This window comes from Styela clava, chromosome 10 (genome assembly GCF_964204865.1).
Source record: "Styela clava chromosome 10, kaStyClav1.hap1.2, whole genome shotgun sequence".
NCBI classification, from domain to species: Eukaryota; Metazoa; Chordata; class Ascidiacea; order Stolidobranchia; family Styelidae; genus Styela; species Styela clava.
This window is the reverse complement of record NC_135259.1, coordinates 19,265,344-19,386,422: the sequence shown is the minus strand read 5'-3', so window position 1 is coordinate 19,386,422 and position 121,079 is coordinate 19,265,344. Positions and strand designations below refer to the sequence as shown.

General features: G+C 36.8%; 3 protein-coding genes across 5 annotated transcripts; 2 read left to right on the top strand and 1 right to left on the bottom strand.

Moving 5' to 3' along the window:
* The first annotated feature begins 4,643 nt into the window (after positions 1-4,643).
* LOC120338480 (uncharacterized) lies at positions 4,644-49,780 on the top strand. 2 transcript variants are annotated; one of them, XM_078117437.1, is made up of 19 exons: positions 4,644-4,912; positions 6,354-6,514; positions 6,975-7,014; positions 14,070-14,164; positions 14,988-15,170; positions 16,132-16,218; positions 28,402-28,492; positions 30,279-30,426; positions 31,055-31,136; positions 32,430-32,457; positions 33,405-33,454; positions 34,505-34,574; positions 34,949-35,058; positions 36,887-37,462; positions 38,239-38,271; positions 41,136-41,234; positions 42,190-42,428; positions 43,100-43,163; positions 43,896-49,780. In XM_078117437.1, coding segments are annotated over exons 1-19 (2,193 nt in total). In that variant the 5' UTR covers positions 4,644-4,911; the 3' UTR covers positions 43,932-49,780. The 2 variants fall into 2 exon arrangements, with proteins under 2 accessions (XP_077973563.1, XP_077973564.1); XM_078117438.1 differs by lacking the exon at positions 38,239-38,271.
* Positions 49,781-53,363: 3,583 nt separating this feature from the next.
* On the top strand, positions 53,364-58,106 carry LOC120337872 (uncharacterized). Its single transcript, XM_039405773.2, has 2 exons — positions 53,364-54,048; positions 56,391-58,106. The coding sequence occupies exons 1-2, from the start codon at positions 53,375-53,377 to the stop codon at positions 57,511-57,513; spliced, it is 1,797 nt and encodes a 598-aa protein (XP_039261707.2). The 5' UTR covers positions 53,364-53,374; the 3' UTR covers positions 57,514-58,106.
* Positions 58,107-59,848: 1,742 nt separating this feature from the next.
* On the bottom strand, positions 59,849-107,892 carry LOC120338263 (uncharacterized). Of its 2 annotated transcripts, none has more exons than XM_039406228.2 (14): positions 107,761-107,892; positions 107,005-107,164; positions 90,733-90,894; positions 89,084-89,202; positions 84,229-84,329; positions 76,056-76,145; positions 74,588-74,964; positions 73,552-73,711; positions 72,758-72,862; positions 71,300-71,511; positions 69,898-70,074; positions 69,170-69,372; positions 62,356-62,433; positions 59,849-60,532 (listed from the first exon to the last, which is right to left on the bottom strand). In XM_039406228.2, exons 1-14 carry the CDS (start codon positions 107,784-107,786, stop codon positions 60,037-60,039), a joined length of 2,466 nt encoding a protein of 821 aa, XP_039262162.2. In that variant the 5' UTR covers positions 107,787-107,892; the 3' UTR covers positions 59,849-60,036. The 2 variants fall into 2 exon arrangements, with proteins under 2 accessions (XP_039262162.2, XP_039262163.2); XM_039406229.2 differs by having other exon boundaries at positions 60,394-60,532; positions 62,352-62,433.
* Between the last annotated feature and the right edge of the window lie 13,187 nt (positions 107,893-121,079).

The window sequence follows — 121,079 nt, the reverse complement described above, 5'->3', positions numbered from 1 at the left end:
CTCATTTATTAAAGTTGCACACACCTGGTTTAAGATATTCGATTAACCGATTTATTCAAACTCTAATACCTGTTATTAACTAGCTCGACTGGATTTTGGCACATAGAGCTGAGCGTTCACGTCGGCTACCGCTTCTTCCGCCACAAAGTACATCTGAAATAAATTTCTAAGTTAACTATTCCCATACACGACATGGACTGGCAACCGAACGAGAGGTCGCGGTTCGCCGTATGATTAAGCTGTATTATCGGCTTCACTCTCTCCTGGAATAAATATAGAAATCCTGCTTTTCAATGCCCAAATTTATGAACACGAAAATAACGCCGATACAGTCCATGGATTCCGCGAGTTTCCATTCAAATCTAACACTATATCAGTATATGTGTATTGTTCGACTAAAATTATATATACCTGTTGATCTGCCGCTAGTGCTAAACTTTCGTTACTTTCGTAGTGTGTGTACCAGGTTAGGGTTTGGGCAGGCCTGGGCAAGTTGCGGCCCGCGGGCCACATCCGGCCCGCGGCAACGTTTCATCCGGCCCGAGAGCAGGTTTCTAGATGTGGACCCTTTTTTTTTATTTGCATCCAAACTATACTTCAACTGTGAACAAAAGAAATTTTAGGAAAATGAAAAAGTCGGCAATACCATTCGACTAATTTTTTTTTAAATGACCGATTGTTTTCGTCAGCTCGAGATGTTATTTGGACCGTAAACACCTTTACGTCGGTGATTATCTACTAAAATCACAAATAATGCTAAAGAAAAGATAAAGGAGTGCATCTGCAAGCAACCTAAATCGAGATTTCAGAGCGGCAATATAAAATACTAAAAACTGGACAGAAACAAGATTGATTTGGAAGGTTTGCGACAGATTAAAATCGCTGTTGTAGAAATTGGAAACTGAAAAATTTCTGGTGCCCATGGCACGAAGTAAAGTATATTCAACCGTTTTCCTTCAACCGATGTTCCTGGTACTAAATTTAATTTTACTCGGTGTGGTTTTATCGCAGACGTAGGGATTCTTCCATTGGTGAAATCTGTAAAATAGAGCCAAGTCATTGTTGCAAGAACAAATCACATTTGTTGATTTCACGAAATCGCAAAACACGAATAAAAGTAATCTGGCACTTTATTTCACATTTTTATATCCGCGGCATGCGGTGGTATTTAAGAGTGGTAATGATTATATTTTGTCGAAGCAATCGCGGGTGAACAACAAAGCAAGAAATTTTAATGTGCCAATATCAATGCATTTTAAATATACCCGTATCGCAAAAATAGGTATCAAAATTAAGTATATTCCGGCAGTTTATTTCACATTTTTATATACGCAGATAGACGTTGTATTTTAGAGCAGTGCATTCCAAACTTTTGAGCTCGCAACGCCTTCAAATGCATTAAAATTTTCCGCGACCCTTGTTTACGCTAAAAATGCTATGGTAAAAACAAAGTTATATGAATCACGAATGTTCGGTCATCGAATGCATGGTCCGGCTTGTTTTGAAAATAGACAATGATTCCCGCTTGGAATTGTATAAAATAAAAATGCGCCAGTAGAAATGATAAGTACGGTAACTATGAAGTCGACAACCAAAATTGGCGCTCCTGTAGTATGTGAACCAAGATGGCAGACACCGGAACGTAGTATGTGTACCATACTACTTCAGGAGTACCATCCAACAGGTTGAACACGCTATACGTCAATACGCTACACGAGCTTGAACCTTTTTAGGACACTAGACAAATGCGCGGGCGATATTTTGAGCACCTATGAGTGTAATATAATATATACCATTAAACAACTTTGTAAAAGTTATTCTTCGTTAAAATAAATAGTTGTTTGACAAATTTTCTATTTTTCTAGCGCCCACCCTGGTATAATTTAATCCGATATGGCACAAAGAAAAACTTACAAAGCGGAAATTCGGAAAGTCGTCGAAACTTTAAATAAGACTTGAATAAACGATATAAAAGTACCACAAGGGCAATTTTGTTTTGTGGCGTATAATATATTTAATACAAGAGAGCTATGCTCAAATATATGGACACGTAGACCACATAAATTGATGACGTCATAGCAAAAAAAAGTAATAGCCTTCTGAATAAAAACTTTATCTTTAACCACTGAAAATTTCAAAGTAATTGGTCCAGAAATCAAAGAGAAAAGCGATTTCTTCAAAACGTGTCAAAGAACAACAACAAGAACAAGAACAACATACCAACAAAACGATCGCTATGTCCACTACGTGTCCAATAATTGAAAAAAAAAGTATTCTCTATTAGGACTTCTCGCTTGGGAGCTTCTAAGTATTGTGATAATACACAAATGAACCTTGGGAATGCAAACAAAGTCAGGAGATCGGACTTGGCTAAAAGATAAAATTTAATTATCAACCTATCGAATTACACAATACACAGAGATTAAAATATCGTGTAAGGATAAGATTGAGATCATCAGAAACGACGTACGTTGTTAAACATAGAATACGGTTCACGCACCGAGTCGTGGCAAATGGGTCAAAGAGATAAAAAAAAAATCGTGGCTTGTCTGTAAATGAGTGCATCCCCAGCGAACTCATGCTTCGCAAAGGATTATTCAGGAAATGTTGGTGTGAACGCTATTTTCAAGCAACAGTCGTTATTAAACTCGACATTTATCTCCATTCGAAAGAGGAGCATGTTACTCTGTATGATTTCTTGAAGGCTAAATCACATGTCAACCGCATTCAGGCAAATGAAAAAAAAACTCATATAACAGGTTAAGTTGAAATTAACTATCAATGACATTTATTATTTTGTGGATTTTGCCATGTCGGGTAAAGTTAACCAGGTATTTGTTTCAAATCTATGGACTAGATCAGGGCTACTCAACTATTTTTATCGAAGATCCGCATACAAAACTTGAAAATTATTTGGATCCGGTCTTTCCAGGAAATTTAATTCGGCTTCCTTCAACGCGCACTTCCTCGGCCGGCTAATGATTATTAGATAATTAGTATTGTTTAAGATTGTAAATGCTGACTCATTTGCCCACAAGGTTATCAGCGTTGCGGTGCCCACAAGGTATCAGCGGTGTGCCTAATGCGCCACACCGCTGATAACCGGCTCACTTATCCCATACGCGCATTTACTGGTAACTAGGCGAGAGGCCGTGGTTCGTCTCATGATTGAGCCGCCTTATCGGCTTTCCTCTCCTCCAGAATGAATATATATATATGTCTTATCATATCCTCTTTAAAATGTTGTTAATTATTCAAAAATTTTCCCTTGAAGTTTCCCCCAAAACAAGAAGACTCCAATCACAACATTCCATGAAACGCCCACAGTTCTGATATTATTAATCAAAAACTCCCTCCAGCGCTGTTAGGCTGCGTTTTAGATTTTCGGTATTCCGTTGCTTTTTGTCAGGAAATTAGTGCACCAGCTGTCGATATTCTTAGTTAGTTTTTAGTATGCTATTAATAGTTAGCATATACCGACTAATACTAAAACGAATTTTTGATAAATTTGTGTGTTCATAAATTTATAAATTGCAACATTCCTGCATGTCCATATCCCTGACATATACTGACTGACTGATATATATAGATATATGTTTGTTGTTGTTGAAACGCAAGATTCCTCGGCATACCAGGTTGGCATGCCTTGACGTATTTATTGTTTTTTTTTCACATATATGATACTGTATATATATATGAAAAGCTATATACAGTTCGACTTCTTGTTATTATTTTCTTGTTAGACTTGCTGGGTCTCATGTAGTTTCGTACCTAACATACTTCTAGTAGGCGTAGCATGACAATTTATTCATGTATCAATCCTAACCCCCACCTGACTACACCATCCAAAAATTACGTCAACACGACGTCACAGTGGCGTAATAGAGCCCTTCAAACTATACGAACTGCCATCCAAGACGCGCAAACGAGCACCCGAAATCGAACAGTTATTTCTCTTGTTTTCTCCTTGCAACGATTCCAATAGGAGAGAGATCGATAACGTCAGTCAGTTCTTTATCGTCGGCGCCAATGCCATTTCGGGCGATTGTACGTATATTTGGCAAGCTCTATGACGTGATTGTGATGTCGTAGTGAGGTAATTTATGGATGGCGTAGTCATATGGGGGTTAGGATTGACATATCAAAAAATTGTCATGCTACGCCCACTAGAAGTACGTTAGGTACGAAACTACATGAGACCCGACTTGCTTATGGGTACCGCTGCTCGATAACCGAATTTGGTTTCTCGCGGCTCTCCTCACCTCGAAATGCTTTTTAATTGGTTGTTGCAATTTGTATATCAAGAGTGCTTTTAGTATGGTGAGAAAATAAACTACCGATTGCATAGCCCAGAATTAGAATAGTTGCCTTCAGACCGTTGCACCTGCACACAGGCAGACAGGGCTGTTCCAGTTTTTAGATATTGAATTATTCATATTTGATATATCAACCCTTGGTTTATGATTAATTGAATTAATATAGTTTCATTTGAAAATGGTTATTTTCAAAAATTGAATTTTCTGCCTGTCTGTCTGTAACGTAGACTAAGTCAGTAAATTGTAGAATATACAATAGACAGTTCCAGTCTTTCAGTATACTGTAATATTGAATCTTTTTTTTTTATTGTGAACAATTTGATAGGTAACTGTATTGGCCTAGGAGTTGAAACAAAAGACCAGGCTCAATACTGGCAAGTGCCTGCTGATTGCTTTCGGTCTTTCATCTGGATATATTACACATTGTGATACCATATTGGAATAGCTTCAATTAGGACCGCGGACTGTTACGGGTTCAGCAGAATTTGGGAATTTACACTTTCCTGTTAATCGATGCCTCAAGTGTTCTGTCATTTTTCTAGCTAATAAAGGCATTGGATTGGGATTAATATGCACTATTGACTAAAAGCCAGAGAGTAAGTCATATTTTTATATGTTCTGTTGTGTCTTTAATGATTGTTTGTTTTTGACTTATTTCTGTATTTTTTCAAATTTATAATAGCAATGCTCAAATATATGGATATGGACTAGGGGCCAATAATTTTGCCCACTTGGACTGGCGGACTATGTAAATGTGACATTTTGTGAACAATATTATTTACAGTGTTGACATTTTTTATTTACAAATCAAAAGTGGATAACAATAAGCCTTGTGCTAAAACTCAATTTAATCACAATTGCAATGAATTTTATAAAGCTATTTTTTAGCTAAAACATCAAAATTTGGTTTTAGTTTGGTTGTGGCAGCATCAGGAGGGCCAGATTGAATTAGATTGGCCCGTGGGGCGTAGTTTGCCCATATCAGTTATATATGTAGGTCAAATCAAAGGATAAACACGGCCGCCGATATGTTAGCAAAATTACAGCTAAATGGCAAAAAAATGATATGCAAAGTCATATATAAATTTGGGCGCTCCAGATGTGTGTATGAATATGGAGGTAACTAATTTTGTTCGCCTACTTTACATCAAGTTGTGTAAAGGGACTGAAACCTATGGGCAGGAGGTGTGTTCACTTGGGTAACACAGACAGTCCCTGAACTTGTAATAGAACTAAAATAAGGAAAATCGGAATAAAATTTTGGCCTCATAACCTAGTACACACACTACAGGAGTACCAACATTACTGCTATACTAAAACAAGAAAAAGAACGATGCCCAGGTGTCATATGAAGGTGGAAAAACGTTTAAATTTGAAATGAAAATTTGTGTTATAGAAGACTAGGAAAAAGTGGCAAAATAATTTTTTAGTGCCTTTTTTTGTTTTCAAGTACTGAAGATTTGATATCCATTGTTCCACAAGTTTTGGAGAAAAAAATTTTCTTTCCATACCAACAACAATATAACAAAATAGTTGAACTTCTACATCGCCTAAATAGTGTTATCTCGTACTGTTGAAAATTGTTGTAGTTCAAATTTTTAAATTGATCATTTAAAAAATCCAATGGTTTTATGAACTGCTTTAAAAAGTGAGATTAAAATATGAATACATATGGCTTAACATGTTAAATTGACTAATATTCCTCGGTAAGCATAATTATTACTGCAATTTTTCAGAAACATATACAAAATCAGTGATGCGTGTAACAATAGGATTGGAATAAAGTGAACAGTCAGTGCTGCCAGGAATTGATTATGCATTGTTCGCTTCCCACAAGCTCATGTAGCACAAATGCATGGGAATTATTCGCACATACTAGATTAAACCAAATTGAAAACTTGACACACCATTTAAAATTGGCACTTCTACGCGGGCCGCACAATTTTCCCTTGTGGGCCGCACTTGCCCGCAGACCACATGTTGCACACTCCTGACATAGACATTCAATTCTCAAATCTCTTTTCGATTTTGTTCCAGTGAAAAAGGCCAAAGTAACGTTTGATTATCAACCCCAAGAAGAAGATGAGCTGGCTCTCAGCATCGGAGAGATAATCTCAGAAGTTGAACCTGCAGACACTGGGTGGTGCAAGGGATTATTGAACGGCAAAAGGGGGATGTTCCCTGATAATTTCGTGACGGTTAGTATCAAATATTCGAATAGGAATTCATCATATACTGCTACTATTCATTCCCTACTTCCCCATCCGCGGCACCATACAAGTAACCTCTCAGATGCCAATAGCTATTGAAGATATCACATAAAGACTGGTGCACTGTGTGCACTGTATTTCATCTTTACCCTGTTTTCTCGAAAAAAAGACAAGGTCCTATTTTAATTTTCTTTCGAAAAATAACACTAAGTCTTTTATTTTCATTCATCAAAAACAAAATTACAAGATTACAAGATTTTCAAATATGCAAAATATGAAAACCGATCTCCATGAACTTATTGATATCACGCTTTTCTTTAAAAAAAAAGGTCTTATTTTAAGAGGAGACAGGGACTTGTATTAGAAACATTTTTGAAATTCAGGCCAGGTCTTATTTTCGGGGAAACACGGTATGCTTTCATTGCTGTAATTTCTTTTTTGCATTTAGATATTTGAAGAAGAAGAAAAGAAACCGGCAAGTATAAAAAGTAAGTTGTTTCAATTTCTTGATTCTGTGATATTTGATTTGGATACCAAGGCGAATGTTTCAATATGACTTACTAGTCTTCTGTACATTACCAACATTTCATTGATTTAATGCAGAAATGTAATATTTCCGTCACATATATTGTTTGGTCTGACTAAAAATTGTCGTTATGCTTGATTCATGATGCTACGAATTCAACTTGATATTTATAGCTGTTTCTGAACAAAAATCAACGTGTAGAACAGTGAAAAATCACCAAAAACGTGCAAAAATAGTGAATTGCAATCTGCCATGTTAGCTATATAGCTATACCAATGTTCCTGCTATAGTATGATTGTTCAAACATACCATTATAAATTTGATGAGCTGTCATGAAAATTTGATTGTATTGTTTAACATAGGTTGGTGTCGCATAGAATACCGGTTGCTAATCTGTCTCGTTGCATTTCAGTGTTTATTGTGGTTTTTGTATCCAAATAAGTTGTATTATTTTACTTTGAAGTGGCAATTGAAGCAGGTTATATAGAAACATAACATATACATGATATACATACAAAGCCTACAGTTTTTTTATGTTTATAAGGTCCTATATTGTATTAGTTAAATACTTTGATGTTGTCGGTTTCTAACTTGAAATTGATTTTGGACTTCTATGGATATAAATCAGAATCTGAATCTTTCTGGTTTGGCGTTGCACGCCCAATTCGTTACACCCCAAGTCAGTGATTCTCAACTTGGCGTTTTGCGGAACATTAATGTTCTGTGAGAGACCTTCTGGTGTTGCGTGTTTTCAGTTGTTTTAAAATTTATATTTGTATTTTGGCATATTTTATGATAACAAAGGGAAGTCCTAATCCACCAATCGTGTATTCAATTTTTTTGAAGATTCTGTTGCGTGTGATAAATGTTTAAACTATCTTAATAAGATAGTTTCCACAAAATCGACAAATTTTTATTTGGTGTTTTGTGAAAACTTCATGATCTAAAAAGTGTACAAAGTCACTGCACCAAGGCTTAAATCAGCAAATATAAATTTAATTAACATTAAGAAAAATCAATTTCCTGGCCACCATACACTCGCAAACATTGATTGTTCATTCATTGTTATCGTATATTGACCCTCACTTTTGATTTATTTGCCTACTTAATTTACTAAAGTGCTCTGCGTGAGGTGATCTGCTTGGGGTTTAGCTGTGATCTTTACAATTGTCAAGGCTTGTGGTGGTTTATGATATATAATAATACAATGCCAATGTCCATACAACAAATTTACCCTTGAATCACCGTAGATTCTTTTTATTAACATGGTTTTTCTTCGATATCTGTGGTCATGACAAACTTTTTATTCATTCCTTTAAATACAAGATACCAGAAATTAACCTTTTTTAGTTCTGACATATCAGTTCATTTTATTATTGGAAAATTAGTGAAAAAAAACAAAGTTATTTTGGGAGATTGAAAGATCTGAATATGGATAATCTACTCTGCTTCATTTATGGAAGGTTCTCAGCAATCTCAAGCCTCAGTTTTACCGGTTTTAGGAATATCTTGGATTACATTGTGTCATATTTTGCCTGAGGTCATTTGTTAGATAACAATGTATGAAATTATGTCATCATAATTGAAAGTTTGTAAACCGATTGTTTGCTATGGGAAAATGTGATTAGGGTTGAACACCGTGAAAATTGGAAACTATGGTCCTGGTCTATTTATGATGTCTGTTATAAGTAATTAAAACATTACGACATAGAAATTAAATCAATTTTCTCGAATACTGAAATTGGCAGGTTTGCTGGGAGGCCCAAAATAGTTGGTAACACTAGGGCTGGGAATTTCGAACCGAATTGTAAATTATACGAATCGGTTCAGAGAAAAATTTTGAATTGCCACCATCTTGTTTTTTCTATTCTGGCAATGGTCGAAGTGAATTTCCCAATTTTATTGAAGCCATATTTTTTCAACACAATTCTGACATAATTTATGACTATTTTCTGTAGTGAGTTATGGATAAAAACATGTTGTGTGTGAACACTCATCTGTCTTAGTGATGTATTCTACGTTTTCAGTAATTCATGCGTTGACAGGACCAATTACAATAAAAAAGTCGCATACAATTACATATCTCTCATTGGCTCCCAAGTATTTGAGATTCGATTGGATTCAAAAAAAATATTTGATTAGATTCTGAAGTTATCAGGTATTCGATAATGCCCAGCCCTAGTTATTACCTGACATGGATCAATGTCTGCATTACTGTAATATTTACCACACTGTAGTGACAACTAATATCTCACCAGAAGGACAGGGTGGACTTTGACTGCATATTATAGTGGTAGACTGCACGCTAAATCAGCATCCAAATTCAGAATATTTGGAAAAATATAATTATGTGGAATAGAACTAGGAATCTATTTTAAACAAGGTTTATCTTGATATTTCTACTTTAAATTAATGTTCTTGACTTGATTTATTATCTGTTCAAACAGCGATCTGTTCAAACATAGAGGGGGTTATAAAATAGGGATTCATAACTGAATCAAATATTCAAATTCATTCGGGATATATTCGGCCCTTAATTTTTTAAACAATATGGAATATTTGCCATTGAAAAATAATTCTATCGTTTTTTGTTGAACATTTGCACAATCATATTTGGAGCTTTTGTGAACCAAGATGGCACACATCCTGAACATAGTATGTGTACCAGATTAGGGTTGTTCAGGTTGACCATCATTATGGTTCACATACTTAGGGAGCGCCTCATATTTTTATATTCCCAATTGAAAATTATCAAAGGCATGAATAAGTGCCATATAAAAGGAGATATTGAATTGGTTTCTGCGGGACTAACTACTTATCCGTCTTCTATTTTTTTGTGCCGCTGGATCCGTATGCATATAGTTGAACTATGTATGTCTAAAGAAGTCTGACCTTGGTCAGACGAAACGTTACAGAAATATATATTGTGTTAGTGTGCAGCAAGATTCTTGAATCATAAAAGAAGGTAGCTTATGTATAAGAGCATTTGAAATTGTATTTTATATTTTGGCCATCCTTATGTTCGAATATTTGATTCGTTCTTGACATCCTTGTTGAGAATAGTTTTTGTGTCAAACTGCAGGGCGGTAGCCAGGAGGGTGGTTTCATGGGTCGAAACCCCCCCCTTTTGGAACATAGAAAAAATAAAAGCATCTTTCTGTATCATACATAGAAATTTTTCGTAGTTTGAAACGCTTTTTACTCCCTTAAGACTCATGAAAACACACGTTTTCCGACGTTCGGCCGGACCTGCTAGCTGTTTCGATCTAACTTGGCCAATAGAAATTTTAGAATCCCCCCCCCTACTTGTAAATTTCTGGCTGCGCCCCGTCAAGTTTCATTAATTTAGAACACTTTGCAGATAAGTTACGTTCTCTTTAGAATATTTTTAACTGATCTGGGTTTTGTTTTTAAGTCATTCTATATTTTTGAACCATATACTGTGAATAAAAGTTTTTTTTATGATGTTTTTTTTATGATGTTATGTGTTCTCCTGTGATGTTTGTATTGGCTTTATATAATTAATACAGTAGGCTAGTAAGGTAGTATCTTATTTTATTTGCTTGTGTAATAAAATATTAACTGAAATGCTAGCAAGCTATGTTTGCCCTGTTGCATTGATAAGGTTTTTCTTGTCTTTATTAAAAGATTTTCATATGTATTTAGTTTGTTGGGTACTCTTCTGATGTCTGCCTATCGCTAACATTTCGACATATTATTGAGATACTGTACAGTAGTCAGCAGGGCTCTCAAATTGCGGCCCAGGGGTCATTTACAGCCCGCTAGACGATAGTTTGTGGCCCCCATTTCAGTATGAAGTTTAGTGTTAGTGTGGCCCGCGATATAGAAGTGGCGTCACCACTAATTATAGTTAGATAGGTTCCATTACATTTGAACCCACGACAATTGCACCTACATACTATTGCACCTATGGAAATTTTTTTTTGTTTTACAGATATTTGAACCCATACTAACCCTAACCCATGGGTTTTAGCACCCGCATATAGATTGAACCTGCGGATATACACATGGATTCAAATGTACGTGTGTTCAAATGTACGGTCACCAGTTAGATAGGGCACTATTCTGTTATGGCTTCATCACTAATTCTTTGATCTTTTATTTTATTAGGCTAGAATAAGTTAGGAGTTAGGACTATTCTGGTATTGTGTCATCACTAATGTTTACATCAACATAGAAAGATGGAGCGATAAGCCGATAACCTTACAGGACTACATGGGTAGTTTTCTGTTTTGCCTCACTACTAATTTTCTGATATAATTCAATAGTAAGCTCCAGTGCTCTGTGAGAGACACTTAGGGTTTGCGAGCTATTCGTTTACTTATTAAAATACTATCTTAACTAGTTTTGTAACTGTCTAAAAAAGCAATGATGGCATTAATAAAATTGACAAAGGTAGCGTCAAAATGTGGCAACAAAGAGGTAATTCAAATACCGTTATGTCATTATCCATAAGTTCTAAGAGATATTGCACATTTTGATGCTACCTCATTATGTTTGTCAAGTGTCATATTTACAGCGTTAATATAATTTCGTCTGTGAAATTCAAATTTACTTCTATCTTGTATTAACCCTATTAATAAGAAAGGTTTAGTATTTTAATTCTGTTTGTTTTTTCTTCCTATACACAAAATTTTTTTGTTTTGTTTTTTGTTTTTATTTTATAAATTTATTTTCGCTTTCGAAGTAACAGTCCACTGCTTCACAGGCTTCATAACACCAAAAGTTTGAGAATCCCTGTTCTATGGGTTATATATTATATGATAAAACGATTTTTGCAAATTTCTTTTTTCCTAATGCCTGTATAAGCGTCAGGTGTGGGCGGAACAGAATAATCTATGAAACCTTTGAAAAAAAAACTTGTGGCATATAAATTTCTTCTAGTGGTCTAAAACAAGATTTGAAATATTTATTTGAAAAATACTTATTGTTGGTATAAACCCTGGACAATTTCTTTTAAGCGGTTTCTAATTTCATTGGTGGGTAATCAACCGGAACATTTCAAGAGTTTCTAAGACTTAAACTGGTTTCAACAAAAGTCTTTTCATGTTAAATCTGACGTTTAATTAAATGAATATAATCACATGATAGTTTATAGAACAAATACTAAGTTAATAAACAAATTTACAATTTTATCGATGGTATATATCGATGATGATCATGATCATGACCCCACTGTTTTATCATTCCAGGTTGGGAACCACTGACATATGCCATTAATAAAAATAGTGAATTTGTTTATTAACTTAGTATTTGTTCTATAAACAATCATGTGATTATATGAACAGATTCAAATTCAAAACATAGAAAATGAAAGTTGTTATTTATACTGTTACTTTGATTGGTGGATTCCAAATCTCATTGTGTTCAAACAATTTATGCCCAAAAAAGTGAAAACACTCTGTGAAATAACCTTATCAAGCAATGAAACTAGGAAGAACAGGGAATAAGTTGGCATGCAAAGATCAAAGTCTTATAGACATGATTTGCAGTAATATCATGAATAACTTTTTTATCCCTCCTCATCCAAATGTAGCCTTTTTCAATATTGTTCAAGTTGATTAATATAATATTGTAGTAATACATTCATATCAAATCCTATTTCCTTTAAAATGTATTACCAAGCTGACATTTTTCACGCTCAATCGAGCGTGTCAAAATATCAACATTAATAGTTTACTTTGTAGAAATTTGGAAATTTTATCCAATCTGTGATCAAGCTTGGGCCAGTCATAGAAGGGGTAAATTAGATGTGGCCCACACTTGGCCGGTTGTGTTATTATTCATAAAACTTTATGAATGGGTGTGCCCAGAATGACATAGATTGAACCGGTTATTAAGCGTCCATCCATTTATCCTTCAGTTTGCTAAATAAATATTGGTCATTTGTACCCTATGATCAATGAGTAAAACTTCGAATGTGCTTTAATATGGGTTTGAACCTGGTTTCACAATTTATTTTAAAGTTCAAATGGTACTCCTGTCTGTAGTATGTGTACCAGTTTAGTATTGGGGCATAATTTATCAATTTTGTTCCAATTTTCCATATTTTAGTCCCAAAGAGTAGGATTTTGAATGTATTCCAAGCTTTTATATATATTTAAAGTGAATTTCTAAATAAATTTCATCTTTGCATTTATTAATAGTAAAGTTGTATTTGTGGGATTGAATTGAATGAATTATAGAACAAAAAAGGATTCAAGTGGAATTCAAAACTTTATTAATGATTTTCCAGCCTTTTAACTGACATTGGTAAATTACGGCCCGCGGGCCAAATTTGTCCTGTTGGGTAATTCAATCTGGCCCTCCTGATGCTGCCACAACCTAACTAAAATCTAATTTTGATATTTCAGCTAAAAAATAGCTCAAGGAATTCGTTGAGATTGCGATTAAGTTTAGTTTTGACACTAGGCTCATTGTTTTCCACTTTTGTTACGTCACACTTACATGGCTCGCCACTCGCCAGTCTGCTTGGGCAAAATATTTGGTCCCTGGTCCACCTCTGCTTCATATCACAGTGTTCATGTTTAAAGTGTAAAATACAAATAGTTTGATTCAAAATTTTGAGAAGTTTTGCCACATTTGCTGTACTGCTTTTGTTTGACTTGCTTCGATAAAAGTTCCCAATTTTTGAAATATTTTTGGAACATCATCATTTAGTAATGCTGATTTCAAACTTGAGAATATATTTAACTCATTCAAAGACAAATTTTGTTATCTTCTTTGTCATACTTTTTGTCACTACTTTCGATACTCCCATAGTGTGTGTACCAGGTTGGGCCATAATTTCATTCTGATTTTATTTCAGTTCTATTACGAGTTCAGGGACTGTCTGTGTTTGCCAACTGAATATACCCCGGTCCATAAGTTTCAGTCCCTCAACTTGATGTAAAGTAGGCTAACAAAATTAGTTACCTCCATATTGGTACACATACTTCTGGAGCGCCCTACTTTCTGTAACATTGCACCTTACTGTTGTTATTATTTTCATTTCAGAAAAACGCTTGATGAAAGTGCTGTTTCCGTACAAAGCGGATAATGCTGATGAAATTTCTTTAGAAGTTGGAGATATCATTGAAATTGTGAACGATGTAAGTATACACATAATGCAGGATAGGAGTAGGATTTTCATATCTATAACAGGGAGCGGTGAAGATGTTGACTATTATTTACAAAGCCACAATGAATGTATAAATAAAACTAAAATTATTTTATTAAATGACTCAGATATTTTCTGCTTCGTATTTAAAAAATATTCAGTATTTAAATGAGTAAACGAATAGCTCGCGGAGCTCCTAGGTTTCTTTCACGCAGCCCTGGGTCTCAGTATGAAGCACTTTAGGAGCCTATGATCGTGTTGACTAAATTTAGAATTCAGTGTCAAATAAGGTTTGAGTGAAATTGGCAACTGGATTACAGACTCATGAGTCATGGGTATGAAATATGATTCTTTGCTCTTTTTAGGTCAGTGGTTCCAACCCTGTTGTACGTGTACCACATTGGGAGCTTTTCAAGTGGTACGCGAATTACGCCTTGAATTATTGCAATAATTAACTTTTGAGTTGGCTTGAAAATGCAGGCAGCACCTTTTCTTTGTTTTCCACACTGTATGTATTCGCTGAACAGCGTTTATAACGCGTTGTTTTAGAGATCAACCTCATCTGTTTTGCATGTTACGTCACAAAGGATGTTGCGCCATAATGTAAAACACTCCCATAGCGCCATACTTTTTTGTGCCATTGTACCCCACCCCCAAAAGGGGGCTTTGTCGGTGGTACGCAGATAAAAAAACAGTAAAGTGGTTCGCGGTCAGTAAAGACTGAAAACTACTGTAAAGGAGTAGTTGCACTACTAGCCTATACAATAATTCTTTCATCCTGGTACATATTTCACATTTTTATTTTTCTGTATCAGGTGGAGGAAGGCTGGGCAGAGGGAGTTAATCGTGGTAAGAAAGGAGTTTTTCCCACAAATTTTGGTGAAATGATAGAAGGAAGTTCTGGATCGGAAGAAAGTGGGGACGGAGGAATCAATGAGAAAGTGGAAGAACCAGAACCGAAGCCATCAGAAGATTTCGCAACGTCATCACAGAAAAAGGTTTGATAATAATAATTTGACTGGACGGTTTCTCAATCAACTGCGGTTACCGTGGTGGCTGGAGTCCTTTTCTTCTATTAACTAGAGTGACCCCGGGATATTGGGTCGCTTAAATGTGTCTCAAAGCCTGACTTTTGTTAGTATTCTATGTTCGACTTTTTCCTCAGTATTATTTAATGTTAGACTCCCTCATAGGGTACCACGCTGCTCGATAACCATCACTGGTTTATCGCAACTCCCTTCACACTGAAATGCATTTTTTTATTTCAATCACGTTTGTCCATTGTGTACTTTTGGCATGTGATACTGACTGGTGCATTGTGCACTTCTGATTACTTTGTCCATGTCCATGCTACTATTGTGGCAGATAATTATGTGTGAGAATTGCTGTTCTCATCTTCGTCGCAGATTGTTCACATGAAAACTGGTTTATTATGGCTACTAAGTTTAAATAAAAACAAAATGTTTCTGTCCCCACTTGCTACCCAATTTTTATTACCTCAACACTTCCTATTCCTTCTGATTTGGGTTGAACTGACTGGAAAGATTTCATTAAAAAGCTACATAGAAGAGTGGCATTTCATCCTAAGTTCATTTAGACCAGTGGTTCCAAACTGCGGCCAATTATAGCCCATGTAACAATTTAATATGGCAAGCCGAACTCAAGTGAAATAGTTTGATACTGTACTTCATGTTTTACTATTTTGCGCCAAGATACCGCCAATTGTTACATCATTATCACAGTTTAAATATTCCTAACAATTCAAGTATCCAGTATCTTAATTATAGGTACCGTACCAGCATCGGCCCCATGCGGGCACTACCCTCTGCCGGCCCGCGAATATCTTCCAACTAATTTGGGACCCCCGGTCAAATTAACTTTGGTAATGTTTCGGTGACTTAAAATTCTTGTTCTTGATTTCATATTTCTAATTTTGAAATGTTTTTCTCACTTCTGCAGGTGAAAGGTGTCGGATTAGGAAATATTTTTGCTGATGGTCCGATCAAGTTAAGACAAAGGTCAATAGGAGAATCAGATAAAAAGAAAGTGAGTAATCATGATTTTTTAATGAAGGAGTTGATAGTTGATAAACCAGAAACCGGCCTGCCTGTGTTACTGTTGATTTTGCTAAATTGAATAATCGGTTACATTACATTTGAACCCGTGATTTGAATTCACGACAATTGCACCTGCATACTATTGCACCTATGGAAATTTGTTGTTTCACGGATATTTGAACCCATACTAACCCTAACCCATGGGTTTTGGCACCCGCATATAGATTGAACCCGCGGATATATAGGTTCAATGTACGGTCACCTAATAATCTAACATTTTTTGTGAAATTTTGAGTTTCTGTGGTTTGAAACAGGGACGTGCGACCTTTAATTCAAGAGGGCCAGATACGAATACTTGGGTGTAACGACGGGCCGCATCTTTATTTAGCTTAGACTTTTTAGTAGTTAAAAATTTTGAATATTGATCTTATGACATGCATTGTTCGCTTCGCACAAGCTAGCATTGTAACGTCATATGCATAATAAATTAGATAATAAATTGGATTTAGGTACAGGGAGTCCTCGACTTACGACGTTGTTCCGTTCTCGAGACGCGGTGTAACCCGAATTTCAGTGTAACTTGGAACATTATACTGTACAGTACATCAATTACTCTATACATATCGTACTGTATTGTAAAGTATGGTACTGTAATAAAATGTACAAATAACGCGAAAAAGTACTTTATTAAAAAAACAGAAAACAATTCTATATCACCTGAATAAAAGAAAATACTGTACAGTACAGTGTTATCTTTTAAATTTGTCATAGAATGCGTTCGTAACCTCGAAACAGCGTTATGGAGTGCGCGTTTGTAACCTCGAAACAGCGTAAGTCGCGACCATCGTAACCCGAGAACTCCCTGTCTAGGCTTTGCGACACAGAGATTTGAATCACCCGCACGTACCAGATTAAACGAAATTAAAAACTTGTTTTGCGGACTGCACAATTTTTGTCGCGTTTGCCCGGCGGTCCGCAGGTTGCGCAATCCTTGGTCTAAAATGATTGATATCAGGTTCTGCATTTCACAGTATTTTTATACAACGCTTGTACAACTTCTTTTACTTCTTTTTCTTAATCGTGAATGTAGGCAACAATTGAATGTTTGGTGCTCCAGAAATATGCGCACCAAGATGTCGCACAACCTGAATCCCAAACGGTACACACCTACTATGTTCAGGTTGTGTGCCATCTTGGTGCGCATACTTCTTGAGGTCCGAATGTTTAGTGCAGTGTTTTCCAACCTTTTAGGGCTTGTAGCACCCTTCAGAAGGCTTTTAGCACTGATGGCACCATGGTGGGCCACACGCTTCCTTTTGGAAACTATTGCTTTACCATTTGTACCCTTTGGTTGTATAAGCTTGCACTTATGAAAGCTAGCTACTAAAATTATGCTCATTTAGTAGAACTGTTATACACAGACTAGGCCTATTTGTACAATTGTGGAATTTCCCCTTCATGATTTTTTTAAAATGGTCATAAAATCAAAAAATTATATACCATAATTTCCATATTCACCATCTACACAATTCATTATTAAAGGAATTTGGCAAAATCCATTCTGATCAATTTTTTGCTTCTAGACAAATCTGTCAAAATTCAAAGTCTGGAGTGTTGTATGTAACTATACACAGCCATATTAGTAACAGTGAAACCATAATAGTCATATTTTATCTTCTAAATTTCATTCAGACATTATAAAAGCAAATAAATTCTAGTTTTTAATTTCATACAATTTAATTCAGTCACTTCAACATAGTTCTTCGTAACAGTTTTCTATATATGTCATTTGAATTTTATTCTTTTGCCTTTGTATTAATTACTGTTAAGCTTCATTAAGGGTATCGCTTTAAGATTTATCGTCCCTCCTTCGCCTTGCATTCTTGATTTGATTTTCACACTCTGTGTGTAGAGCACGGGCGTAACCTAGACTTTTCAAGGGTATTCTGAAGTTTGTAGTTGCCAGGTTAGACAGCAACAGCTAGCAGGTCCGGCCTGATGATCTAAAAAGTGTTTCAAGCTACGAAACTTTTTAGGTTAGATACAGAAAAATGCCTTTTTTACAATATAAAAGAGTGGGGTTCCTACCCGCGCCCACTTAGGTACGCTCCTGGTGTACAGTAAGCAGATTTGGAATAGTGGGAAAATAAACTGCTGAACACTATTTTTCTCTCTTTAGCGTCTTGTTATTGAACTCATTATTACAGCAAGCATATTTGGCATACTCATCTGTCTTGTTATTGAACTTATCATTAAACTTATTTGGCATAATTATTAATTAATGGATTTATTACTTCCAGACGGCATCTTTTTGTCTTAGGCGTCTGGTTAGATGGCATAGCGCCAGTCTGACTTTGTTATGTCATGAATTATATAGATCGTGTATCAATGATTATCATTCACTATTCAATAACAGACAGCATTGAGCATTGTGTATTGTTTATCATTATCTTATCTGCCCTGCCACTCATGCAATGTACAGGGTGGTTGCCAGAAAAGCAGAAAATTTGTCAAACAGCTGTTTATTTTACAGAGAATAACTTGTACAAAGATTTTTTAAGGCATATGTTATAGATAGATTCTCAAAATGTCGTCAGTGCACTTCAGAGCAGTGTTTTAACCTAGAAGTCCAAGCTCGAGTAGCGTTTTATTCGTGATCTCATCTGACTTTCAAATTCTCTGCATTTCTAGTGACAACCCTGTATTATTAGCAGAAATTGAAACTGAGTTTGGCAAAACTTGCTCAAAGCATGGCGGTGTGCACGGTACTCCTGTAGTATATGTACCAGGTTAGGGTTAGGTCATAATTTTATCCGATTCTCCTTATTTTATCGGTAGTTCTATTATGAGTCGGGGACTGACCTATCTTTGAGCAAAGTTACAGGCAACCACAAGGACACTGATTATATTTTTCAGAAAAATATACCCAAAGCAAGGTCATACAAGGTCATTCTTTTAATAAAGACAGTATTGTGCATTGTATTGTTTATCAGTATCTTATCTCTTATATAGTGTATGAGCAGCAGAGATGGCCAATACTGAGAGTATAAAAATTCCGTTGTACTCCTTTATCGACTTTGTATAATAATAATATAAATTAATTTTAAAATAAACGATTTAAAATAGTTTAATAACAGATTCAGAGGTGGGAACACAACTATATTATGATCTGCATAACTGGCGCTAAATCGATTTTAAAATAAAACTAATAAAACTTTATTACATAATCAGGAGAGTGAACAAAACCTTAGATAATGTTTAAAATGGATCTGATGTATTAGAAGTTTAATTCAAAACATGACCCTTAAAAGGGTCTTCTGAATTTCAATTTAAATAGTCATAATATCAAATAGAGTTTAGGTTTTTATTTCACCTAAATTTTGTTATACGTGATCACACACCTAACAATAGGAATGTGAAAGGAATGAGCTATAGTTTAAGCAAATTTTAAAAGTTATTGGATATCTGGAAATATCAATGTTGAGATGATGAATCAAGAAGCAATTTAGTTTCACAATTGAAGCGATACTTGAGTCATGTCATGTTCAGGAAATGAAAATGATTGTTGCTCTTTTCAGTGTTTTGGCTCATCCCAATTATTTTTAGTGTGTCTTCTCACTTTTTACATTAAAGAAGGCTCTAGTTGCCATCTGGCATATTTTTCCCTGACATGTCCGGGATTTTAGAAGTCAAATTTGTGTCACCGAGAAATTTTAAAAAGTGTTTAAATGTCAGGGATTTTCGAATAAAGTGAATCTCTGCTACAAATCCTAAGGTTTTCAGATATTGCGCATCCGCGAATTCCCATTTTGTCAGAGATGGGTCACATTCTAGCATTTTTGTGCAACAATGATTGCGTCGCATTCGTCGCTGTTAGATGCACGCGATATCTCCCGAAGGCGTGGTTGAATCTGCTCCAAATTTTGCATGTGCATTCATCATATCTTGGACCAGAAGCCTATTGATTTTAGATGAATTATGTCGTATAATTAGCGAGTTATTAATTAATTAGTGATGGGACACGCGGTGTCACTATAGAGTCATGAATCGAAGCCGCAGTTTCGATCGATAAGTATTCGGTCTCCGACCGGTATTCTTGTTGTTTCTTTGGAACGATTTTACTATGCTTTTGCTTATTTTGCTTATGTGATGTACTGGGGGTTCAGGCAAAATAGAATACCCATCAGAAATGAAGTCGGGAAAGAGTAAAGTGCCGAATAGTTATTATTTTGATTGAACCTTCTGTCTTCCATGGCCCACTTTTGTTGCACAAAAAATTCTGTGGCTAATTAACTTTGTCAAAAAAAAAAAAAAACGATAGGCTAGGCACTTCCACTTTAATAATAATTAAAACGAAAATATCAGTCAGAAACCGAAGACTTATCGATCGAAAGTTAGAGGATCCCCCAAAACAGCGCTCTTACTTCACAGTGACACCTTGTGTCCCATCACTAATTAATTAAAAACTCGCTTATTATACGACATAATTCATCCAAAACAATAGGCTTCTGGTCCGAGATATGATGAATGCACATGCAAAATCTGGAGCAGATCAATTTCACTTTCGTGAGATATCGCGTGCATCTAACATACAAACAGACAAATACCTATCAACATAGTTACCGATTAAAATCGATAAGTAATGAGAGTTAACACTCAGTAGCAAAAACAACATCATTCGGCATCATCATTTCTACTAATATCAAATTTTAACTAATTTATCAATAATTCTAGCAATTTTTAATGGGTTTGTGGGCCACCTGAAAATGTTTGTGTTGCACAGAAATGGGCCATGGCCCACAGGTTCAGAACCGGTGGAATAGTCAGTTTTGTTTTAATTCGTTATGATGATTCGCTGAATTGCGGAACAAAGTCTTTTAGAAATTTTGAAAATGGAACTACACTAACCAAAGCTGTTACTCATTCCCAGTGGCTATGCATCCACTTAGCCTTTGGATTGAATTCAGCTGAAATGAAAATCCCAGTCACATATTCATTGTGGCATTCTGATTGCTTTAATATACATCGTGACTGGGGAAATGTTTTTTAATAACCTGACAGTGGTCGCACGTAATATGCGTTAAGAATAGCCTACTCTTGCCATCGCATCTCTGACTACCCATTATGTGCATTATGTGCGAAAGGATTGCTGGACTCTTAGCTACTACAGGGAGGATGGTCGGTTACAGCTTCCTCGGCCATCATGTCCAGCATCTGAAACATTGTAACTGGCTAACTAATCCCATACCTGAATTGGACTGGTAACCGGACAAAGGCCGTAGTTGGCCGTATGATTAAGTCATCTCATCGACTTTCCTTTCTCCCTGCTTTGTAAAATTAATTTTCTGTGTTTGCTGTGAAGTTTTGACTTGAAGCCACCAATGAGGGTAGTTTTCGACTACTATAATATGTGACGATACATTTTTTTATGAATATCAAATTGAAATCATTATTTTTTTGTAATTTATGATTGTTAATGATTAATAAATTAAACTTTCAGCAAAATAATGTGAAATTTAAAAATATTTTGAAATGCTGCTGATTGTGAAACAAAAAGTTTGGGTAGAAATCTGTACGGCTGGTGGTGAAATTATTTCAACTTGTTTATGTTTATCTGTATACAGATACAGAATAGTTGGAACAGATCGTAGTTTTGAAAATTTTTTTGAAAATTATTTGATATACAGAAAAATAGTTTCCAAGAATGTAGATAAAATAATTAACCATTATAACTATTTAATGTCATTTTAGACATTATGTTTTTGAAAACCTCATGAAATGTTGTGATTTAGTTGGTGAATTTTAATTTCATTAAAGTTATATGACACTTCGAAATCCTTCGTAGGTAGTATATTTTTATTTTAACTCCAGACGATAAAAACAAATAAATAAAAACTGATTATGAGATCAAGACTCAAGAGAGCAAACAAAATTCTAAGTAAACTTTAAAGTGTACAGAGTTTAAGTTTATTAAAGTTTTGCCAGAAGCCATGGTGCAGCTATTCATAATATTGTTTGAATTTGACAGTTATCAGATCTGTTGCCCTACATATGCCATAATATTAAAACTACACATCCAACACAACTTAGAACAAAGACATGAAACTAGTCATAACATGGTAAACCAGACAATTGACCTAGTTACAATTTCTTTAACACAGATGATTGTACCCTTAATAATCGGCCATATTTGGGCGACATATAAATACTTTAGTAAATTTATAGATCAAGCATGTCTTGTGTACCCTTAATTAGGTATCATTAGAGAGACCAGAGATGTACATGTGGAGATCTAGCTTGTATTTTGTACCCCCACACCATTTATGTTAATGCATCAGGCACATTAGGGAGACATATATTTACTTAAGTGTATCTATATATCTAACTTGTAATATATACCCTTAAACCTTAATGCATTAGTCATAATATGGAGATAAATATGGCTGTCATATATATGGCTGCCAGCAACAAATAAGTACAGTACTTCCTGTGTTTCTTAATCTACCTAGTTTATCTTTATGTACCCTTATTAATGCATCAGCCATATTAGGGAGACATATAATTATATAAGTGTATCTATATATCCAACTTATAATATGTACCCTTAATGTTATATTATGGTGATAAATATTGCCAGGAATGAACACTTCTTGTGTTTCTTTATATCTAGTTACTTTATATCTAGTTATCTTTATGTACTCTTATTAATGCATCAGCCATACTAGGGCGGCATATAAATACCTATGTGTATCTATAAATCAAGCGTGTTTCATGTATCCATCAGTCATATTTGGGCCACATATGAATACTTTGGAAAAACTATATGCATGCATTGTGCTATCTTAATATAGTTTCTGTATGCTATTAGTCATTTTTATTAAGTTGGTGTATAAATGTGTCATGTATTGTTATATGAACAGGAACATGCACAATTTCTGAATAAGCTATCCATTCTACTTTCAAGAAACTGCATATCTTAATAGTATTTTTACATGATATATTTACATTCCGTTTGCTCTAAACAAGGCCTGATACGAACATCCAATGATATCAAATGTCCAGCAATCATCTCATCAACAGCAATCAACACATAATAAACCCCAACATAAATATTCCTAAACTGCGAACCCATGCAGGGTAATCAGCCCAGGTGTTATGGCAAGAGTATTCCTAACGCCTACCTTGATGCGCCAACCGTCATGTTATTGATTTTTTAACAGTCTTTTCGAATTTTGCCATTTTGGGTTATAATGCCCTTCTGTAGTCTGAGTTGTTGTATTCGGTGCTGTAAATTAATGGATATTATTTCTTACTTGCTGCCCAAAATTTACACCATGTATATTGATGGAAATGTATATCAATGTGCCTGCGTGATGTAATATTTTTTATATTATTTATTAAATCCAATCATTGACAGCTATGTCGTGACTTAATATTGGTTCGATATGCGGTCACAAAACAAACAGCTGTTCAAATGAGTTGTTAATTAATTATATTGAATATATTATTTCAATGCAAAATTTATTTGTCCTGTTGATGACACTGGTTATACATTCTATTTTTAAACATAATTGCTCACAACAAGGTCACACGTTAAATAGGATTGCTGATAGAGGAATTGCAACGGCCCAAGCAAGGTCACGGCCTATATTGACATTACTGATAGATGGCTGCATTAGTCAGGGAACAACAGGGCGGCGGATTTTGGGCCTGAATCGGCCATCCTTATTTTCGAATATTTGATTCGTTCTTGACATCCTTGTTGAGAATAGTTTTTGTGTTAAACTGCAGGGCGGTAGCCAGGAGGGTGGTTTTATGGGTCGGAACCCCCCTTTTTGAAATGTAAAAAAAAGCATTATTCTGTGTTATACATGGCAATTTTGCGTAGCTTGAAATGGTTTTATGGTTTTTTCTGATCTTAAGATCGAAGCCAAGGATATACACCGCTAGATTGTATCTTGTGAATAATCTTTAAGCATTGTCCATGTCCCTCTTGTAACTTTGACGTCGTCGCTATGCGCAAGTTTCCTTCGAGAAATTTTCCACGCTATTGAGTCAGAGCGAAGGATACACGCCGCGAGATCGTATCTCGTTACTTATAACTACTCTTTAATGTTTGAGCGATGTCCATATCCTCTATCAGGTTCGGGGTTGCAGAATTCCTCACCATAATATCGCTGTGCTTGGATAGCCGTCGCAACCCGGGTTAGCGCCGTTGTATTTGACACAAAATATAGGCTATTGGCTGGAAACTAATCGAAACAATCCAGTTCGGATTTGCAGAATTCTTTATAAAAGTATTTCCTCAAGTAGTATTTCGACGGCGACATGGGGAGTTGGCTATTGTTTCCTACATTTTTTATATTGGCTGAGAAATAATCGAAACTATCCAGTCTGGGTTTGCAGAATTTTTCGAATCGAAACCGCAGTTTCCGTTTTGGGGGATCCCCTAACTTTCGATCAATAAATCTTCGATCTCTGACTGATATTCTCGTATTCTAACTTGACAAATAAGAATTTCAATATCTTGATGGTTGTATTTTGAAGTCTTCAATCCAATTGAGTTGTATTTAGTACAGCCAATATAGATTTTTAAGATTTTTATAATTACTTATCGATCTTGATCGGTGAGTATGTTGATAGGTATTTGTCTGTTTGTTTGTTAGTCTATCTGTTAGATACACACGATATCTCACGAAAGCGATGTTGAATCTGCTCCAAATTTTGCATGTGCAATCATCTTATCTTGGACCAGAAGTCTATTGATTTTGGATGAATTATGTTGTATAATTAGCGAGTTGTTAATTAATTAGTGATGGGACACACAGTGTCGCTATGGGGTAAGATCGGATGAATCGAAACCGCAGTTTCTTTTTTGGGGTATCCCCTCACTTTCGATCGATAAGTCTTCGGTCTCCGATCAATATTCTAGTTCAATAGGTTTTCCACATCGAACAAGGTCTTATAAGAGCCACTGATATATTCAGAACCATTTTTGAAAATATCAAAATCTTTGTTTGTATTGATATTATTAACATTCATTAATCTGAAGTAAGCAGTAGGTTTTTTGATCTTATTGAATGCAAAATTGAGATTGTTTGAGTATTTTATATGAAACAACTCTTGATATCTGTCATCCTAAAAAATAGTTTAATAAACTCGTTTATTGCCAACATAGTCAGGCCCAATACTATTACCATCATACTCGTCATCGTGCTCAAAAGTTCGGCGATGAACCATCACACCTAATAATAATGTTCTTTTGCCAGCCGAATATTGAGGTTCAAGGACCAGAAAAAGATAATAATATGGCAAGTTTAAATCTACACCCATCCATCATGCCATCTCATTATGTTATTTTTGGAATGTTCACCTTGAATTTAGGACAGTGTTTCCAAACTTATGGGTCGCGACCCAAAACTGGGTCACCTATAAATTTTCCGACCGATTGATTACCTTGGGTGGGTTATTATGGGGGTGAACTTGATATGAATAATCTTGTCTTTTCATCATTTATCTTCTTCCGAATAAATGTAAATATCCTGAGGCAGTGGTTCCCAAGTTGTTTTGTTAAAATTCTTCCCCTTTCCTATTTTAGATCTTTTTTATTCACTCATCGGTTTGCATAAAAAGTACCATATTTATTCAATCTTCAATGGACCCTTTGCTAGTATTAAGCACAGCACACTCTCGTTTTTAGACAGTTTGGACAGTTTTTTATGCGTTCACCAGAGAATATTAGTGATATACCACAGAGAAAACTAAACTACATCCCTGAAACGACAAAATTCATCCCTTGGACTCCTCACCAGTTGAAAAACGTTGGAAAAAGCTATCTTCCTCAGGATTTTGTATTTCCCAGAATCAAAAGTATTTAAATCTCACCATAAGATGTAAAATAAACCTTGTTGTAAATAAAATTATATTCGTCACAGCCAATGGAACAAAATGAAGCAGAACCGGAGGAAGAAATGGCAAGTTATATTGTCATCTCATTTGGAATACTCATTTCATTTCTAGCCCTGTATTGTTTGGAATGATCATTTCATTTAAAACCTTGTATCTTATTGTAACTCCATTCAGCCGTTTTATCTGTATCCCCATGATATGGACAACTGATAAGTTGATTCAAACTTTATTTTCGAATTTGTAGCACGAACATACAAGAGCCATGGGCATTACCAAGGAATGACTGTCTACACAAACCCAAATAATATTTACAGTTGTGATCAGTGAAGCATAAAATTCGATAATGATAGAACAATAGTGATTATTGTAAAAAAGAGCACAGAAGTCTTATAGGAAGCCGTTAAACTTTTATATTGCTAACATTGGACCTGTAGCAATTAATATGTGGTTTTCATATATTTGGATAAATACTTGGTTATATGAAATATTCTTTGCAGTAAATTTCAAACCTAAATACGGTAAACCCATTTTCATCCTTCCTCCACCATCATGTCCATGCATCTGAAAACAAATAACTGGCTAACTAATCCCATACCCATCCTGGAATGGTAACCGGACGAGAGGCCGTGGTTCTCCATACGATTAAGTCGTCCTAACGGCTTTACTCTCCCCGGAGATGAATATGTAAATCCTTTCCTATATACACTTTATTATTTTTATTTTGGGAAGTACAATAAAATATCATCACTCATCAAATTTTATCTAAACAGCCATTTGTTATCATGTCATCCAAGTTTCTTTTACTGCCATGCATGACCTAAGGACTATAAAATGACTTATTGTCCTGATAACTTTATACAATGTCAAACTTTTTTATTTTCAAATTTCCAATACTAGACATGGCTGAACTGCAGTTCTTACAAAAACTTAGTCATCAGATAGATATTCGTAGCTATAATGTAATGAATTCTTCAATGAACTCCATTTTAAGGGTTACACTTATAATAATTTTTCTAAGAAGTATTTAATTCAAGTTGAAGAGAAATTTATAATAATACTTTGTTAGAAAGAATAGTTGCAATGCTAAATTAAAGTGACATCTTGTGGGTGCTACCATAGCGCCACGGATAACGCCATAGCTAAAGCAACGTCCCCGTCTCCCACCGACAAACAAACCCCTAATCAGATGCAGTCTGACGACTAAACTGAGCTAGGGTCAGAACCATGCCGTGCCTCGCTGAATTAAATGTATTGAAACAAATGATATCAAACATTATGGATTGAAAATGCAGGTGGTTCCAACCTTTTAGGACTTGTGGGAATTTATGGTCAACAAAGTGAAAGGTGAATCGGTTTTGCGCCTAGCACAGTGGTCCTCCCAACAGCTCTATGGTTTCTTGGGGGCCTCGGGCCCGCGGTTGAGAACCTCAGCATGAGGGATTGAAAATATAGGTCGACCTTACGCAATAGTACAGGGGTCGGCAACCTACGGCTCGCGGGGCGGATCTGGCCTGCGGAGCACTATAATCCGGCCCGCGACGCTTCACTAAATTACAGTAAATATTCAAATGGAATTTTATGAGATGCAATGAGGAAATAAATCTATATTCTATCTGATAGATGTATCACTGCTTGATTTTTATTATAAAAAGTACTATCTGTTTGGTTTTCAACTTTCCAAAGTGGGTCCCGCCAATGACTTGCAACCTTAATTTTGGCCCGCGAGCGACAAAAGGTTGCCGACCCCTGCAATAGTATTAGGTATAAGCTTGAGGTAAATCTCACTCTAGTTTGAGTATAGTAGCACAAACTCTTGTCTGCATGTTACTATTGTTTTGTACCGTATTGTCGTATGTAAAACATATAAACAACATATCTTATCATATGTCATTGAGTATTTTTTATCACACATATTATGAAACATCTACAGTTCATTACATACAGTTTCTTATCTGCATCTGCACATGGATATTCTTGTCTAGTTTTAAGTATGTTTTGCCATGCATATTATGAAACATAGTTGAGCATTCACCTCGGAGTTCATGTGCCCTTTGCTTTGAGTGATTTTTTTTGACAAAAACATCAATTATCGATTATTGGGAAATATAGATAAACAGGAGCATACTCAGGTGTTGTGGTTTCGTTTTTTTTAAGCTCTTTTTCACTCCTTTCCCTCCGATGGAAATACTTTTAGTTATGATATACCTATACATAGCCATACTTTGCACTTTTCTAATCTCTCAAATCCTATTTTAACATTCAGAATCTCTCAACGCCGCCTCCAGCCAAGACGTCAACAAAAGAGAAAGAAAAGGAAAAACCGAAAGAAATTGAGTTGGCTAAACCTAAGAAAGGTGAGTTAGCATATTGTTAGCTTTCATATTATTTTGGTTTTGTAATTGGAATGTTTATTAAGCAGTGTTAGCTGTCAATGATTCAAATTGATTGTATATACATGAAAAGCTTCTGCTAGAGCAAAGTTTGTTTTTATCAGGCATAGTCACATCACAGCATATAACTATACTATATCGCTCGTATCTTTCCCCCCGTCCATACGGAATTGACTTGTGTAATTTGTATATATTTTATTATACCTCTCTGATAAAAGCTAAAAGCTATGTTCTATCTAGCATAAGCTTGCTTAGCCTTGTATTATGTAGAATGAGATTATGATTTAGTTGTTGTCGTTGTTGTTAATATGAACCAGTGGTCCTCAACCTGGGGCTGGTGGCAGTTTGAGGCGGACCCAAGTCTAATAGTTGATCATAAAGCGACTTCGTCCACATACTTTTAAAATAAAACTCCCCGTTTAGGCTTTCACCGTAGTTTCATTACCTGAATAGGTTATTTGCGATCACAGGGTGTATTCTGTGCGTGAATTGTTTGATCATAATGGAATTTAAAATCTATCGTACAAAATAGTTCGCTGGTAGGCCGTCTAAACTGCAGATGGGCGGTTTTGCTAGTCTGCGAGATAACCTTCAGTATTGTAGCATTGATGCAAAAACCCATATGCAGAGTCCTAATGCCCAAAATACAAAAATGGAACGACAGATACGCTTTAAAAAAGTAAATAGAGATGAGAGAGAATGTGCTCAATGCTTGCATTGCCCGTATGTAATGAGCAATAAATCATTGCGTCCATCTAAACTCCAAAACCACCGCAATAAAAATCATCCCAAGGTAAAAGGTGTTGACATCGGTTTCTTGGCTGCCAATCGAGTTAGATTTGACAAGAAAGTAACATTGGCAAAGATCAGGTTTCTGTCGGAGGAAACTAAATCTAGAAAACGTCTTGATGTTAACAGTGACATTCGCTGAAAAGACGGTGTCTAATATAAGAACCCAGTCAGACAGTCCCAAGCGCAAGATTCCTATTGATTGTATACTAAAGAGCTTTGATTTTTTTGTCTGTAGTACAATCCAAAACGTCTAGGAATAGCGAATAGGGGGCGAACAATGGCCACGAGTGCAAAAAGCCGTCGAAAGGGGGCCACGAGCCATAGAAGGTTGGGAACCACTAATATAATATAAACTCTTGATTGAAGCATCTTTATGACACAGCTCACATAAGGATCAACATAAAATACAAGAAATATAGAATGATGAATAGGTACTTCTTCGCGCACAGCAACATATACTTTGTGTGGGTTATATTGTTACTCTGGTATTGTTTATGAGTTTCCTGTCTACCATTTTTCTGTTGCTACTTTATACATTCAAAGTGGTAGCTTCAGTCTTTTTATTTTTATGATTTGCTTGTTTTTTTTGTCATGGTCTCGTTAGTATTGTGTAAGGACCCTTATCAAGACATTGTTGCGAGAATCATCTCAGTGTCAGGACTGAATCTCGTGTAATTTAAAAGCTGAATCCGAATTGATTCACTGCATCCCAGGTGGTGAATTTCCAGTATTCCAAGAACTAATCGACTTGGTTCTTGCCTGCTCCATAAGCGTAGCTAGGGATCCCCTCTCCCCTTAAATACCTCCTCAAATTTTCAACACTTTTTTTTTAATTTAATTTTGCGGCATTTGCATTGATCATAATATTATTAAATTTGCACGTCTTTTTACAGCACCAGAAAATTAATCCCCAAAAAATTAATAAAATAGATAAAATTAAATTTACTTTTTATTCTAGCCGTGGATTACTGCAGAGTGAACTTTGATTATATAAGAGAGAATGAAGATGAGCTGGGATTAACAAAAGGAGAGATAATTATTGTTTCGAACAAGAATCCGGGTGACGATGGATGGTGGGAAGGGCAGAAGCTTGACAGCAATGGAAAGTAAGTGTTTTTTTTTACGATGCTTATCCGTCCCTTTTGCCCTGAGCAAGTCAATGTGCGAGATGTCATATTCCATATATATCATATAGCAGTGGTTCTCAACCTTTTATGACTCGTGGCCCCCTTTCGGAGGCTTTTAGCACTCATGGCCCCCACTTTAATATTCCAGAGGTATTAATAGGGTTATTTTCATTGATAGATTCCAAATATCATTATGTTAAAACAATTTGCACAAAAGAGAGCCAAAACACCCTGCGAAATAACCTTGTTGAGCAGCAAACTAGGAAAAACTGTGAGATTTCTTTTAAAGTGAAAAGTAAATTCAGATTTCAGCTCATCCTTGTGGCTCCCTCCAACTCTTCTGTGGCCCCTTTAGGGGGCCGAGGGCCCCCGGTTGAGAACCGCTGTCATATAGTTTGCAACCACCACCTGTGAAAAGTTCCATTCACGGCTGCAAACTTCTCTCATACTATCCTTTTAATCTAAAAGGTTGTCAACCCCTGTTTCGCATGATGAAATGACTTGTTAGTTAATACTCTATTGTCTGTCGGCTTATGCCTTTCGTACCCAATCTTTCCAATGCATCATTATCTCTTAGAATTCTCATATTCATTCAATTAATTCACAGAAAAATAAAAGGAGTGTTCCCAGATAATTTTGTTGTGGAACTGACACCAGAAGAAATACGAGAACATGAAAAGCAGTTGCAGGTATGTAATACAGATTACATTGCATGTTTTTATATCGAGATCTCCTCTTTTAAGGTTTCTGAAATACTGAAAAATACATTAATTCTGAGTGCGATTTCCACAGTGCTAATAGCTTATATTTGATGATTGTTTACGTCAGTGTGAGGTGATTATTTAGGCCGTGAAATCTTTATAACGTGTTATTGGATTTTTACCTAACTAGTTGGACAGCCTGGCTGCACCCCTGTATACAACTAACTCCAAAGCGGCATAACCTTTGTAATATTTTCATTGTTTTTTTTCTCAAATAGAATCATTATATCTGTATCTCAATCGTCTCACATCTGGTGTTACATCATAGCTATCTACTTCCAATAATACTCCCAGTGCATTGTGTAATTTTTATAGCAACTGTCAACCTTACTTAGGATAGTATTTTTTACGGTTTTATTACATTTGAACCCACGACAATTGCACCTGCATACTATTTCACCTATGGATTTTTGTTTTACGGATAGTTAAACCCATACTAACCCTAACCCATGGGTTTTAGCACCCGCATATGGATATACACAAGGGTTCAAATGTACAATCAACATTTTTTACACACATTCGTGTTTATTTGTTCCGAATAAGGCATTGTACAAGCAGCTACTGATATGTAACAATATGTAGGAAGATTTTTTTCTCTTGGAAGGACCCATCCCCAGGGACGTACCCAGAAAAGATTGAGGGTCAGACCCCTACCCCTCCCTTTTTGCAATGTCAAAGAAAAAAATTTTCTGTATCATAGATAGAAGTTCTTCAGAGCTTGAAACACTTTTTAGACTTGCAAGACTCGCGAAAACTCGAACCTGCTAGCTGTTTTGGTCTAACTTGGTATTTGCCCCCCTTCGAAAATTCCTAGCCTCGCGTACTCTGCTCACCACTGTATTGAAAAATATTGTTCTTATATCATGTAATGTTATTACTTATCGATTTTAATCGGTAAGTATGTTTATAGGTATATGTCTGTCTGTCTGTTAGATGCACGCGATATCTCACGAAAGCGAGATTGAGTCTGCTCCATTTTGCATGTGCATTCATCATATCTCGGACCAGAAGCCTATCGATTTTGGGCGAATTATGTTGTATAATTAGCGAGTTATTAATTAATTAGTGATGGAGTAAGAGCGCTGTTTTGGGGATCCCCTAACTTTCAATCGATAAGTCTTCGGTCTCTGACCAATATTCTCGTTTGCTAGTTATCATTCATTTTATAATTGTATGTAAACCTGCGCTTGCAAATTAGTAACATTTTCTTTCTTATTGCAGACAAAGACTGAATCAGAAATTCTGAAAGGTAATTTGAATATTTTATTCAAAATCTTAAAGAGGAAATGATGGTTGAATAGAGCTAATCTAGAATCTAGCAAGTTGCAGTTTTTTGACTGGCCAAGTCAGTGGTTTTCAAACTATTCAAACCACGCCCCCTTTTTAGAGTTGGTTAATTCACACGCCCCACCTCCAGAATTACTAGATACCGATAAGCTACAAATAAAAGATAGTAAGGCGAAAGTATGTTTTATTCAAAAAACTTGTTGAAAATATGTGGATGGAATCACAATCTCTAAACCAGGGTGGTCCAAACCCAGGCCCGTGGCCCGCCACTTCATTATCTGTGGCCCGCGTCGCATTCGGAGAGGAATCAAAAAATCGCATTTTGTGTTCTTTCGTCATAAAATTAAACAAAATATCTTTTTACATATTGTTGTATCACTAATGTCACTGAATTGACTAGTGTTATGGCTTGCTGAGGCAACTAGCGAAGTTAAACGAGCAAAGTTCTTGGCACTATTGTGGCCATCGAACAATGCAAAAGTAATTTTGTAGCCCGCGGAGCTGCCAATCTTGGACCACCCTGCTCTAAACAATAATAAAATGTCAATATTCAGAATAAGGCAGGCAAGATCAAATCTAACGATGTTTTTATTTTTAATTAGCTTTTTCAAAAATTTTCTGCGCGCCTACAGTTTGAGAAGCACTGGACTAATTTGTCAATTATCTTACTGGTCCTATTTCAGAAAAGTTTGTTCCAAAATCTAACTGGGTTTGAGCCTTTTTGTAACACTCAAATGAGCTAGAGCAGTTCGCTATGTGCCTCAATGCAACCCAGTGTCCGAACAAATTTATTTTCATGTCTCAAAGTAAAAGATTCATCTTTTAGTCACAGCTGTAAGCCACGTTATCTTATCTTTTCTTTTCGTTTTAAATATATATTCGTTTATAATGAAATATTTCACTTCACAGAAACAAAGGCAAAGACACCGAACAAGGAATCGAAGAAAGCTACGCCATTGGTCAGTATTTGTTTGAATTTTAAATAGTTTTCAGCGAATAATTTTTGCAAAATTTGTAATATGCGCAAAATTGTTTAGAGCGTCCCTTGTTTACTAGCCCTGTAATCTTAACTATTAAAAATTTAATTTCTCTCAATGGCAAATAGTTTGTGCAGTTTTCTTTGTGAACGAGATCTCATTTTGGGATATAAGTCTCAGCTTTTTTAGACTTGACATGGATCATTTTAAAAAAAACGTTGGTATTTTTTTGAGATTGTTGGGAAAAAAATCGCTCTCCTCTGCGACTAATAGGCTAATATTGGATTTCAAGTTTTCAGTGCTTAAAGATGAAAGCAAGCGCCAGAAGTCTATTACTTTTTTTTATAAATTTTTTCTTTTGAGTCTCATGGATTATTTGGATATAAGCAGTCGTCAAGTGCTTTGATCCGTTATCCATCTGTTTTTGCACATGATTGTTCAAAGCAAGGTCCCAAGCTTTCAAAGAAAACTGTTTAGAGGCATAGATTTTAAATCCACAGTGCTTGGAGATGGAAATAGTCTTCCAGCATTATGCTTTTTTGTGAATCCATTGGGCTTGTTATTTCATTCAAAATTTGGTGCTCCCGAAGTATGCGAACCAAGATGGCGGACATCGGAACGTAACATGGGTAACAGGTTAGGGTTAGGCGATAATTTTTTTCCAATTTTCCCTATTTTAGTCCTATTATCAGTTCGAAGACTAGCCAAGAGCCTCCCGTAGTATTTATACCTAAAATTATGGCCTAACCCTAACGTAGTACACATATTACATTCCGATGTCCGCCATCTTGGTTCGCATACTTCGGGAGCCCCCAAAATTTTGCTGTTCCATTTCAATTCATATGAACACTTCTATTTTAAGTATGGGAACACTTTCTGTTCTTGTCCTGTTCTTTTATTTGAGCTTTGCTTTCTCATGTGAACACTTTTATATGATGATGTATGGAAATACATTATAAGACTTTTGTGTCCATATATTTGAGCATTGCTTCATTGTTTTCTTATTGATCTAAAGCCTGATTTTTCACTCAGGTACCTGCACCTCCATCTCAGGCAACCAAACCATCGTTAAGTAATGATCTGATTGCTGATGACAGTACAGGTGAGGTTCCTTATATTCACAAAATATATTTATGTTAGGGTTGGGGTGATTTAGAACCGGCTCCAACGACAGTTTGTGAAAAAATTTCTTCTTTGAGTTCAACCTTGATTACAGAGAGAATCAAATTTTGATAGCCAATACGAGCCTTATTTAATAACACATATTTATCCTGACTCATACTTCTACTAATACAGACATATTACTTTGACTGATTTCATAATTTTTTGTCAAGTTGTAATCGCTATTGTACGGGTACAAATTTTTTAGAATATTGGTTATATTTTGGACATAATCGAAAAAAAATAATCTCACACAAGGCTTTTTTGTTTGCTCATAAAAATATTTCCAAATGTTTCGAATCTTATATAATTCAGAATCAGCCTTCTCAGACCCTCATACAACGGAGCATACCCTTACCCATGTGAAAAGACCTGGAGGGCCAAAGAATAGAAGAAAACCAGGGGCAGCAGAAAGGAGAGAAAAGGTAAAATACTAAAATATAGAAGTGCTAGGAAAATTTCTCCTATTCAAATTCACCCTGAAAATTCATCTGAAACCTCTGGTCACATAGGACATAGCCAGGGAGGCATGGGATGCCTAGCCCTCACCAAATTTTTTCTAATGCACATTTGCAATGAGACATAAATTTGTCTTTTCGGCATCTTTGTGCTCTATTCTTAAACGATTTCCTGAAAGCCTCACATTCTTGGGCTTACCGTACTATAAAATAATCCTTTCTTCAAATGAACCAACCGAGATAGCTTGGATAACTACGACAGCGAAGTATGTATGTAGAGCAGGATATCGTTGGATGTCAGTGGCTGCTTCGTTCTGGCCTTGTTCGGAGCAAAACACATGAGTAAGCATTGTGTAAAACTGCCCCCTCCCCCAAATTTTTGGCTGGCATATGATCGTGATAGAGGATATCCAATATGATCGCCTGGGACCTTCTCCAGCCATGTACACTGATTGACTATGACATCATCAATCACCATCCATATAATTGTAACATTTAACCTGGTAACTTTTTCTATACTTGACTAAGTTTGGTATAATTGGAAGATTCGTATTGAAACGGCCAACAATTCAGCAAACTGATATATATTTCAAGTTAAATTGTCCTTAGTAACCACAATTATTACATGATTATATCCGATACATATTCTTGGCAGCCTCAGAACATATTCCATGCGGCCTCAGAAGCAGAGGCGAGTCAAACACAAAATTAGTGGGGCGTGAAACAATACCAACATAATGAAATGAACATGCAGTGTTGCCAGAGAGTAACAAAACAAAATAAGCGCTGATCTGTTACCATTGGTTGTTGCTATCCTAATGTCTACAACATACTGACATGGTAGTCCTCCAACAAATTATTTAGTTATCTTTCTAGCTTTGACAGCGCCGAACCATAACTGGTGGGTCGCAAAAGGAATCTTAGTGGGTCGTGAAAAGATGTAGAAAGATTTGGTTCATTATACTGATTATTAGGATCGGTGGCGACTTGAATACGTAAATCTTAAAAAAAAACAAAAGAAATTAAATCGAATTCAAATTCCAATCTGTGAAAGTTTCCTTCTTACGATCTTCTCAAAGAAACAGAAATTTGCTACACAATAAATGACCATGTGGCTTTTTTACGCATAGCAGTTTTGTGCACTGTACAGCACTTCTTACCGTGTTTTCCCGAAATTTAGACAGGATTTGGATTTATTTTCTTTTGAAAAATAACACTATGTTTTTTTTTGGAAGAGGCCTTTTGTGTTCATTTATCACAAGGAAAATTACATTGTAGAAAATCACGAGATTTTTTAATTAACATTATATAAAAACTGACATCCATTGTTTTTATTTGTATTTCCTATACAAAAATCAAGTGACAAATATCATAATTGTAATTGTGAAATCACACAATCTTGAATAGTGGTGTGATCTTCAACTTACCTCAGGTCATTGAACCTTTCCTCTCCTACACATTTTAAATTTATTTTAGGGGTAGGGTTTAATCAAAATCATTTTTAAAATTCAAATTAGGTCCTATTTCCAGGCCAGGTCTTATTTTCAAGGAAACACGGTAGTTTTGCGATGATTAGCCATTGCTGTGTTCTGTGTTATGTCATAAAAAGTTAAAATGGGTCGCCATAAGCTGTGGTAATAAACAGTGGGTCCCAACTCTAAAAAGTTTGGGAACCACTGCACTAGAATGAGGGAGTACACATAAACACTGAATGATGACAGTGAAAAACACCTTAAATAATAAACAATGAATGAGTGCAGTCACAATTTTGGATTTTCAATATTTTGTCTTTCAGGCTGCAGCAGTTGTGGAAATCGTTGAGCAAAATGGTGAAACAACCGAATCTGAAGATGAAAGACCAGCCGAGACCAGGCCGGAACCAGCACCTAAGAAAGACGGTGCAAAACGGGGGGTGGCTGTTCTACCTGGACTTGGCGGTCCTTCAGGTAAAGCAACAACTGGGGAACCCCCCTCATGGCTTCAAAATCTAAAAAATCGGCAGTCAACAAAAAGGCCCCCTCCAGCCGCCCCAGCGCCAAAGGAAACGTCACCTTCCGAAGCCGCCAAGCCAGCGTGGCTTGCCAATCTTAAAAAACGCCAGTCAAGTGAGTTTCCTGCAACCGCTACGCCGGTTCCGAAAGAAAAAGTCGCGTTACAGCCCAAGCCTGCTGCTGACAAGCCTAAACCTGCTGCTGAAAAGCCTGATGAGAAGCCAACCAATGGCCCTGCTGCTCTTATTCCTCCAGCTAAGCCTGCTGCTGCAAAACCAGTAGCTAAACCAGCCCCCCCATCTCCCACTGACAAACCTCTGGCAGCTTGGCAAATCGAACGGCAACAGAAAGCAAGGAAATCAAAGACTGAAAGTAACGAGGTAAAGTATATACTGTCATTCGTTAATTTCACTGCTTATACTCTGAACAATGCACTGTAGTCGTTAATATGTAAAGAGCTGATATATTTGAAACAAATAATATCCTCACGGTTCTGCAGCGCTTTTTTTCTCTCGTGCGTGAATTTTGTTGGATCTTTAACTTTCGATGCCAGCATGATTCACTGCTCAAATCACTAAGCCAACGCTATGAATAACTGTCATTCTTTGTTTCTCCATAATTTCCCATTGCAAGTTTTTTTTTAAATTACTGGCTGCCAAACTTCTTTTCTTGGCGAAATCGATTTGCAATAGTTTGCTTTGCCGGGAAATGAAAGTTTACTTCTAGAACAGTAGTTCCTCGGCCCATGGGTAAATACGGCTTGCGTATTGCTTTAATACGGCCCCAACTTTACTTTATTTGGTACTCCTGTAGTATTCGAACCAAGATGGCGCACATCTGACTGTAGTATGTGTACCAGGCTAGGGTAGGCCACAATTTGATTCCAATTTTCCTTATTTTAGTTCTATTATGATTTCAGGGACTAGTCAAGTGCCTCATGTATCTGAAATTATGGCCTAACCCTAACCTGGTACACATACTACATTTTGGTTTCCGCCATATTGGTTCACATACTATAGGAGTACACTTTAGTTTTACTCAAACCAAGCTTGGTAATTGCATTATTCCCCAACAGCTTTTATTTTTGATGAAAGCTTTGGAGCTATCTTTTTGAAATAACGGATTAACGCTAAATTTTTTCTACGTTTCCTACTAGTTCCAGATTTATTTCAAATCGGTCAAGAAAAAGGTTAGAAGTCGTTAAGATACAAAATGATTTGCACGCAAATTTATTTTCTAAATTTTGTTAGAATCCAAGAAAAATGAATAAAAATGGCACTCATAATTTTTTAGTGATTTTATTTTATTTAAATATTTATGTTTTGTGTTCCAATTTCCTGACCTCCATCTGCCTTGGCCAGACTTTGCTTTTCAGTTAATACTATATACCAGGGGTGGCCAATACGTCGATCGCCACGTCTTGAGCAGTCGATCACGTCTGATGTTGAGTGAATTTTATCGAAATACCCCGAAAATTGCCTCGAACCAGTCGTGTGTTTTACAACAGGAAGAATACGGTACTTTACATGCGCAAAATATAATATCTTACACACACAGTATTTGAGTCTGGGCCAATTCATTAAAGCATATTATTATGTAACAAATGCAAGTTTTTCTGCTGCCAAGTTTTAAATAATGAAGTGTCGAATATCGCGTGTCTAGACTGACAAACGATCTTACAATAACTTCCGCAGTATGCGAAAGTTATTGTCTCACTCCAAGAGAAGTGTGATTTATTTTATTTTATTTGCAATGTTAGCAGTGGCATCATCAAAATGCCCAATTTGTTCTAATTGAGTTCGGAGGAAATTGTAAATTAGATACTGAAGTTTGAGCAGTCATATAACATTCACAGTTTGAGAATATTTATTTTACGCTGCTTGGATAATACTTGGCAAGGTTTCTTGAAGAATTTTCAACATTTAACGACTAAAAATTAGGCACGTTCTGAATTGTATGCTTAAATAGATCTTAAATAAATAATGAAACATTTACTCCAGGTACAATTAAATAATCAAACCAACAGTTTAAATGGAACATAAAAAATACAAATTTTGTGTCGATTTTGCAAATTTTTTGCATGCGTCTGTGCAGTTATCTGCACATTCAGTGCCCATTTGTTTTTGTGTAAAACCTTATTACCGATCAGTCAATCAAAATCTAGATTTTAGTCGATCGTGGTCGAAAGCAGATTGGCCACCTCTGCTATATACTATGTCAGGGGTGGGCACAATTTTTTAGTATAAGAGCCGCATGCTGCAAGTCAGAACTTAAAAAGAGCCTCAGAATTTGTGAATTAATCATTATTAAAATACGATGAACAGAAAAGAAATTCACACAAGAGTCGCGGTGTGCTCACCCCTGTACTATGTATATTTTAAATATTCAAACTTAATAATCACAAGAATATAGAAGATCTGCATGTGTAGTATTGGGCACAATATTTTTATTTAAAATTTATTGCGTTTTTGATTATTTTAGTTTGATTTTTGTATTTGTGAAAGGTCTTAAACAAAACCCAGTAAATTCTCATGAATGGGGAGCTGCTTTTTACCCAATTTTCAAGGGTTGTCCATCAAGGGGTTTTTGAGTTTTCCAATATTCCACATTTAAATATTACTTTAGGATATATTTGGAATATTGGAAATTATCGATTTATGTTGATATTTTTTTTCATTTTTGCTGCTGTTATGCCACCATTATAGTTGGGACTCAGGATTTTTGTTTACGAACAGTCAGACTGATAGTTAGGCCGAGATTTTTTGCATGTGTTTTCATAGGTTTTTGTGAGGTTTTTGTCTTTGAAAATGACAATCCACTGATCATAAAGAGCTATTTTTTCATTTCAGTCATTTCTCATAACCTGCTCTTATTAATCACAACCTTCGCGAAAGTGGGAACAGTGTTCATCCGACACCCTCAACTTGGGATGCTGACGTAGTAAGGTCAAACAATATAACCACTTGCGCACCCTTTCAAACTCTTCTCCTGCATCGGAGTTTCGAATTAACAAAAATCATGGTCGTTTGCAACACATATAATTTATTACATAAGCTTGGTCCGTTAGTATAAAGGTGGTACCCCAACATTTTGGATCAGGCTCTACCGGTCGTCACGCAAAAAAGTTGCCGACCCCTGCACTCAGCCATCCATTCAAAATCTTCCGCCTGCGTCACTCCAATAGAGTTATGAATTAAACAATAATTATAGTCACTTGCAGCTCTATGCTCGGCAATGTTTTCACTATTAATCAAGGGCTCTACTCTCACTTTTGCAATCCTGTGCAACTATTATGTCACTCCTCGCTCGATCCTTAGTAAATAATTATGTCACTCCTCGCTCGATCCTTAGTAAATATTAATATTAACAGCACTGAACACCAGTAGTTTAGGTCTTGCAGAAGTGAGAGCTGGTAATGTGACTGATGTCCATATAATTTATAATAGCCAGGATAAAATTGTAAATTCATAACTTGGAAATTTATCAAAAATAAGTCAAAATGGACATACTTATTTGTTCTCTAGTAAAATTCATGAATTACATCAAATTCTACAAAGCATATATGGTTTGATGCCCACAAGTCAGAGCAAAATTTAAAAAATAAGAATTGTATTGTAAGAATATTGGGGATTGACCAGAAATAAGATGAATTGGACGAGTAAAATTCACTTTTTTTATCAAATTCTTCGAAGTATTAGAATTAGTAATTATTAGTAAAGTGAAGCGTTTGCTTCCTAAAAAATTGATTTAGTTTATTTGAAATTGGAATGTACGACAATAGGATTCATAAAATAGGGCGCACATAGGTGTACAAACATTACCTTCCTTATGGATAAAGACTCAACAAATCCGTTTGCGTTTGAAAAATGCGTTTCCCTAGAATAAATTGTCAATTTGGAGTTCAATTTCAGTGTCTAGCGAATACAATACTATGTCATTATCAAATACTGTACAAACAGTACCTGTCTGAGGACTCACCCAACCCACACACTACCTTACAATAAACGACGTGTTTTCTGGAGTTCAATGTCTAACACTTTGCTCTTCTGATAGGACAAAGCACCTGAGCCTCCACCAAATGCAGCATCAGGAGAGCCTGCACCTACTCCTGCTTCTTGGAAGAATAGTTTGACTAAAGGAAAGACACCAGCAGTAAGTTCTAAACACTGAAAATGTTCTGGAGTCTTTTGTTTTGCTACCAACCTCTGTTTGTTTTCTATTTCTCGACTTTAAGAACTTTTTGCAATGAGCTATAATGAACTGAAAATTAATGTTCATTTTTCTCAGTTACTAGTCTAGTTCGAATAATAGTTGGCCAGTCACCGTATTCTCTGAACGCAATTTTTGGTCTGATTTTCTGGGGTTGGCTTATTATTAACTTTGGACCAGAAAATAACTGTATAAAGGAAAATAACGTGCCTTTCATGTGACGAAATTGCCAAGGAAAAAAGTAAAACAATTTTTCTGATTTATCTTACTCAGTGGTATTATCAGGAAAAAAAGTTGCAGTGCCAAAAATTATCTTTGAGTTATTTGCAGAGGCAATTTGTTCTTGATATTGATGATGATTTTGTGATATTTTATTTTCTGTTTTGGTTAAATCAATATATCAACAGTAAGTTCATGAGACTGCAATTCCTCAAAGTATCTCGTTTACCCTTCTCAACCTATTGGTTTCATTTCTTGACATGTCTAAAAATTGAAAGTTTTGATATGTTCGCTCACACCTTAAATTGGGGGATTGGATATTTAATATCAATAGCAGAGAAGTTTATATAGATAAGATGACACAGAGTATGGTGAATGAATGAAACCTTGAAAAATATTGTAAATGCAGAAATTTTAAATAGAGAAATGTAGTCAATCTAAATGTAGTCAATCGCTAAATTGGGATCGATTCATATTCTGTTTGACCTTGGGTTGATGATTTGAATCATAATTTTAAATTGTAGGTAGTATGATTATGTAAATCAGGGGTATGCAACCTGCGGCCTTCGGGTCAAAATCGGCCCATAAGGAAAAATTTTGTTCCGCGGAGAAGTGCCGATTTTGAATAGAGTGAATAATTTCCAGTTAATCTGATTCCTAAAATAATTTTTTCTTACAGGCTATCAAGTCACCCACAGAAACCCACCCTCCATCAGCGGCAATGAGAAAGCCAGATAAACCCCCAATCGGAACCCCGGTGGCTACCCCAATTTCTGGAGCTCGCTCAAAACCAGCCCCATCGAGAGGAAAACCGGCACCTCCACCTGCGAAACCTGCATCGGCGTCGGTTGTAGAAGAATTGAAAACTGAAATCAAGAACATGAAGGAAGAAATGGAAAAAATGAGAAATGAGATGAAGTAGGTCTTAACTGTTAACTCAGTATAAACGTATAATTAGTAAATAAATGTACACTAGCATAACCAGTTGAGCCTTTAAGTACAGAGAGCACATGGCTCCTTCACAGCTGGTTGGTCATAATCAGTCATCTGTGACTGATGACATCATAGGTCATGATCAGCCATCTGTGACTGATGACATCACAGGTCATGATCAGTCATCTGTGAATGATGACATCACAGGTCATGCTCAGCCATCTGTGACTGATGACATCACAGGTCATGATCAGTCATCAGTGACTGATGACATCACAGTTCATGCTCAGCCATCTGGGAAAATGCTAGTTGCCAGAAATACAATTAAGATACAGTTACCATTAACTTTTGTTTTCATTTGCATATACAAGGCTCTATACAATGGGCCATTTATGTGCAAACATAAATTTTTATTTCCTTCCACAAGAATAACAACAATACACAATGCTTGCCGGAATGTGCAAAAACCATAAAAACAACCAAAAAATGTGCAGAAATCATAAAAAATCACCAAAAAACTTGCGAAAACAGTGAAAAATCATGGAAATTCACCCAAAACCTTGCAAAAACATGGTTTACTCATTTTCATCTTTATGAAGTGCTGGGATAATTCTTGAATGAACAAAGTAATATGAATATTTTTTATTGTTTTTCAGGAATGAAATCTTACAATTGAATTCTGAATTACAGAATGAAAGAAATCATAGAATCTCATTGGAGGTTTGTATTGTTTTTTTTTCCTAATTTTTTTTACTCTAGTTTGTTATAAGTTCAACAAGCTGATAATACGGCTCAATAATATGGCGCATAAAAGTGGAAAAAATTTATGTAGAGGTTGTAGGATATAGCTGACGTACAATAGCAACATGTATGGGGGCTCCCGAAGTATGCGAACCAAGATGGCGGACATCGGAATGTAATATGTGTACTAGGTTAGGGTTAGGCCTTAATTTTAGGTATAAATACTACGGGAGGCTCTTGGCTAGTCTTCGAACTGATAATAGGACTAAAATAAGGAAAATTGGAAAAAAATTATCGCCTAACCCTAACCTGTTACCCATGTTACGTTCCGATGTCCGCCATCTTGGTTCGCATACTTCGGGAGCACCCATGTATGTGTGTTAGGTCCAAGCGAGGTCCTGAATACTCAAAGCAGAAATATTTCTGAAAGAAGACCAGAAAAGCTGTTTATATCTAACTATAGAGTAAAGAATCATGGTCCTGTTTGTTACGCGCAGCCCATAAGACACACCTTCTGTTTACTCTTGTATAATTATGCACTTGAACAATAACTTTCAAAAAAATAAATTTGGTGCTCCTGAAGTATGCGCACCAAGATGTCGCATAACCTGAACCCTAACCTGGTACACAACCTGAGTTCAGGTTGTGCACCATCTTGGTGCGCATACTTCAGGACGTCCAAAAATTTATTGTCAAACTTCAACTTTTTAGGATGAGGTTCGCAAACTACGTCAGCAATTATCATGAAGCCTAAAGTCATGTGATTAAAAACCAACCAATCAGAGAGCAGAATGACGTTTTCTCTGTATACAACGAAGAATAACAGCTCCTGTGCCTTCTGAATATGCACAAATAGTCTGAGGGCTCTCTAGAGTTTCCCGCCTGGTTGGAGATAAAATGAATAGCTGATGAAATTATGAAAAATGTTGTATTCGAAGGAGTCGCGTATTATCCTTACAACTTTCGTCTCTTCATGGAAATTTTATCCTCTTATAATCTGGTACCTGCATATCCTGTTATCGGCCCACCACTTTTTTTGATTCTGTTAAGATTGCGTTAGAGGGGTGTGGCCAGGGGTGTGGTTTTGGTGGTCGAAACCCCCCTTTTTGGAATGTAAGAGAATAAAAGCATCTTTCTGTGTCATACATAGGAATTTTCGTAGCTTGAAATGCTTCCTAAAAACACACATTTCCGGCGTTCTGACAGAACCGCTAGTTGTTTCGATCTAACTTGGCAGATATAAATTTTAGAACCCCCCCCCCCCTCCCTTGGGGAAATGTCTGGCTTCCCCCTGTAAGATTGGGTTAAAAGGGGCTAGCAAGTTGACCCTCAAATTGCAGTTAGTCACATTAGAGCCCTCAGGCAGGTTGTGCATATTCTATTGGCACTTGAACAGACAATATAAACAATATAAAACTATATATATTCCGGCTGTATGCCGATATTATTATCTTATTAATGCAGTTTTAACAAATTCTTATGTCGGTGTCCGAACTAACTAACCGAATGCCATTTTTAATTTTGTTATTTTTCATATTATAATGCTTTTTGCTTTGCATCAGTGACCTTTAACCCCGTTCTGCATCATCGAAGATCAATATTGAGTCAATTAGATGAATCGGTGACCTTTGTGTTATGGGTCAGTGATCAGCTTTTTTGCCTTTTATGCAGCATTCTTGTTCATTGTGTTTTTATGTGTGCTATAATTATTAATAATAATAATTCTTAATTGTCATGTTAAACATTCCTCGAGGAGGATAGGCCGTCTTAAAAATTTGTTAACATTGCAAAGGGAATTTATCGATACCATATATTGTTTTGGCCCTCACAGATGTATTAAATGAAGTAAAAATACAATTACTGTTTAAAAAACAACAAACCTGGTTGAGCTGACTTCATAACAAAATTGAAATTGTAAAGGGACTTTATGGATTTCTTGTAATTCCTAGAAATTTATCCAATGCGTCGTGATGCTCACTTTGAGAATTATATTATCTTGGAATCGAATATCTAGTGTATATAAGCTAGGACAGAATTTCAAAAATATTTGTGATCTATAAAATATAACATTAGCTGTGCAACGAAAAATGCTTGTTAGGGCGTCTTTAAAAAATCGAAGGGAATAAAAACCACGCCAACGCTTTTATTGATCGTGCTCATTCCACAGGATTCAATAGTTATACACCTAGCCACAGTGGGAAATTTGAAGTTTTGCCAAAATTAGAATTTTACGAAGACCCATGAAATAAAGAGCATCCCAATTCCATGATCGACCCTGCTTTTAATGTGAATATTTTTCAAAAATTGACCTGTTTTATGCTGATGCCTTTGTTGATGATGCTCAATTCATAGAATTCGATACTTGGCCTCTTAAGCCACAGTCGGAAATTTGAAGTTTTGCCAAAATTACAAATTTTCAAAGACTTATTAAATAAAGAACATTACAATACCTCACCCTGCTTATAACATGAAAATTTTTTGAAATCTTGATTAAAAGTTAGCTTTATCTGTCTTATGCTATCAGCTCAGCATTTTCCCTTATTTTTAATAACATGCTTTTTAGTTTGCTCATATTAATGTCATATTCCTAAATTTATAAACAGAAAATTTTCAAGTTTTGCCAAACATTCGGAATTAGCAAATTTAGTTGCAATTTATAAGACACACCATAGTGTTTTTTTCGCCAATACCTTACTAAGGCATCTGATTATGAATGATTGGATAGAAGATAAATGAGGCCTTTTCCTAATGTATGAAATGCTATTCCCTACAATATGGCCTCTATATTATCTGCTGCTTATAGCACTTGTATGTAATAGATATATATTTGGCCCTAGTTATGGAAACTGCTTGCAGGCTTTTTTTAAAGTATCGGTGCGGTGGCCTAGCGCAGCGGTTCCTAACCGGGGGCCTGGGGGCCACAATGATAGTTGCAGAACTGATTTTAAATTTATTTTTACGAAAAAACTCTAATTTCATTGTTTAATAAGATTATTTCACAAGGTGTTTTCACTTTGTTTACCATTAATTATTTGAACATAATAGGATATGGAATCTGCTTATATAATCACACTATGAATATCACTGAATGATGAACAAGGGGCCATGAGTGCTAAGGGGGCCAGGAGCTCTAAAAAATGTCGAGAACCACTGGCCTAGCGGCCGAAGCGTTATACTTAACTCTATTGTCATTGTGGGTTGCACATCTCTGGGTTCGACTCCCATGCCCTCCACTTCACCCAGCGTGAAATAAATTGGTTACGCAATGCCCAACTGTGAAGATTCAACTCTTCCAAATAAAAGTAGCCATTTACATCTCAGGTTGCTTGTTCTGGGCGAAAGGTGTATGTGGAGAAAATTAAATAAATTCACTCGTGCCCACGACGAGGCCTCAAAATTCGATGCCTTATTTCTCTTTCACTCAGCGTTTGTAAATTATGTGTTGTAACATGAAACATTGTGCCATCAACAAAAATTGTGAATTCATATTTCATAAAATTATTGTTTATTCCTTGTATAGCTACGGCAAATCCGGTCGTATTCAATTGTGATGACTTAATTTTAAAAGCCTCAACATTTCCACAAATTACTGGTGTGGACGAGTTTGCATCTGTGGGTATACCATCATAAATTCAGATGATTTCATATTGATTGTTAGTACTGATTTGTGGAAAATTTATTCATCGAGGAATCTCTTCCTTCCATTTTTTGATACCTTTTAATTCAGTGGTTCTCAAACGTTTTAGGCAGCGCCTTTTTGGAATTTGTCAAGTTTCTCACTCCACCTAAAAAATAACTAGCTAGCAATAAGCTACAAATACCAGATAGTAATGCAAAAGTATGTTTTATCTCATAAGCACAACAGCTCTCAGCAATCTCTAAACAACAAATAAACGTAAATATCCAAAATAAGCCGGGCAAGATCAAATCTAACAAATATTTTTAATTAGCTTCACGTCCCCTCAAAAAATTTTCTACGCCCCCCTCATGGGGCGCGCCACCGTTTGAGAACCACTGATTAATATTGTGAGACACTTTTTCATGTGTTAAGAGTTTTATGGCAAGTAAAACTTTAAATTTTGATACCAGTAATTCATAGTGTTACACTTTTAGGGGCTCCCGAAGTATGCGAACCAAGATGGCGGACATCGGAATGTAATATGTGTACTAGGTTAGGGTTAGGCCATAATTTTAGGTATAAATACTACGGGAGGCTCTTGGCTAGTCTTCGAACTGATAATAGGACTAAAATATGGAAAATTGGAAAGAAATTATGGCCTGACCCTAACCTGTTACCCATGTTACGTTCCGATGTCCGCCATCTTGGTTGGCATACTTCGGGTGCACCCACTTTTATATATTGATATGTAGATGAGTTGTGCCATAGCAAGCTTTCCAGTGGCCGAGACACACTTTGGCCAGGATGCTTTGTGCTATGTTGAAGGCGTAGATAGGATTGTCATATTAGACCCAGTGGGAGAGGAAACCTGATAAGACGGCTTGTCATATGGCAGACCACAGTCTTTATTCTGGTTCTAGTCCAGGACTGGAATAGGGGGAATAATTGTTCCTGATGAAAAGACAGCTTGATCATATGGTCAGCTACAAGACGGGGTTGGCGTTTATCCAGGGGAGAAAAAAGGTGTGTTCCTATTGTTTCTGGTCTGGCTACTTGTGCAGGTCCCATTATCCGGTCACATATGCATGGACTCTGACTCGCACAAAATATGTCATGTATTAACCATGTTGATGTATTCATAACTTAGGGTTTGTGCCGAAGAATTTTAGAATTTCAAGAAATATTTTAATTTCAAATTAAAGCATTTTCAGTCTGAAAATAGTTTGTCATTAGGTACTCAGTAACCATTGTTCGTAATAATGCACTTTTACTATTGTGCTTGATTGTTTTATCACAATGTGCCTTCATTCCAGCCATCGTTTATCATTGTTTCTGTACATTTTTACATCATAATGTTGTTATTGTTTAAATTTCTACTGTCTCATACATTAACCAGTAGACAGTTCTTGCAATTATTGTTTTCTCTTCACGAATTCTCATGACATGAAACGGCCTTATTGACTAATATATAAATTCATGTTAGGATGAATATATAACAACCATATCCAATAATTTTTGAGAAAAATAGAAGGTTTTTGAACGTGTAATGCACTCTTGGTAATAATATGTGTAATGTACCATCATAATTTTATATTATTTTAGGAGCTTTGGCATTTTGGAGTTTGCTCATAAATTTCCATAGATGTAAACTTTCTAGTAAAAGTTTCTAACACAACGCTATAATTATGTATAGTATGAGCTGCTTTTGGCAAATGATTGGTGATGTAATTTCACTCAGAGATGAGTCTCATTCAATTCTCAGTGAGTGCGCTCGACCTTTAAGCAAATCATCTAAAAAATTACCAAGTCTAAAGTTTTTAGTCGGATGAAAATTTAAAGGGTCACTCACTGGGTTACTGGTCCAGTTTTTTTGATTATAAGAAAATATTAAGCGTTAACTGCTTCATTATTGAAAGGAAACCCACACATTCCAAATTATAGTAATTTCCAAATTTTCTGGTTCCGTATTTGTAGACTTGGAATAAAATAAGGAAAATGTTTCTCGTACCAAATTATCATTATTCCCAAATCTCTTGAAATGACCAAATTGAATGTTGATATACTATTTCACTGCTGTTGATTTACTCACATATTGTGCATGCATATATTATACATTGAATAGTTTTTTTTTATATGTAATGAGACCAATTTTTTTCTGGGCCAAGCACATTTCTGAGTTTTGACAAATTTTTTCAAAAATGTTAGTTCAATCACGCTGCTGGAGGTTGCTAATATAAGAAAATATAAAAATGTAACTGAAGGGAAGCCTTATTTGCTGTGTTGTCATTGGCTAATATACCAGAAGTGGCATAGCCATGGGGGAAGGGGTTATGGGTCCGAAATTTCACACATTTTAAACTACCGTAATGTTTTTTGAACATAAGGCATTTTGATTTTCTTATCATCATTGAAAGCGTTGATTTTCAACTCATGACCCCGGGAAATTCAAAGTTCAACTCCTGTTTCCAACTCAAAAATCCTACTCTATTGAAAAACACTAACCTCTTGCCCTCAACAGCCTTGGCTCTTACCAGTCAGAACCCTCTCTTATGAAATGTGAAAAAAGGCAGCTTCTGTAACATACATAGCAATTGGTCGTGTCTTTTTAAACTCCAAAGACTTATATGAACCCACGTTTTCAGCCCTGGTCGCACCGTTTGAGAAATTTCAGAGCCCCCCCCCCCCCTTTTGAAAAAAATCCTGGCTACTCCTCTGGTTACCATATATGACCTTGATTTCAAAGAGGAAAAATGGAGTTAATACTCTTAGCTGCTTTGTTGTATTGCCTTGAGAAATATAAAAATTTAACGTCAATTTTTTTCTTAAATTGTGCTTGGCTCCAAACTGTCTTTTAATTTGATACGTTGGTCTCCCATTAATGGTGGCATAAACCACAAATATTATTATCAGCTATATTACTCTCGCCGTTTTTGTAACTCCTCACTGATTAAAAACATGATCTTGTGATTTTCACAAACTTTGAGAATTCATTTTGTTGAATATTGGGGGACGTAGACCTTCGCTATAAGGATAGGATAGGATTTACATATTTATCCCGGGGGAGAGGAAAGCCGATAAGACGGCTTATCCATATGGCGAACCACGGCCTCTCGTCCGGTTACCATTCCAAGTCGGGTATGGGATTAGTTTTTACTGTATTGTTTGTTTTCGGAAGCATGGACTTGGTGGTGGAGGAAGCCGTAACCGACCAGCGGTTACGTGAACCACCCAACGACGGCGAGGAGTCCAGCAATCCTCTCGCACATACCCATCCCTGCATGGGATTCGAACCTGCGAACCCACGCAGAGTAATTAGAGGTGCGGTGGCGAGCGTATTCCTAACGCTTAGCCCGTTGAGCCACACCGCCGCAGGCTTCTGACAAGCGAGTAAGACGCTCTCTTGGTTGGTTGTTCAATGATATGCGGTCACCATGGCGACCGCGGCTTGTCGTGTCTGGAGTTGCTTTCTTTCGTTATTAACCGGGTTACCGGGTCGCTTAATGGCGTCTCAAGTCCGGCTTTTGTTAGTATTTTATGTTTGACTTCTTTCTCATTATGATTTAATATTAGACTTACTGCCTCAAATGGGACGCTGCTCGATAACCTTCTCTGGTTCATCGCGTCTCCCTTCACACTGAAATGTAATTTTTCATTTTTGTTCGTCAATGTTTACATTCGGTTTGTGATAAAATAAACTACTGGCTGGTCGGTTACCATTTACTCAAGTTCATGCATCCGAAACTCACACTGGTCTACTAGTCTCATACCCGACATTTGGGAAATTGGTATCCAATATACAAGAAAGTCGTGAGAATTTCATGCATGACGTAAATGGCAGTCTGACAAAAAACATACAGAAAGTGGGAGACCAAATACAAATTGGCTTCTACTTTTATCCAAATCTAAACTTTATTATTTTCAATAAGGCAAATCAAATTACGCTAATGTACCATGATTATGCATTTGAGTCAACTCAGTATTTCATGTTGTATTAATAAAAAGTAATACAAGTTCTAATTATGGAACTTTGTTGTAAATCTTGACGCATTGCATTATCGGATGTTCAAAACTAGCTATAACGTAATTACGCTATAAGTATGCTAATTGGTGATATATGATGTAAGACGTAATACTATATATGTATATTAGTTGTTCTCAAACGCTACTCCCGAAGTATGTGAACCAAGATGGCGGACACCGGAACGTAGTATGTGTACCAGGTTAGGGTTAGGCCGTAATTTCAAGTACAAATACTACGGGAGCCACTTGGCCAGTCCTCGAACTCGTAAGCTACCGGTAATTAAAAATAGGAATGTTTGCTATAGATTTGATCTTGCCCGACTTATTCTGGATATTGGCATTTCTTTATTGTTTAGAGATTGCAGAAAGCTGTTGTGCTTGTATCTTTATTATCCTCACCGTGGAGCATGTTTGATAGTTCAATTTCATGCTGTTGGTTCAACTTTTTGCATTTTTATCATAGCGTATTGTTAGCTAGCTGTTTTTGAGGTTGGGCGCGAGACTTGACAAATTCTAAAAGGGGTCGCGGTTTGAAAAGACGAGCTTGTATTCAATGACGTATCTAGGGTATGACAGCGATGGCTGGTGCCATGGGCGCCATTTGGACATGGCGCAAAATATCTTAATCGTGAAATGTTCCCAAACATATTTTTAAATTGGGAATAAATGAAACTCGTTTTCAACTCAAATAATAACGAACACTTATCTAATTTTAACAACAGTCGTTATCAATTGCCAGTCAAAGGCAACGGGCGCCATTTTGAACTTTATCAGCAATGCTCAGAGTAATTCGACGAATCCGAGTAATAAGACAAGCGAGGGAAGGAGGTAGGACATGAAGCACAGTGGAAAATTAGCTCTCACTCTCATGTATAGGTATAGGGTTGCCACTAGGGCTAGGCATTTTCGAATACCTGTTGATTCCAGAATCGAATCGAATATTTTTTTTCGAATCTAATCTTAAATACTTGGGAGATATAAAATTGTATGTAACTTTCTTTTTAGATTAGGTCCTCCAGACACATAAATTACTGAAAACATAGAATACATCACTCAGGTAGATTGCTAAGCGTTCACACGCGATAAAAGATAAGTTTTCACCAATAACTCACTACAGAAAAGAGTCAAATGTCTGAATTGCGTTCAAAAAATATGGCGTCAATAAAAAGAAATTGAATAATTTACCTGGGCCATTAGCGGAAAGAAAAAACAAGATGGCGGCGAGTCAAATGTCTGAATTGCGTTAAAAAAATATGGCGTCAATAAAAAGAAATTGAATAATTTACCTCGGCCATTAGCGGAAAGAAAAAACAAGATGGCGGCGATTCGAAATTTTGCCCTGAACCGATTCGAATAATTCACTATTCGATTCGAAATGCCCAGCCCTAGTTGCCACGTACCGATGCAAATTCGTGTATCTGCCTAATAGCTCATACAAAGATTTCAAAGTCACTCACTGTGAAGTTTTTTCGTTTTTAAATTAAATTTCCTTAGACGAAATCCTATTTCTATATAGCCAAGGTGGGCCTATGGGCGAGCCATAAGGGCAGGCACCCCGGGCAGTGCGTTGTAGGGGGCAGCCTATCCGAGTGACTTGCTCATGCTGGAGTACTTTTAATCTTGTATAACCCAATGTTAGACTATTCATAGGTGTCGCTGCTCGATAATCAATGCTGGTTTATCGCGTCCCCTTTCACCCTGAAATGCAATATTTTCCTCTCTTTTCTTATCTCGTTCTGTATGTACAGTGTGTATTTCTTGGTGATAAAATAAATTACTGATTACTGATTGTTCGACGTTGCATCAGTCCAGTTACTTGTTGAATCATACTTGGGGATAATTAGCTACTTCTATATAATATCCAACAAGCTATTGGTTATCTGCCAGTCGGCGTTCGGAGTCGTTTGCTTAGTGAGTCCGGAAATATCCGGTCTTTTTAAACATATTTCTGCCAATGTTAGTATTTTGGCGTCCGACTCCTCACTTTAGTACTATATTTAGTTCGATTTTTGTTCTTGTATGACCCAATGTTAGACTATTCATAGGTGTCGTTGCGCGATAACCAATGCTGGTTTATCGCGTCCCCTTTCACCCTGAAATGCAATATTTTCCTCTCTTTTCTCATCTCGTTCTGTATGTACGGTGAGTATTTCTTATATGGTGATGAAATAAATTACTGATTACTGATGTTAATAAATGATTTTGATCTTATACATGTAGTCTGTTGCTTAGTTTGATGATTTAACTAATAATACAAACATTTTACTCTTACTCGACCTTTAATTTATTTATACTCATGTATAACAATATGTATACTTTGTTTATTCCCCGAATTATTTTTTGGTTGTTTCAAAAACTTGCCTGCGCAGCAGAAAAGTTTGGCACGTCCCTGTACAGCCGATTGTAATTTTTGCCGATGCCACAACCCAGCTTGGAAATAGTAAATATTATTTCAATTGTATAATTTATCATATATATTCTAAATAAGTTGAAACAGGTATAGAAAATGGATATATTAGTAATCTTATTCACTGTTATAACATTAGCAACTATGGCGAACACTGCACGGGATTCGAGATTTTTCAACCGTACGACAACAGTCCCAAACATGGGAAACACTTCATTATGGGCCGTTGAAAATAACAATACAAGAAACAGATCCATTGAATTTTCGACGGCTTTTTCGCGATGGTTTTGTTATGAGAACAAACAGCCTATTGGAGGCTATAAAGCCAAGTGTTGCAAAGATGAATATGATAGATATAAAGAGCGATGGTTTAACGGTGGATATTACATAACTACATTACTAGAGAGATTGGAAAGATGGCAGTGTGAAGAATTTAAAATGGAATGCACGGCTCGAACTTACAATTTCACAACTTTTACTGATTTAGTTTACGATAAATTTTGTGATCGAAGAAGTATGGAATTCAAGTGTAAATCAGTTGTAACTTCAGCTGTTGAAGATTATGAATTCTTAGATTCGTCTGAAAAACTAGAATGGATGACTTTGGCGAATTCACTCGTATCTTCTAAAATGAAGATACACGATGTCATAAAACCTTGCATTCAAATTGCCATCTTTGACAGCAATTCTGGCGGAGTGGGCAGAATCCATGAAATCGTGGAACCGTATTTACCGTTCTGCGGCTTATTATGGGATGGATATGACATAGACACTGCAGAAAATGTAACCGTATCGGCTTGGACGAATCTTAATGTGGGGTAAGTTCGGTGCAATTTTACAAGGGTGTAGTCAGGAATTTTTCAAGGGGGGAGGGAGGGGTTCTAAAAATTTCCAATTGCCAAATTAGACAGTAAAAGCTGGCGGGCCCGGCTGGAGCCCGGAAAACATAGGCTTTCAAGATTCTTGGTTATCTAAAAAGCATTCGAAGTTACAAAAAAATGCTATGTATGATACAAACTAAGACACGCACACGCGCACACACACCCACACGCGCACACACACCTACACACACCCACGCACATACAATCATCGGACGTTCAGAAGAATGTGCATCAAAATGGCGCACAACCTGAACCTAGTATGTGTACCATGTTAGGGTTCAAGTTGTGCTCATCGAGGCTGAGACATGATAAGGTCGGGAGTGAAAAAAACCGTAAATGGGTTTCTTCTAATTTCTGGAAAATATATTTAAGCGCTGTCTATACGACCCTACATTTCTATCATAAATGGCGCAACTGGTAAAGCGTTATACTATGCAAGATCGTAGTCAGCCCAAAATTCAGAAGGGGGGGGGGGGAGTTTTGTATATTGATGTAATTACGAAGTGGGATAGATAAAAGTAGCCACCGACATATAACAAAATGTTTTATTATTTTCAAAGAGAAGGGAGGGGGAGGGGGCGAACAAAGAGCATCTTATAAATTAAAGCTTCAAATGCCCGGCTGAATCCTTTACATATGTCATAAGTTACCGAGTTTCCTATTAATGTGACGCAATAAACAGTAAAATTTAAAAAATATCTCTATACTCAAATTATTGTAAGAGCATTTAGACGCGAATACGGAATTCCTCTGTGTGAGATATATTAATCCACTCATTGAGTTTTTGAAGTCAAATTTACATTATATTTCACGTGTAGGTTAATTAACATATTACAGCACATCAGTTTCGTTATAAAATATAAATAAACTGAACACATGGTTTGTTGGATAACATACAGTAGCAACATACGGCTAAAGGTCGTGTAATGATTGATTCTTGTGACGGTATGATCGTGATTTGCATTGAGATTCGTTCTCTCGGGTACAAGCATTCGAAGTTACAAAAAATGCTATGAATGATACAAACTGAGGCACGCACACGCGCACACACACCCACACACATACAATCATCGGACCTTCAGAAGAATGTGCATCAAAATGGCGCACAACCTGAACCTAGTATGTGTACCATGTTAGGGTTCAAGTTTTGACGAGTTGGCCTATCGTACAAAATGTTTGTATCACCACTAGTCACTACTGTCTTGTAAATAAAAAGACTTGTTAGATTTGGTCTTGCACGCCTTATTTTGGATATTAACATTTCTTCATTTGTGGATAGTTACGTTCCATCCACGCATTTTATTAGGTGACCGAATATTTGAACCCACGTACATTTGAACTCATACACTTGCACCCGTATATCCGCGAGTTCAATCTATATGCGGGTGCTAAAATCCATGGGTTAGGGTTAGTATGGGTTCAAATATTCGTAAAAATTTTTTTTCATAGGCGCAATTGCCGTGGGTTCAAATGTAATGGAACCATTTTATTATCCATTTACTGCTATATGTGGTTCAGCTGCCAAAGCCATACTCATCTATATTAAAAGTGTTCTAAAAACTTAATCTCCGACCTTAGAATTTAAATTAGATATTGAACATTGGGTGTCGCTGCTCGATAACCAATCCTGGTTCCCCGCGACTTCACTTCCCAGTAAAAATGTGTGTTCAATTTTGTATTTAGTCAATTTTGTATGCTATTTTTTACTGGATGGAAAAATAAACTTGACTAAGACCATGACATTCCATACATTATTTAATCCTTCAAAATGAGGACAAATCTTAGAAATAAGGACGTTATGGCAGCCCTGGTTGTAAGTTTGGCAAGATTTTCTGAAATGAGAAAACTTGAATTAGTAAGTTCAATACAAAAGAGTACCCTTTCCTAAAATTTTGAATCTCAGCACCGATTGTTCCCAGAAGTTTGAGTAATATAAGCTTTGCACAGGATTTCTGAATGCTCCCGAAGTATGTGCACCAAGTTGGCGCACAGCCTGAACCCTAACATGGTACACATACTATGTTCAAGTTGTGCGCCATCTTGGTGCACATACTTCCGGAGCTCCCATTTCTACTCTCTCTCTCTAATACGTCCCGATGATTTGGAATCTATTTTCGTTGCTCACTCTGTACATTCGATAGTTTTATTTACTTTAAATTTATGCCACCATCGCGAATGATACCTAGGATCTAATTTGAAAAATCTGCATTAGGTAATCGTGTCCAGTTACTTTGGTATTTGCAGCAATTTCATTTCTAAAATCATTTTTATAATTTCAGATGTGCAATCGGAGTTGGAATATGCATGGCCGTGATGATAATTGCAGGCATCGCAACAATAATAGCTAATGTGACAATCTTAGCCGTTTTTGCCACAAATAAAAAACTAAGGAACACACAATCTATCTATCAAATATCTTTGGCCATAGCTGACTTGATTGTCGGGCTCATGGTCTGGCCTAATATGATCGTGATGCAATTTCTCGTTTTTATCAACCCACGATTGATGGGTGACGTCATCACTTTGGAATCATTGACTGATGACGGCAAAACTGCGTATTTCCCGAACTCAAATGGTAGTTTGGTGCAAAGATTTCCGGGTGGGACATTCGGAGAAGCCATTTATCGTCCATATATGAATTATTTAGGATTTTTCACAAATATGAGCATTACGGTATCGATATATACTCTAATGGCCGCCAGTATTCATCGTTTACGTGCAGTTTCATCGCCGTTAAATTACCATAACGACAATGTTAAAAAGCATGCATACGTGGCGTGTATCATCATTTGGGTAATATCAGTCATCACGAGCATTCTGCCAGTACTTGTGCGATCAATACAATACACTGCTATATCATCAATTATGATCGCGCCTGAAAATGGAAACGCACTGTTGCTCGTCACATTCGTGTTACCGCTCATCACAACATGGATTGTCTCTGCAGCTACGTTAGAAGTATCAAGACGCTACGCTCAAAAACGAAGCAGTCTCTCCTCTCACCAAAATGCTGCAAATTTAGAAAAACGAATGGCACGAACTCTTGGTCTCATGGTCAGTGTTTTCAGCATCAGCGTTTTGCCAGCTACAATGTGTATTGCCGTTGGCCTTGTTCCAGAAACTGTGTTTTACTGGACGGACCCTCAAAGGCTCAATGTTACAAATGCGAACATTTATATGTCGTTTTCTTACATATCCATCATAATTCTAACTGCTAATAGCTTATGGAATTGCTTCATATACAGTTTGAGGAATTTGGAATTTCGTAAAGCTGCATTGAGAATTTATACAAAAATGTTCCATGCCATCGGAATAGCCCAAAGACTAAATGAAGCTAGAATTATCGGCCCGGCTTCAAAATCTGATTCAACAGTTAACAATAATACTGTTCGGAAAGTCTGAATGATATCTGTGACATTGGTTCTCAAACGGCGGGGCGCGACCCACAAGGGGGCGCAGACAATTATTTGAGGGGACGCTAATTGAAAAAAGTATTTGTTAAATTTGATTTTACCCGCCTTATTTCTGGTTATTTACATTTCTTTTATTTGGATATTTACGTTCCATCCACGTATTTTTCCAACGTGTTTTTTGAAAAAAAACATACCTTCGCCTTGCTATCTGTTATTACTTATCGATTTTAATCGGTAAGTATGTTGATAGGTATTTGTCTGTCTGTTTGTTTGTCTATTTGTCTGGCTGTTACATGCACGCGATATCTCACGAAAGCAAAATTGGATATGCTCCAGATTTTGCATGTGCATTCATCATATGTTGGACCAGAAGCCTATTAATTTTGGATTAATTATGTCGTATAATTAGCGAGTTATTTATTAATTAGTAATAGGACACAAGGTGTCACTATAGAGTAAGAGCGCTGTTTTGGGGATCCCCTAACTTTCGATCGATAAGTCTTTGGTCTTAAGGAGGCGCGACTTTAAAAGTTTGAGAACCACTGAAATTGATGCTATATATATCGTCAGATGCTTATTGACCATTAGTTTATTGCCTGTGTCTTTCTCAGTATGATTACTATATTCATTTGTTTGACATTTTTTATCTATCCTGACCCAGAACCAAGTGCGTAGCAAAGAATTATTTAAAGGGGGGAGCGGGGGTGGGGTCGAAGAGGGGGGATTATTTTACTAGCTATCGTTTCTTTTAGAAGTCTTGTTCATTATGCTATACTATATTCATTACTTTACATTTTTTTTATCTATTTTAGCCCAGAATATACAAACAACCCCACTTGGTATCTTTACTTCAATAACAATTTACCAAAAGTTTCATATTTATTCTGACCCAGAACCATCGATGTGGAGTTGGAAAAATTCAAACCTGATTCCAAATCCGTTTCAATAAAAGACGACTCCAAGTCCCGCTCTCCACTTTGAGAAAACCAAACAGTTATGTCGTTCAATGTCGTCCTTAACTATTGCGTGAGCGTTACGTGAAACCCAGGGCTGGATTACCCATTTAGCAAAATAAGCATGTGCTTAGGGCACCAAGAAAATGGTAAAATCGATCTCGAAATTTAGTGTGCATGGATACAGAGCAATAGCTGAAAATTGTTATTTTTAAATTCAATTGTCTCCACCATTTTAAATTCAATAACACGATTGAAGTAACTCTGCTTTAACCTTACATTATGATTTTTAAACTCTTATAGCTTTTAATTCAAATACTTTGTGGTGAAATTGCTTCAAACTAGGGTTAGAAAGTATGTTTCAAAATATAAAGAATGTCCATAAAGTTCCTTTGCAATTTCAATTTTGTTTTGAAGTCAGTTCTCAATATATCTTAACTAGGTTTGTTGTGTTTTAATCAGTAATTGTTTAAGCATTTTACTTCATTTAATACATCTGTGAGGGCCAAAACAATATATGATATCGATGAATTCTCTTTTTAAATTTAAAATTTTTAAGGACTTTCTGGACACGCTTTATTACTTTGTCCTATTTTTAAAAAACTTTTTTTTATCAAAATTTCAACATACGCCTTTTTGTCTTGAAATTTTTGAATTAAAATTTTATGAAAGAAAATGAATGTGTTTTCACTTTTTATTGCTATTAACTGAGGACACAATAAAGATTATAGTGACTGTACTAAACGTGCCTCGTGTATATAGAATAACCACAGTGACCTACAAATGATTACAAATAAAAAACATTGTAATGACTGCTTTGAGATAGATGTAAAATGTTGAGAAAATACATGGTGTAAACAAATTGACGGAGTTTGCGCACACAAACAAAAGTTCAAGTATCAACGAAAATTGAGAATAATGATGAGAATAAAAACAGCATTTGCTTTATTATACATAGCACTTTTTCGTAACTGGCAACCATCAAGACCAGACATGGGCAAAGTACGGCCCGCGGGCCAAATCCGGCCCGCTTGGTAATTCAATCTGGCCCGCCTGATGCTTCAGCTAAAATAGCTGTTGAGATTGCGGTTAGATTTAGTCTTGGCACGAGGCTTATTGTTTTCCACCTTTGCTTTTTAACACTGTAAATATTGTTCATAAAATGTAACTTTTTACGTCGCACTTTCATGGCCCGCCAGGCTAATTGGGTAAAAGTTTTGGCCCCTGGTTCAAAAACCTTTGCCCACCCCTGATTAAGACTCTCGAAAACGTTTTTCCAGACCAGCTAACTAGGGAATTAGACATTTCAGAAACCCCATCTCCTTCTGAAAATTCCTGGCGACGTCCCTGCTAATTCGCAATAATGCACTATTAATAATATGTACTATTTTCTTGCCCATGGTGTTGCTCAACGTTTTAGGAAGCAAAAACATGAAAACCGACACCTTCATATATTCTTTGGAGAAATATATTTAACAATGTTATAACCGAACAACAATATAATCCGAAATATGACGAAAATTTATTCAACGAAAGAAAAAGAGAGAAGAATAAAATGTCTACATCGGCGAAGTCTCGGTTAGTTCTGTCGGATATCTTGACTCCGATCGAAAACTTGACGCCGTCACCCACTTGCCCGAATCGTCATTGTCCAACTCTTTCGACTTGAAACGGACTGATCTCTTATGCTTCCGACAAAGTTTAGCGTTCGCGCTAAAATAACCAGTATCTAGATTTGATAACGTTGAAATTGTCGAAATTTTTCGACCCTTTTTGTCGGGAACTTCTTGCAAGTCTGTTAACGCAATACAACCCGATTCTGAGTTTTGGACGTCATCATTATTCTTATTGACGTCATCGGTTACGTCATTTTGCTCTTCGTGAACTGTAATTTGTGGGACGATTTGTCCCATTTCAATAGCGCAGTGCGGACAATCTTCGTCTTCGCTTTCAGTACAGTCCGCCACACAAGAAAATAAACTTCCTTTTCTTTTTGCTCTTTGATGTTCTGTTTCGTGTTTTTCTCTTTGGTACATTACTCCTGGTTCGTCGTCTCTGTAAATAAATAATTAATAACAAATTATTAGGATAATGCTGTAGGCTGAAAACACGAGCAATGTTTAGACATGCAACAAATAAGCAGATGCCGTGTTTCCCCGATAATAAGACAGGGTCTTATTCCAAATTTCTTTCAAAAAATAACACTGCGGCTAATTTTTGGAGCGATGTCTTTTATTTTCGTTTATTGAAAAAAAAATTACAAAGGAAAAGAGAAATATGAGATTTTTGAATACAAAAAATATGAAAACCAATATCCATTTGCTTATGAATAACACGTTTACATGTAAAATAACTGCTAAACGTAGATTATCATTTAGAACGAATAGGAGAGATTTCTTGCTATCGAATAGGTCAAAATAAAAGTTCTCGCTATTGACTAGGTCTTATTATAAGGGGAGATCTTATTCTCAAAAGTCAGGCTAGGTCTTATTTCCAGGCTAGGTCCTATTCTTGGGGAAACACGATAGCAGGGGTTTGCAAACTGCGGCCCGCGGGCCAAATGCGGCCCGCAAAAAGAAGTTGTGCGGCCCGCGGAGAAATAACAATTTCGAATGGTGTACCCGCAAAACGAGTATTTTTTTTTTTCGTCGCAAAGCCCATACCAGTCATATTAGCAAAACTAGCTAGCAAAATTCTGTTGCAAAATACACGATTTATATTATAAAAACGTGTTTCTCACTGCATTCGTTTGAAGTTGGTGTGACAAAAAATTTCTACTATTTCTGCAAGAACCCCTAATAATGCCGTAAAATCAATAGCAAATATAGGCAATTTTTGTGCTCGCAACTACCAGAAAGCATAAATTAAATAAAGGTGTGGCCCGCGGCTTCACCCAGTTACTTGTATTTGGCCCGCCAATAAAAAAGGTTGCACACCCCTGCACTATAGCACAAAATTGTCTGGCATTGATACATATAGCAATTTATGAAAATGATCATGAGATAAATGACTCGAATATATGAACACGAAACTCGATTGTCTAATACAGAATCTAAGCCAAAGTCCAGCCAAATGTAAAACATTCGTGCCCATTGCTATGCTATATGAAGGGTCGACATTGAATTACAAAACAGCAAATGCAAAAATGTAAGATTTGAGAATAACATCCCCGCCACGTTTTAAAATAACAATTCAGTAATTATCCAGTTATAGTTCGGAACGATTCTGAAATTCAAATTTTCAACGCAATCTGCATCCATAACTAACCCAAACTGGATAAATAATTTGCTTATTTTGCGAGTTGACGGGGTATTCATTTGGTAGGGCCTTAGTACAAAAGGATCCAAAAAGTATTTCGCGATTCAAAAAGGTTTGAAAAAAACTGCCAAAAAACATAAACATGCCTGGATGAAGTTGATTGACCTTACAACAGGTTGCGCCAAGGATCCGACAGCAGGATCTTATACAATTTCAGCAAGATAAGTGGATTAGAGCAAAATTTTAATTAAACTCCAATGTATTTAAATTAACTCCATATTTACTCCGGGATAATAAAATTTCAAAACTAAAATTCTCGCAGGTCTATTAGTAAGGAAATTTCAATTTCGACTGGTGAATTTAAAAATTCCAGACTTCAATTTCGCTCAAAGAAATTGACCATGAGAAATTGAGAGTAATAGCGCATTCGACTATTTATTTTGGAGAAAAATTTGCAAACACCGCATCGCTCAGCTTTTAGGAACACAGCGGTGTGACCATGCAGGTGAAAGTGTCGCTAACTAGTCATCGTCAAGCAGCGATGAAGACGACAGTTAAAATGACTGCACAAAGGTGCTTTAACTGACAATGAAAGTGTATTATGATGTCATACAACCTACAGAACATCTGTTGCCGGTGTCGCCTGTTCTTTTCGTTTAGACGTCGCATAGTCGTCTGTGGCTTTATTTCCGAGATACCTGTGAAATTTTGAATTGAACTTGAGTTCTAACAACTTATCGGCCCAGGGATGGCCAATACCGAATAGTTCACTATTTCGAATACATTCGAAATTATTTTTTTCGAATATGAAATTTCGAATACTTCGAAAATAAAATCCACTAATTGAAGCTTATCTAAATGTATGTAGGAATTTCCATACAATAAGCAATGGAATAACTGCTATCTACAAGTTACAACCTAGCTATATTACCAGGCATTTCATATTTGCAGATTATTGCAGCATATATTTTATATACCATGAGTCATGTTAACAGAATTAAATTAATACGACAATAGTGGTATCGATGATGGATTTGAATATTTGCGCAACACAAAATCACCCTAGTAAAACGGCCATACTTTTAAATACCAACCATTATCCAAATTATTTGTCGAAAAGCGGGATAAAGTATGAGGTATTTTTCCGACTTGTGACAATTTTTTCGTGAGTACAAAAATACGAATCAAAAATTAATTATATTTGGGAACTTTACCACACATTTTAAGTCCGCAGATCGCCGTTGTATGTTTGAGTAATAATACTTTTATTATTTCATAAATTTGAAAATAGGAATCAAAAACTATTTATAATCGGGTAGTTTACCACGGTGACAGCACATTTGAACCTACGTACAATTGAACCCGTACATCTGAACCCGTAATTTGAACCCAGGACAATTGCACCTGTATACTATTGCACCTATGGACATTTGCACCTACGGACATTTAAACCCATACATTTCCACCCATGGATTTTAGCACCCGCATATAGATTGAACCCGCGGACATTTGAACCCGTGTACATTTGCACCCGCGGACATTTGAACCCATGTACGTTTGCACCCGCGTACATTTGAACCCATGTACATTTGCACCCGCGGACATTTGAACCCATGTACATTTGAACCCACGAACATTTGAACCCACGAACATTTGCACCCGCGGACATTTGAACTCATGTACAATTGCACCCACGGACATTTGAACCCACGTACATTTGAACCCGCGTACATTTGAACCTACATACATTTACACCCGCGTACAATTGTACCCACAGACATTTGCACCCATGAACATCTACACCCATGGGCATTTGCATTTACGGATATTAGCGTCTTTACATATACACCCTTATCTTTCCATGCTATATACTATAGTATATAGGATTGGAAGGTACACTTTCTCCAAATGCATACGTTGCGAAAACACCATGGAATTCTCGATTATATACTCGAAGGCTTTATTACAACTATTTTCTATATATTTAAATTATATTATATATTTATATTATACTCCGTCTGTCATTGTCATCGCAATTGTCGATATCATAAGACTCAATGGACAAAATGTTCCGCTGTAGAATGCGAGCCAAAATTGGGGAGTACGATTTGTGCTTTGAACGGTCGACGACTCTTGAAGAGCGCTAGCAAGGATTTTAATTGATGTGTTAGTTCGATCCCGCGCAAAGTTTTTCCTCGCATCAATGCCCTTTTTCCCTCGCAGACAATTCCACACTGTTTCTTCAGGACGTTGCAGCTGCGAAGATGACAAGTCCCTTTGCGAAAATAAGTTGGAAACGTGGCGCCTACATTTTCCAAGACCACAAGAGGAAACGACTTACTGATTTACAAAGGCCACGAATATTGTAAGCGAAATGATCGGGTTTCAGATGCTACTCATTGGCGCTGCCGTCAGTTTAGGAAATTTCAATGTAAATCGACTGTTATTACGATCGGTGAAAATGTAATAAAAGAACTAGGATATCACAGTCATTCTGGCGACAGCATTAAGACTGAAGTTGGGATCATCGGTGCAACATTAAAAGAAGCAGCATCAACACCATCAAATACATCGACAAGATATATTTTAGGTGAAGTATTGAATAATAGATCAACAGATGTACTAATGCGTTTGCCAGGCAAGTCGACTCTGGAGGCCAATATACGCAGAGTAAGGCGACAGAAAAATTGTTCACGTACGAATCCTACAAGTGCAAGCTTTGATATTCCGAGCGAATATTTAGATATCATTTTGCATGACACTGGCCCGGAGGATCGTCATCGGATAATGGCCATTGGAGTTCGATCACTACTTGCACATCTAGATAGTGACACATATCTTGGCGACGGTACATTTGATGTGGTGCCCGATATTTTCTTCCAGTTGTATACAATTCACTGTAAGGTGGGCGCATCCTATCCACCATGCGTATATTTCCTATTACAAGACAAGCGACAAGAAACATACGTTCAGATGTTGGAAGTGTTGAAAATCATTTTCCCAAATGCTAATCCCACCAAAATCATTGTTGATTTTGAAATAGCAGCTATCAATGCATTCCATGAACAATTTCCTCTGGCCGATATTAAAGGATGTTATTTTCACCTGTCACAAGCTATAATTCGAAAAGTTTGTTCTATCGGATTAAAAGAGAAGTTTGAATGTTTACCCTCTTTCAATCTGAAAATTAGAAGTTTGGCAGCTCTGGCTTCTGTTCCCATTAACAGGGTTGCCGAAGTCTTCACCTTGCTTTGCGATACCTTCGAAGATTCGCCCGAATGCAATCAACTTTTGCAATATTTTGAATCTACCTACATTCGTGGACCTCAAGTGGGTTCACGTCCAAGAGAAGCAAGATTTCCCCCTCGATTGTGGAACTATGCCAAAGAGATTGAAATGATGCTTTCGGCCCCAAGAACAACAAACGCTGTAGAAGGATTTCACAACGCCTTACAAGGAATGTTCCGATGCGAACATCCGAGTATATGGGGGTTTGCTGAATGGGCTATGAAAAGACATTGCGGTCCACAAACTGACTGCGGCAAATGCTCATGTAGGAGTTACGGCCCACCAAAGATCAAAGTATGTACAACTTGCTGTTAGGTTGTCAGTTAAAGTTTTTTCATATGGAACTGAAACCGACAAGCTGAGGTATCTCCACTCAATAACTTAAATGCAGTCTATTTGATTTTGACTTTGATCGTGATATCGTATAATTTCGTTTATCGTCATTATTTTGATTTGTTGTTTAACTATTGTATCATAATTGATAAATTCCTATTCTGTAAAACGTCCATAGCTACTCTATCTCAAAATTGATCGCCCATTCGACACAAATTTGTGAGTGATAACTTCATTGAGATATTAAAATAAATGTAATCCGTAACCTATGACGTCGGTTGTAAATTGCAATATCATATTTAACAGACCCTATATGCTGAACATGTTCGATTTACCCTAAATAGTGTAAACAGCAAAAACCATTTTTGGCCACGATAATGATTTTAAAACTTCTTCACTTTCGAATATTCAACATATTTACATGACTTACGATTTCTATGTATAGTTTTGTTCTGACATTCTAATGAAACAATACTTCAATAAAACTGGCATTTGGCTATGAACATGTTGTTACAAAAATGGCATAGTTTCATTATCTTAATTTCATATTTTCTTAGAATCTGTGCGTTTATCTATTTATATACAGACAATAGTATTCAATTTATAGATTGATTTTAGGAAAAATGGCAAAACCTGATTTGAGACAACACTCATTTTCAACAGTAAAGCGTGGTCGTGTATGCATACATATAACAATTTTGTAAACATGCTAGCAAGAAAACATGAAGTGGCCACAGAGCTCCCAAATCTCATGCTGGGCGGGATATCACAGTAGGCGTTTTCGGTGCGGTGCAATAATTTCAGAACAAATTTAAAGGAGTTGACCACTAAAAATATTACTGTAAAGCTAGTTTTAGTAAGACCCTCATTTAAGACTTCATTGGTCTGTGAGATATTTGTTCCGTATTAGCCCTGGTTTCAGGTATTTCAACAAATACCGCTTTCTAGGTCATCGTCTGTTTTGGAGATCGCGGCTAACGAATGAGATAAGGATTTACAAATGTCAATGTAAAAAGAACAGCAAAAAAAAAAAGACCTTGGCAGAACAATGTTGTTTATATCGTTAACAGACGTTTATCCCTCGGACTACAATGACACTCAAAAATGCTTGCTTCGTAGAAGCGGGTAAATGCATATACACCAAAACTAACTAAAAGTGAAACAGTGTTGAAATTTAGAATATTGAGCTTGCGCCTGTAACATGAAAAAATAATTTGCGACTGGAAATTGCCGTTGGGGTAAACATTTTTTGTGAAAATGTACGTGGGTTCAAATGTACGCGGGTTCAAATGTACGCGAGTTCAAATATAATATACGTTGGTTCAAATATACGCGGGTTCAAATGTCTGTTGGTTCAAATATACACGGGTTCAAATGTACGTGGGTTCAAATGTACGCGGGTTCAAATATACGTGGGTTCAAATGTCTGTGAGTGGAAATATACATGGGTTCAAACGTCCGCGGGTGCAAATGTTCGTGGGTTCAAATGTACATGGGTTCAAATGTCCGCGGGTGCAAATGTACATGGGTTCAAATGTACGCGGGTGCAAACGTACACGGGTTCAAATGTCCACGGGTTCAATCTATATGCGGGTGCTAAAATCCATGGGTGGAAATGTATGGGTTCAAATGTCCGTAGGTGCAAATGTCCATAGGTGCAATAGTATACAGGTGCAATTGTTCTGGGTTCAAATTACGGGTTCAGATGTACGGGTTCAAATGTACGCGGGTTCAAAAATAATGGAACCGTTTACCACACATTGTAAGTCCACAGATCGCCGTTGTATTTTGTAAATACGAAAATAGGAATCAAAAATTAATATTAATCGCGAGTTTGCCACACAATTTATGTCCACAGATTGCCGTGATATTGTGCCGAATATAATTAGTTTTGATTCTTATTTTCGTACTCACGAAAAATTGTCACAAGTCGGAAAAAGAATTTATATTTTATCCCGCTCTTGGGAACTAATTTGTATAATGGTTGCCATTGGTTTGTATTTAAAAGTATGGACTTTTTACTAGGATGATTTTGTGCTGCGCAAAATATTCGAATCCATGACCGATACCACTACTTAAAATGCCTTACCGTGTTAATTTAATTCTATTATCATAACTCAAATGTTGGTAAATCGGGCAGTTTACCACACATTTGAAGGCCACAGATCGCCGTTGCATTTTAGAATTATTAGTTTTATTATTTTGTAAACACGAATCCGAAATTAGTTATAATTGGGCAGTTTACCACGTATTTCATGTCCACAAATACCCGTTGTATTTGGCATTAATACTTTCATTATTTTATCAATATGAAAATAGGAATCAATATTTAATAATATCGGTCAGTTTACTACACATTTTATGTCCACAGATTGTCGATTCCACATGGCAAATAGGACGATGTCTATTTTTAGCACTCAAAAAAGGGGTTTTTCCATATAGGCCAATCCAATAAGACGGGTAGAAAAATTCGCTAATAATTTTATATGTTTAGAACCAGATCATGTTAGTTTGGTAGAATCATACTCACAGAATTAACTATATTTAACAATTGAGCGGTAAATTTAAGTTGTAAAGCGGCAATCATTTTGGACAACCTATTAACCCGAATGTTGAAATAATTTTGGAATGTGATAAGTACTACACTGTACGTTCACGGGTTATTTCACAGCTGTGTTTTCCTGTCCCTGTCGTGTTTTGCTGAATCGGCAAAACGAAAGGGTCACAAATCACTTTATCTTGGTGGCCGTGTTTCTCTTTAAAGTAACGATAACCAGCCTGCGAATAAATATCATGATTGGCAGACCCTAAGACCCAAATATAAGGTTACACAAATCATGCTTGAGAAGACTCATGCGAATAAAAAGCAGGCCACATAGAAATAAAAGAAACATACTTTCTCAATTTTTCGACGTAATGGAAATGAATTTGTAAATTAAAAGCCTCGTACACGAATGTCGGCAATGTCCACCCACGCAAACGTGCAAATGTGTCGCAAAACTATGCGACGTACGGTCGCACAGAATATAAACAATCAAAGTGCCGATTTAAAAAGTCGTTTAAAGATTCCCGTAAAACGAAACACCACGTTTACGGCGAAAAGTGGCTACTATTCGGAATTATTCGAAAATCAGCCGAAAAGGTATTCGAATACCTTGATATTCGAATACATTCGAATATTCGATTCGTTTTGAACAACCCTGTTTATCGCATTTGAAAAATGCTCTTTTGATTAGAGTTTGATGCTATTTTTGTTAAGTAACGTGTTCTCCATTAAATTTCTGGTTACTCTGTGTGGCAGAGGCAAGATTCTGCCAATAATGGAAGTGGGAGAAGTTTGCTGCGGGGTGATTCAGAGACCTGCAAGTGAATTTGAAACGAGATTTTCAGGTATCATTAGCTCGTTTTTGTGGTTTTGCTTGGTATTTGTCAGATTTTAGTTGTAATTCTGAATTTAAGATATCCGGACGTATTTGCAAACAGTCTTCAGAAATTTAACTCGTTTTTTCGAAAATATGACAAGGTCTTATTTCAAATTTCGTTCAAAAAATAACACTGGGGCTTACTTCGGGGGAATGCCTTTTATTTTCATTTCTCAAAAACAAAATTACAAACTAGAGAATTTCAAATATACGAAACAGGAAAACCTATATCCATTCACTTTTTTTTTCGACTTGGTCTTATTTTTAATGTGAGGGCTTATATTAGAATCATTTTTAAAATTTAGGCTAGGTCTTAATTTTGGTGAAACACAGTAGTGAGGTAAGGGAGAATTTTTCTGGGGTCAAAGGTCGAGAAAACACCCATTCTTACCCGACTTCATTTGTCCCGGTTCCTTCGTTATTATTTTCGTTCTTTGGAATTTCCATCAAATGTCTTTGGTCTTCTACTACTCTGTTAGATCCATTACAATTATTTCCATCATTACGTGCAAGAGTCGCTTCACGAGGCGATAACTTGGGTGGTTTACGCTTCGAAGACGAACTTTTCCTATGGCCGGATACAAATATGTGACGCTGGAAATAAAAAGATACAACCGAGTTAAATACTACATTTCGAATTTACTCATAAGGTTGGCTTAAATGATTCTATCTCAAATTCAGAAGTCACACAAAACTCGGCTGCTGTTGGTCACGAAGTTGATCGTTTTCATAAATTATTATTGTTGGAAGAAAAGTCATTAAAGGCTTATTTAGTTATGTATGTTTCATACAAAGCATATGGAAATCCGAAAGAAATTATTGTATACCAATTAGACCACTTTCAAGTTATCAGCAGTTCGCGATGGAATTAACTTTTGTATCTATGATGTTTTTATTTACCTGGGCTTCGATTATTTGACCCAAAAATCTCGAAGATTTAAAAAATGGGCCATCAAATAGATTTCCACTGATTATTTCCACAAGTTCATACCCAACGAACTGGTATATTTATTTTCAAGATCAACGGTAAGTCATGCATAGCTCTCTTGCGAAACAGGACTTTCCTACTTAGTTCTGACTAATAATGTTTTATTTTTCAATTTTTAAAAATTTGTTTACTCTTTCTCCCGCCTTCATTACGGATCCAAAATGATAAGCTGTCTTCCTTGTCACTCTTCTCCAAGCCAACCTTAGTTTAGAGCCAAACTGATCGCTCAGGAAAGTGTATAGAATAGGATTCAACGCACTGTTCACGTATGCAAGAGTTGTGTTCATCTTTGAAATGTGGTTGCAAGTCTGAAATGGAAATTTACATGGGGTGATGGTGTAGGGCAGGGGTGTGCAAACTGCGGCCCGCGGGCCAAATGCGGCCCGCAAGAAGAAGTTGTGCGGCCCGCGGGAAATACCAATTTCGAATGGTGTACCCGCAAAAGGAGTATTTATTCTTTTTCGTCGCAAAGCCCATACCAGTCATATTAGCAAAACAAGCTAGTAAAATTCTGTTGCAAAATACACGATTTATATTACAAAACGTGTTTCTCACTGCATTCGTTTGAAGTCGGTGTGACAAAAAAGTTAAATAGCAGTTTCTTCAGAAGTTTATGCGTTTTAAATCTACTATTATTGCAAGAACCCCTAATAATGCCGTAAGATCAATAGCAAATATAGGCAATTTTTGTGCTTGCAACTACCAGAAAGCCTAAACTAAATAAAGGTGCGACCCGCGGCTTCACCCAGTTACTTGTATTTGGCCCGCCAATAAAAAAGGTTGCACACCCCTGGTGTAGGGAATAATTGGTAATTTAAACAAAATTTGGATTAGCAAAGAATTTTTAGATTTAGATGGATCTCAACTGATCAAAAACTTCTTTTAATTCGAAAAAATCAATTATGTAACAGGTTGCTGTAAATATTTACACGTTATTACTAATTAGGCCAAAACTTTAATTGTTCCTTTAGCAAAATTATTAACAATGTAACACATCACTGCGAATTGGTTTACGATAGCGTCGAACTTCTATAAAAGACATGCGCTATTGTGGCTGAGGGGCAGTGACGAAGGCAGTGAAGTAGATATAAAATATATTATCCTACAATGGTATTTTAGTGGTAAGAGCGGTGGGCCTGAACATTTTGTCATTGCGGGTGTAAATATCTCGGTTTGGAGGTGACTTGATGGCGAAGGAAGTCGTAACTAAATGTGTTTAAAATTAAGGGTGTGGTAGATATTTTGCCATTAGCGATAAAACTATTTTCACCGGAAAAAAGTGCTATGTATGTGACTGATTATCTGCACTGAAATATAAACCTCTTTCTGGATATTCAAATACAAATATAGTTAGGTTAGGAACCAATGTGTGGTGTCAGTGACGTGTCACACCCAAAATTAGGAGGTGGGGGTTGAGGAGTGTCCCCCCCCCCCTCTTTAGTGAACGCACAAGGAAACCACTAGTTTATCTATACGACAGATATATATATTCCTAATACATTGCGCTTTGAAATTTTCAAATCAAGTTCTTACCGACATGTGGGCGACCGGAACTCCAGGCACTTTTATTAACTCGAAGATATAATACGGTGTGAAGCAGACGATGTAACTTAATACCAGCATTGCTACCATCAGAGTTACTTTCTTTCTCATGGCGTGTCGTCTTATTCTTCCTCGGGATTCCTGGCTTCTGATCATCCCAGTAGGCTGATACAGTTTCCGAAGTATTGCCATGTAGCAGACAACTGGGAATAAAGAATAGATTTTTTTAATTGTTTCAAAAGTCGCGAAACATTCAGATATACTGTATTATACCAAGGTTGTGGGTTCCGCGGGCCCGACCAAAAAGATGGAAAGCCAGATAATAATTTGGACTGCCAAGCACATCATTCAACTTCGCTAGTTGCCTCAGTTAGCCATAACACTAGTCAATTCAGTGACATTAGTGATGTAACAATATGTCAAAAAAATTTTCTGATTAATTTTATTACGAAACAACACGAAATGCGATTTTTGGATTACTCTCCGAATGTGACCCGGGCCACAGATAATGAGGCGGCGGGCCATATATGGCCCGCGGCCTGGGTGTGGACCACCTGCACTAGACATTCCAATTCGAACGCAGATGAAAACTGACCAGGTTATATTGACTGAGCTATGAAAATATAACAACGCGGCTTCTTTATTATCTAGATCAGGGGTGTGCAACACATGGGCCACAACCTGGCCCGCCAACCCATTTAGTGTTGACCTTGTCAACACTCGAATTTTCCCGATCACGCATAAAATTCCAAATAGAATTCTGGGTAAAAATACATAATAATTTTTGCTCTTGTCGATGCGTTAAATCTTTCGCCGTTTTGCACGATGCCTTTATTACTGTAAGGCTGAGTGATAACAGCATTCTCTTAATTTTGATTTGCCCAGCCAGCTAGATGTATGAAGTTGGTTATATGGCCCACCGTTAAAAATGTCGCACATTCGTGATCTATATCCTATACAATGAATGGAATGAATTCAAACTTGACGAGCCGGTGACGGCCTAATGGCTTTCTACGGTAGAATCATTTCATTGCGATTGAAGCCATATCTCCACCCTTATTCTGAACCTGCTGTCTATATGTCAGACCAATATCCATTCAAATTCAATAGCAATCAAGGCCTCATATCCACCCTTATTCCTAACCTAGTGGCCATTTGTCAGCAAAATCGACGATGCGCAAATTTAAGTAAAGTATGGGACACTGTATCCATCTCCGAAATTACATTTCGCATATCAGAAAAATAAACTATATTTAAGTTTTGTCCAGAGGTTACTTTACATCAAGTTGTATAAAGGCACTGAAACCTATGGACAGGGGGATATTCACTTGGCCAAAACAGACAGTCCCCAAACTCGTAATAGAACTAAAATAAAGAAAATCGGCAAATAATCATAACCTAACCCTAACCTGGTACACACACTACGGGAGTACCAACTTTTCTACTTACCGATAACACTGCATGGTATCAGATAGCTATAGAAGAAATTGAGGACAGTCCACACTTGAAATGAATAGGGTTCGTCATGATAACAGGTGTTGATTCGAGCTGTATCTGCAAAAATGAAATATATATTAATTTCGAAGACCACGAAATGGACCTGTTACTGATGGAAATGGACCTGTTCTACTGTTATGTTGTTGTTGTTCTCGTTGATATTTTACTTCCTGATATTTTTTTCGCTAAAAGGCTATTAGTTTTATTAGTCCCTAAATATTTTTTGAGATAAGATATTTTACGCACTTTCATCTGTTTTAGGTCAGTATGATCTTGTGTATACATCCCGTCTTCTATGTTGATAAATACTAACTCTTTTATATTTCTTTTACGAGACGAATAAACATACATACATATTTAATTATGGGAACACTTTTTTATGACATCGTAATGGTTGTCTTCTACATTTTATGACATCGTGACGACTGGTACCCATAGACCCGAAATGGACTTGTAGATTGCTTTGCTAAAAACCATTTATTACGTTAAGGAATATGGCAGTAGTCCCCAAGCCGTGGTCCAATTACGGCCCGCGTAACGATTTAATATGGCCCGCCGAACTCAGTGAAATAGTTTAACACTTTATGTTTTTACCTTTTTGCGTCCTCGATAACAATTTATTTATACCGGTATCCGGACTCTTCGCGGCGCTCCCTTCTCCCGACCCGTGAATGTCACTCCGCTTTTAATTTTGGCCCCCCGGTTAATCTACTTTGAAAACCACTAGAATATAAGCTCGAACTTACCATTTGGGAAAAGACTCAGACAAGCCTCGATAGCTTCTTGTTGTAATTCAGGAGGGGCGCAGAAAATATTGACTTCAAAAGGATTCCATGTTGGTGGTGTTGATGACGGCGCGATGAATTCTGGCGTTGTGTGAAGCTGTGTTGCCGCCCAGATTGCATTCTAAATTAAGAGAAGTAAGATTAGTACTGTTAGAATTGGGTATGATGGTGACCGTACATTTGAACCCATGTACATTTGAACCCATGCGTATATCCACGGGTTCAATCTATATGCGGGTGCTAAAACCCATGGGTTAGGGTTAGTATGGGTTTAACTATCCGTGAAACAAAAAAAATTCCATAGGTGCAATAGCATACAGGTGCAATTGTCATGGGTTCAAATGTACGTGGGTTCAAATGTAATGGAACCGGGTATGATATATAATTCTATATTTATCATGGGAAAAAGGGGAATCCGCTAAGACGCCGTGGCTAACGTGGTTGAGTCGGAAATAGCTATTTGGATGATGTTAATAGTGTTGGATCGTGGCAAAAGTCGCAGACGACAAGAAGTTAGGTGGATTAAATTGTGGTGGTGAAGAATACGGAAATCCTTTTGAACATTATCACTTTTAACGGACGACGCTAGTGTAAGCATGTTCCGAAGATGATACAATGCGTTGTCAGTATAAATTTGTAAAGAAGCACTCATTTTTAATTAAGAGTCGTAAGATGTTTCTTGTTGATTTCAATTCGAACAAGTTTCCAAAGGACCAGCTGCCGATCCGTTTAAAACTGATGTTTTTGTGATGAAACGGGAAGGACGCCCAAAAGTTCTAACTTCACTCAAACTCAATAGCGTTATCCAATGTAGCTGTCGGGCACACATCCGCTCATTAAATGAATATCGGTGACGAGATCGGATCGATCATGGATTATGTAGGATTTATGACTTAGCGTTTCCTATACCCAGTTCGGTTTGATGACCGGGCCAAATATCGGGATCTCCCAATGTAACAGAAATGCATAAATGGAAATAAATTTGTATTTAACCCACCTCACGGAATATAGATGGTTCTTTGATGCTCTCTGGCGATGGAACAGTTCTCGCATCAAAATCCGCTAGAGGGGTTTCTCCAAATTCTACAAAATTTAGGTCCATCGGCTCTCGCAGATCAGGCAGCAAAAACTTTTTTGTATTAACGGTAGTAGCAAAGTTTTGAGCGGTTGTAGACTCCCGCAAATCTAACTTATGTCTTCTGAATCTATTTCTCCGATTTCTCTTTTTGTTTCGATTTCTTTTATTTTCGCGTCTTTTGTTATTTTTATTCTTTTGTTTTTTTGATCGTTTTTTGGGTGGCGCTGTTGAGTCAATTTCTCGTTTCACTCGACGTATTGGAACGCTCTGAACGATAGTTGTCGTGTCCGAGATTTCTGTAAAAATAGCAGCATGAAAATATTATGCTATCGATTGGGTTTCAAGGAGACTAACTACTTATCCGTCTTCTATATTTTTGTGCCGGTGGATTCCTGTGTGTATAATGCAAGGATGCTGTAGCAAGAGTAACGATAACTATCTTAAGGGATATAAGAGTCTTGCTGCACACCTACACAAATATATTTTACTGTAACGTTTCGTCTGACCAAAGTCAGACATACATTTTTATCAAACTGCAACAAGAAGAAAAATTGCATGCACATTTATACAATGGGTGTCATAGTAACATAACAATATCATACCAATGGGAGTTACGCATGTTAGAGAATCAATAAATTCGATGATTGCGTAACCAATTAACAGCACAAATATTAAAAACATACGAATTAACTCAACCAGTGTATTAAATATTTCATAATGCCTTTAACCGGCCCGCGGGCCAAATGCGGCCCACAAGGAAACTCTGTGCGACCCGCGGAGAAGTGCTAATTTTGAATGACGTGCGACCTGCGTAACGAGTTTTTAATTTATTTAATCTGGTATGTGTGAGTAATTCCGATCCCTTTGCGTTGAAAAGCCTATATCTTGAGTTCAATTCATTATCTATGCCCAGGACGTAGCATTGCTTCAACGGCAAGCCTGCGGGAGGCGAACAACGCATGTCATAAGATCAATAACCAGAATTTTTGTACTTGTAACTACTAGAAAGCCTAAATTGAATAAATGTGCGGTCCGCGTTTCACCCATTTATTTGTATTCGGCCCGTCTGTATTAAAGGTTGCACCCCCTGCTTTAAACTTCTTTAATGGTCATTCCTTGTGGTTCATGCGTAGGTGAATGAAATACGAATCTGTTTTTTTTTCGGTAGATATGGCTTTATATCGTATTTATTGGATCACCGCTATGGAATCGGTGGAGATTTGTGACCGACCCGACAGCATGTGGAAAGTATACATATTCACCAATTGCGACTCCGATAAACAACATCAACATAAGCCACCCCAACTCCCAATTTTTAGCCTAGATACGATTCTTTGAGTCAGCTCGAGTTTAATTAACCGAAGATTTGCAAAGCAAACACTCTCACCTATTTCTGTAAATTTCAAAGCATTCTTCATTGTATAATTGTGTATGCATTCTTGATGGAGATTTTGCTGAAGAAAGATGTTGTTGACTTCTGTAAAATGAAATACAATATAGGATAAGTCGATGGTTCCGTCAGAAAGTTTTGAAACAAGTCTGAAAATGTGACAGTATACAGAGATTTAACTATAAATCCTTTCGAGGGAGGTTAGATTGGTATACAGACTTTTGGTCCACGGACGTTTCGTACCAGGCATTTCGACACATGGACGTTTCGTATCATATATTTTGACCTGTGGACGTTTCGGACCAGACATTTCAACCCACTGACGTTTCATACCAGACATTACGACCCCCGGACGTTTCGGACCTGAAATAACCTAAAAAGACTCGAATAAGGAGATGAGTTCATCAACAAGGGGCAAGGAATGGTTGAGAACTGTCATAAAACGCACCAAAGTATATATCATAGATTTTCGGCGGCTGGCTATAGTCAGCAATCTGGTATAACATAGCAGGCTATACATAAGCTCCTGGTTAAGATTCTGATTTATTGTCACGTCATAATGCCCTCTTCTCACGTATACAAAGTCACAAATGAGGTCATTGCTATATTTATTCTACTAGTTGGTATATCAATTCGGCGCTCCAGAAGTACATGTACCAATATGGAGGTAACTAATTTTGTTCGTTTATCTTACATCAAGTTGTGTATAGGGACTGAAACCCATGGGCAGGGGGTATATTTGCTTGGCTATCACAGACAGTCACGAACTCGTAATAAAACTAAAATGAGGAAGATCGGAATAAAATTATGGCCTAACTCTAACCTGGTACACACACAACGGGAGCACCATCAACTCAATCGAAATCACAATTACATAAAAGTAAAGTCAATTTTACTTAGTGACGTGTCTCGTAAAATGGCGTCCATGGCAATTAAAAAATTACGCCCCTTGAATTTTGGTTTGCAATTATTAACAACTGTTGTTGATTTTTGCTAAAACCCTGTTCCAGCAAATGCCGAGAATTATTCATTGCCCCCCCCCCCTCCGTTTGGAAATATCTGGCTACGTCCCTGACGAGTCATTTTCAACATTGATTTTGTAGCCATGAATGATCGTAATGCAACATAGCAGATTGCAACACTGTATGATTGCAACGCCCGCTATTGCGCAGTATATTAAATCAAGCCAGTATTTTTCTATCCACGTTCTCATATTTTACTTACGACATACTGGAAACGACTGTCATATAACAGCACACTTGAGGTTGGGGGTATATTTTTTTGGAATTTTGCCAATTGGAAAACAACGAATAAAAGTTGAAAATTACTGGCCTAGAATTTAAAGAGGAGTGCGCCATTTTTTGTCAGTGGGCCATATAACCAACTTCAGACATCTAGTTTGGCCACACAAAAAAATTAAAAACCTAGTAATTAGAAATTTCAGACCAACGCATTGACCAACCATTGTTTTGAAAAACACAAACAATATTGACAACTTCAAAATCTTGTAGGCCACAGAATGTGTCCCGTAACATCTTATACTAAGATTTCATATCGGGATAAGATATTGTAAAGTCTGCAAATCGATTTTTGATGCTCATTAGACGTTGCGGCATTCCCGCAAAATTCTCCTATTACTTATATGCTGCAGATTCAACGATTTCGCGGCGAGAACCATTGCATGGTGTCAAAGCGTATAAATAATTCAACGCGATATTATCTCTATCTGCGGTCAAGTTTATATAGAAAGGGATTTTCGATTTTTTTCGTCGCGGGAAGAAGAATTAGATATTCCCGCTTGATATAAATATTGCAATGGGATTTTAAATATTCAGAAACCATACACTGTTAGAAATATAGTAAATTATAGGTAATCGAACTGTATGATAAGATTTACATATTTATACCCGGAAAGAGGAAAGTTGATTAGATTAGATCATATGGCGAACCATGGCCTCTTGTCCGATTACCAGTCCATGTCGGGTATGGAATTAGTTAGCCAATCATTTGTTGGTGCTCCCGAAGTATGGCGGACATCGGAACGTAACATGGGTAACAGGTTAGTGTTAGGCGATAATTTTTTTCCAATTTTCCTTATTTTAGTCCTATTATCAGTTCGAAGACTAGCCAAGAGCCTCCCGTAGTATTTATACCTAAAATTATGACCTAACCCTAACCTGGTACACATATTGCATTCCGATGTCCGCCATCTTGGTTCGCACACTTCGGGAGCCCCCATTTGTTTCAGATGCATGAACTTGATGGTGGAAGTAGTCGTAACCGACTAGTGGTTACGTGAACCACCCTACGGCAGCAAGAAGTCCAGCAATCCTTTCACATACAATTATCCCTCACGGGATTCGAACCCACGCGAGGTATAGCCAATGATGCGATGGCAAGAGTATACACCAGGGTGATCCAAACCCAGGCCCGCGGGCCACATGTGGCCCCCCGCTCCATTATATGTGACCCGCGTCACAGATAATGGAGCGGGAGAGTAAACAAAAAATCTCATTTGGTGTAGTTTCAGCATAAAAATAACCAGAAAATGCCACAATGCTTGTTTGATATGCCTGCAAGTTGTGTTGGTGACAATCTAAAACGCGTTTTCTCCCTCTGACACTTTCTCCGTTATGAAGAGTTTGAAATCTTACACTAAATGCAGATATAGTAAGATTTTTGCAGGTTTTAGTGAGTTTTTTCCCATCCTATATAACTCTTTCCCGGTAATGGAAAATCCCGTTTTGCATTTTAAAATATAGTTCACAAAGAACTTCTTATCTTTCGCTTTTTTGTTTCACTTCCCGTCCACTAGATTATCGAATCTATATTGACCGTGTTATCCAATTATACAAATTACGCGAACTTTTGTAAAAGTGGTCTGCCCCTCTTCTCGAAATGTAAAAAAGAAATTCTGTATCATACATAACAATTTTTCTTGGCTTGAAACGTTATTTATGGACACTGAAATTAATAACTGGGTGAATAATTCCATATCCGACATGGGTTGGTGGCCGAAATGCAGACCCGGCCGATCCCACTTTGTATTATAAGTATAGACACCATTAAGAACCAATGTATTTATCAGAAACGTATAACTGGCTAACTAATCCTATACACGACATTGACTTGTAACCGGACGAGAGGCTGTGGTTCTCCATATGATTATGCCGTCTTATTGACTTGCCAAAATGAAGATCTTGGTTTGCCAAGTGATTTTGGCTATATTTTTTGTCGAAATCCCCGAAATCAAAATCCCGCTCTGTAATATAAGTATAGAGACCACAAAGAACGTCTTACATTACGCAGATTTGTTTTATTTCTCGTCCACTGGATCATTAAATCTATATTGAGGGTGTTATCCAATTATACAAATCCTATTTAATATTCATTCATTTAAAATCTATGTTGCGGTCGATTTATTCCGAGAAAAAAAAATTGAATTACGCGAACTTTTGTAAATGTGGTAAAGTTAATTCGAATTTTGAGGTTTAAAAAAGGTCCAAAAACATAGCTTTTATTTGTTTTTTGAAGATTTCTGAAATTGTATTATTCAATTTAACAAAACACAGATTGGAAAAGTCCGTACGAGGAAACCAGGTTAGGGTTAGGCCATAATTTTATTCCGATTTTCTATATTTAAGTTCTATTACGAGTTTGGGGACTGTTTGTGATATCCAAGTAAATATACCCTCTGCCCATAGGTTTCAGTCCTCTTACATAACTTGATGTAAAGTAGGCGAACAGAATCAGTTACCTCCATATTGTTACACACACTTCTGGAGCGTCGCGCATTCCAATGAGGACCATAATCTGGCCCGTTTTCCTACTCCTCAAACCAATTTAGGTTACCTCAATCAAAATCTAGTTAACTTAATTTATTTAGCCAAGTAAACTTCTTTGATGAAATTGACAAATTTTGAATTGCATGCTAATTTCAGTTAATTTTACTGGAATTTTGTAGCATTATGTAAAATGTTTTGACAATTAGATTGAATGATACAGGAGCAAAATTAAATTTCACACATTTGGAATAAAAAAAGGGGGTTTATTCGAATTTTGGTGTTGCTTCGAGTTCAAAAGCCCGGTTTTATTTTTCCTTTTTACCTATGTCCTAGATAGTTTAAATCAGGGGTGGGCAAATCATGGCCCGCGGGCCCGATCCAGCCCACCGAATTGTTTCATCTGACCCACTTGCGTCTGCTAAAATTACGACTATAATTTTTAGGATTCCGAATTTCCGTTGAAAATATCGATGAAAATAACGTTAAATTGTTTTTAATTCATAGTTTTTTATGTTAAGTTTTGAGCTTCCGGGCCAGTAACCAATTTATTATATGTGACTGGCCCACTCAGGAATATAATTGCCAACCCCCGGTTTTAAACTGTGTTACTTGACTTAACAAAACGTGAACTGGCATGGTATATAGCCCTTCCTCAGCAAAAAATAAATATTATGTTACATTTTATGATGAATGGCAATTCAAATTAGACCAGTGGTTCCCAAACTTTGGGTAATTAGCCTAAAAAGGGTAATTTGACATTTTGGGGGTAATCCATACGTTAACTGTGTTAAAAATATGTTATGAAATCACAGTTCTTTTTGCTGGTCTGCGGAAAAGCTAGCATTTGCATCCAGTATATTAGTATTGTTACGTACGCCTAATGTAGTCGGTCACGCAGTTATCAGAGACATATTACCAAAGCTTCATTTTCGATTCCATTTCATTCATCTTATTACTGAGATTATAATTTTATGAAAGGGTTAATTGAGTTTTGGTAATTCGATTTAGGGGTAACGATATTAAAAAGGGAACCACTAAATTAGACCATCTCTATGTAACTTTTACCTGGCTGTTTGGGGCATTTAGGTTATTTAATTAGACAAGTTAAGCTTTTTATTAAATCGAAGAAAGTCTTGTGTTATACGAAAATTTAAGTTAATCATGCTGAAATTTTCTTAGCGTTATCTAAAATGCTAGGGAGATTAAGTTGGATGACACATGCCGTCGAGGAAATCGAAAAATTTTATATTACATGTAAATTTCAGTTATTTTTGCGGAATTTTCTAACATTATGTAAAAAGTTTGGACGATTAAATTGAATGGTACAGGAACATGTTCGTTGTGAAACTAATCCCATAAAATCTTTGTTGTTCGATAAATCTTTACGTCTTAACCGCTTTATGTATTTGTTTGTTTGATGTGGGAAATAAAAAAATAAATTTGAGTTCATCTCCGTAAAAATTGCTTCTGATATAAAACAAATACTTTGGTCTTGTTTCAATCCCCTTTTTTGTATAATCAAAAACGCCCAACTATTCAAAAAAAAAATTCTTTGAGCGAAAAGGAAATAAGTTCTGGGTTAGAATTTATTCAAGATTGTAGACACGTTTTCAAACGGTGAGGCGCGCGTGAAACTGATTAAAAATGATAATAATTGTTAAATTTGATCTTGCCCGTCTTATTACTTATCGTTCTTAAGATCGGTAAGTATGTTGATAGGTATTTGTTTGTTTGTCTGTTAGATGCACGCGATATCTCACGAAAGCGAGGTTCAATCTGCTCCAAATTCTGCATGTGCATTCATCATAGCTCGGATCAGAAGCCTATTGATTTTGGATGGATTATGTCTTATAATTAGCGACTTATTAATTAATTAGTGATGGGACACACGGTGTCACTATGGAGTAAGACCCCTGTTTTGGGGGATCCCCTAACCTTCGATCGATAAGTCTTCGGTTTCGAACCGAATTCTAGTTTTGAAAGTTAACATTTTAAAACTTTTCATTTATTTCTTTATTTGTGTTCCATTCACGTATTTTCAACGTGTTTTTTGATTAAAAATTCTTTCACTTTACTTTCACCATTTGTAGCTTATTGTAGCTAGTTATTTTTGAGGTGGGCGCAAGACCTTACAACTTCTAAAAAGGGGGGAGGGGGAAGAGGGGTAGGGCGTGGCCCAAAAAGTTTGAGAACTACTGGGTTAGAATAAGTTTAGAAAGTAGTACTGAAGCCAAAATCATTGTTTGGCGCATAAGGTTTCTCGCGAGGGACTTCAATTCAGCTGAAACCCCACCTCGTGTATGTCACTACACAAAAAAAATCAATGTCTAAAGAAATGTATAAGTCTTCTAATAAAATCAAGCCGCAATGAATACACAAAAAACTAGGGAGCCACGGGCCGCGGATTGAGGACCGCTGTTTTAATCAAAATATTTTACTGAAAGTGACTATATAATTAATATAGCCTATTAAGTATATGATATAGTAAACTAAGTACGTTTCTCAATGCCTGTGCGAAAAGATTTTCTGAATGCGACCCTTAAAAAAGCTTTGCCCCTTCGTGATAGGACCATGGGAATATCACGATAAATAAATAGTAATTACATAAAAAGTCTACAAAACAAACTTGTTATTCAGTTGAACTGAACAAAACACCTTATGCTCCATGTAATTAATTTATGCGGTTCAACCCTACGTCAGATCGTATCAATTTAAGACTTTGATGACCGTGGAAATTAAGTTTATATTTTGAAGGTGGCAAGACAAAGGGACGAATGATGAAATTTCGAAAATTCAATATTTTGAAAATATTACAGATAAATCTCGCGTTATTATACCATACAATTATTCTTTGTAGTGTAGTGGTTCTCAGCCTCTTATGCTCGTGGCCCTCTTCCGGATGCTTTTAAGCGCTCATGGCATCCTGTTTGGTATTACAGTAGTATTTATAGTGTTAGCCATGAATATTCTAAGGAATTGGTGGTGGAGATTTCTAAAATTTCTATTGATTGAAGTTCGTCATTTTCCTAGAACATATTTCCAAGTATTTTCTTTTAAGGTTAAAGCCTTCGATTTGACATTGAATAGAAAAGGCTATTTATTTCCGATGGAATTTAATTATCGTTATGGATTGTAAGGTAATTTGACGAAATATACCGCGATAAAATGGCTGAAATTTCACGGGTTCGCACTTACAGTTGTCAGGGGGGTCTCGGTATCTATTGGATTAATCAATTTTAAATTCTTAGTGCTTACAGGTGGTAGACTTTAGGAGGCTGTCATTTTTATTTTTTTTTCATTTTATATTCCTCATATAAAACGTTATCGCTACGAACGGGGCCCTGCACAAGCAGTCACTGCTGATAATCTTTATTTTATGCAGAATTTAATTTTTTATTTGTGTTTTGAACATCCAAGTAGGAAATACCGATTCAAGGATACTTGGAGTTGTTCATAAAAAGTACGATAAGCAAACTAGCATCGAGGATATTTTTGAATATCTGATGATTTTAGAATTGAATCGTTTTTTTTTTCTTCGATTCTTATCTCAAATATTTTGAAAATATGTAATTGTATGTGATTTTTTTTTATTGTGTGTAACATCCAGATACCTAATATACTAGAATCCATCACTCAGGCAATTCGCTGAACGTTCACACACAATAGGAAACATGATACATCAATAACTCCCATGGAAAAAAAAAGTCATATGTCAAAATTGCGTTGTAAAAATAAGGCTTCTATAAAAAAATGAGAAATTTATCCCGGTTTTCGGTGGACAAAAAATAACAAGATGACGGCGATTTGAATTTTTTGCCTGAACCTATTCTAATAATTTACTATTTGATTCGAAATGCTCAGCCCTACACACAACTGAAGTTTTGTTTGATAGGTAAATTGACAGTAAAATTTGAGAGCTTTGGAATTAGAACTCCAAAAATCTCCTGTACGTCCACCAGACGGGAATCAATAAGTTCGGAAATAAATAAACCCAGTTTCGTGTTCTGCTAAATAATTTGTCAGTTTTTAGAATTTCCAAAGCATAGGTATGGATGAAATAATTCAATGGTCATTTCGTCTTCCGACGAGTTTCAGTTCAGGAGCGTAAGGAATACGCTCGCCACCGCACCTCTGATTATTACTCTGCGTGGGTTTGCAGGTTCAAATTCCATGTGGTGATGATTATGTGTGAGAAGATTGCTGGACTGCTCGTCGCCGTATGGTGGTTCACGGAATCGTTTGTCGGTTACGGCTTCCCCACCATCAAATCCATACCTGGCTAACTAATCTCACACCCGGCATGAATTGGTTCGTATCCCCTGGACAAATCCTATTCTGGATTTACATGTACATCCCAAAGAAATAAACAAACAAACAATTTTCACCGATTTTTTGTCCAGGAAATCTTGGTTTGCATTTCTTGATTAGTCCTCCATCAGTTGAATGTAAATAGGCGAGAGGAATCACAGCCGCCAATGCAACCAACCTTGATAAAAAAAGAGAAGTTGTTCATCAACCACAGAAAGATGGAATGTGCACTGCTAACCGTTGGGAACACGCCTTTTATGAAGTGCTTTCACACCTTTGAACAAATCAACGATACTTCAAAAAAGCTATAAGCGTAGCATCCACGTACATTTGCATTCATCGGTTTTTGAACTCATCAACATTTGCATCCATGGAATTTTGGACCCATGGTCATTTCCGTGGGTGCAAATGTCAGTGGGGGCAAATGTACAAGGGTGGTAATCAATGTTCCCTCTAATTTTTTGTAGTATGTGTGCGCAGTAATTTTGGTGTGTGCGCACTTTTTTGGAAATGACTAATATTTGTGCAAAAACCAATGAAAAAAAATGGCGTTTTAACCGGGTAATGGGTGGGCCAACAACAAACTTTCTCAACCTTCCAACCGAGATCATTGTTACATTACATCGAAATAGGTCTGTGCGCAGTAAATCTATGCGTGTGCGCAGCCTCTGATAGCTGTGTGCGCGCGCACACCTTAGAGGAAACACTGGTAGTAATGTCCTGGGTGTAGTTTACGGGTGCAAATGTACGTGGGCGCAAATGTGCTGTCACCGGCACGTATAGAAATAATTATCAATTATTTGGACACGATGGCGATAGAAACCCCAACCTATACGTTATGCTAGCTATTCCGGGACGGCGACGTATCTTAAAGCTTTCAGTCTTGTATTCACAGGCCCTGGTCTGAAGGGTGTGTCTGCTCATAAGTCTGATACGGCAAAATTTTAAAATTATCGTTAATTCGATGAACATAAAAGGAATATTGACAAGTGCCGGTAGACCATGAAATGCTGTTAGTCTCTTGTGACTGCTTGCTTTGATCACACAATTGGATTGACCTTTCGATTGTGATACAATAGTAATCTCATTGATAGCATTATTACGTAACACGCTTTTAAGACGGACGAGCGACAATCCAATTAATTCGACTTAGCGTAAAACAAACGTGCTCCACAAAACTTAATCCGACTGTCTACCCACTGCGAAACGTGCCAAAGACAACTTTTTGCTTTTTTTACGCCCCCGACACTCAGTGGCGTATCTACGTGAAACGACACATGTGGAAAATTTTAAGAATGTGCCCCTTGATCGATATTTGACTATTTTAACGGCTATTGTGGAATTGAGATACTTGTAATATAATATTCAAATAAACACAAGTTTCAATCAGTTCAATTTTGAATCAATATTTGAAACATTTTAAGATTAAAAGTTGTTGCTTTTTTGCGCCCATGCCCAAACCACGAGTCATGTCTGCCATATCATAGATACGTCACTGATAACCCTTAATTATTCAAAACAGCCAATAACAGAAAAACAAGTGGGAAGACAACACATTGAGAATAATATCACACACAAATATATATAACACTTCATAGTCGAGAGTATGCGGGCACAGACTACCAGAAGCTCGCCCGGTCAAAGGGCCTCATTGCCCGTGATAACAACATTAATTTAAAGTTTGGAAATTATAATATCGTAAAATTCAATTATCATTAACGCGATGCACGTAAAAGACAAGTTCCGGTAGGTCGTGGAACAGGGGTGGGAAAGTACGTTTCTGAGTGGGTCAGTTGCAGACAATAGACTTGGTTACTTGGTCAGAGGCACAAAACTCAACATGAAAAACTATGAATAAAAATTCATAAAAGTTTAATTCCATCAGCTAGGTCAGGGTGGTCCAAACCCAGGCCCGCGGGCCACATGTGGCCTGCCGCTTCATTATCTGTGGCCCGCGTCATATTCGGAGAGTAATCCAAAAATCGCATTTCGTGTTGTTTCGTCATAAAATTAATCAGAAAAATCTTTTGACATATTGTCATCTCTAATGTCACTAAATTAAATAGTGTTATGGCTAGCTGAGGCAACTAGCGAAATTGAAATTTGAATGATGTGCTTGGCAATCTGAATTTTTATCTGGCGATCTAACTTTTTGGTCGGGAATATATGCTAACAATACAGGAATCAGAGAAAACTAAAAATTGAATGTGGATTGTATTAGCCTAGAATGGCTATGCCTGATAACTATGTTTGCACAATAAAAGTGTTTGTTTTGTACAACAATTGCACTGTTTCCCTATTCTTGGCACTATTGTGGCCCGCGAACAATGCAAAAATAATTTTGTGGCCCGCGGAGCCGACAACCTTGGACCACCCTGAGCTAGGTTAACGTTTAATAATAACAAGCACAATGTAACAATCGGGGTTATTATGACGTTTTTTTCACCAGAAATTTATATTCATTAAACTATAGGCGTAATTTTAGCGCAGATGCAAGTGGTCCGGATGGAAGACTTCGGTGAAGCGCGGACCGTAATTCGCTCACCCCTGTCATGGAATATTGTCAGTCGTTTGTGACTGCTTACTATGATCACACAATCGACAATCTGCACAATAATAATTTCAAATGCCAATCGATTTTTTATGTCACAGGTTGCAAGTCTATATTCAATTTCAGGTTGCTGTTTTTTGTATGCTTGTTCGCATTCTGCGAAGGAGTTCCCATCCATGGATTTTTGGACAAATTTTTACGAAAAATATCTGCAATCTGCACAAATATAAATTCAAATTCCCGGGATTCTTTATGGTACAGGTTGCAAGTCTATATTCAACTTCAGGTCGATACTTTTCAATGCTTGCTCAAATTCTGCAAAGGAATTTCCATCGACGAATTTTTGGAAATTAAGAAAAAAAAAAATACAGTCCGTTCCGATTACGACGATAAACACGTTCGGTTTCGTGTTAATGATTAAATGTCAATTCATTTCTCGTCCCAGACTCGTTTATCGATTATGCGATTATGGGGATAGACGTAAACCACACGTCTCCTAAATGATTTATAAGATTCGCCACCTGATTTTGAAGAAGTAGTTTCGTGAGAGATCAAGAGATTTCGCGTTTTAGTCTTATTTATTTGCGATCTCACAGGTTTGCTCAAAAACACAGAACACAAAAATATAACCCAGATTCTTTGGAACATGTTCTATAATCTAGAGGAGTGATTGTTGATTCTAATTGTGAGTGAACACTCAGAGAGCTGTCTGACTTATGGAGTCTATGTTTTCGTAATCTATGTGTCTGGAGGACCCATTACGGACCTCCTGAAGTATGCGCACCAAGATGGCGCACAACCTGAACTCAGGTTATGTACCAGGTTAGGGTTCAGGTTATGCGACATCTTGGTGCGCATACTTCAGGAGTACCCTCATTACAATAAGAGAATAACATACGATTACATATCGTCCAAGTATTCGAGATTGGATTCGAAAAAAATATTCGATTCGATCCTGAAATCATCAGGCATTCTAAAATGCCGGGCCCAAGCGACGACCAAGCGATTAAAACGCTAGACTTGACTGTGATGGTCAAATCTCGCGTTCGTTCTGATTCGGAACTGAAGGCGTGCATAAGCGTCGCTTAGAAGCAAAAATATTCAAAACGTCGGCAAAACCTGGATCTTTTGTACAAAGCCCTCGTCGCTAATGCAAAAATAAGAGATTTGAGAAAAATATCCCAGCTACGTTTCAACAAACAAATGAGTAATTATCCACTCAGTGTTCGGCTACGGAATGATATGAATTTTTAGGGAAATCTGATTCCCACCCCTCACCCTTACTTAATTAATTACTAACGGTGACGGTGGTGTTATTTTTCGGCGGGGCTTCCTCAAAAGATCCGCGAAATTTACTATTTGATCTGTACCAGTCGTGGTATACAGCAACTGCTGTAACTCAATCATATCAACTCATTTTCAAACAGGCTAATTTCCGTCATCGATTTTATGTTATTAGTGACCTGAAATCACTTTTATCCCTGCCAAAGATGGTCCATACATATGTATAACTCCCAAACGCTATCCCATACTTGTGCTACCCATAACCAAAAGTGAATATTACCGCCGAAACCGCATCCATTAGCCCGACAATTACACAGAATAAACCGAATAATTTTGTTCCCTTGGGTCATAACGAGCCATACGGATTGAATTGTATGCTGATTCCCAACCAATAGTAAACTTGGGAAAATACCGCGAACCACGCCTGTTTTCCGACCGCCTGTTTAGGTCGGATACAAATAAGTTAACTAGTTAATTGTTTTATATTTACTGACTTATCGTGTTTTGGTTTGGTTTATAGCCATGTTGGAATGCTAAGGGACCAGGTTGACCTTAACCTGGAAGACGCATCCAGCAATTAACCGACGGAATGGTAAGATGACTAGGATCTCCTCAATAACAAAGAAGGAAAGGACACGTTTTGCTGGGCATTGTATGAAACGGCAAAAGTAGCACTTTCGAATTTTAGTCAGGAGGCTGTTGTTTGGGTACTCCCGGAGTATGTGAACTAAGATGGCGGACACCGGAACGTTGCATGTGTACCAGGTTAGGAATAAGCCATAATTTCAGGTACATATACTACGGGAGACACTTGGCTAGTCCTCGAACTCGCAAAAGAACTAAAATAAGGACAATTGGAAAAAAATTATTGCCTAACCCTAACCTGGTACACATACTACGTTCCGGTGTCCGCCATCTTAGTTCATATACTCCGGGAGTACCTAAACAACAGCAGCCTGACTAAAATTCGAAAGTGTTACATGTCCTACATTTTTTATACCTATAATAAAAAAAATACCAACAACATATTAACAAAACGATCCATATGTAAAATTCGTGTGCAATAATTTCAAAAAAAAAAAAAAAATTCCACTCACCAAACCACTACGCTCACAAGGCGTGAGGATTTCAAATTTCGAAGTTTTGTCGAAGACACTGCTTTGTTAACGGCAAGATATCGATCGATGCTCATCACCATCAAGAAAAGAGGACTGACCTGAAAAAAATAGAGGATTAGACAGCTGTTATGGAATAACTTTTAGTTCCTACCAGCAGGGGCGCAGCCAGGAATATTCAAGGGGTGTGGTGGGGGGAAGCCCCGAAGATCTAAATCGCGTTTCAAGCTACGCAAAAATATTTTTTTTTACATTTCAAAAGGGAGGTTCCGGGGTTGGGTCCCTTGGGTACGCTCAGAACGAAAAAGTATAAATGCGTCGTATGGAAAAGCATGCGCAACTGGAAGGAAGTGAACGATATATATTTTATATCAACAAGAGAATCCCATCCCTCGTGTGCCCAAAGCGAAAGCTGAAGAAAATTGTATTAAGAGGAATCAAATTCTGCTCTTTAGTTGTTGGAATTCTTGCTTGTATCAGAAGTCAGAACCGAAAAAAATACAATTCAGTCTAATTAGAAATTCAGATAATATAAACGAGCTAGAAAAACAAACCGACCGACTATAAATAAATGAGTTCCACACACGCGCACAGCAATAGCGAAGCATGTCTGCACGCCTTCTTAAACTTCTGAAATCTTACGTCAAATAATATATATTTAGCCTCATTCATCAAAACATTGAAACTCTCTTGGGACAAGCCAATCTGCTTGTAAAGGGAGAATCGTGTAAGGGACAAGCGAGATTACAAGTGATAAGCCCGTCGAACAAAATATTTAAATTACATATATATACACGCATATATATATAAACCAAAGGGTTTAAAAGTTTTCCTTGATGTTTAAATTCTAAGTTTAAAAAATGGCATTTATCTTGATAATTTTAATGTGATCCCTTGAATATCGCTTGAAGTACTTTGAAATCAGGGGCCTGTCGAACTTTTCTGCAGCTCTGGAATTTGTCACCGTTCTCGGAACAATTTGGATAGTTTTCAGAAAGAAGGCCCAGGGTTTTTACTCGGTGTCAGCGCCATCCCTGGCCCCACAATATAAAGATATCGAATGCATAAACGTTAGAGAAGGCCAGCTTTGTTTTCTTCCCATTGGATACATATAAATAACAAACCGCGTGTTGCCTGCTTTAACCAGCAGTTATTGGAATGCCGATACTAGATGCATTGCAGCATCACCTTTGCTTTGCTTTAGCTGGTTTCGTAAATTGAGAAATCAGAAAAGACTGGTACAATTTCATTAACCTAATACTGGCTTCCCTGACTACGATTTGACATACGGCCAACAAAAGCAGCCACAAAACATACCGAACTTCGACTTTACGGACCAAGTCACGAGAAACAGTACTCTCATAGATCATGTGTACTAGGTTAGGGTTAGGCCATCATTTTATTCCGATTTTCCTTATCTTAGTTCTGTTGCGAGTTTGGGGACTGGATGTGTTAACTAAGTGAATATCGCCTGCCCATAGGTTTCAGTCCCTTTACACAACTTGATGTAGAGAGGGCGAACAAAATTAGTTACCTACATATTGATACACATACTTCTGGAGCGACCGAAAAACAGAGTGTTTAAACAATTCTGTATATAAGTACAATAAAACAAACTACTATAAACTTACAAAAAAATTCAAATATGTCATGAATCCGACAGCAAACTTGCACATGAACTCTCCTGACCTCCATGCGATGTGAATTTTCTGGTCGATGACAAAAGGAACTGTTGCTAGAAAACAGAAATCTGCGATCGCTAGGTTCAATACGTACGTCACTGATGACGTATCCTGAAACAAAATAGGAAGAGGTATAAAACACGATAGAACAACTTCTATTGTCAAACGAGTGTAATATCTTATCTTAGGACTTTTTGCACACAAAGTGGACCCGTGGATCGTTTCGGTGTAATTGTTGTTAAAATTCTTTTTCTTGCTGTTTTAAAAAAATTGCTTTTTTTTATTAACTACTCGACCAACTGCTTTGAAATTTTCAGTGGTTGAAGATTTTTGTTTCTAGAAGGCTACTTTTTTTTATTTATTTTTAAAAATTTCTGTGGGCTTCGTTTTTGTGTGTGCGTGTTATGACGTCATCAAATGACGTCAGAACAGCATGCCCTATTGATATTGTTAAGTATCGATACACAGGCACGTACCCGCCTGCCGTGTACCTGTTCTGGGAATAGATGGAAATTAAATATTTCTTAGCTAGCGACGCAATTCGGAACTATAACCTCTCTTTTGCTATAACCTCTGAACTCTTCGACCGACATTGGCCCTTTACGCGGAAGTTGTAAATAATTTAGATCGGAAGATCGAATGCGATGATAAATAAGAAGATTTTTTTGATAGATATCGGGAATTTAAAAATAGAATATTCTACTAAATGCGATCCGCTTTGACCGTATATATAAAAAGCGATTGTGATTTATCAAAATAAAATCGAGAAAATAGTTAAAATCTGAACGACACATGATTTGCGCTCATTTTTATATATGCATGAAAGAATAGATCGAAATATTACATGCAAGAGAATTTCAAAATCCCGCTAATTTGATAGGAACAGCCTTCGTTTGGTCGAGTCTGCCCCAAGTCTTTAAGCGATTAAATTTCAGGGTTATGGTAAAAAGAGGTGTTTTTTTTGTAAAATTCCCCGCCAAAAACACATCCTCCACCGCTCAAAACAAAACAAAAAAAATAGTAATTATCCAGTTAGGGTTAGTAATGCAGATTGCGTTGGAAATGCAATTTTTAAAATAATTTCTAACTCCAACTAGATAATTAGTAATTTGTTATTTTAAAACGTGGCGTACGTGGTTACATTTGTGCATTAGAGAGGGGGAGGGTTTCGAAACTCAAGTATGGCTACGTCCCCCATACACAGGAAGATATTTTTGAAAGATGTAAGTTTTAATGTTCAGGACGTTGCCTACACAATCAACCTAAACCAACGTACCTATATAATCTAACGCTAGGTCACGTACTTTTTTCAAAATACCGTGTTTTTTTGGTGCAAAAAAGCTAAAAACGAAAAAAAAAACACGTTTTCGATTCCATTTACATTCACTAATCGATGACATCGCACCCTGCAACTTTAATTATTCAGTATGTTTTCACGCCAAGGATAAAATGTGTTTTTTTGGGGTTTTAAAAAGATGAAATCAAAGCTTATCTTAGTATTTTTATCAGGTTTCCTAAGAATTCGTGATTTTTTCAAGATTTTATGGAGAGATCATGGTTGTTTCTCCTTTTTTTAAAATACATTGAAAACGTCGTTTCCCGGCATCAAACCAACATGTTTTGCATCCTGTTACTTTTTTACTTCATAAAAAATAATTTTGATGTCAAACATAAGATAAGGTAATGGACTATGTAATGTGTTGTGGATTGTGAGTCCCAGGGCGGATCATGTTTTAGTTGAATACACGGGCAACTGGGACACTTGTTTTCTCAACAACGATTATTCGTGCCTTTTGCTTTGAATAAAGCCCCATTCACTGGTCTCTAACGATATGTATTGAGATACTACTATTTTTTAAGGAATCAGTACTTTCTATCCAATTTATTACAGCTTGGGTGACGTGGTGGGCGTGGGAATTGGACACAAAATGGCAAATTGGAATGATTACTGTATTTATAGATGAAGTAGCGGTATTTGCCTATGTCAACATGTTTTCTTTTGCATTTTTTTTACACGAATTTACACCAGAAAAAATATTTCGAATGTAAGATGTTTAGAAATTTCTAATCGCCAAGTGATACCATAACAGCTCTAGTGGGTCCGGAAAAAAGACTTGAAGGTTTAAAAACCGTTTCAAGCTACAAAAAAAAATATATATATAATACAGATTTTTTACATTGCAAAAAAAAAAGGGGGGGTGGGGGGGGGGGGGGGGGGGGGGGGGTTGGGGGGGGGGGGGGGTTGGGGGTTGGTCCGACCCTCGTGCATGGCTACGCTACTGACGTGTTGTAATAAAGCAGTATACGAAGTCCGCAGTTAGTATTTAGCATGTTTGTGGGATGAATGACTTGATGGTTGATGCGTTGAAATTGCTTATTTTTGCCGAATAGAACTTCGAATAGAAATATTCCCGCCGAATTCCGCAATTTTAGAAATGCCATAAATAAAACACAAACAACCAATCAATTAGAAATCATTTCGGGTTCGAATCTCGCGCCGCGACCTCAAGTGTATTCAATTGGTTAGACCAGTGACTCTCAAACGGCGGGCGCGCCCACGAGGGGGTGTAGACAAAGTTTTGAGAGGGCGTGAAGCTAATTAAAACAAGAGAGAGCTATGCTCAAATATATGGACACGTAGAGTCACATAATTTTGATGACGTCATAGAGCAAAAAAAAGTAATAGCCTTCTGAAAAAATTTTTTATCTTTAACCACTGAAAATTTCAAAGCAATTGGTCCAGTATTCGAAGAGAAAAGCAATTTCTTCAAAACGTGTTGACGGTGCAAATAATAACAATAACAACAAAATTTTGAAACGATCGCTGTGTCCACTACGTTTCCAATAAAAATATTTGTTAGCTTTGAACTTGCTGGCCGTATTTTAGATATTTACATTTCAAAACTGTTCATTTATTACATCATTTACGTTCCATCCAGGTATTTTCGACGCGTTTTTTTATAAAACATACTTTTGCCTTACTATTTGTTATTTGTAGCTTATTGTTAGATAGTTATTTTTCAGGTGGGACGCGAGACTTGACAAATTCTAAAAAGCGTGCGTTGAGAACCACTTTGTTAGGCACTGCCGAACGAGAAAGATTCCAGTTCAACCCAAATATCAGTGACTAATCTGACGTGGTCTTATTCAGAGCGAAAGAGCCGATTAATCGCCATGTAAAAAAGGTGCACTCGCATCTCTGTGCTTTTGATCGGGATAACTTAAAAGTTTTTCAAAACGGGGCAATTCACCGAGCGCGGTAACAAACGATATGCTCGATTTATATAAACAATATAAAATATTTAAATATCAACACAAAATTTGACATTATACATTCGTTTACTTTTATATAAACTTCAATGAATAGATAATACATAATGAATGCGGTTATTCCAACATTATTTAACAAGACAACGTTTTAGGATTATTTGTTTTACTTTGAAATGAGTTATGAATTATTTAGCTTGATAATATCATATTTATTATTGTTTTGAATTCTGGAATTTATTGGGTAAAAGCATAATTCATCTACTTTTATTTTTAATAGGTTTTAATCAGGTAATTTACGCACCATGTATAAAGCTGGCAAATAAAATTGAAAGAATGGATCGCTTGGATAAATTCTTTAATTACTGCTATAAAAGCGAAGAAAATTATTTAAAATAATTTTTATTTATTTAATTATTATTTTATTTAAGACCTAAATCTTCTGTTGTGTATGATTATACCAGAAAGTAATTTAGTACATTTTGCACACAGTTCTGTTAGGTTGGGATTTACATATTTATCCCGAGGAAGCGAAAAACCTATAAGAAGACTTAATCATATGGCGAACCACGGCCTCTCGTCCGGTTACCATTCCATGTCGGGTATGGGATTAGTTACCCAGTTATTTGTTTCAGAAGCATGCAGTTGATGGTGGGAAAGCCGTAACCCAGGGTTTCCGCGGACCCATGAAGGTTCGTGATGAATGCAGAGGGGATCCGGGACGATATTAAAAAAAGTCTAATGAATCTGTAATGATTGATTTAAAGCTATTGGTTCTTTTCTTTAGAACGTTCTAGACAAAAGTTGCTGACAAAATTAGTGTCAGAATGGGCAATTAGAAAAATCTACCTGTGTGAGGCAGCATTTTCATCTCTTACAAATTTGATGTAAAAATATAGGTCAAGACTTGCCGTAGAGTCGGACCTACGAATTTGCTTGTCACAAATTGCTACGACAATTGATAATAGTGCAGTCGGAAGCAATCTCATTCAACACATTAATATCGTTCGTGTTATTGTGAAAAATTACTCTTCCCCGATTGTTAGGCATAGAGTGGGAGTCCGTCAGAAATAGGATTATAAAACAAGGGTCCGCGGCCGACAAAGTTTGGGAAACACTGCCGTAACCGACAAGCGGTTACGTGAACGCCCAATGTTCTCTGTAGAATATGTTGTAACTGACTTGGGGTATGCCTTTAGGAAGAGGGATGCCTTTGGGAAGAGGGGTTACCCAGTACGCAGTTTATTGTTGCCGTGCATTCAAAACGGTTCCATTACATTTGAACCCACGTACATTTGAACCCATGACAATTGCACCTGTATGCTATTGCACCTATGGAATTTTTTTTGTTTCACGGCCGACAAAGTTTGGGAAACACTGCCGTAACCGACAAGCGGTTACGTGAACCGCCCTATGTTCTTTGTAGAATAATGTTGCAAACTGACTTGGGTGCTCCCGAAGTATGCGAACCAAGATGGCGGACATCGGAACGTAACCTGGGTAACACGTTAGGGTTAGGCGATAATTTTTTTTCAATTTTCCTTATTTTAGTCCTATTATCAGTTCGAAGACTAGCTAAGAGCTTCCCGTAGTATTTATACCTAAAATTATGGCCTAACCTTAACCTAGTACACATATTACATTCCGATGTCCGCCATCTTGGTTCGCATACTTCGGGAGTCCCCTGACTTGGGATATGCGTTTAGGAAGAAGGGTTACCCTGTACGCAGTTTATTGTTGCCGTGCATTCAAAACAATTCAGTTTTTTGTTTGTATAATCTGCAGAAGGGGGATTCGCGCTTTTAGCCATATTTGCAATTTAAGACATTCGGTGTGACGAATTCCTTTTTTTAAGCGCAGGGTAATTTTGAACGCCTGGTAAGATTACTGTTGTCGCTTTTCTCCGCGACTGTTAGACCAATCAAAACAAACAATAAAAGCAAAAATTAGAGTGGAATATTGACCCCATAAGTCTCGAAAGGAAAAAAAAACATTCATTATTTAATGACCTGGTTATTTTTTGACCATTTTTTAAAATGAGTTATGCTTTATTTGATTAAGAATACAGCATGCCTTAAAACAGAACTTAAAAATTTATTAAATACTTCTACGAGAATGAAAGAAGATATATATATATAAATTTAACACTTGAACTTCTGTAATCTAGTAATCAGTAATCTAGTACATTTTGCACAAAAGTTATATTCTATTAAGAATATGTTTTCAATGACCTGGGTTATGCTTTTTAGAAGGGGCGTTATCTTGTACACTGTTTATTTTTGCATCGCAATATAAAATTCACTTTCTCGTTTTTATAGTCTGTAAAAGGGGGAATAACGCTTTTAGCCATATTTGCAATTTAAGGCGTCCGATGTGACGAATCCTTTTTGACACGGAAGGGAAATTTCGAACGTTTTGCAAAATTATCTGTTGTTGTGGAAAATCGTTTTTTTTTCCAATCGAAACAAACAATTGAAGCAAAATTTAGAATCAAATATTGAGCCTTTCAGGTCTCAAAGGAAAAGAATAAAAAAATAGCTATAATAGCGATTCTCTCTATTTTTGAGTAGTGAAAAATTGAAATAGATTGGACCTTTGATTAAAGGAAATGCGAGTTTCTCATGATAAGCCATATAAAATCATATAGCGAAAAGATTCATAGCCACACTCAGGGCCAGGGTGTGGTCGGTCTCCCCCCTATTTGAAATGTAAAAAAAGGAATTTTCTTCTGCATCCTACAAAGCGATTTTTTGTAAATTGAAACGAATTTTAGACTATCAAGATTTTTGAAAACGCACGTTTTACGAACTTCTTAGTTCAGAAAGAAGATATAAGTCTGAGATTACGGATTTTTTTTATATTTTGTTTGGTATCAAATATATTTTGACGTGGAATGTTTTCTCAAATATTTTTTCGAGATCCGATCGATGAGGTTTCATTTATTTAAATTGATAGTTACGTCACCAAAAAATCTCGACAAGTGAAGAAAAATTGAAAAGATTATTCTCCCGGCTTTTGAGAGGGGGCGGGGGACGTTTCACCATGTATAGCTTATTGATAAAACATTAGAAACGACCTGGGTTCTGGTTTATTGCTCACCCTATTTTCACGACGCGGGATAAAAATTTGTAAGACCGTAGAAGATTAACAAGCGCTTCAGAAGTATGTGTACCAGCATGAAGGTATCTAATTTTGTTCGCCTACTTTACATCAAGTTGTGTAACTAGACTGAAACTTATGTGCAAGGAGTATATTCACTTGGCTAACACATACAGTCCCCAAACTCGTAATAGAACTAAAATAATTAAAAAATTGGAATAAAATTATGGCCTAACCCTAACCTGGTACACACGCTGAGTACCGGTCAATATCGTTTAATGAGATGATCGTGGCTTTCAACTGAATTAAAAAATGAAAATGAGAAAAAGATTCAGTCAATAAAACTGGCAACAGTCAAGCCAATTTCACGGTTCATCGGAAATTCTTGTCAACTGGATTGAAATGTTATTCGAATGCTTTGATTGGAATGAATAATTAAAGTAAAAAATGTACATTTCAAGCGGTTTAGTTCAAAAAGCGATTTATTTTAATCATATTTTAGTTATTATTAAAGTTTTGATGGAGACCTTTGAGCTGAAATAACGGTACTCCCGTAGTATGTATACCAGGTTAGGGTTGGGCCATAATTTTATTCCAATTTTTCCTATTTTAGTTTGATTACGAGTTCGGGGACTGTCTGTATTAGCCAAGTGAATATACCCCCTGCTCGTAGGTTTCAGCACCTTTACACAACTTGATGTAAATTAGGTGAACAAAATTAGTTACCTCAATATTGGTACACATTCTTCTGGAGCGCCAATAAGCAAAGCGAAAAATAAACATTTTATTAACTCTAGAATAAAGCGATTGATTTGAATCATACTTCAGTTAATAAAGTTTAGAAGGAGACGTTTGAGCTGAAATACCTTTATGAAATACCGTCACAAGTCCCCCGCCTCAGACAAAGGGTACTCTTTTTGCGCGATGAAAATGGGCCGCGAAATAAAATGGTTGAGAACCACTTTTCTAGCTTATACGAAAGATTTTAAAAATATTTTTGCATTTTGTTGTATCTTCAAGGCTTTCAAATTATTGATGCCTGGATAAAACAAATTCGCAGACGATTGAGTGAGATAAGGTGATTTCTTTTCTTTTTTAGTTTTAATAGCAATCGGGGAATCTTGTAACTTATTTTAATTAACAAAGCGTAAGTCAGTAGTTACCAAACTCTCCATTTCTCCTAGTTTCATTGCTCGATAAAGTTATTTCACAGATTGTTTATGCTTCGTTGAGCATGGATTGTTTGAACATAATGAAATTTGGAATATACTGGAAGATTCCTTTTTTTTTAGTAGTAGAGTAAAGTACACATCGTAAGATATTAGTGGAAAACTTGTATAATGTCGCGAGTTCTAAGTCGCGATCGCTGATCTACACCAGTGATTCCCTTATCAAGCATGAAACTAGAAAGGACATGAAGTTTTCTTGTAAAGAGAAAATCAAATCAGTTTTCGGCATAGCATTGTGGCCCCTCCAACTGCTTCGTGGTTCCTTGGAGGACATAGGCCCCCGTTTGGAAATTGCTGACGCTTTGTTAAAATAAATTCCAAGACGCCCCAATTTATATTCAAACAAAAAGTAGATCAGATACCCCTTTTCAGATAGATCAGATACTACCTTTTTTCACACTATTATCTCCCTCGATCGTTTGCGGATTTATGAGTTCGCCTCGTCCAGTATTTTTACTTTTTTTCATTTTTTGTGTCCAGTGTTGTCATGCACTCACTCAACCTCCGTACTTCATAACCGAATGGATTTCGGACTTGGTATTAATAATTTAAAAGCCTTCAAAATACAACAAAATGTAAGAATATTTTGTTGAATCTCTCTCATAAGCCAGGGCTACCTGACATGCTGAGATATATTCCTACGCCATATATTCAAATCGAAATCTTTTAGGAATGAATTCTTCTTTTATGTTTATACAACTTTACCCCACATGCCCCAGTTGTACCTCTTGTACCGAAGGCGTGCCGCACTCGTCCCACATGCCTCCCTTGTATCCCATGCCTCATTTGTACCACATGCCCCACTTTTACTGAGAGTGGCACATGCCCCACTTGTACCCCTTGTACCGAGGGCGTGCCGAGAGTGTCGCATGCGCCACTTGTATCTCATGTCCCACTCGTCCCACATGCCTCCCTTGTATCACATGCCTCATTTGTAAAACATGCCCAAATTTTACCGAGAGTGTCACATGCCCCACTTGTACCCCTTGTCCCACTTGTACCACATGCCCCACTTGTACCGAGGGACGTGCCAAGAGTGTAAAAGGCCCCGACTGTACCACATTTCCCACTTGTACCACGTGTGTCCCACTTGCTTCACATGCTCCATTTGCACCACTTACCAGTTAGGTATCAGTGACTGCTTGTACAGGGCCATGATCAGAGCGAAAGACGTGAATATTAAATTTCCTACCCGTCTCATGATACAAAAAATCAATATCGGAAATATTCAAATAAAAGCGATCAATTCGTCTGTTTGTGGTCAGTTTTAGGTGCCATTATTCTGACAATAAATATTAATGAATCTCATTTAAGAGAAGCTTGGTAGGCAAAATAGACATTTGTTATTACAGAAAAATGTATATTTCAACTTCGAGATTCATTCTATTAAATTCAAAACGGCTCTTCATGAGATTGCATAAGCATGCACTGATAAGAACATTTAGATTTTTATCGAAATTTCCGGGTTCCGTATTGCCTATCCAATTCATTTACGCCCTTGACGTGTTTACCATGGGGTTAAGAGTTGAGGGTCGGATCGTACCAAAGATCCCAGGTTTCTTATCGAGATTCATAGCAAAGTACATTTCTCGGTAATCATTGCGCATTTTCCATCACACTTTTACTGGTGCTTCTTAAAATCACTTTGCAAACAGTGAATTTTTGCGAATTCTTCCAACAAACGTCCCCAAATGTTTGCATCGCGGGCACAAAACGCTCCTTATTGCGGCAAAGTTTATTTAAAGGCAAAATAAATTAACGTCACAATTTTGAATATTTTTTTCGCGTAATTAAATTTGTCCAACTCCCAAGAGAGTGTCACGTGCAAAAAAATATGCCAAAAAGTTTTTTGTGTCGCTTTGATGCAATTCTATTTGTCATTTATGCGGAAATACCGTCAAAAAATACTCTCGAGTATATTTAGTTAAATTCACTTACGGCATCAATACTTAGGATAAACATTGCATTGCAGGTTAACACCTCGGTTTTAAATCCTCTCTCCCCCTAAGGGTGTAATAAATTGAGGGCGCTCGAAACTTCTGAACTCTCATAAAAAATGTTTCACTCGATGGTAATGTTTTGAAGGTCGATCCAGAAGTGTATGTACTAAGATGGAGGTAACTAATTTTGTTCGCTTAATTTACATCAAGTTGTGTAAAGGGACTGGGGGCGGGAGGAATATTAACTTGGCTAACACAAACAGTCCCCGACTCGTAATAGTACTAAAATAAGGACAATTGGAATAAAATTATGCCCTAACCTGGACACACTCTAACGGAAATACTGGATTTTAAACCCACACAAGATAATCAGCGGCGGGGGACAAGCCTGTTCCAGGACAATTTCGGTCTCTCGAAATCATTTAAACTATCATATTTTATTTTTGAGTCATCGGCTATGCTTCCAATGAAATAAATATAAAAATTTTTTCCTATCGCAAATAGGCCAAGTCGGGGCTTGCAGGTCGGACCCACCCTCCCATCAGTTGTCTTATCATACATGGCAATTTTTCGTGACTCAAAACCTTTTTTAAGACCCACAAGACTCTCCACCGCTGGCTGTTATGGTATAACTTGGAAATCAGAAATTTCAATTTTAGAAATTTCAGCGTTGAAAGCAGAACATGATATTTTCAAAGTAGAGCAGGGGCCACAATCAAGAGGGTGGCCATCCCGAAATCTCGGAGTGAGGGCAATTTTTCTTTGTATAAAGACGTAATACGACGCTCTCTCGTGCCATTTGCCCCGAACGAAGCCATATAAAAAGAAGCCACCGGTATCAAACAGCATCTTAAATAATCTCTCTACAGACGTACTTTGTTTGCTGTCGGAGTTATCCAAGGCATATGAACGCGCATTTCCATCTGTCTCGTTCGGTTGATTTGGTAAGGTAAAAGGATTATTGATAGCAAGCCAGAAAAAGTCAGTTTCCAGTAAATATTGTAAGAATAGAGCAAAATAGTGTTGGAACGGCGTATGAATTCATGTGCTACTGCAAATGCCGCAATATTGAATTAAAAAAGAAATTGTTGAAATTTTTTGGAAGGGGGCATGGCCCCACAGCCCCCCTGACTACGACACAGTCGTTAATAGTCTTTAGAAGATGCCGCGGATCATGTCAGTTTGAGAACCCTTGTCCCAGGCCTTCACGGAAACAAAATTGATTTGAGAATCGGATAGTCAGTGACATAATAAAAACATCTTAACATTTCGTTCATCGAAAATACTTTGCCGCGAAACTAAATGTCAGTTTGGTCTCCCACGGGATTTTACGTGCAAATCTAATTACAGTAAAAACCGAAAAGTGTGAATGAAAATGATATTCTGACATCTTGTCATTTGAATGATTTCTGTCTCCCTCGTTCAGAATGACGTCATTCGTGAGGAGGTTTCATTTCTCGATGTTCTGAATGACGTCGTTCGAATGATTTCTGTCTCCCTCGTTCAGAATGACGTCATTCGTGAGGAGGTTTCATTTCTCGATGTTCTGAATGACGTCGTTCGTGAGGAGGTCACATTTCTCGACGTTTAGAATGACGTCATTCGTGAGGAGGTTACATTTCTCGATGTACAGAATGACGTCATTTGTGAGGGGGTTACATATCTCGACGTCCAGAATGACGTCATTCGTGAGGAGGTTACATTTCTAGACGTACAGAATGACGTCATTTGTGAGGAGGTTACATTTTTCGACGTACAGAATGACGTCATTCGTGAGGAGGTTACATTTTTCGACGTACAGAATGACGTCATTCGTGAGGTTACATTTTTCGACGTACAGAATGACGTCATTCGTGAGGAGGTTACATTTTTCGATGTATTAACAGTTTTATTAATATTAAATCTATGCGATTGCGAATTATGTTTGATTCCAAATCACAGTATTTCAACCAGTGTGCCATAGCCCAGAATCACTGCCGGGCCACAATAACATTTTCAATGTGGCAACGAATCTATTAAATATTGCTAAGAGTTATAAATTAGTTATTTTTATTGGTTTTAGAAATGAATGATAATGTTGGTTTTTGCTACTAAATGGTTATTTTTATTTTTATTATCAAAGTGGAAATGCTCATCTTTGCAAAAAGAATTTATTTTTTTCTGGTAGTTTTTTCCTTACATGAGAAAGTTAATGGGGCACAGAACATAGAGCTCAAAATAATTATTTTTCGGCTTTCACTCGCCCGGAAAGTAAAGAAAAGATTTTACATTAGGCATTTACACCCTGATCTAATCCAAATAATGTCCTCCGAAAAATCCTAAATAGATTAAATAGAATTGACCTTTGACATTTGAATGTACGGAAGCATTAATTACCACGTTTCAGTTCACCTGGACGTGTCCAGGGCCGAATAAATCGATAATTCTCTATAAAATATTTTGTTTTTCTTGCAGAGTCACGATTAAATTGCCTATTGCGCTGAGGGCCAAGTTGTTTTGCAAAGGCCGCATTCAAATAATCTTTTTTTTCAGTGTCGCATTGCGAAAAGCATTTAACTTTTTTGAAAGACCATATCATATAGTGAACACTTTGGGTTAAACGTAATTATCATGTGAAATATCCCAAATTAAAGATTTAAAAAGTAAAAACATCCACAGACACAAATTTATTTCAGCGGAATCAAGGAAAAGGTATGGATAGTTTTTTTTCTCTAATACTCAATTAAATGTGCCTAATGAAAAGTCCCAACGTGTTCTTGTGGGGTTCATGTACCACAACTTAGAAACCCCTGGTTTAGACCGACCCATTGAATTGTTCTGTTATTAAATCTATTTCGATTCTCCCCGCCTCGCTTTGAGATAACTTGACTTAAAATCGACAGAATAACCATATCTCGGGATAACATAATCGAATTTACCGTTATGTAAATGTTTTGAACGAATTAAAAGGAACCAACCGGCTTAGACGTGAAATCTATAATTTGATTCTGGGATTGTTGTTTGCATAATTGACGTAAAAGCAGAATTGGTAAGATATCAAAAAAACCGAATATACTAGGAAATTTGTATACTATTTGTTTGTTTCCCCGGGCATTGACTTCCTTGTTTATATCCGTTACAATGGCTAATTAGTAGGGTTGGGAATTTTCGAATATCTGATGATTTCAGAATCGAATCGAATATATTTTTCGAATCGAATCGAAACTCGAATACTTGGGAGATATAGAATTGCATGCGATTTTTTTTTATAGTAATTGGCCCTTTCAACGAATGAATTACTGAAAACGTAGAATAAAGCACTCAGACAGATTGCTGAGCGTTCACACACAATAAGAAACACGTTTTTATCAATAACTCACTACAGAAAATAGTCATATGTCATAATTGCATTGAAAAAAGTATTGCTACAATAAAAAAAATTAAGGAATTCACGTCGACTATATGGCGGTAAGAATAAAACAAGATGGCGGCGATTTGAAATTTTGCTCTGAACAGATTCGAATAATTCACTATTCGATTCGAATATTCGATTTGAAATGCCCTACTAATCTGCAACGACGTTTTCCAACCGTTTTTTAGGGCGCTTATTAATACTATCGTCATGCATATAAATACATACATTATGAACAATCCTGAATGTACAAAAACCAGAGTATAAGTGGCACGTATTGCAAGATTTACATACTATTTATTTATGCTTCCCCCAGCATCGACTTTCTTGTTTATTTCCGGTACAAGGGCTAATCAGCAATAACAGTCGGGTATTTTGAAGGAGGGTTTTACTTACTATTTGCTTGTAGCATTACTGTACAAATGCCAGAGTATAAGTTCCGCGTATCATAAGTTCGAGTACATAATCAAATTTTCCGTTATGTAAATGTTTTGAACGAATTAAAATGAACCAACCGGCTTAGACGTGAAATCTATAATTAGATTTTGGGAATGTTGTTTGCATAATTGACATAAAAGCAGAATTGGTAAGATATCAAAGAAACCGAATATAGTATGAAATTTGTATTGATTCGTATACCATTTATGTTTCCCGATCACCGACTTCAATGTTTATTTATCCTCTTATTTATCAGAGTGATGGTTTAATTTGATACCTCTTATTTAAAATTTCACGCTCGATTCATTTTTCAAGTTCGAGATTCCTGTAAATTACTATTTGAATATCATCAATTTTTAACATTGCTGCAACGTAAATCGGGGACGTAGCGGTGGGATGGCTTTGAGGGTCGGAAAATATCTCCATTTAAAATACAAAAAGAGGGTATTTTTCTGTAAACGCTTTTTAGACTCTGGGACTTTTGAAACTGCACGTTTTCTAGCTGTTACGGGCTAACTTGGCAATTAGAAATCTCAGAACATCCACTCCTTCTTTGAAAATTTCTGGCTACGCTTTTGGCGTAAATGTTGAACGTTTTGATAATGTTACCAATGTACATGTATGAGGGTTACAATTTTAAATTGGTCTCCAAGATATTAAGGAGAAGGCTGGTCGTCCTGATAAATTAATCGACTTTTTATTTATAATCGAAGACCATTTAAAGTAACAGGAAACACCAAAAAAAAAGAAAAATACCAGCGCTCCAGAAGTGTGTGTACCAATATGGAGGGTAACTAATTTTGTTTGCCTACTTTACATCAAGTTGTGTAAAAGGACTGGAAACTATGGGCAGTGGGTATATTCATTCGGCTAACACATGCAGTCCCCGAATTCGTAATAGAACTAAAATAGGAAAATAAATCGGAATAAAATTATGGCCTAACCATAACCTGATACACACACTACAGGAGTACCGGAGTACCGGCGAGAAATACCTGCGAGAGTGTTTCTTGGACTTATCTTATGAACGAAAACATAAAAATAATATTTCAGAAATTGACAAGAAATTCCAGAACGAAGATTTACCTCAATACCTGTTATTTTAAATTTTACGCTCAATTAATTTCTCAAGTTCAATCAGGATTCCTGTAAATTACTGTTCAAATATTAATATCGTTGAAAAGCAAATTTTTGTGTTTTTCTAGCGACCACCCTGTATATTTAAACATTGCTGTAACGGTAATGTTAAACGTTTATTTTTCAAGGTTTGTGTTTTCACAATGTTATCAATAATGCCCCATATGCCACCGAATGCTCTCAATTTACCGTGAAAACCGCTACGTTGGCACAGAATTACCGTGGAAAAATATTTACGTCTTTTTTTTCGCTCACCCAATTCTTGAAACAGCCATTAAATTATTTTCGATCTATAGTTTTCCCCCCAATAACGAGGGCTTTTACTCGAAATAGCAATACTTGGAAAAGCTATTTAATGGCTGGTCTTTTAATGTTAAGCAGCCTGTTGAAAAGGTTGACTGATATTTGCGAAGCCCCACACAAAATTGAAAAATAAAAACAAAAGACGCATTGTAATTTACCGATTAATATATCCGAGTAAACTAAGATTACTTTATTTAAAGACGCAGATGTATTTGCTGCTTTGTATTTAAAAAATATTTATTTTAATAATAGGTAAACAAATATCTCACGGACCACAAAGATTTCTCTAACGGAGCTCTGGAACACTTTGGGAACCTACGCTATATGGATTAGAATTAGATAGTATTACGATAGTATTAAGGCCTATCACCGCTATAATATACTGTTAAAATACTAATTTTTTTTAACAGTGTTTCAAGTGTTTCAAGCAATAACAAGAAATCTGATACCTAGATCATTTATTTTCGTTTCAAATAAAGATCGATAACGGTTAATTAGTGAAGTCTAAGATTGAACGAACTTGATCGCAAGAAAAACATGTTTTGACGCACGTAGAACCCTATGGGTTGACGTCCTTTTGCAAGAAAAGAAAACAATTTTGCGATCTGATTTTCAAAGCTTAAACAGAGGGTGTGCCAACCTGCTCAACCGCTAAAACTTTAAAATAGCTGGCGATCGACTGATCGGTAATAAGAGCATACACATTAAAATGCTGAATATGCTAATAACTGCAATTATCCATATTATCTAATGAGCAAAAAAAAAAATTCTCTCAAACCATAGATGTTACATGATTGCTCAAACTTCAGTTGCGATCCACCGATTGATCGCGTTTGACGTGTTGGCCACACTTGGCCTAACCTAACCAGATGCCTAAGGTTTCATAAACAATGTACCAACGAACTGTATTCTCTGAATCAGCTAAAAACACAATTTTGCGATATGATTTCCAAAGCTTAACCTATCCAGATGCCCAACGTTTTGAAAACAATGTACCTACGAACTTTGTGCTCTAATTCAGTTGCTCAATAAAGGTTTTTGCGAAAGAGTACCGACCGGTGAGCAGCCATACATTTGCACGAAAAGAAAATCGCTTTTGAAATATGATTTACAAACTTTACCCTATCCAGATGCTTGAAGTTTTAAAAACAATGTATCAACAAACTTTGTGCTCTAAATCAGATGTTCAAGTAAGGTTGTTGCAAAAGAAAAGAAAACGAATTTTTTAAAATCTGATTTTCAAAGCGTAACCTATGCCTGATGTCTGAAGTTTCAAAAATAATGTACCTATACAAACTCTGTGCTCGAATCCAGCTGTTCAAGAAAGTTCTTTTATGATAAAACAAGAAATAAACAAAAAACCTGCCTTGGGACGATCCTCAATGTTAACTCAAAGTTAATATTCAAATAATCATACCTGTCTGTCCGTAGCAACCAGGAGAACGAACACGACCAAAGCGTTGCCAAGCATACCGCCTCCAGCGATGATTCCATTAATAATCGCCATGACCATATAGGTAGGGAATGTGTACGGAACTTCTGGGGGAGGACCGCAGTTGAACATTTGCATCGAAGAACTAAAAATATGGTAATTCATGTTCCGTTATAAAGACGATAAATCGAGTTTAATCATTGGAGTACTATGAAGATAATTTAAAATAAATAATTAAGAATAGCATAATCTCTTTCAACGCAACGTTCTTATTCAACTTCAAGAATCTTTATGGCAACTAACACATACGAATCCGAAGTAATAATAACAAAAAATAAAACTTGATTAACGGAAAGAGAGCCGGTTTCCAGCCAGTGAGATGAGCTTCATTAATTGTTAAAATTCATAATTTCATTTGAAAACGTCCAATGTTGCAACAAATATTTTATCAGGAGAGTAAAGCTGATACGACGACTTTATCATATTGCAGCCACTTTTTTCTTATACTGTTAGAATAGAATACGACGTTCCACATTTATCCCGGGAGAGTGAAATTCGATTAAATAGTCTTCATAAAATGTGTAGGACGATCAGACCCTTAACTTCACTCTTCAAACGTGAGAATACGCCGAAGCCTCAAATTGCCATTCTCAATAATATTACCCTAATCCGCTTTGTTTCTAGCGGTGATGCTAAACACTCTTTGAAATCTCAAATGCCCCCGATTCGTCCCTCGCTTACCCATTTCCAAGGTCGGTGATATTCATTTTTTCTGCCGGAAATAAATCCCTTTCTTGCGGCAATTGTAGTTATATATCTCCAGTAGGTGAAAAATACTTCCAGTATTTATGAAAAAAATACGCTAATTCTACGATATAGACACTGCAAGAAGGTAAATATAATTGCTTTGTGTTAAAATATAAGTTCCAAAGAATCCAAGATATTTCTATACACCCGTAGTGTGTGCACCAGGTTAGGGTTAGGCCATAATTTTATTTCGATTTTCCTTATTTTAGTTCCACTACGAGTTTGGGACTATCTGTGTTAGCGAAATGAATATGCTCCCTGTCCATAGGCGTCCGTCCCTTTACAGAACTTGATGTAAAGTAGGCGAACAAAATTAGTTATCCCCATATTGGTACACACACTTCTGGAGCGCCGATATTTCAAAGCCATAGGCGCATAATGCACCGCCGAAAATCTATATAGGTCTTGTAGCTTTCGGCATTGGCAGCAAAAACATGTACTTTCTGCTTCTTCGAGACAGAAATGTGCTACCTTTTGCTATTCAGGCCGCGTTACGTTTATATATAAGAAGTACGCCGACAGTGGAAATATATTTATAATAAACCTGTACAGCGGCGGGCTTAGAGAGAGTCATTGGGGCAGGGTTAGAAAAACATATTGCGCTAGAAATTCAAATTTTCAAATCATTCGTAAGCTAACTGGATAATTACTATTTTTTTATTTTAAAAGGCGGCTGTTCTACTCCAATGGTGACCGTACATTTGAACCCACTTACATTTGCACCCGTATATCCGCGGGTTCAATCTATATGCGGGTGCTAAAATCCATGGGTTAGGTTTAGTATGGGTTCAAACATCCGTAAAAAAAATTCCCATAGGTGCAATAGTATGCAGATACAACTGTCGTGGGTTCAAAATACGGGTTCAAATGTACGTGGGTTCAAATTACGGGTTCAAATATCAGATTTTTGCATTCATGGCGGAGGCTTTGTACAAGAGATCCCTTAATGGTACCCGGAAGCTACCAGAACTTATCTCGAAGAGATGGCAAGGAGCCCGCTTTAAGAAAATAACAAAAAAACTGGAGGAAGACAGTGACTTCGTTCAAGACAATAAATTAAGTAGTCACTCAAAATACATACAATTAAAATCCCACGCGGCAGTTTCGGCAGAATAGGGATATTCAGATGCAAGGTGAAATATTCTGTCAATTTAAATCAATCCCACGCTGCAGTTTTATGGCAAAATAAGGATATTTAGATACAAGTTAAATTATTCTGTCAATTCAAATCAATCCCACGCGGCATCTTTTTAGCAGAATAAGGATATTTAGATGCAAGTTAAATTACTCCGTCGATTTAAATCAATCTCACGAGGCAGTTTTATGACAGAATAAGGATGTTTAGGCACAACGTAAATAATTCTGTCAATTTTAATTAACGAAAATAGATATTTAACAATATGAGGGATTAGTACAGAACCCAGATTAGCGATAGTGTTCACAACGCTGTAACCAACTGAGCTAATTGCAATTAGGACTATTTGATTGGCCTCCCCGAAGAGGGTATTAGGTCGCCGTATAAGCATTAGGTTAATAATTAGGATAAATATAAGATGTCAATGATTTATTGATGATATGAGTTATTACACTAGATAGCGATCGGAGACCACCGACTTATCGATCTGCGGTTTCGATTCCTTCGCTCTGACTCAATAGCGACACCGCATAATTAAACAATAACTCGCTAATTATACGACATAATTTATCCAACAATCAATAGGCTTCTGGTCCGAGATATGATAAATGCACATGCAAAATTTGAAGCAGATTGAACCTTGCTTTCGTGAGATATCGCGTAACATACGAAAGTGAAACAAATCAACAAATACCTATCAACATACTTACCGATCGAGATCGATAAGTAATAAGTCTAGTTCGTTTGTATAAAGATGGTCCGCCAAACTTTCGATCAGGTTCTACCGGTCCGTCATTTGAAAAAGGTTGCCGACACTACTAGAAGCCTTGAATTGGGTTGCGCGTTAGTAACTCCCTACCTTTCCTCTATGTCAACGGTGGGCAAACCGCGGCTCGCTCGCTCGGCTCGAGTTTTTTATGCGGCTCTTCTCGCTGGCAATAATCATATATTATCCAAATTTAACTAAGAGAAACTATAGCGTAACAGTTTTCTTTTAATTAGGCGATTGCTACATAGTGACACCTTGTGTCCTATCACTAATTAAATAATAACTCGCTAATTATATGACATAATTCGCCCAAAATCAACAGGCTTCTGGTCCGAGACAAGATGAATCCACATGCAAAATCTGGAGCAGATTCAATCTCACTTTCGTGAGATATCGCGTGCATCTAACAGACAAATAGACATACATACAGACATACATACAGACAGACAAATATCTATCAACATACTTACCGATTAAAATCGATAATTAATAATATATACTTTGAAATATTGTTATTATACGTTTGTGCAAAATTCTTATCAGTTCACGGTAATCTAATATTATTAATTTCAAAAATTATGAGGCTCTCACATATTTCTAACATGCTACATGCGGCTCTTATACTAAACAATTTTCCCACCCCTTGTTGCTTGTCTGAGGAAGTCTGACTCTGGTCAGACGAGACGTTACAGAAATATATATGTTGATATGCAGCTGGACTCTTTAATTGGATAGACATCCAAATACTGTAAATATACTAACCAACGGTCTGTGGTCAGTAATAACATTGGTTTTTACTCCATATAGGTACAAGTGAAGGTGTTCATTGCTTCACGTTCGATTTGAGAGTAACGAGTTTCAACATCATCAATAGGTAATTGAAATTAATAGAGGTGTCCTATCGCTATTTTAATTATATTTCCGGAGATCAGGCTATTGAGCTGGCATTGAACTGAATACATAATTTATGAAAAAATAGAAAATGAGTTGTTTTTAAATTATAATCTTATTATTTCCATTTATACATTATATATAATTAAGCTGAGCTAATCGGCTGGGAAAACGAAGATTAGCGGTAGGGAACGATTTATGCTATGCATGTCAGCTTCGCGCGATGTCCACAGCTGGCCGATTCTAATTACTTTAAAGTCCAGTAATCAGTAATTTATTTTTTCAGCATACTGAAAGCACACTTGATATCAAATTGTAATAAACTATTAAAAAGAATTTCAGGGCGAGGGAGCCGCTAGAAACCAAATTTGGTTATAGAGCAGTGGCACCCATTTCTCGTCCAGCAAATATAAGACATGTGTGCTGTCAAAAAGCCTATTGTTAGTTAAATTATTATCACAATAAATTCGTTTATACCTGATGTTTGACTAACTTTGATAATCAGTGGGAAAGCGAAGATGTTTGTGAAGACGACATAATAGTTAAGTTTCGTTATTGTAATTTGAATGGTATCCTTTTGCTATTGGGCAGCTATGGAGTCATCGGGTATGGAATAAGGATGGGTATATGTTCCCAATCGTTATTTGAATAGTCACCTCCGCGAACGGCTACTGCGCTGCCTTATTGAGGTTCCATTACATTTGAACCCACGTACATTTGAACCCATGTACATTTGAACCCACGACAATTGCACCTGCATACTATGACACCTATGAAAAAGTTTTTATTTTGAGGATATTTGAACCTATACCAACCCCGCACATGGGTTTTAGCACCCGCATATAGAATGAACCCGATGATATACACATGGGTTCAAATGTACGGTCACCCCTTATTAATAATACGTCGATCGCGATCGACTGGTCGGTCGCCACGTCTCGAGCAGTCGATCGCGTCTGATGTTGAATGAATTTACCATTTGAATGGTCGTTTCCTAAGAGCTGCCCTATACACAGTAGGTTGGGTATATGTGTGGATAAAAGGTCCCAATCGCTATATGAATGGCCACCTTCGTGAAAGGTCTGCCATATAGACATATTAGCGGTCGGAATCGATATACAGTTTGCTATGCATGTCAGCTTCTCGAGATGTCCACTGCTGGTCGATTCTAATTACTTCAAAGTCCATTTCTACCTTGTCAAGCAAATATATTACATATGTACTGCCAATCAAACGCACTATTCGTTAAATTACTAGCGCACTTAATTCTATTATACCTGATACGTAACTAGCTGGTTTGATCAGTCGAGAAGCGAAGTTGTTTGGGAAACGTAATAATTAAGTTTCGTAATTGTAATTTGAATGGCTTCCTTCGTGGAGGGTTACTGTGTTGCTTTACAGACAGCGGGTTGAGAATGGGGATGCATATGTGGCACTAAACGCCATTTCAATGGCCTCCTCCGCAGCGGCTTATTGGGTTGCCATATAGCCTAGGGTTGCCATATGTCAGGTTTTTCATATAAGTGTTTTGATTGTAAAATTGGTCAACCGGTCTCATCAAAATTTTGTCAGGGATTTTGTCTTTTAATATATGGCAACCCTAATATATACAACATATTAGCAGCCTATGTCGATATATGGTATGTATGATATCCTGACAAGGTGTCCACTACGAATCGATGCTAAATACGTTGAATTCTTTTGATGTCCTACCGTGTTCAGCAATTCGAAAACGCACGATTGAAGAATCTGCGTTAGAAATCGTGGACTATTAAGGTTAAAAGTACGAGGATCTCTAAAATCAATCTGTGCAGTAACTTGGATCGTTATACAAGTCTACGCGTTTCAGAATGACATAATGGATTAGGTCAAAGTGGGATTTCAATTGGACAAGTGTTAATAAATAAAAAATGAGAAAATATGACTTCACAATAACTATAAACATAGTAAAAATGACGTCATAGTTCAATAAGTGACATCATAATACAGCTTTGAGACGCAAGGGAACCACGACGCAAAGTCAACCTCACTAGAATACTATTTTGGATATTAACGTTCCATCCACGCATTTTCAACGTGTTTTCTAGCTAGTTATTTTTGAGGTGGAGCGCGAGAAATACATTGGCTTTAAACAAATAACATTTGCTTGTTCATTTTCATTAACTTGTTCTACTCTTTAAAGCAAAATTCGACTAATTTTCTGCGTGCGAGGGATCTTGGCACGATACCATCCTCACAAAATAATATAATGCGAAGGTTCCGCTAGCTATTCGTTTACTTATTAAGATACTGGCTTGGCGAATTCTGTAACCGTTTAAATACCAATATCGGCATATTTAAAATTTGACAACGATAGCGTCAAAATGTGGCAACAATGCAGTAATTCAAATATGACATTAACTGTATGTTCCAACATGTAATTTTTATAAATTTATTGTGGTACTCCGTAAATAATAGTCAATCTCTTCACAAGCTCCATAACACCAAAAGTTTGAGAACCCATCATCTAGTACAGGGCTACTCAACTATTTTCACCAAAGGAACGCTAACGAAACTTCGAAATTACTGGGTTCCGGACATTACAGAAAATTTATTCCATTGAATAAACGAAACGTCAGATGCAATATTACATTTAATACAATAGCAATAAATGGCTCGCAAATATGGACACAAATATCGCACATTGGTACCAGTACGACAAACTGTATAGCTGTGTATTTGAATTGTATCAAAATCATCTAAAACTATAAAACGATGCTTATGCTGCCAAAATAAACAAGCAGACGCGGTCCAAATTGAATGGTCGAAAGGTCCGGATTCGGACCGCGGTCCGCCAGTTGAGTAGCCCTGATCTAGTACACAGAAAATAATTCTTTCCTCTTCGTATATGACAATACTATACTGCCATATTTCAACTAATACCTCCTACTCTTTTTCGAAAACCTGGCAAGGGAAAAATGGCATTCAATCCGGCAAGATCAAAAACCTACATACCAGTGCCGCTTATTGTTTGCATCTCCATGAAATTCATTTTATGCTAGGGGGCTCATATCGGAACACTATTATTAATTATTCAAAACACCCATAAATGTATGAAAGCCACACATTTTAGTGCCGTTTACTCCAACATTGAAGAAAAGTTTTTACAAAATATAAAATGCAAAAAAACTACTATCGTATTTCTCTCGTAAACTTTAAATCGTGACTTCCTCCAGTTTACTCAATGTAATATTCACGTACATATCCACACTACTCGAACGGCTTTTGTTTTTTTTTCTCACTATTTTTTGATGCAAAAAATATCATTTCATACAAATAGGCATTGGGAAATTAACACTGACACCGTCGAATTTAAGAGAAACTCCAGTCGAGTCAAATCAAGTCCATGCGTCTGAAAACAAATACCTGGCTAACTAATCTCTTACCCGACATGGACTGGTAACCGGACAAGATGCCGTCGTTCGCCGCATGATTAAGCCGTCTTATCGGCTTTTCTCTCCCCCGGGATAAATTTGTAAATCCTATCCTATCGAATCTTACAGTACTCCCAAAACTCACGGAACCTCAAAAAGTGTCTCGCTTAATTTTCACCCGCACTGCTATATACAATACACGGCACTCCAGATGTGTGTGCACCAATATGGAAGTAACAATTTTTGTTCGCCTACTTTACATCGAGTTGTGTAAAGGGACTGAAACCTATGGGCAGGGTCTATATTCACTTGGCTAACACAAACAGTCCCCGAACTCGTAATAGAACTAAAACAACAAAAATTGGAATAAAATTATCGCCTAACCCTACCCTAATCACATACTACGAGAGTAGCCGATACACAGTAAACAGATCAAAGCGTAATGCGCACCGCAATCGCGAAACGTAATGAGGTATCGCAGTGTTTTTCTTTCGCAAACCGTTCTTTTTTCTCGGAAAAATAACGCGTCACGAGAGTCGCCGTATTACACGTTACTTTTTCGATCGTATATGCAACGGAATGCAATATTTACTTAAAAGCAGACACAAGACTCTGTACTGTGACGTAATTATGGGTTATATGACGTCATATAGTAAGTCAGTGATCTCAACGGCGCCATTTTTTCAATGTGATATTCATAGATTTGAGACTATAAGCTCGTCAGATTTAAAAACAACAAAAGAGTATTTTTACAATTTGCAAATGAATTTGTGGTCATATGCAATTAAAGAGTCCTTCTGCACACTAACACAAATATATTTCTGTCACGTTTCGTCCGACGAAAGTCAGACTTCCTCAGACGGAACGTTACAGGAATACATTTGTGTTAGTGTGCGGCGGGACTCTTGGATTGCATAGTATAGTCACGTTTATTCCTGCTACACCATCCTTGCATTATACGCATCCACTAACATAAAGACATCGGGAAAGCATAGGGAGTCTCGCGCAACCAAACTCATAATTGAATTTGTGATGATGGAATTTTCAATATACTCTTATTCCCCGAAGTCAATGCTCGATCATTATTCCCAATATGGCGACACTGCTAACTTAACGTGAATTGAACAGTAATAACAAGATTGAAGAGCGTCAGTGGCATAACTACGTAAAACGGCGACACTGGCAAAGTTCAAAAATGCGCCCCATATTCCTTAGTTGACAATCTTCACAAACGGTTATTGTTGGAATGCCATCCTTGTACAGTTATCAGATCAGTATTTTATTTTTTCACCATCATGTAAATTCACTTTGCACGAATAAAATAAAGGACGAGAATATCGGTCAAAGACCGAAGATTTATCGATCGAAAGTTAGGGGATCCCCCAAATCAAGGCTCTTACTCCATAGTGACACCTTGTGTCCCATCACTAATTAATTAATAACTCGCTAATTATACGACATAATTTATCCAAAATCAATAGGCTTCTGGTCCGAGATATGATGAAAGCACATACAAAATTTGGAGCAGATTCAAACACGCATTCGTGAGATATCGCGTGCATCTAACAGACAGACAAACAGACAGACAGACGTATACCTACGGCACAGACGTATCAACATACTTACCGATCTAAAGATCGATAAGTAATAAACGTAAAAAATGGTATCACAGGGTGGAGAGGGCGCGAAAAACCAATACTGGTTATCAAGCAGCGACACCTGTGGTGCGTCATTTAAGTAAAAATAAGTGTTTTAATCATTTATAATTTGGAATTATTTTATCCAAACGTTCCATTCTTTGTCTTTTCGCTACACTATACAAACCGCGCCCATGGTACTGCCCTAGATACGCCATTGTATAGCGTTGGACGTTTTAGTCTTCATTCAACAAATTTTAATATAAATCTGGCAACGGGAACTTTTACGGCAGTAAATTAAATATTAATATACTATGTAATGGAGAAGTACTGACAATAATAATGCGACCTGAATGAGTCATACATTGAAAAATAAAATTAAAAATCCGTGACCCTGAGTTGCGATTCAAGCCAAGCGTCATCTGGGTCTCTGGCTCGAGAATCACGAAAATAATTTTGTCGAGTCACTGCAGGAGCGTAGCCAAGCATTTTCTAAGAGGGTGGGGGGGTCTGAATTTCTCTGTTAGAATTGTCGTTAGACCGTAACAGCTAACGAGTTTGGGTGGGTTGTCCAGTGTCTTGGGGGTATGAAATGCGTTTTAATGTACGAATTAGTGCTATACAGAAAAGTGCTTTTTGTTCACATTTCAAAGGGAGGGGGTCCGTCCTTCAACCCCCAACTACCACTCGCCTCCACCTACGCCTCTGTCTAATATCGAAAAGGTAAATATTAATTCATCTGGTTTTTATGGATGAGCATGTTATATCAAGTTTTTCACTACATACTATTATCAATATCAGTATGTTCCCAACAGGGCAGGAATTTTAAAAAGGTGGGTTATGACATTTCTAATTGCCAACTTAGACAAAAACAGCTATCGGACCCGGGTGGAGGCCGGAAAACGTTGGGTTTAAAAAGTCTTGATGGTCGTTCCAAGCTACAAAAATTGGTACTCCCGAAGTATGTGAACCAAGATGGCGGACACCGGAACGCAGTATGTGTACCAGGTTAGGCCATAATTTTATTCTAATTTTTCTTATTTTGGTTCTATTATTATTGAGTTCGGGGACTAGCCAAGTGACTCCTGTAGTATTTGTACCTAAAATTATGGCCTAACCCTAACCTGGTACACATACTACGTTCCGGTGTCCGCCATCTTGGTTCACATACTTACGGATTACCTAAAAAATTGCTTTACAGTTATACAGAAATATTCTTTAACACTGAACTTCATGCTAGCAGACGCCACGGGTCACAGATCATCCCTTGGGATTAAGTTCTACGGAATTCCGACTAATGAAAATTGAATCATTTAATACCGCAGAGTTAATTTAATGTGACTCGTAAGTTTATAAGAAAATTTTCCAAAAATAATAGAAAAATATGTTTTTCACGGCGAATCTTTTTCGTGGGTTGTTTCAATGTTTGAACTTTCTTTTTTGGACGAAATTTTTCCGAAGAGTGTTTCTAGCCATGACTAGCCATTTCTAGTTGCCTTTATGCAATGTTCCGCTGGGCTTAGAAAACACAAGCAATTTCCAATGCCCATAATGCTAGTTGACTGATCAAATCTTTCAATATCCGGGTTCGTGACATTTGACACCGAAATGACCGCTTTGAAATCGTAATCTACTGGAACGTCGTTTCCTGATTAATAGGTCAAGAGTTCAATGCTTGAGCTTTCTATTGAAGTGGGCACCGATTCGTTGATTGAAAGAGTAAATAAATTTATAAACCAGGTTGCAAGTCAATATTAAATTCGGAGCTGAAAGTTGACTGAGATAAACCAATTATCGAGTCGGCAAAAGTGAGAGCGTTAAATAAACGTTTAAATAAAATGAATTTATACCTAATGCTTTTTTCATAGAGCCGTCACCATTTTTTTTTTCACTCTGAACAACGTCCGGTACAAGCTTGGTGTTCTTTTAAAATCTAGATTCTAGAATCCAGATGAATGAATGAGCGGGTTCTAGGAAATCTCACCGCAGGATACTCCACCAATGCAATTTGCTGTAAAACAAGTATTAGTGATAAAAACAGTTAGGTTTTTGAAGTCTCTTTTTATTTAAAAAAGATTCGTTATTTAAGAGTATACCCTAACCCCATAAACCTGACTGTTTTTATCACAAATACTTGTTTTACAGCAAAATGCACTTGCTGCGATATTTCCTATGAGGCGAAATTTCCTGCTGCGATATTTCCTGCGGCGAAATTTGTGGATTCCGAATGAATGGGCGTACGCTATGCTATATGTCTTTTCGGCTTCATCCTAACGTAAGATTACGTAAGGCACCGTTTCAATCGTGTACTTCGCTTGGGTTTATATTTTTTACCCCCCCCCCCCCCCCCCTACCTAATTAGATTTTCTGGGGGGTGGGAGGATCTTCATATGATCCCACCGTTGTTCCCCTACCTTTTTACGCATCAATACAGCAATACTCCGTTAGGTTTGTTTTTTTTTTTTGGGGGGGGGGGGGGGGGCATTCATATTACGACAATACGACAATAAATCCTTACACTAGAAAGATAATCAGTACCACCATAGCATTGCTTAACTATATAAAAATTCAGTCGGACATGTCACAGACTTAAAACCAGTCAATAATATGAACACACGTATTTGGCTTTTTGTGTTTTTATACAAAAAAGATACTTTTTCAATAAAATATTAAACTGATTCTATATACGATGTATCGAACAGTATTTTGGTATAAAAACACATTGATGTTTTTGCATAGTATGTAGTATTATTACACCCTTCCTGTTTAAAAACATCACTCTAAAAGCATACAAGCTTCGTCTTGCTCACTTTTGAGTTTACATTTCATTTTCAGGTGTAAAAGTTCATATCAGATCATTCAAACTACTTCAAACATTCCGACAGGCTCGAGACATCAAGACTGTGCAGCATTAATACCACTATATTTAATAAAAACACGTTCATAAGACCCTTTGACTAGTACACATCCACTCTACAAAGCAACTACCATCATCATCACAAGGGAATTTTTCGACACCATATACTGTTTTAGCCCTCACAGATGTAATAAATTAAGTAAAAATACTTAACAATTACTGGCGCTCCGGAAGTATTCGTACCAAGATGACGCACAACCTGAACAACCCTAACCTGGTACACATACAATGTTCAGGTTGTGCGCCATCTTCGTACGAATACTTCGGGAGCACCCAATTAATGATTTAAATATAAAAAACCTGATTAATTTAGGTATATATATTGAGAACTGACTTCATAATAAATTGAAATTGTAAAAGGACATTATGAACACCCTGTACATTTACATTCTATAACGGTTGCTAGCTCCTTCTCATCTAATGAATAATACAGACCATCAGAGCTGCTGTTTATAACCTGTTTACAACTTTCTCCTTTGACGACGACTCGTTTTGCTACCACAAGACTTTTAAAATTCCGATTGCTACATTATGAATGAGAAACTGTCTGTCAGCGTGGCCTCAGATCCTATCCATTTATCTGGGCTACCGATCATTTATCGCTGACGAAATTGGGTATGTATTTGTAATCACTGTACTGTTAAAAAAATTGTAAATTTCACGAAAATTTAACAGTATTTCTATAAATTTGAGGCCTTTGTGAAGCATATGGGCCTTTCTTTAAGATTCGATCTATCAGTATCCCTCGCTTGGTTGGGAATATCGTTATGAGAATATTACATCTTGATACAGTAGTTTGAATGAGTATTTTTGCAAAGATTTGCTGATGGGAATAAAAATATTTTCGAGATGACTTTCATGATAAAAGCAAGCATTACTCTTCAAACTGAAAGTTGTTTTTCTCGTTCTTCAAAGTTTCTTCGTTCACCTCCGAGTATATTAAAAACAAATTTGTTGGCGCATTCAAAAGTAAAAATGGATGTTTTCCATGCCCCATAAGGTATTGTTTTAGAGAGGAATTCTCAGTCAATTATTAATAAGTTGTTCATCACTGTAAGACTATGTATAGCTACCTGACGCTTCCCGTTATATCATTTATTTAAAAAAAACATTTACATACCAAAATAAGTTGTCCAAAACTGATTCGTCAACATGTACGACCAATTATGGACCGATATCATCAAGTTGTGTGAAGGGACCAAAACCTATGGGCAGGGGGTATATTCACTTAGCTATCACAGTCCCCGAACTCATAATAGAACTAAAATAGGGAAAATCAGAATAAAATTATGGCTCAACCTTGACCTGCTACACATACTACGAGAATACCGTACAACGTATATCTCATAGCTGCCATCCCTGAAGCTTCCGTTTTATCTATTCCGCGCCCGAGAAAGAATTGTAAGTACGCATATAGATTTCGGAGACTTTCAAAACAGCTTCGTCAACATGTACGCTAAATAATCGACTAAGCTTAAATTAGGAGGTGGAATTGAGTCGAAGACATAATAACTTGAGTCACGTTATGACATAACATGTTTTCGCAGCCATTACTGACATTATATCGATTTAAATCCTACGTGATTTTGCTCTGATTCGGATGTTTACGAACTTTGAGAAATTGGTATTTGTACCAAGTTGTATGCTTCGATATATCATCCAGTATATAAAAACAAAAAAGTCTATAATAATGCGTATCAGGATTTTTAATCGGAACAAGACAATGTAGGTAGCCTTATTTAGATGTTTACAAACTTTTCTAAAAAAAAAGTTTTTTTTTTCCAAGTTAAGTGCCTCGACATATCATCCAGTATATAAAAACAAAAAAGTCTATAATAATGCGTATCAGGATTTTTAATCGGAACAAGACAATGTAGGTAGCCTTATTTAGATGTTTACAAACTTTTCTAAAAAAAAGTTTGTTTTTCTTCCAAGTTAAGTGCCTCGACATATCATCCAGTTTATGAAATCAAAAAAGCCTATAATAATGCGCTTCAGGATTTTTAATCGGAACAAGACAATGTAGGTAGCCTGATTTAGATGTTTACAAACTTTTTTAAAAAAAAGTTTTTTTTATTCTTTCCAAGTTAAGTGCCTCGACATTTCATCCAGTTTATGAAATCAAAAAAGCCTATAATAATGCGCTGCAGGCTTTTGGCTGCTCGGAACGAACTATATCTGTAGATTGCAATTTAGTTCAGGAAATAGTTATGAACCAGTGGTTCACAACCTTTTATAGCTCTGGACCCGCTTTTGCAGGCTTTCAGCAATCATGAAGATTTATCATTCCAGTGGTATTTATAATGTTATTTAAATTGGTACATTTTAAATAAAATTATTATGTTTAAACGCACAACAAAGTGAAAACACTCTGTAAAATAACCTTATCAAGCAATGAAACTAGTAAGAACAGGGAGTTTTCGTGTCAAGAGAAAAGTAAAATCAGTTTTGCGCCAAGAATTGTGGCCCCCTTCCAAATGCTCTGTGCCCC

Excerpts from the sequence above, each read along its gene's own strand:
- LOC120338480 (XM_078117437.1), top strand. Across the intron at positions 30,427-31,054 it reads AAGCTTGACAGCAATGGAAA|AAAAATAAAAGGAGTGTTCC; the intron begins GTAAGTGTTTTT and ends ATTAATTCACAG. Across the intron at positions 42,429-43,099 it reads AAAATGAGAAATGAGATGAA|GAATGAAATCTTACAATTGA; the intron begins GTAGGTCTTAAC and ends ATTGTTTTTCAG.
- LOC120338263 (XM_039406228.2), bottom strand. The coding sequence starts at position 107,786 with ATGAATATCACCGACCTTGGAAATGG. Across the intron at positions 69,373-69,897 it reads TAATGAAGGCGGGAGAAAGA|CGTCACATATTTGTATCCGG; the intron begins GTAAACAAATTT and ends TTTTATTTCCAG. Across the intron at positions 62,434-69,169 it reads ACCGGGACAAATGAAGTCGG|GTATCTCGGAAATAAAGCCA; the intron begins GTAAGAATGGGT and ends AAAATTTCACAG.
- LOC120337872 (XM_039405773.2), top strand. The coding sequence starts at position 53,375 with ATGGCGAACACTGCACGGGATTCGAGATTTTTCAACCGTACGACAACA. Across the intron at positions 54,049-56,390 it reads TGGACGAATCTTAATGTGGG|ATGTGCAATCGGAGTTGGAA; the intron begins GTAAGTTCGGTG and ends TTATAATTTCAG.